Here is a 121896-nt window from a genome sequence, read left to right as displayed (position 1 = left end):
GGATTAAATCCATCAGTTCAGTTGGTTTAATCAATTTTTACACCCTGGCCACCAAAGACAGAAACGCAAAATTCTAATAATAATTAGATCAATAGGAAGTGACAACAAAAAGGATACCCTTCTGCCAAATAATAAAATGTGGATACCTTGTCCTTGTTAGTCATACTATCCATCATGTGAATTTATTCTAGAATTTGGCTAAAAGACGAAAAATAAAACACAAATCCTTTGTAGCCGATGGCCTTGTTTATAATTGTACATTAACGATATACAGATGATGTTTAATCAAATCAAGCCAAAAAAGTACTGCACAAAATAAGAGGGCTAGAGAGACCCCACCCACCCCCCCCCCCCCCCCCCCCTTTCTTTTCACCCACACGAAAAGAAAAGATTAACACGTCCAAAATATGGAGGCACCATCCCACCTTTGCATTCCAAGAGCTCCCCCGAGTAATTCTCAAAGACGGGACAAAAAAAAACATGGCAAAGACGTTTCAAACCTACAACATTAAGATGGCATTTGATCAGAGTCAAATACTCCCATTTTTCCTATTTCTTCATTTTCCTCTTGACAATTCTCTGCAAATGATATTAGCAGCAACCATTTTAGACCAGTAGTACTTGACTTCTGCTCGTGACTTAAAGGGGCACCAATTTGTTCAAAATCTCACTCTGAATTGTGCTGAATATTGTAACTCAACTGAATCATTAGCTCGTTTTGGAGAGACCTGTGAATCAAAGACATACCTCCGTCTCTAAATTGTTCAAAATTGATGCCACTTGACCCATGGAAGGCCTGCTCTTCCTTGAGTTACCAACACAAGCTGAAGCAACTTTGGCCAGTCTAACAAGAGGTTTTATATCAGAAGGAATTACTATTCTTGGGTCCAAAAGTTCATAAAATCTCATGTCCTTGATCAATGGCAATGCCCACTTAACAAGTAGCATTTCTTCACTTCCTCTCCCACTCAGAATTTCTAGCAGAAGCACCCCAAAGCCATAAACATCACTCTCCTTGCAAGCACCACCTCCTCTGTCCCCCAAGTACTCATCATCCACATACCCTTCAAAGCCTTTCTCCCCGGGGGGTGCCATAAAAGATAGCCCATAATCACAAACTCTAGCACAAAATTTCTCGTCAATCAAAATATTTGAGGCCTTGATACAACCATGGACTATATTCGGTGCGATGCCTTCGTGCAGATATTCGAGTCCCCGAGCAGCCCCGGCAGCAATTCTCAAACGGTGGCCCCAATCCAACAGAGACGCCCCATCTGGGTTTTGATGTAAATAGAAATCCAAACTCGCCATGCCAACAAACTCCATTAATATAATTCTCTCACCAGGAGCTTCCGAAAAGCCTATAATCGGAACTACATGGGGGTGTTGGGCAAAAGAAAGTGATTTGATCACCTTTGAAAACCCAAATCCCGCATTGCTCAGAACAAGCCGTGGATGAATCCGCTTAATAGCTACTAGTTCTCCTTGCTCAAGTATGGCTGCATATACAGTTCCTAGGCAGCCACGGCCGACAATTCTGCGGTGGTTGAAGCCATCAGTGGCAGTATCAATATCCGTCAATGAGTATGCACGAGCACAAGGCTTGATGGAAAGTGGTTCTTCGGATTCAACAGATCTCTTTTTGCAAATAAAGTAGAGAACAATACCAAGAACGATGAGAGAGATGGATAGGCAAACCATGACAACGTGATAAGCAATATGCTTGATTGGATTCATCTTCGTTCTGTTTGCAGGGTTTAACTAGGTAGAGAGCTTTGGATATGGAAAGAGGAAAGGGGTTGGCTGGTCAATGTAACGGTGTTGGAATCGGCTTATATACATGGGATTCAAAGTTGGTAAGGAACCAAATCACCAATCAATGACAGATATGATCGGGAAGAAAATAGAGGGTATCGGTTTGAATATTGGGGGGGTTAGATGGGTGAGAAGGTTGGAAACTTTCCATGGTTTTTAGTTGTGTCTTTCGTTTGTTCACGGTTGGCCGCCTCCTTAATGAAACATGACGTATGCTTAGGTTGCTCTTGATTTGGGATTGGGCTTCTGATTTTTCTACGTAAGAGAGAAGTTTAACAGGTCAGGAAGTGAAACCATATTATATCTCAACTTGATTAGGAAGTAGGTGTGATTGCTATTCGTCCTTCCACACTTTAGGCCGCATGCATCTCCTACTACATGTGTCTTGTGTGGCACAAATAAACCATGAAAAAGACTAATGATCAAGTGAAAGTTATCGATCGAGCACATGTGGAGTAGTTTGGCATGGCTGGATATTAGGAATATTGATACATCCTTTTACCATTTTAGTTAGAACCACCAAAATGCATAGTTTTGGAGCTCATCTGCAAATAGCTTAAACAAACTCAAAGATCATAATCTTATTGGCCCCATCAAAATTTGTGTAGTCAAATGTTCCCATCTCGTTATCGTTAGAAATTAAATTAAACGAGTACTTGTACGCAGTATCGTTTGCTTTGGTGTCCGATCCATCCAACGTCTTAAAACTCTTCAGCACCGAAACTTACAGACCAAAATGGCCGTGTGGAGTATATAACAATTTGAGAAAACACGTTCTCAAATTGTCCGATTTCAAGACTTCAAAGTGAGAGAGAGATACATAGAGTGATCCATTTTTTATTTTATGTTTTTCTATTTTTCTACATTTTATACTAACGTGCACTGTTTATATTTAAAAGTATATGGAGCTTGAAAGAATGGATCTCCCAAGGATTTGTTTAAAAAATTTTAAATTATAACTTATAGTTTGGAAAATAAAAAGTCAAAACTCCAAACACGAACGTAATTTTTTAAGCTTGTGAGAATCATGCAAAAAGCCATATATGTGGCGCACCACTAGAATAAACTGACAATAGCATGCGTATGAACAAGTAACATGAAATTGCTTATTAAAAAAGAGCATGAGATTGCCTAAAATTGTCCTATGCGGCCGAATTAATCATAAAAATCCATCCCAACCATAACGAACAAAGTGAAATAAAAGATGCTCCTTAATTCTTGATCTTGTTTATTTTCGCAAATGAGATGAGTTAAAATTAAGATTAAAAGTTGAATAAAATATTGTTAGAATATATTTTTTTAATATTATTTTTATTTTGATATTTGAAAATTTTGAATTGCTTATTTTATTTTGTGTAAAAATTCAAGAAAGTTGTAATGATTAAATGAGATGAGATGAGTTAAAAGGAATTGTGAAAACAAACGAGGCTAAAGGTGTTGTTACTCAGTTTCATCATCTTGCTCCCTCAAAATTATCACTAGTTCAAATTAGTTTTTTGTGTGTTTTATTTTTTTATTTTTTAAAATATTAAAGAAAAAATATACAAATATACTAGTGGTAATTTTTAACTATTTAAAAAAAATTAAACAAGATTATTGTCTCATGCAATAATCTTATTCATTCATTATTAAGTACTCTGAAACCCACAACTACAAGTACTACTACTCCCTATTCGCTTCGTGGGCTCATGCACTGCATATTTTGATGGGCTCATCTTTCCAGACAGAGATCGAAATGTGGACTTATCCGCTGGACAGTCCAACAAAAGTGGATTTCAAGTTCGAGACTCAAACTCAAACAGGCCATTTCCCAGTGACGAAGTAAAAGCAAGAAACGGATGAAATTAAACGGGAGGATAACACTGTTATGTAGCTGAGAATTATTGCTACTGTCGTGACATGTCAATTTATATGAGCACAGCAGAGACGTGAGTTGGACCTTCGTTGATTTGTTACAAATGGTATTAAGAGTGCGAGATTTGAGCCGTCCATCCTGTTAAGACGTATTTATCTGACACATCACTGGCTGTCACTCTCATATAGTGTGCAAGGCAGCCCCGTTGGACCCAAAAAAATACATAATTGAGTGTCTAAGAAATATGTAAGTGAAGAAGAAAGCAGACAAATGCTACATTATTCTTAGCCAAATATCTCTGATGAAGAAGGATAAGGGCGTTCTGCGTCATCATCTAAGCAGAATCTCATACCTTTCTTCTACGGAGGCGACTCGTCAAAGTCAGAATTCTTTTAAACATTCATGAATATAGTTGGACCGAAGACGAAACTCTGAAGCTTTTAAAGTCGGTACTAATCTTTGAAATCAAGCCAAGAAACAAAATGTGCATTAATTGGGTATATAGAGTTTGAAAGCGAAAAGTACGTAAAGTTTTATTGGGGAATTGCATAACTCCTGCCCTCTTCACGGGACTACGTATGCTCTTATAGCTGCCCAACTGAGTTGAGTAAATGGGGTGTGCCAAAATTGTACCTCTGGAAATTAGAGCCACAACAGACAGAAGGCTCTCAACGCAGGCTTGCAGTAGTAATTGCGCTTTTTCTAGACTAGCTTTTGCCCACCCCTTGCAGGACTTACCTGACAATCATTAGGCGGGATAAAAAGAGAACAATCTCTAATATTTTCATTGGAACCATAGCAAATAAGAAGAAGTTGCTTATTGGGAAATTTGATTTTTTGACACTTGAATGTGGGTAGGACCAGCCCCAAATTACAAGTGAGACGTCCTAGTCATTTCCAGTAAGTAGGATGTATATCTGGACTGCACAAAGTATAGCTATAAAAGCAGCCCAAAGAGAGGGAGCTATTTCACTTAAATGGGAGGGACCCTTTCTGTATCAACCTTACTAACTACCTTCTTAATTGAATTTGATGTATAGGCTTCTGCCCTCCTCCCCATATGCCCCTCCTCACTAAACAGTAGCATAAACCGCTGTGCATTCTCAGAGAGAGGATAGTAAAAAGCTCAAATTAAGCACCAACACCACCACACCAACACCATGACTTTTGAGAGATTCCCCATACATGGATTTTCTCATCATAACAGAAGTAAAAAATTAGTAGCATGATTCTTGACAATGAAGCCAAAGGTTTACATTTTCAAAATCGCCTGAGTGATGATGCCAGGGAGAAAGTCCACCATCAAGAAACAGTGCTAAACATCATTCTCAAGAAGGTGTTAATGCAAGCAGCTACGCAATCTCTTGGATAAATCCATCAAGGATATATTACTTTACACTTAAAAAATCCACTCCCTCTTTCCCTTTTGAACTCCCTCTTTTACTTTTCCCCACTCTTTGAAGCAAAACACAAACTGGATCTAATTATGTGGAGTTAGCTTAAGAAAATGTAAAAGAAAAGAAAAGCTACCACTCCCCCATCCATGGATATAATATATTTTGTAAACCAATAAAAGTATAAAACTTGAATCCAAGCTCTTAAGCCACACTTCCATGATCTGAGGTATCTTCGTAATAATAAGGAGACAATTTTCCATCTTTCTTGGGCATCTTGGACTGGTTCTCAGGACACACATCTTGCAACATTTTCACCACCCGTCTCATGGAAGGACGATTGATTGGGAGAGGGCTGGTGCAGAGAAGGCCAATGTTGAGCACCTTGCACATGTCTACCTTGTAACAAGAATCAAGTTTGGGATCAAGAACGTGGTCCACGCCTTTCTGATCCAATGTGGTACAGACCCACTTCACCAAATCCTTCTCCCCAAACTCGGGGTCAACCGGGAGTTTCCCTGTGACCAACTCAAGAACCACAACGCCAAAACTGTATATGTCGCTCTTCTCGTTCACTCTAAGCGTGTACGCATATTCTGAAACAAGTTTAAGCAAAAGGGCACTTAAGTTTTGAGCTAAAAAAAACACTTTATACATTGAAACCATATCTGTTATGGAATCCAAGTAACACTAATCATAAATAGGAATAATTAATGACAGTAACTTGAACATGAAGATGAAATTTGATCGAGATCAAATTGAAAATGCATACAAACCAACCAAAGCCAGCTACCAGAAGTTAAAGTGGCTAACCTGGAGCAATGTACCCACAGGATCCGGCAATGACTGACATGGATTTAGGTCCCTTTCCGGTGGAATCAACAACCTTAGCCACTCCAAAATCTGCCACACGAGCTCCGAAATCCCCATCCAACAAAATATTGTTCGATTTCACATCTCGGTGGACAATTGGGGGAACACAATCGTGATGCAAATAAGAAAGTCCCTCAGCCGCATCCAAAGCAATCTTGTACCTCGTTGGCCAATCCAGCAACCCTCCTTTACTACTATGCAGCAAATCACCCAAACTGCCATTAGGCATGTACTCATAAACCAATAGCTTGCAGTCCCTCGTGGTACAGCAACACCATAGCTTTACGATGTTCTTGTGCCTAATCTTTCCCAAAGTCTCAACCTCTGCATCAAAGACATTGTCGCGAACATGACCTTTCTCAACATCGACACTCTCACACTCTTTCCTCAGCCCGACCCAAAGCTTCTTCACCGCAACAACCTCGCCACAGCTTAGCACAACCTTATACACCTTCCCGGAAGATCCACTACCAATCACACTATCTTCGTCGAGGCAATCTAATATCTCGTATTCACTAAAGCCCAGTTTATGAAACGACATTAACGTCCATTTCGACTTGTCGATTTCTCTCTTCGCCATCTTGAAGTTCCTGTACTTTAAGTAAAACCAAACCACGCCCACAACAAACACTAGCCCAGCAACGACAAAAATTGTCCGAAGCAACCAAACATAACCATTCCTCTTAGCTTCCTCTTTCCCGTCGCACAAACCCTCCAAATCTCCACACAAACCAGGATTACCCACAAAGCTATTCATATACGTTTCCTTGGAAAACAACGGGGGAAGCTCACCCGATAATCGATTGTAAGATAAATTGAGCTGATTGAGCTTCAAATTCTGTAATCCAAGTGGGATTTTCCCAGAAAATTGATTTCTTGAAAGATCAAGGTAATTAAGCACAGACAACCTCCCAATCTCCTCGGGTATCTTCCCTGTAAACTTGTTATTCGCTAGATTCAGCTCGTTAAGCTTCTTCCAAGATTTAACTCCACTTGGAAGCTCTCCAGAAAGCTCATTGCTGTGAAGATCAAGAATCCCAAGCTGCTCAAGATTCACAATACTCCCAGGCAATGACCCGCTGAAACTATTATTGTAACCCGAAAACTCAACCAGATTACCCAACCATCCAATCTCATCTGGTATCGGACCAGAAAACTTGTTCGTAGACAAGAGTAAACTGGAAAGATTTGCCGCACCAACAACTGTCTTCGCTATTTGGCCCGAGAAAGAGTTCCCAACGAGTTCGAGCAGAGACACGCGTGGGAGACCCCAAAAGCCAGCCGGTACTTCGCCGGAAAACCGATTGAAACCCAAACGGACACGGGTCAAACTCTGGCACTCGCCAAGACTCGCCGGGATTGGACCCGACAATTGGTTGTATATCATCAAAAGCTCTTCCAACACCCCCTTCTGACACAAAGCAGCCGGAAGTTCGCCGGAAAACTGGTTGCTCGAAATGTCGAGCCATTTAAGTGGCGAATTCCTGCCGAGATTTTTGGGTAACTCGCCGGTGAGTCCATTCCGAAACAGTCTGAGCTCGTATAAGCCCGTCGAGTTGGCAATACTCTCAGGCAAGCTTCCCTCTAATCGGTTCTCGTAAAGATTGAGGCTTTTGAGAGGTAACCGACACAACTCATCCGGAATCGTCCCCGTCAACTCGTTCATCGACACGTCGAGCAGCCTCAATGCAGTCAAGTTGGACATCCCGGGAGGAAACCCGCCTGAAAATGAGTTATTGTAGAGCTCAATCTGGACCACGCTGCTCAACTCAGTGAGGGACCTGGGGATCGGACCGTGCAAAGCATTCAGCGCCAGGTCCAAATCGGTGAGTTTCTTGAGTCGGCCCAGTGAGTCAGGAATCTCACCCACCAAGTTACAATCCGTAAGCCACATCACCTCGAGATTCGTCAAGTTCCCAAGCTCCGGCGGGATCCCACCGGGGACAAACGGGTTATAAGAAAGGTTAAGCATTTTGAGAGTACTTATGTTTCCCAAGAATGCCGGAATGGTCCCGTCCAAAAGATTATAAACCAGGGAGAGAACCTCGAGTTCTTGAAACCGCCCAAAGGTGTCTGGTATATATCCCGAGAAATTATTGCCGGTTAAGTCTAAGTACCGGAGACTGGGCAGGTCAGCTAGGGTGTGGGGGAGCTCACCGGTGAGAAGATTCTGGGAGAGGTCGAGGTGTTGGAGACTTCGACAAGTGGACACGTCGGGAGGAAGGGTGGAGTTGATGGAGTTGTTGAAGAAGGAGATGAAAGCGAGGTTGGGGAGACGGCAGAGGAGGGAAGGGAAAGGGCCGGCGAGGTTGGTGTTGGAGAGGTCGAGGGAGTGAACGGAGTGGGAGATGGGGTCACAAGTAACCCCAGGCCAGTTGCATGGGGTGCCGTCGCGTTCGTTCCAGGCAGAGAGGGCGGAGTCCGGGTCTTCGAGGGAGTTCTTGAGGCTTTGGAGGTAAAGGCCCTCTTGGTTGAGAGAGACGATGAGAGGCGGACCAGAAAGGAGGAAGAGAAGGAGGAGAAGCATTGTTGTTAATGGATGGGTAACCAGAGAGGGAAGTGAGTTTGAGTTTTCACGAGGAGAAACGTGTACTGGTTGGGCGTAATATATGCGGGACAAAAGAGGAGAAACGAGAAAGAAGAAGTGAGGATCAGGATGTGCATTTGATTGTGCTAATGAAGGCTGTAGGAGAGAGAGTCACAGAGAGGAAGACAGCACAGAGATGAATGTGTGCGCGCGTGTAGAGAGAGAGAGAACATTGGTATGAGTGTGATAGAGTAAAAAGTTTGAAGTAGGCTAGTTCTTCTACTTGCTCTATTTCGCATGCCTTAATTATTTTTGCTTTGTTTACACAGATCTAATTAAAAAGAGGAGAGAGAGAGAGACCCCCGCCGCCCGCCGGGGGGGGGGGGGTGGTGGGGGAGGGTGGATCGAATGGTTCAAGTTGGTACGTAAGGTGGTGAATATGAAGCTATATATATATATATATTGTACTTTGAGTTTCAGATGCCAATTTTACTGCTGATACACAATTTCTTTAACTTCCACATACTAATTTTTTTTAATTTTTAAATTTTTTAATATTTTTTTTAAATATTTTTTAAATTTATTCTTTTTAAACTAATTCAATTCTTTTATTCATTATTCATATATTAAATATTTGATAAAAAAATAATAATAATAAAAATTAAAAAAAATATAGTGTGTAGAGATTGTGTGAATAATAAGAAGTTATTTAGATTTTTTCTTTACTATATCATGAGCCTCCTTAAAGAAAGAAATTTATAGGTCACCTTTGTTTGCGAGATCGAGAGATGCTTCTAATTGTATTGAGTCTCCTATTTTACCTAAAAACAACAGAGGAGGCAACTATAATGAGTAGCACAGCACTCTCAATATCTTTTGTATTATATAAAAAATAAAAATTATTAAAGAATTGTTTCAAAAAGAAATTTTATCCGATTATATAAAAGAAATTTTAAAATATAATTAGCTATAGTAATCTGTACATGTAGTAGGTACTGTTTATCTTGTAAATTTTTTTTTTATTATTGATATTTCATTTACTTCCTCATTTTCTTTTATTTTGATTTTTATCATATAAGGAGATTTTTTTTATTGTTCATCATTTAAAACACATATATTTCATTTTCGTCTAACAAATATTTTTAAACCAGTTTTTCGTATTTTGATTTTATTTTTAATTTTTATTTAGCTTCTATATTTTTGTTTTACACTGAATTAGTTTATATTGTATATAAAAAAATTGCAAATATAAAAAAAAAATAGATATTGTAAATTTATTAGTAGAAATTAAATATTTAAAAAAATTAAAAAAATATTTAAATGATATAGAGGAAAAATAAATAACCTTATAGATGACATATTGTAAAAGTCAATATATAAAATAAATAAATAAATGAATTTTGGTTATATATTTTAAAAAATAAGATAAAAAAATCTATTGTAAGTGCTCTTGTTAGGTACCATTTATGTAAAATATTGTGTAGTGATCCTTCACAGTGAAACCAAGGAGAACAAGTGAAGCATTTCTGGAAATGACCTTCTTACGGCACTACCAGTTCATGTAAAAAGGAGGAACATTTGAGTATAGATCTCTGTGCTTTGAAGCATTTCTGTCCCCCAATATGTCATATGACACAAATGTAAGTCTGTCTGGTACATACAAAACCTACAAACCACAAGAAATTTATACATTGCTCAATCTATGTGCTAGAGATATACGATCTAATCCAAACTCTTCAACAAGAGCCGGTATAAGTCATACGAATTACATGCGACAAAACAGTAAAGTTCTTTATAGATAAAAATTAACCAAGAAATTCAAATACTAGTGCGCCATTTGAGTGATGAGAAAATGCTAAACTATAATCTTTAAGAATAAAACATCATTTTCCTTCATTTTCTTTTCATCTCGTTTTTTCAGCAACCAAGTGAAAAGTTCATGAAAACCATTCCACATGTAGAAGAATATTCCAGGGAGACCTTTATTACATATACCTGGAGACGCAAGTGGTTGATCAGCTTCGATGCAGTCACGAACATCATCCACATCCTGATTGAAGACAACGACAGAGGAGGTGCGAAATGAGAAGACTCTCGAACAATAATTAAGGCTGAGAGGAGAGACAATCTCATCTACATGTGAGGGCTAAGAGCCTACGAGCGTGTGTGTAAGTGAACTCGGTCCAATGCGTTTAGTGAATCCAGTCCACACGTTAGATGTGTTGCGACTACAACCAACAATAGGCTGATTTAAATATTTATTCTGTAGGAAATACATCTTCAAGAGTAACATTTTGCTTTTCTTATGATCGGCCAAATCAAGTCATGTCATGCGGCTGCAACAAACACGCCGTAAGTGAATTAAGAATTGGTTTCCACAATTCATTTAAATAGATTTAGCATGCAAGAAATTTGAAAATATATTCAGGACAAATTCAGCACCTGGCAAACATATACAAATACATAAAACTACATTAGCTACAAATGAATTCTATTAAAATAAACTTACAAACTAATATAATTTAATGTGATACGTTAAATTGTAAAACTATTTATATTGTTAGATAGATTTAACGTATCATATTAAACTATTTCAATTTATAATTTTTTTTTACGCAATTTTTTTTTTTTTATAATTGTAGCACTTATCACGCTTATATATATATATATATATATATATATATAAGATGGTTAATTTTGTGGAGGCAAACGTATGTCCTTTAGAAAGAAATTAATCAAAATAATTATAAGAAAAATTATACTCATCACACACTATATATAATTTTTTTTTTATTAAATGTATGGTATATAAATGATGAAAAAAAAAATTATTAATTTAATAAAAATAAAATAAAAAATAGTAAAAAAATTAAAATAAATATGATGCATAAGAATGAAGAGAGAAAATACAAATAATAAATACTCCCTAAATTTTAGGGCTCATAGACTCAAGCATAGCGGATAACTTTCCTTCCCTAGGACGACTTTCCTACTCAGAAGTCCCAGCCACCCGTGACCCATGGCAGATCGAATCTAAAAATGGGATAATTTCACTTATTCCAAGGTGGACACTTCATATATAATTGATATCTATAACAGAAACAATATGAGTAATGTAGAATCATATTCGACCTGAAATATTAATTAACATAACTCTATTGTGGAAATGTCATGGATAATCGTATTCAAAATGCAGCATAATTACAGAGTTAATAATCACACGATTCAATTCCCACGCTTTTAGTACGCTTGTAGAAAGTGCACGTAATTGGTGAAGAGCCGTGCTTCTCCGCCTCCCAGTGCATGGCTCAAGCTTACACTAGGGTAAAAATATTTTTTTTATTTTTTATTATAATTTTAAAATATTTTAATATCTTATATTTTTTAATTTTGTTCTTTATTAATATAAGATATTCAATTGGAGAAAGATAAGAGAGTAGCAAGGGAATCAAAGTAGAGTCCCAATAAAAGAAGAGGACAAGATGTCCTTCGCGTCGGTCGCATCGTTGAGCCGATGGATGATGAGACGGAGACATCAACGAGGAGTACTGGATCGTAGGCTACTATTGCTACCTATTGATACATGAGAAGTTACTTTTATAACATATTTTATAAAATTAATCTTCGTTTTAAGATATAGTTGCGTGAAGTGTTTTATTATTATTATTTTTTATAAAGTGGATCAAGATATATATATATATATATATAGATACACTAAATCACGCACGATTAATTGCATGCATAAAAGTGAAAAGCGTGCATGCACTGTTGTGTGCGCTGGCTCATGAATAGGCTGAAGCAGCTTGAATACTTCGGCATGTCCGACGGTTATATTTCGAGCAGGCTGATGCGAGCGGCTGTGGCAGACACTTTCGGTGAAGCTAGGAAACGGTACCATAGGTACTGTTGAATAGGGATTCGAAGCCGAAGCACTGCATGTCACTTCGAAGGTGGGAGATTTGGTGCAAGCTAAAGCCATGCATGCATAACGGATAAATTAAGATTTGAACTGATTTCCACCAAATCTGGCCGGCAGATATTACGTTTTGCATACTTACATATGCTGGCTTTTAAGCTATATTTTTTCACGAAAAAGGTTGTCTTTTGGTATATTTAAATTGAAAATGCTATTTCTTTCATTGCTTCTCATCTTGACTATTTATGTATTTTTATTTTTTATTTAATGATTAAAAAAATAATCATTAGTGAATTGTTATATTTTTTAAAATATTTTAATTAGTGAATTGTTATATTTTTTAAAATATTTTAATTAGTGAATTGTTATATTTTTTAAAATATTTTTAAAAAATAAAAATATACTAGAAGCACACCCAACAATACATGCTAACCGTGAGTAGCTAGCATTGTCCTGTTTAAATTAATTTTACTACGTGCAGTGCTACTAGTGCAAGTAATCTACAGTAACTCATGGAAAAAGTGTGTTGAAGCATTGGAATTAGCTTCTATTTTGAACTCAATACGTACGCAAGAATAGGTTTAAAAAAATATTATAGCAGCAAAGAAAATGTGACATCTTCATGAAATGCATGCTTGTGATCGCACCAAGCGTTCAGTGTTGAGACTGATCAAAAGCGTGATCTCTGCTTGTTTCTGTCAACTCACATGGATAGGCATGTATAATTGGAGTACGTCATGGCTTAAAAAACAGAGTGCCTTTAACGTATGCCTAAGTTGAATGGATATAACATGAATTAGTATGAACGGGAATATATATAGATATTGCAATCAATGGCCAAAATAAAATCTAAAATCACTTACATTTAAGTATTGTTAGTTGTATACAGAAGTTTATAAGTAAGTGTGCTGTTTATTATTTCAAAAAAATATAGCAGGATATAATATTATTTCTCATTAAAGTCAACCGGTTAATATTCTATCATTTAATTAATTATAATAATGAAACTTGATCCGTTTAAATTCAGATATGAATTGAATAAAATATTATTAGAATATTATTTTTTAATATTATTATTATTTTAGAATTTGAAAAAGTTAAATTTATTATATTTATTTTTTAAAATTTAATAAAGTTTTATTAATGAGATAATATGATTTTTCAATCTTAGAGTAGCAAATCGTGAACAAAAATATAGTTAATCGAATGAACCAATTAAGAAGATAATTGATTGAACTAGAAGTTGAAAGTCAGGTTGAGTAAAAAAGTCTTGTTGTTTTTATATATTACAACTAAAATATAAATATTTTTTTATCAAATTTTGGCCATTTTAATTCGAGATAAAATATCTAATGTCTCGTTCACTTTTATAAATATTTTCATCTCATCTTATCATTACAATTATTTTAAATTTTCATATAAAATAAAATAAATAATTTAATTTTTTCAAATCTTAAAATAAAAATAATTTTAAAAAATATATTTTAATAATATTTTATTTAACTTTTATCTTAATTCATCTTATCTGCGAAAACAATCGAGTCCTAATTTAGTAACATGTAAAACCCTCTTGTTGAAAAGCCGATTTCTGTTTTATTCGTTGTTATCCGAAGTTTATAACATTTGACCGTGCTTAAAGATCAGAGTCCTCCTTGGCATAAGATATCAATTGGTGATCAAAGATTCAAGTTCCAAATAATAAAAACTATATTATTAAATTTTTTTTTTTTAATTTAAGATGTATATTTTAAAAGTAATGTTAAGTATAAATTTTAAATAGATAAATTCTAGGTAAGTCCGTTATAGAAAGATGGCTCTCACTAAAAAAATATTTTTTTATTTATAATTTACTTTTTTACAAAAGCCTGATCAAAATTTATTTATTTAAAATTTGTATAAATGATTTCTCATATTTTAAAGTATTCGGCCCATTTCTAACCCTAGTTAATCTTTCAATCTCTTTAGGTTATGTTTGAATATTGAATTGAATTGAATTGAACTGAATTTTTTATTAATAGTAGTGAGTTGAGTAGATGGAATTAATTATGTAAAGTTCATCTAAAATAAGTTTAGATGTTAAAATGAATTTAATACTATTTATGAAAAATTGAAAAAGGTTAGGGATCCTACATATAAAGATGTGTTGAGTTGAAAAAATATTGTAGGTCTCACGTATAAAGATGTTTTGAATTAAGACGAATTAATAATCTGAGAGTTGGATATTTAAATGTTAAACTCAAGTTAAAATTAAACTGAATTGAGTTGATACTAGCCGAGTCTTGCAACCAAAAGGAAAAGACCTTATTTACTTTCAAGATTAAAACTTAAAACGTTGAAAATATCTTATATAATTATTATAATTTTTTTAAATTTAAAAAAAAACAATTCACTTTTTTAAATTTTAAAATAAAAATAATATTAAAAAATATATTTTAATAATATTTTATTAAACTTTTTAAATTTGATGTGAATTAATCTCACCTCATCTGGCCTAATCAATCAGCTACACTGTATAGGGATCGGTGTAATCCAACAGCATTCGGAAATTAGATGTATCACTATCGCGTGTATGCTGCCATTTTATCCCATTACGTGGAATCATTTTCATTATTTATTAAGGTTCGGAACGAGTTATAAATAAACAAACTCTGTTGATTTTTTTGAAAAAAAAAATAAATTTTTTTATATTTATTTTAGGGTAATGTCTATTTATTTTTTATAAAGATTTGTGTAAAATTTATCTGGTTAGAATTTGTAGAAATTATTTCTTTTATTTATTTAGTTAAACTAGTGAGAGATTTTGAGGGACAGATTTCTGTTGTAGTGCGTAGGCCACAGGAAGTTGCAGAGGAGACATGGACAGTTTTGTAGTACTGGCTTATGGTGACAACTTTATTTTGGACGGATTTCACTGCTATTCTTTGACTATCTTTCGGCAACCATCCACGAGATCTATCTTTATGCTTATATATCCTTCCCCTCCAAATCCAACGCCCTTTTCTGTTCCCAACGAAGTCTTCCTCTGCAACTGTCAGACTGAACCCAAATATATATATATTTTTTGATCTGTTAGTTCGATGGGTACGAATCCGACACCAAACTCCACGACCGAGTTTGTTTGTTTGTATGTTAATCCAGACATTTTATTAGTTTAACCCAAAAATAGTTGGGTTTTCAGGCCACAGAGAACCCCACGCCCAGACACGAGCCACAGCAAACTGGTCAGGAGTCAGGACTCAGGATTTTGTTTGGTGTGTTGATGGGTTACGTTACGCCTAGTCAATCGCTGCCACTCCAGTACACACTCCCCCCCTCTTTCGACATTTCAAAATGATAACCAGCTTGTTTCTTTCCCCCCCCCTCTCTCTCTCTCTCTCTCTCTCTCTCTCTAGCCCCGGAGTACGATTTGGATGTAATAGTTTTTCTATTTTAAGTTTAATTATATCATCTTTATTGATTAGTTTAGTAGATTTTATAATTGCATAGATATTGTATATTTTAATTAATAAGAAATAACAACTAGATAATCTCCTAGACCGCACCAATATAAAGATGAGAATATTGCATCTTTAAATAGAAATTTAGTTTATATATAGTGCACCATTTATTGTATCTATCATATTTAAATTTGACTGAAGAAATCTATCCATAAGCATCACAATCAACGTCGTCCAAATTTTTATGGGCAATCAATATTGTCCATTCATTTGCACAAGAGACACGATATTTATAATTAGTAAAATGATAATTGTAGTTGTGAGTACGCAAGCACCATACAATCACTTTAAAAAAAATAAATATATTCGAGATCTATATAAAAAATTAATTTTTTAATAGTGAACCTCACTCTTTTTCAAACTGATTGTACGGTACTTGCACATTCTACGATTGTATGTAGCATTACTCTTATAATTATCGAGTAGTATAAAAGAATCGCGCATTCTTTTTAAAAAATGTGACTAAATATAAGATCCACTTAAAAAAAAAATTTAATGATGGATATCATTTTTTTTAAAATGAGTGTGTTGTACTTGTATAATCTATGACTATATATAACATTACTTCAATTATAAAATAAAATAATAAGTATAAAATAGAGTTATGATACATACAGTTACTTTTACGTATTCTTTATACATTTTACTGATGTGATTTATCAAAATAATTATTCTATATTAAAAAAAGTAATACAACTAATCATATTAGTGAAATAGGTAAAGAGTAGAACATTATTGTAAGGGGAATGACCTGTATCATTACGAGTAGTTTGTATTTAGAAATGAATTGAAATTAATTGAGATAGTTTGTAAGTTGTAGAATAAAAATTGAATTGTTTATTATATTTTGTGTGAAAATTTAAAAAAATTATTTTAAGATTTAAAAAAATTGAATTATTTATTATATTTTATATAAAAATTTAAAAAAATTATAATAATAAAATGAGATAAATTAAAATAAAATAATATAAATTTTGAATTCAAACGACATTAAATATTACTAGAAATGGGTTAAACCAACCCAATGTGGCTACACTTTATTCAGTGTACTATGGTTAAAATTTTAAATAGAGGTAGGTAGGTGGGTGAATTGAAGGGACTCAAACAGAAGAGAAAACAGGGCAACAACAAAAAAGCTTACTCTAGCTGGCCTCGATAAATCCCCCGACGTGTTGGCAAAGTCAGGCCATCGATGATCATCAGGTGCGTTTATGTTAAGCTATCAATACACGTGAGTATTTATTTATGTTATCATCCGTCAGGGGAAAAGAAAAAAAAAAAAAAAAGTAGCTTGTATCTGTTACAAAACTCGACGAGGAGAGATGAATCTTTAATTTATACAGAAATTAATATTAGAAAAATAATTCTATAATTATAAATTGCTTAACTATCATGTATTTATTTAAAAAAAAAAAGAGAAAATATCGGATTCGTATAAAAAAAATTAATTTTTAATAATAAAAATTTATTATTATTTTTTAAAATGCATAATATTTACGTAACCCATTAATGGTGCCAACGCACTCTGAGGTATTAAAAACTGCAGAAATACTTGTACCATATTCTTTCCACCGCCCAGATTCGAATCTCAGATTTTTGTTTTTATTTTTACTTGTAATAAATCCTCCAGTAAATTTTTGTTTTCTTAAAAAAAGAAAAGGTAATAAAAGGGTCAGCATTATCTCAGCTTATATATATATATATATATATATATATGCGCGCGCGCGCAAAAGTTATGCTGAGATAGAAGGGTCCATGAACGATTCTGCCAACTTTTAGAAGCGAAATTCCTAGGAGGATCAGTGGAACCTACAAAAGGATTAGGACTCGTTTGTATTTGTTTTTATTGATTAGTTGAGATTAAAATTAAAAAATTAAATAAAATATTTTTATGATATATTTTTTAATATTATTTTTATTTTAATATTTAATAAAATTAAATTATTTATTTTATTATGTATAAAAATTTAAAAAAATTATAATGATAAAACAAAAATTTTTTAAAATTTTAAGTTAATCTCGAAAACAAACACCGACTTGGCACAGACTATTGGATGCTTAAATGATTGATCGAAATGGTGCTGCTCAGAATTTTTTTCTTTTGCATGTTGGCTGGCCGCTACCTTCTGCCACGCACACGTTACATGTTACTTGGCCTCGTACGTCGAAACTTTTGGATATGTATGCCAACATATATGCTACTCTCTTCATGGCTACAAATGGAAGACCACCAACTCTTCCACTAATTAATCTGTCTATCTTAAAAGCCAATTTCGTTATCAAGTGCAACAAAACGATCATGGTATATACTTCAAGTCCAAGTATAATGATTTCTGAGAATGATAGATGGAAACCACTCATCTTTTTATTTAGAAAATAAAAAAATTATTTGTAAGTCTTGATCTCGATCGTTAACACATGATCAACACATTATTAATTAGAGATTTGTCACATTATACTAAAACAAATACCTATTTTTCCCGCAAAGGATTGGAGTGGCAAAAATCTTAATTTCTTGAGCAAAACTCTTTTTTCACAAATTTTAGTGGTGAGATGCTCGTGACATAAAATTGGTAACATAAAATATTTTTCTCCACGAAAAGCTCAACCTGTGAAAAATATGTTGGCCTTTGCTAGTAAATCATGGGAAAAAAAATATTTCCCATAAAATACTTTCATGGCAAATAAATAAGTTTTAAAAGCAAAAACTTTATTCTTGATTGAAATAAATAATTTTTTTATCATAAAATAAAATTATGAGTTTTTATAAATATTTTTAAGAGAAGTAAATTCATTTAAATAAATGGAGTTTTTGACATAAAATAAATAATTAATCATAGTAAACATCTCTAATAGAAATAAAATCATTCAAATAAACCGATTTTGTTAAACTATAACATTTTCAGGGCACTAAACATTAAAGAGGCTGACTTAAAAATCTTAGCTTGGTCTCATAACACGGCTTCGTTTGGAAGTTAAACTCCTCTCAACTCATTATCACAATTTTTTCAAATTTTAACATAAAATATAATAAATAATTTAACTTTTTCAAATCTCAAAATAATAATAATATTAAAAAATAATATTATAACAATATTTTATCATCTCAACTCAACTCAACTCAACTCGGTTCAACATCCAAACGTAGTCTAAAAATATCCAATTTAAATAATTTTAACTTTTAAAATATTTGAAAGATTTTAAAACACTTGGCTTAATTTAAAATCATCTGTTTGATTTAAAACGATGTTGGGATAGGAGAGAAGAAATATAAGTCTAATTTTAAAAATTTTAAATCGTGACCTTTTGCGGTGCCAATTATCGCCGTAAAAGATAATATATAGCTGCAATAAGATTTGCCCAATGCTTCTTGAACTTTTCCGACAAAAGGCGATAAAAAAATTAATTTTATTGACAACTTTAGATCGTCGGATGTAATCTTGCCGTAATAGCTTGATTCATTTTTTACGGACCTCCTTTGTGTGATCAACCCTATATTTTTCATGATGATGTGCCGTGGAAAAAAAATTCGGGGGAAAAGATCAAATTTGTTTTAGTGTTAATTAAACGGTATGAAAAATTATTTACATTTGCTTTGGTTTCGTTAATATGCCACCTCGCAAATCATCATGTTATACGTATCAGCCATCTACCACCATTTAACTCTGATGTCTAATCATGTAATTAAGATGCATTAAATACAAAGCACAACATTATTAATCATAAATCCAAAAAAGAAAAAGATGACCTCCTTACTTATATGAGATAGCTTTAATCCTAATATCTTGCAGAAAAGACGTTTCTAAAGTGATATATATGTACTTGGACCTTTCGCGTGGATTATTATTAATCACCCCAAATTTTTAAGGCGGTCCCTAGATCAAGATCATTATTGCACAAATAAAAGTTGGAACTCTTTAAATTACATTGTATGTTCATCTTAAATCAAGATCATTAAATGTTGACGATGCGGATTGATGTCCTTAATTCTAGACCTGGGCATCCTTTTGATGAAGCTGCTGGTCCCTAGACGTGAATTTAAGGTGTAGAAAACAGCATTAATCCAACGGTCAAAACGGGTTGGTGTTCCAATTCAAGACAGTCATAGGACTCATCGCACGTCGCATGGCCCACAATCAGGTCCCACACAACCCAATTAGTAGTACTGATCTACCTCTGCGTGCCGAGCCATGATCAATACAAATGGGAAACATGCACGCTGAGAAAACAGAGACCGAGGCGGTTTTTAACCTTTTTTATGTGCGGCTGAGGGTCATGTAAACTCGATCGAGAGGTTAGGTGGAACTATTGAAGATCATGACCTCGTGAATGTCAGTCAGCTTGCATGCGAAGAGAGGGCGCTCAAATGCGCAGATTTGCCTCTAACCAGACCTAGTGCATGCAATGCATGCACACCGGGTGGCAATAGAGGCTTGGTTTTCAACATGGATTGCTTGGTCTTGCCTAGTGCAGCCTCTCTATCATAGAAGCAGATGAATGTGTCTGCCTATGAGTGAGTGCGACTTTGGAGTATGCTACTTTTGACTCGTGACTTTAATACCAGGAGGTAATTATTGATGGTGAAAATCTATGGTAGCCTTTTCGGGTAGTAGAGAGCATAGGGAGCAAGGGGTACACTATAATTGTTGTTGTTGTTGTTTTATTTATTTATTATTATTGTTGGTAAACAATAGCTAGCTAGGTACATTATGATCAATAAGAAATTCAACAGATCCTTGATTCACGACGTGCATGAAAGACAAGCTGGGATTGACCGTTCGCGATTCTAAAATCAAATCAACTCGTACGTGGTTAATTTGTTTGGACTATTTTGAACACTGCCTATAGAAAGATGCAGCCCGTTGCATGTCAACTATAATTTAATATATATATATATATATATATATATATCAATAAATGTACGTAGCAAGCATCGAATGTATGATCCAACGACTTGCTTATAAACCTCATGAAAACTTGAAATACTTTGAATATTTAGAAATCATCTTACTGAGAAAACACTTTGAAATCAAAACTTGGATTAATTGATGAGGTTGAATTAATGATAGTGTCGTGTAAACTACCATTAATGCACAATGCTGAGAATTTCTTTAGTGGTATCTAAATGCATGTCCGGAAAGCATAAAGGAAAAGTAGTACTGGAGCTAGAGGATTCCTAGCTTTTGGTTAAATTTTCTCGACTTTTTGTCTAAATTAATCGCAATCAAACGCATACTAACTTATTTTTTCTAGTCTAATGGTTAGACGTAGCTCGTGGTCCAAACGAAAAATTAAAGACCAAGCTGATCAAGATGGAGCGAGCGATCCCTCCAAGTCAATGATGATGATCTAATTAATTAAACCGGCCATATGAATTCTGGTCTAAAAGATGAAACTAGCTAGCTATTATATATAGTGGCCCATTCAACAAAGACCCCCACCCACCTTAGCATTTCCTAATCAGTGATGAATTATCTTTATGACAATTGAAAATACTTCCGTGCATGAGCTAATTTCTTACTCTATAGCATGCAGATGCCCATGATTCTTTAAAGATCATTGGGTGCTATATATTTTGCGCAACACATGGGAAGATCGGTGGGGTTGTACGTAGTCGAGGCTTTTATAAAATTTTAATATATCCATTATATAAAAACGTTGATAAAGATGAAAAAAGGTCTGTAGAGGCGACGGTGGCTCCAACCCATTAGACTCTGTTCCTAACTATAATGATCATGATTGTACTGGTATGCCTCCACTCTGCCTTTCTCCTACGCCCGCCACTTACTCCCACTTTTCACAAACCTTTTTTCGTGTGAAAGAGAAACTTTGCAACTGTTGTGGGATTTTTTTATTTTCCTGATTATCTTTGGATATGTTACTTTCTCTTCTTTTTTCACAAGATCCCTCCTTTCTTTCCTGGTATTCTTAATGATTAGTGGTGGTAGCTAGTCGATCTGGTAGAATTGGGAAGATCCCAGAAGATCATTTGTTCCAAAATATTCGCTTTTAGCATTAGGATGTGCATGGAGTTCTTACATTTGACCATTAATGTTTTTGTACCTAATTTCTATCTCATGTGTCTGAATTTCATATAAGATAGAAGGGTCGACATACAGAGAACATGCAATAGATGTGAAAAATTAGATATAGGTTTTTGAAGTATTTTAAATAACTGCCAATGTATGGTCCAACAATTTCTAGTGAATAATAGCTTTGAAATTTAAGATATCATTTGTATTCGAAAATGAATTGAGATGGATTGTGAATAGTAATGAGATGAATTATAAATAATAGTAAAATTTATGAATTAAAATTAATAAATAATAATAAATAATAATTAAATAAATTAAAATAAATTAAAATAACTTACTAATACAAACTAAACTTTAAATGTTGAGAGCACATAGTCAAAAAGCCTAAATAAAGTATGTTAGTAGGGTTCTTTAACCGAGAAAAAAAAGTCGAAAAGAGCCAAAAACCCAATATATAGACAAGTACTGATTGATGGATGGCTACTCTTGCGGTGAGTTTTGTTGCTCGGGGCCTTTACTCGTTCATGATCTGGCGAACTAATCATAGAAGGCGCGCTCCAATTACGGATGTCAAATCACGGATTAAGTTTGTATAGTGTTAAAATATGTATATTATATTTAATAAATTAATCTAGACCCGACTAATTAATAATTTTGTATAAAAATTTTAAACACTAATACAATCTATTAAAATAACAAATTGATATAATACGATTTGTTTTGACCCGTTACTAAAAATAAAATAAAATAATATAATACAATACTATACGACCATACCAATTTTAATCCGTTTACGTTAATAGATTGAAGATATCTATTTAACTTGATTGATTTTATATAAATATTAAAATATAAATAATATATATAAAAAATAAAAAACTAGCTATAAGTCTAAAATTACAATCTAAATAATAAAAATACTGACATTAAAATTCTTCCAATACCAAATATGATAAATATACAATTAAATAAATATGATAAACACACATTGTAATAATATTAAAGTTATAATCTCATATATGATAAACACACATTGTAAAATATTAATGTTATAATTTTAGGTCTAAGGTTACTTATAAATGTAAATTTAACTTTTTTAACAGATCATAACGGATTAATCCGTTAGTGATTTGTTAAGTAATCGTATTTTAACAAATCAATTTATTTTAATTCGAACATGTTAAGATAAAATTTAAAATTACTTTTATGATATTATATTCGTATTAAATTAACAAATGGTTCACATATTTACACCGCTAGTGCCAATACATGCATGCAGGATGAATCTAATGGCTAAAAACAAGGAGCTACACTGATAACTTCTGTCCCAAGTTTTTGGCATATACGGCCAGAAAGTGTTTTCTTTTTTTAAGAGTGAAAAATATAATTATAGACAGTGATAAAAATAAGAAAGAGACGAGTGGTATTCATGAGAATACCCATGCAAGAGAAGCAGAGTGTGTCTGGTATGCACAAGAACTTCAGTGCTACAAGCTGGCTAGCTACATATGGACCCTACCCCGCCAAATTCACATTATCTTTCATTTTTCAAGGAAATGAGTTGTTGTTCAAGCAAACAAGGAAAAAGACAAGAAAGCCATGTCACATTGTCATGTCATGTACAAAATACATATGAGAATAAATTGGTTAATAATTAATTCTTCTAAAGACCATATAATTGTATGACAATAATGCCATTTTTTCTTCAATAATAAGATATGAAAATTTAGTTTTAAGATATGCTAGGAATTGAAGAAGAGAAGAAAAAGGCAATTAATATTGGTGTAAAAAACGAAAGCGTGATCATGGCTGATGGCTGTGTCATCATCACCACTTTCCCCACTGGTCCTCAAATTGAGGGAAACTCAGGCAACAGATCGATTGGTACTTGAAACCAGAAGGGAACTAATTGAATACAAAGGTACAGGCTCTCAATTATTAGTGAAGAGAGGGTGAAAAGATCTGATCCCTCTCCCTCGATCGTTATATATATATATATATGTTCTTAAAGATATAGAACAATATACATACATTTCCCCATCAACATGCTTGTCTGTGCAGATGGGCTCTACATGAGCTGTACGCAAAAGCGTGGCTTCTCCTTATTGCAATTGAGGCCATTCATCATCACTCCACCATGCTCACCCTCTCTCTCATATGATTGCTAATTGAATCCGATTAGCTTTTTTGTTTTGTAGGAAATATTTGTAGATGTGGGTCAACTATAACTTCCTCGCTGGAATTTAAAAAATAAAGGAAGGAATTTTCACTTTTCTCATGTTTTATGACATGTAATAATTATTATATATTACCAAAATTTAAAGCTGCTTAGTTAGAGATAAAAACATAAATTTAAGCTCTTTTTAAGAGACAAGGATCTATTGCCAGGGTCCATTTTGATGCTCTTAATAATCAATCTTGGCAACCTAGCTAATTATTTATAAGTAACTACTACGGTTTATACTCATAATGTCTCTCAAAATTCAGCGTCAAATCAACTGATGAAAAAAATAAAAACAAATACATCATCGAACAACAACATTAATTATAGCTCACCACCGAGACCAACAGCAATAACAACAATGGCGTCAAGGATTGTAGAAGAAGAGATCGATCGACGAGAGTATGCGTTCATGAATTTACAGCACCGTAACTTCCAAGAACAAACGTATCAGATCATCCAGATGGTGGATGGTAATAATTTTTACCTAGGGGATCAGCTTCGAGGAGGCCAAGAGGCTGATCTTGATCTGATAGCTAGCTAGCTAGCTAGATTATTATTGAATTTGATTAGGTTGATTAAGTTACCCATTAATGATTGCTTGGTGGCCCAAATAAATTATATATAATTTTATGTACGTAGCTATATCATGACTAGAAATTAATTTGGTGCACAATTTTTCGTCTAAATTAACAGAAGAATCTTGGCATCATCGCCATATAGCAGACAGCTACCTAACCCTTTAGACCAGCTTCTGCATTCTAATATTCGATGAAGTTCCAAATTTTAGGATTTTTAAACAGACAAAACCGATTGCATATTCAGAATATATATGACGCTCATCATGAGAACATCACTAGTCTAGTATTTGGACCTACTTGCATCTAGTTTTGTTGTTGATCAACATCTTTAGAGGCCGGAATCAGTGTCATGATTCTAAATTAATTCTGGAATTAATTATCACAAGCAATGATGATTAATTGCTCAGACCCATATACGCTATCACAAGCAACCCAACTAATTGTAGAAGTACCTCGCTTGCTTGACTATTAAGAGCACTACAACGATCAGGAACTTACACTTGAGAGTGATTCACTTCTGATGGTAACTCATCAGCTGCTGGAGAATAATCATAAAGGAAACCAAACTACTCATGGCTAGATTCCGATGCTGCACAATTCAACATGTTGGACGTATAGGAAATGAAGCAGCTCATCGGTTAGCTAGACACGCTTGGCATGTAGATGATATTTCAATTTGGTGCGAATCTTGCCCAGAGGTCGTTCAACAAATTGTATGGGTGGACAAATCTTTGCAACAGCTTGTCTAATTTCAATGAAGCTTATTCAGTTATCAAAAAAAAGAAAAAAAGAAAAAGAGCACTACAACGAAGAAAACTCTTGCACCTGAATATTATATACTTGATATATATACGTGTGTGTGTATTCTTTGTCTCTACTAGATTTGGGTACTAAGAATATCAAGTATTTTCGGAATACTTCACGACTATTTATTATTTTATTATTACTTTTCATCAATTTTTTACTACTATTTATTCATTTTCATTATTATTTAATATTTTATTATTACTTTTGTACTATTATTTACAAATATTCTCAACACTTCTCATATGTTCTTAATACCTGATTAATTCGGAAAAAATGATAGGGTTATTACTTTCTTATTACTAATTTACTGCTCATTTTATATTTAATTTTTTTATTAATTTTTTATTTTATTTAATAGTTAAGAAATTGACTATTAATAAAATTATATATTTTTTAATTTTTTCGTAATAGTTAAAGATGTTAAAAAATTATTTAAAAAAATGATAAAAAAAAAAAAAAAAAACTTAAAATGAACTATGACTTTTATCACTACCCTTAATTCGGCCTTTAACTTTTTTTTTTTTTTTTTTACCTGCCATTGTTTTCAGTTTTGGGAAAAGATAAATCATGTGCTGTTGTTGGCGCAAATCATGAAATACTGCTGATCTCTCTCATTTTCAGCCTAAGCTTTTTTTTTTTTTTTTTTTACCTGCCATTGTTTTCAGTTTTGGGAAAAGATAAATCATGTGATGTTGTTGGTGCAAATCATGAAAGACTGCTGATCTCTCTCATTTTCAGCCTAAGCTAGCTCTGGCTTTAAGCACATATTGATCTATCTACTCTGTAAAGATTCTGCATGCATGTGCATGCTATTCCGAGTATATTCAATCAGGGCTAGCTGGTTGAAGTGGTTGGATAGATTCGATTGACTTTTTTTTTTTTTTCACGGTATCCAAGTTCATGTGAAGACAAGAACAACATATATAGTTTAAGGGAATTCGGGATCTAAAAAATGTTTCGAATGAGATTTTAGTTTTTTATCAAATGATTAAAAATATATTTTTTAATAATATTATGAATTTTTTATTTTTTTTAAATATTTATGATAATTAAAAAAATACATAAAAAAAAAGAAAAAAAATTATACTATTCGGAATATTTTTTAAATATCAAATTCGAAACCTATAGTAGTATTCATAGTTTAAATTGCTCACGTTAACAGTACTATAATTATTAATCAAAAGTCAAAAGAAAATATTCACTGCTTAATTTTATATTTATGTACTATATATATATATTTTTTTTAGGTGGGTTGGGGCGTAATTAAGTTAAATTTTTTTTAAGGTCAACACTAAACATGTCATAGATGATCTGTTCGATGAATCGATCGATCGATGCTGAAAACCTTGATCTAGACCCAGGAATAATTGCCTTGGACACAAAACTACCGTTTGGGAAGGGACAGAACAACAGCATGTTTGGAATTTCAACAACTTGAAAGCATAATTACCTAAAAAAAAAATGACCTAACAACTTCTGAAATGGCGCCCGTTTACCCACTTTGATATTACACGTTGGTGGGTACGTACTACAGAATAAACGAGATTAATGATTCCATGAGTAAATAAGCATATTAATGAAACGTCACCGAATCAAACTGATATATATATATATATATATAGTCTATCCTAGCTAGCCACGCCTAGGTCTTTCAGCAATCTGTTGCCTACAATAATCCAATATTTTGTCCCATATTTGCGGCTTTACAAATCTTTTTGGTGAGTCAACTGAAAGTCGTTGACTCGTTAGGCTGGTTCGGTTTCTTATATGTACTCACTCCAGATGAATTCGATTTAGGTTTAAATATTTTCTAATATTCAAATATTTAAATATTTAATTTTTAAATTATTAAATTTATTTCAATTCAAAATTTCTTTATATGTGAAATTTATAACTTTTTTCAACTCAACACCTATTTAGACATGAGACTCTCAACTTTTTTCAACTTCTCATAGATATATCTAAACTCATCTTAGATAAATTTCACATAACTCACTTTATTATCTCAACTCACTATTTTTTATAATGAATTCAACTCAACTCAATATCTAAATACAAGAAAAGCGACAAAAAGATTCTCATATATATAGCACTTTATGTAATGAAAGCAAGTGAAGTCTTCCAGGTAATTAATTATATGTAGTTTGCAATAAACCCACGTTTTTTTTATAGTCCAAATCAAACTAATTCTTACGTTCAAAGAGATAGTCTAGTCACATTTCGACCCGATATCCATCGATCAACTAAAGATCAATTTTACTTTGCCCATTTAGCAAGAGAATGAGCATTCCATTTGTTACTTTGCAAACCCCTTTAAACGTTTGAAATGACATCTATGTTCTACAATTTTGAAACGTCATAATAACTTTGTGATCACATCATGATACGATAACTCATAATTAATGCTTATTAGTAACATTAATATATATATATAAGTACTAATTAAATTCTTTAGGAATTGAATTTTTTCACTATAAAAGATGTGTACTCAACGGCAACTTACATGTATAATTTTTTATTTAAAAAATTGGAAAATAAATAGAACCACCTAACAGGACAAAGAGCCCATGCCAACTCTATCAACATGGGCCCCACTATGCGAAGTTACTTATTCTATAGAAGAAAATTACCATGTATATAATACTATCTTTATAGAATGGGATCGGAAAATAGTATAATGTTTGCAGTTTTTTTTTTTTTTTTTTTTTTTTTTTTTTTTTTTTTTTCCTTTAAGAAATAAAGGCAAAGGAATAAATAATGGTTCATAAGATGGCTCAAAAGGGGTTTATGTGTTGTTTAGCTTGGAATTTTAGAATTATCAAATGATCAACTATTCTAAAAACTTAAGGAGATAGAAAATGATGAATAATTATTTAATTATTTTCTCTTTAACATTTTTCCTCACATGCAAGACCAAAAATCAAGTGGATCCCATCTATTAGGAAAGAAACTTGAGATTTTAAGCTAGAAAATATGCACAAAATTAGGATCATTTGAATCCAAGACTATCACTTGATACCGTGCTAAAATCATTGATTATCTCAAAAACTGAACAAACTGATAAGAAAAATACTAATTAAATCAATTAAATTACATTCTCCATACTCCATAGGGAATGTCGTTGGACTAGACATTGGAGGATGGTTCATGCTCTTCCAGAGAACAAATGCTGCAATGAAATACAGAACATTAATGAAATGAACATAAACTACCTTAAGCTACTGTTCGTACGTAAGATGGCTCAAAACTCAAAAGGGTAGAACAATTGTGTGTGAAATTCCCCAGCAGTATAACTGGATCGGCATAAAGGCCCAAAAGGGCCCTAAACGGTAAGCGGCGGTGGATTGGGTTTGAGCGTACATGATGCGCATTCGGTAAGGGTTATACCAAGCCCAAACCACCACCTTCGTAGTATAATTTTTCGGTGCTTTATCCAAAGAAAATGAAGTATTAATTTACGTAGAATTTTATTTAATTTAATTTTCCAAATTTCTTGGATTAGAGACGCTTATAAATCCACATCAACAGTTAAGGAATTAGTATTAGGACTAAAAAGAAAAGGAAATGAAGTCTTTTGTTGTACACGTACGATGTATTAATAATACCTTCCATTTTTTTTTTTTTATTAATGTAGGTTTTTTTATTAATTTACAGAGACAATTTCCGTTTAAAATAATCTATTAAATAAATCTGTCGAAAATATTTCCAGCCATATATATATTTCTGGCTCCGTAAATCACCACAAATAATTCATTGTTGAAATCATGAGTACGTGCAAGGGATGGATTATACGTACGTACGTATGATCCACATCTAATGCATGTGTTGGACAATCATCGATCCGCTTTTCCCAATACTACCAAGCATAGTTGTTTACTTAGGCATCCAAAAAAAAAAAAAAATTGTTTAAAAAAGAAAAATGATAAAAGAAAGAAGAAATCAAATGCAGTCTAGGTGACGAGTATTAATGATTGTACTGCCTCCAAAAATTACTGAGAAAGCAAAGTTCTTCGGAGAGTACGAGTTTGTGAAGCTCACAGAAGTTTCATAGTGGTAATGACCAAATCTTTGTGGATTTGGCAGTCTTTAGATGAAACGTCCAAATGAAAGGCTCTCGTTATATAAAAATGATATTTATAGTTGTGAGTGTACAAGCGCCGTATAGTTACTTTGAGAAAAATGAATAAATATGGGATCAATATGAAAAGAAATTAATTTTTTAATAGTGGACCCTACTTTTTTTCAAAGTGACTACATAGCGTTTGCATATTCTACGACTGTATGTAGCATTACTACTCATCATATGACCTATAGTCACATTAAAACATTGTAAAAATTAAGAATTTTTAATTTTCAAGTTCTTAAGCAAGGGCCAATCCACATACGGATCAAGTTTCACATTTTTTGTGAATATAAGTTTTGATATCGTTTGTAACACGTCAATAGAAAGTCTATATATCACGTGGTTTATATTTCAAAAGGTCTAGTTAATGATACAATAAAACTCCATTAAACCATTATAAAGGGTAAAAAATTTGTCATTTCCAAATAATATGCAGAATCACATACACTTTCTATCCTTCTCATAATTTTTTTAACTACATTTCAACGTTTCCCACGAAACAATGCTCTCCGGAATTTTGGAAGCTTGCTTTATCGTTTATCTCAGCTTTTGCTGTTTTGCTTTTATGTTTCTTGCAAGGCATGCCTAACCAACCTACCCATCCTTTGCCTCCACTCAGCTACCTTTCTTTCACTCACTCCTAAGAAAGCAGTATTGCCCTGCAAGACTAGATAATGTGTTAATATAAATTTACAAGAGGAAATAAAAACAAAGGGAAAAGATAATTGATCTAGGTTCTGTGGCATGGAGATTAAGGTCATGCAATCTGATTCCCAGAATAATCAGGATGAATCAAAACATCCCCTCTTGAGAGATGGAGTTGAAACAGAGGAGAAAACACCTACACAGAAGGCCATTAGCCAGACATTTCAGAGCACAGCTCATTTGGCCAATCTCTTACCTACAGGATCAGTCATGGCTTTCCAACTTCTATCACCCATTTTCACAAACCAAGGTAAATGTGACCCAGTTGGCCGGTTCATGACTGCTGCACTCTTGACCCTCTGTGGAGTATCATGTTTCCTGCTAAGCTTTACCGATAGCTTCAGGGACAACAAGGGAAGTGTTTGTTATGGTTTTGCCACATTCCGGGGCCTCTGGGTCATTGATGGGTCTGCAAATCTTTCACCTGAGGTTGCTGCAAATTTTCGGCTGCGCTTCATAGATCTCATGCATGCCTTCATGTCGATACTGGTATTTGTAGCAGTTGCATTGTTTGATAAGAATGTGGTGAGTTGCTTCTTCCCGACACCATCGCATACGACCAAAGAGTTTCTTACAAGATTACCAGTCGGAATTGGTGTCGTTTGCAGTATGATGTTTGTTGTGTTTCCCACGAAGCGCCATGGAATTGGCTTCCCCTCTCTCAAAATTAACAAAAGTAGGTTCACCGCGTCCAGAAGTTCTGCCTCCACCCTGCATGCAGCAGTGCCAGGAATAAAATAATAACCAATATTGATTCATGATGCAAGCTGCCATGGAAAGACAGCTTTGTTTGCTTTCTGTATGTACCTCTCTGCCTTCAAAAGTTATATCACTCTGTGAGCTAGTTTCAGTGTTGATATCTTTTCATTTAAATTTCTGGAACGAGTGTTATCTTCTCTTTGATGTATATCAATGTTAACCGATTCCATGCGATAATTGAACCGTTACTTAGCGGAAATATGTTGCCTTGTCCATACTTGTGAATATGCAGGATGTGCTACTATTGGTAGTGAAAGGTGATTGTGACTCGGCATAAAAATAAAAAATGTAGTTCAGCGCGAGGAAAGTGGTGGGATGTATGTCTGCGTGGGCGTCAACGTCAATCACTTTTGAATCATGGATATTGGATAATATATAGCACTTTATCGAGTAAGGCTTAGATAGATGCTCTAAATAGACAAGTTTCTTATAATATTTTTGTGAAAATATAAGTTTTATTAATAAGAATAACTTTTTTTAATATTTTTGTAAGGTGGGATCTACTTTTTTACAAGAACTTACATCAGATTTATCTATTTGAAACTTAATACAAATCATTTCTCTTATAAAAAATATCGAGTAGATCAACAACTGCATGCGAAGAATATACCAAATTTTAGTTTTAATAATAAGATTGACTGAGTTTTAATAGTGTAAGTCAAAATCCACATGATATGTACATATTTTTGCAAAGGTTAGGAAGGCTTTTATACACATTTGGCGGCTTCCAAAGCTTTACCTTATCCTTGTCCTTTTTCTAGTTTTACTCTATGTTTCTTCTCCTCCTTGTTTCACTTTATAATAAAAGTATTAATTTGGATTTAATTTTGTCTAATTTCTATTGAAATTGCACTCGTTGGATGGAAAACACGTACGTATGGCATAATAAGAAATAGAAAAGAAATACTTATCTCATATATGATTGGTTGACCAGGATTGTGTTGAATATTTTAAGATTTTTCTTTGTTTTCCTTACCAAATATAACAGGTACCAAGTCAATTTTTTTGTTTAATTTGAGGTGTCCTAATAAAGAAAGAAAAGATAAAGGTAAGATGTCCGTGATAACAGTTGCCAAACAATAATAATACTAGAGTAACTCCTACCTCTCCACCTCTCATGATATAGGAAGAGGGAAATAGAAACGATAAGGCAATAAAAAAACAGCCAACCACGAATGGATAAGACGCCCTCACTCCCAGGCCTTTCGCTTGCGATAAGACGGGCCCGCACTATATCATCCTCCTCCTCCTCCTCCTCCGTATCCACATCCACTTTCTTAATCCCTTAACCACTCCTCTGTTGGGACCGCATACAACCACCTACCTCATCTGACCGTCCATCTATCTATCGGCTGATCAACTTGTGGATCTAACTTATTACTGTGTTCCGCGATGCATGGGATTGTTAATCCAAGTACTAGGAATTCGAGAAGTGATGAACCGCTCGTGCTCGGCTTCGCTTCGCACTGCTCACCCGTGTACAAGTTATCGTGAATAAGAGCCCAGCGTAGCTTATAGCTACCACATTTCCCCTCGCTCTCTCTCTCTCTCTCTCTCCTCCCCCTCTTTCTCTCTCTCTCTGTCAGGTCATGGAGTCGAGAATACTGTCACGCACCGCCACCTTCGGTTCCCTCTCCAACCTCCGGAAGCTACCGAGAGAGAGCGGCAGCAGCTGCAACACCACTAGCGTCAGCTTCGTCTCGGCGAGGCCGATAGGAGCCGTGGGAGAAGGAGGGAACCTGATATGGGGGAGGCAGCTCCGACCGGCTCTGCTGCTTGAGAGCTCGAGCCTCGGCGGGAAGCCGCGAGAGACTCTAAGGGCTGGCCACGTGGGCGCCGCTGCCTCTTCATCGCCCGCCGAAGGGAGCGATTCCGCCGGGTGAGGTCCGTCTCCTACGTCCTGACTCGGCCGAACCGGCCGCGTCAGTCTCCCCTACTAATAGTCTTCAATCTGACACCTTTTTATTTCAGGGAAGCGAAGGTTGCTCCGCTAGGGTTCATCGATAAGTACCCGGCTCTCGTCACGGGGTTCTTCTTCTTCATGTGGTAGGTTAACCGTTAACGTGCTTCCACTAATTTGCGCCGGTTGCGCACCCAAGCGACCGAGGCGCCACTTGGCGTCGATACGGTCTCTCCTGGTCTATATGCTGGTGTATGTGAAATTACTAGATTGTCCCTGTGCAGGTACTTCCTGAACGTGATTTTCAACATAATCAACAAAAAGATCTACAATTACTTCCCGTATCCTTAGTAAGTACTTACAGCTGAGCTAATGACATGTTAAATATTAATTAACTAATGCATAAAAATCACGTGTGCTTTTACAAAAGTGCGCATGACTGTAAATACGACCAACTTTAGGGGTACATTATCGTGAAAGCCGGTTTGTTGTGGTGTTTCCAACTTTTGCAGTTTTGTGTCGGTTGTGCACTTGTTCGTCGGGGTGGTTTACTGTTTGGTGAGCTGGGCCGTGGGCCTTCCCAAGCGCGCTGTAAGTGAAACCCTTCCCTTCCGGCTTCAAGTCCATTTACTTCGTAACAGTTAATTTAGTTATTTATTTTTAATATTTTCGGATGTGTTTTGTCAGATTGTTTCTTGCTTATTAGGCCTATAATTGTCTTTTTTCTGTATATTAAAAAAATAGCTAGCTTATATGCTTTTTTTTTGCCATTTAAATTTAAGGAGAAAAATAAAAGTCGTTTGGCTTCATTCATTCAAGTAAAATTGGAATGCGTTTGTTTTCATTGTTTAAAAGTAAAGAAACTTGCATGTACACAACCACTAAACTTTCATGCGAATATCTATTAAAATGAGAATTATGTAAAAGTTGTATATTGGGTGTGTACTCCATTTGAAAAAAAGGTGTAATCCATAATTAAAAAAATAATCTTTTTATGCGGGTCTCAAATTTATCCACTTTTTTTTTTTAAAAAAATGAGTGCGTTGGTCTTACATATCTTAAGACTACAAATATCATTTCTCTATTTTCTTATATGTGAATCATCGATCATGAGGCCAAGGACCAAGGAAGGAATTTAATCTAGAAGGGGGTCCCGAGGCATTTTCAACTAAATGCTAACTTGCATTTTCTCTTTTTAGGTTTGTACGGAGAAATATGAGATTCTAATACATTCGCAGTCCTTGGCCTTATGATCGATGATTCATGGTCCTCTCATTGTTTTTCTACCATTGCTGTCAAGTCTCTACGCATGTCCTGGAATTTAAATCAACATCAAAGTCAATGATGAATGTGGCATGAAGAATTAGTAGTTTAAATTACAGATTTAGTAATTTGAAGTTGTTTAAAAAAGGGTGGAATATTACCCGTCCTTGAGATCGGAGAGTGTATAATTTCATGCTTCTCCCCTGTGATGTATAATCTGGTTACTGTTTTGGAAGTCTCGGGACAGGGCTTATTCCTATGAGCAGAATCTCTATATCGTACAATTTTTTTTTTCTTTTTTGGTACTTGAAACCCCTTCTTTCTCTCTGTAGCCTATGGACTCAAACCTCCTAAAGCTGTTGATCCCTGTTGCTGTGTGTCACGCACTTGGCCACGTGACCAGTAATGTCTCTTTTGCAGCTGTTGCTGTCTCCTTCACTCATACAATCAAAGGTGATAGAAAATTTGATGCTCTTCAGGGATTCTAGCTTTGTGTTGTTATTACATGACCAACACCGGTTGAGTCAAAAGTTTCTTCATCTAAAATTCTATTTATTTGTTTCAGCTCTTGAGCCCTTCTTTAATGCTGCTGCCTCTCAGTTCATTCTTGGGCAATCAATACCCATCACTTTATGGCTGTCCCTGGCTCCCGTTGTTCTTGGTAAGATCTTACTTCTGTTTACTTGCTTGTTTCAGTTATATATGCAGGTTGAAATGTTCTTAATCTCAGCAGACCAAACCACTTGACTGCAGGCAGGCTGATTTATGAAATTATGTATCTGTTAAGATTGCATGTCATGAAATTATATTATCTACAAAGTGTGCTTATCTTTAACTTGACATGCAGGTGTGTCCATGGCATCGTTGACCGAGCTGTCATTCAACTGGACTGGCTTCATTAGTGCCATGATTTCCAATATATCCTTTACTTACAGGAGTATTTATTCAAAGAAAGCCATGGTTATCTTCTATGCAACTCTTATTAACCCCTTTACTGGAGTTGAACATGCAAAGCCGTTAAATGAGTTTAGAAAGTTGTTAACTTCCATAAATCAAAAGCTTTTCTACTGATCTTTTTGTTTTTAAATGTTAATTTGCAGACTGACATGGATAGTACTAATATCTATGCTTATATTTCGATCATTGCCCTCTTCGTCTGTATTCCACCTGCCATCATTGTAAGTGAACTTATCTTGCAACCCCTAGATTTGGATGTATGTACTGACCTGTATAATGCATCTGATAAGTTTATGTTCTAAAGTCTCTAATTGTTTTTTTGTCCTTGTTTTATTTTACAGTTGGAGGGACCTCAACTACTTAAGCATGGTTTTAATGATGCAATTGCAAAAGTAGGTCTAACCAAGTTCATCACAGACCTTTTTTGGGTGGGGATGTTTTACCACCTTTACAATCAGGTAAATTTGTTTTCTGCATATTCTTTGGTAACCGATGCTTTCTTGCAATTATGTGAGTCCTCTCTTCTGTGGATTATCGTCAACAGTCTCAAAATTTGCATTCCGTACAAAGCCAACTGCTGGATTCATTTCTACTGGGTCCCTGAATTTCAGAGATTGATAATTTTTGCATACTATCACGTTAAGAGCTAATAAAAACTTACACATGCAGTTGGCCACCAACACCCTGGAGAGGGTGGCACCTCTTACACATGCAGTAGGCAACGTGTTGAAACGAGTATTTGTGATTGGATTCTCAATCCTGATCTTCGGTAAGTTTTTATCGTCTGCTATTTCCTTTCTTCCACTCTTAGTCTTTACTTGCCTCTAGAAGTTTATTTATGGAATGATGTCTAACATATGATTCCTTGCAGGTAATAAGATTTCAACACAAACTGGTGTTGGAACAGCCATTGCAATTGCTGGTGTAGCAATCTACTCTTACATCAAGGCCAAGATGGAAGAAGAGAAACGAGTGAGTTTCTTAGCTTAGAATATTAAAGAAAAAAGAAAAGAAAAGAAAGGATAGCCTTATGGAGGAGCCAAATTTTACACCAATCCTAGGTTACTAGTATTGAAGCATTCAATCCAAAACCTTAAACTAGTAGAAAGACAGCTCTAACTACCTAGCAATGAGCAGCAATTATACTTCAGAAAATATTTTTATCAACTTAAGTTGAGTATACTGCTGATATTTCGACATTTTGGTATGTTTGCGCCACCCATTAAACTGGTCCATGCTGTGCTTGCCTTTTGATTGCCATTTAGGTGGATCCTCTGATATTCCGGTAAATTAGGATTCTCCAGAAACCAGAAAAACCCGACATATTTTTGTTCAGCATGCAATTTGATGTGATTTTATTTGTCCCATGCATAAATGAATCCAGAGAAAGTGGTAAAAGAGGCATTTCCTTGTGGTTTCCTGATGGATCTCAGATAGCTTTGCTGCTCTACCTATTATGCTATGTTTTGATGTACCTTTGGTATTTAAGCTGAATTTTTTCGATCTGATTTTCCTTTTGGCAGCAAGCGAAAGCAGCATGAGAAGAAAAGAGGTCTGAACATGGGGAAGAAAATAATCATGCGATGTAAATTTTTAAATGTTTCCTTCATTAAAAGAAAAAAGGATGACAATTTGAGTATCCGAAAAAAAAAGGTGGTGTATCCTATTATCTTAATATCTTTGATTCATTGTGGTAGCTCTTAATTTCTTGATCAATCTTCATTGATTCAGAGTAAAGACAATTGCTAATTTGCAATCATCTGGTGTTGAGATGAGCTTAACATTATGAATCACCTTGTCTGTTACAATTCATAATGAGCCTTAAAGGACATGAATTTCTTGATTATCTTCTTCCTTTTCTAACGCATGCTAAATTGCAGATATTGGAATTAATGTAAATAATAAAGAAATTAATAAAAGTACTCCAAATGTCTTGGGGTAATTTATGGTATGAGTTTCTGCGATTTTAATACTCTGTTTTGAATAAATACCATCACAGTAGGTTACTTCTCTTCTTTTCTCAGGCATTTTAATTTATTAAATAGAACTTATTCGGTTTCAAATAAATAAATAGAATTTATTCGTGGGCAAGTCCATTTAAAACAGAAACAAAACCAGCTAAAAAAAAAAAAAAAATTAAAAAATGATAATGCCCGGAACTAAAATAAAGAAATGGTATTTTAATATGCAGTGCCTGATTGAATTTTGTGTTATTGTTTGAGAAAAAAAAAAAAACTATGAACAACATGCTGATTAGACGTAATTCGGTAATCGTCCAGTTATTTTTATGTATTTTACTGATGTGATTGATTGTATTAATTTTTTAATATAAAATAATTACTTTAATCAATTACATACGTAAAAAAATATATAAAAATAAATACACGTAGCATAACTCATTCGAGTGAGTTTATTTTTTTTGTCATACTTTTACATCTGCAAAATATTTATTGCCGGATTCGAATCTACGCAAACGATTCTACTTTTAAGTATTTGGAAACTTTTTCTTTTTTTAAAAGAGCCTCTGTTTTAAGTGTTCTATGGAAGAGCTTTAGTATGATGCATTTTTCTAGTATAAAATGTTGAAATTACAATATTTCCAAAATGATAAGTATTAAAATTAATTTGGAAGATCTGGTTTAATTTGTATTTGATGTAAGACTAATGGTAAATTTGGCTAGTAATTACTATTAATTAGTGCCACGATCTTCTTTTTCAAGCATGTTTATTATTTAATAGTATATTTATTTTCTTTTTTTAAAGTAAAATTATTTTCAATTACTACCAGATTTCCTCCACATATAAATTATGTTTGAAAAATATGAATTTAGTAAAAGATGAGTAAAGACACCCGCCACCTCACCCTGCTCAATGTTTTGGATCATCAACCCATTAAATGTCACCGTACAATTTGCGGTAGTTGGCGATAGAAATTAGGTTGACTGTAATAAGATATGAGCAGCACCATGAGTATAAATAAATTTTTTAAGAAATTTATAGATTGATATGATTTTATATAATATGATAGATTTATTTTATAATAAAATTAATTTTTTAATTAAACGTAATATATCAAATAATTTATAAATTTATTTTTATAAAAAAATTTTTATGGCCAAAATATTTCTCACAATATAAGGAAAAAAGAATATTCTCAGAGAATGTTTGGATACTAAGTTGAGATGAGATGAAAATTAAATAAAATATTATTAAAATATTATTTTTTAATATTATTCTTATTTTGAGATTTGAAAAAAATTGAATTATTTATTATATTTCATTTGAAATTCAAAAAAGTTATAATGTTCGAATGAGATAAGATGAGTTGAGATATTTTTAAATGGATAGTGATAGGGTTACTACCCATCTACTATTCAAGTGTATTTCAATTTTTTTATATTATTTTTTTAAAATATTTTTTTAACATCCTTAATCATTGAGAAAAAATTTAAAAAATATATAAATTTACTAATATTCAATTCCTTAATCATTGAGTAAAATAAAAAAATAAAAATAATAGTAGATAGATAATAATAGAATAGTAACCCTATCATTATTCTTTTTGAATACAAACAAGGCGAACATCAATTTCATGTTTTTCTCCATCTAGGGTATTATTTTCTCTATCTATTTTTAGATTAAGCTATTTTCTTTTTTTTTTTTGACATGACATTGTAACAATTCAAGTGAGTTTGTTAGATGATATGGTATTGGATTGTTGTAAAATGTGGTCGACAAAAACCTAGTTGAGGTAATTGTTATACAATACGAACACATAATGCAGACGAATTGCTGCGTAGCTTGACCTCATAGAAAAGGGATTCAAGACTCAAGTCCTTATATAATAACTAACCGGATTATGAGGTAACTTGTGTCGATCAAATAACTTTCCATTGACCTTGTAAGTTACTAATTGGTGGTGCTCTCTAAACCTCATTTTTAAAGAGAAATAATTTATACAAATTTTAAATAGACAAGTCTTACGTTAATTTTTATAAAAAAAGTGAATTTAAATATAAAAAAATAAATAAATCTTTTCGATAGAATTCACTTTTACACAGCATTATCTCTCCCAAGTTCAAAAGTATGATATGCTTTGATGCCTTTGTTCTGGGTAAAGCCCACGCACACGGAACACGCGAGCGGGCCGAATTATGTACAAATGTAGGGGCTAAAGCCGAAAACTGAAACCGGGTGGGTCCCACAAAAACACAAACCGCAAACACCAGCTCGATCCTCGAACGCCGAAGATCCCAAGCAACCCGTACCACGAAACCGAAATTTTCCTATGACTCCGAAAATAAAAATAAAGATAAACAAAAAGATAAAGAAAGAACCAATAGAAATGGTTCATCAAAACAAAATTTAAAACACCAGAGAAAATGGCGTGTCGTTAAAACTTGAATAAATAAAAATCGTTCCTTTTGATAATGATTGTTAATAAGCGAACATTAAAGCCTCGTTTGACACAAACACACCCCCATTCATTAAAAAGAAGGACTGAAAAAAAGAGTTTGTTTTTTTTTTTTTTTTTGGGAAAGAATTAATAATAAGAATAAGAATTATGGAAGGTGGAATTAGGGGAGTCGTCAAGAAGGACTACTGTTGTTTGTTTGCTCCTGATTATTGTGCCTTTTCCTATTTTTCGTTTGTTTTATTATTATTTCTTCCTTCTTCTTCTTTCGTATCAATTCCTTTTGCCATTTGTTTTTATCGTTTTAGTCGATGACCATGATAATTCTTCTCGCCCTTTCCATTCTCTGACTTTTACTGAAGATAGCAAATCGTGTTTTTCTGGAGCCCCTTGTTCTTCTGGATCTTGGGATTTTTTCTAGGGTTTCCAAGGGGCCGTCTGTTCGATCTCTCGATCGTCTTCTTCTTCAATGGATGCCGCTTCGGAAGGAGATAATCACAACAACCAGAATGATGCCCACGATGACAATAGCAACAGCAAATTCGGTAATTCCAGCGAAGGGCTAAGCAAGCCCAAGCGCCAGATGAAGACCCCCTTTCAGCTCGAAACCCTCGAGAAAGCCTATTCCTGTACGTGCTCGTCTTCCCCTTCCCCTTCGATTTCTATTTTTTTTTTCTAAACAAAAGCAAAATTTTTGTGTTTGTGTTTTTTCTTGGATGATTTTATTTTTTTTGTTGAGTTTATGTTGATTTTATTTATTTTTTGGATTATTAAATTTTATTTTTGGTGGTTTGATTCAGTGGAGACGTATCCGTCGGAGGCAACAAGGGTGGAACTGTCGGAGAAATTGGGGCTTTCGGATCGGCAGTTGCAGATGTGGTTTTGTCATAGAAGGTTGAAGGACAAAAAGGAAGTTCCAGCAAAGAGGCCGCGGAAAACGGCGGCAGCAATGGCTTTGCCGGAGTCTCCTGTGGATGAGTTGAGGGCAGGGGGTGAACCGGGTAGTGATTACGGGTCAGGCTCGGGGTCAAGCCCGTTTGGCCGTTTGGAGTTTCGGAATGCTATGACAAGGAGTCTGGTGGATGATGTGCCAGTGGGGAGGAGGTATTATGAGTCGCGGCAGTCGATATTGGAGCTTAAAGCCATTGCCTGTGTTGAGGCGCAGTTGGGGGAGCCCTTGAGGGATGATGGGCCAATCCTTGGGATAGAATTTGATCCCTTGCCGCCAGATGCTTTTGGGGCACCTATAGGTATAGCTAATGTGTCTTTTCATTGCATTTGACGCACTTGTGGCATATTGTTTTTTACCACTTGACTCAGAGAATTCCTTTATACTATGTCTTGGATATTTATATGGGTATAATTGCATCTGCATTGATGAAATTGGCATTGTTGATTTTGTGAAATCTCAAAATTTTAATCAAGCAAATTACTTGGTGTTCAAAGGTGTCAAGTTAATCTGTGCCCCCAGCGTATGAATTTTTAACCATATCTATCCTTTATAATGGTTTCTCTGAGGTTTGGTAACGGCAAAGATTATTTTGTTCACTGAGCTGAGTGTTGTTGAATTGATGCATAATCATATTTAGCACCTTCTATATCACCAATTGGCCTTTTTTTTCGTGGCATGCAAGTGCTGCTTGTCTCATCAGTTGTCCCACGTTCTTTTATACCATGCATAGGTACTTGGATGGCCTTTGCTTCATGCAGTTTTAGCCAGCTTGTAATTCTGAGCCATTAGAGATTCCGTATACATGTCAATTGTGTCAAGACTTTTTTTAATAAGTTTGTATTTCTAAAGTCCAATTGTGTAAGACTCATGGGTTTTTTTAAAGTTCTTACCCGATGAGTTATAATATAAAGAAGAGAAAAACAGTTGAATTGTTGTTGTGGATAACCTTTTCTCTTTCAATTTCTTATAAAATATTTGATTTGAATCTACTAGCTTGTTATCAATTTTGGTAGATTAGTACAGAGTAATTTCATTTACTTAAACATGATTTTTTCTTGAAATGTTGTATGTAACTTTTTTTTTGGTGGTTTATTCTTGATGCCGACTCCAATTTAATTTGGATTGATGCTTGATAAGTTGAATTGTATGATCTCATGGCACTTAATTTATGGTTTTGGTGGTGGTTCAAGTTGTAAATGACGTACGAAGTTTGAATTTTTCTTTGTTCTGTTGCCAAATATTTCTAGTTAAATGACACTATGGGATGCTTATGTAGTTTACCAATCAAAAGATAACTTTTGGTGTGTTATGTCGTATATGTCCCATGTACTTGGCTTCACCCATTATCAATAAAATCCTTATTACTGATAAAAAAAACCTTTTGGTGTGTTTTGATTATAGAAGGTCAATAATGATTTTGATGTTCAAAATTAATGTGATAATTTCTATTTGCTAAAATGACTTAGAGTTAAGATCTATCTTTTATGCTACAAGAAGTTAGTAGCTGCAGCCTATGTATGTGGGGAGATCATCTCATCTGGCTGTTGCTAGTCTGTGTATAGAACGGATTTTATTGTCCTCTTTCAGTATGCCTTTTTGGTAAATCATTGGTTGCAGCATATTAATTGCATGTTCCAGCTTGTAAGTTGTTTTCCTGCTAAGCGTTTGGTATTGCATGTGAAGCAGCAGTTCCGGAGCAGCAGAAGCGGTCAGGGCAGTCTTATGAGGGAAAATTATATGAGCAACGTGATGTCAAGCCATATAAAGTTCGTCTCTTAATTCTCCAATGAAATAATCTGTTTAATGCATCATGCTTCGTTACTTTGGCTCACAGACTGATGGATGAGATTTATCTTGTCCCTTTTTGTTGTAAATCTGGATGCAGTTAAGATTCTTGATGCTTCATTAGGTGTTATACTGGCTCTGATTTTCACTTAAATATTATGCCTTATTTTATCCTAAATTTCCGAGTTGTAGTATTTTGAATTTCTTTGAAGGAAGAAACTATTCTTGTGGTGTCTAGTTTCTTGTCCTGCTTGCTACAAGCTTTTATGCTTCAGAATTTTAAACTAATTAGAAAATAGGACTTCTTGAAATAAAAAAGGCACTTGCATCTGTTTTCTAATGCTATGACCATGTGCAAAGCATCATGATCTTTTGGACCAACTGTAGTTGCTACTATATTTTTCCTCATTTTGATTTCTTCTTCCCTTCATGAAATAGAAATCTTGCTATTAATGAATTCATATATGAATCATTTATACTGTTGGTAGCTTGTCTTCATCCGATGTTTGCATTTAAAACTGAACATTGTTTTTGCTGGAAGCATATATTTCTGTACTACCCGATCTTCTGGATTAATATCTTGAAGTTGAATGAAATTTATCCCAGGCTCCAAGGGTGCTCCGTGAATATCCATTTCTCCAAGACCAGTCTGGTATTAGATCTGATGCATTTGGACAAGTTGCCCAATCTCATTTTCATGAACCAATGGTTGATGGTCCAACTGCCAGATCTTCATCATTGGTGCTTGGAAATGAACAATTGCCCAGAGTTCATGGTGTCCAAGGTCACGGATCTCGTGTTCGTCTTTTGTCTCAGCAAGATAGGCAGGGGCTTGCCTTATCATCACCTCCTAGGGATGATGATCGTGTCCCAGAAAGGGACTCCCTTACAAATGTTAGAACAAATGCTCAATTTAGTGATCATCTGGTTGTTGGACCAGATGATCCATTTGTACACTCTGATGCAAATTTTTTTCATAATGATCCTATTATACGGAAAGAGAGGAAACGCAAGGTATCCACTCTTAATCAATTTAGCTGGTGTTTTTTTTTTTTTTTTTTGGGCTAAGGGTTATTTTATACTTTTTCTCGCCTCATGTAGAGTGAAGAAGCTAGTGTTGCAAGAGAAGTTGAAGCCCATGAGATTCGAATAAGGAAAGAACTTGAGAAACAAGATATTCTGAGGCGAAAGGTTTGAGCTTATCATTCATGAATCTGTGTTCTCTGAAGTGAACTTGTTGTACCCTTCCCAGAAGGTACTTGCCTCTTTATTAGCTAATATTATGAACCTGTTTTGCCAGAGTGAAGAACGAATCAGGAAAGAAATGGAAAGACAAGATCGTGAAAGAAGAAAGGAAGAAGAGAGGCTGCTGCGTGAAAAGCAGCGAGAGGAGGAGAGGTCAAAGCGTGAGCAAAGACGTGAAATCGAACGAAGGGAAAAATTTGTGCAGAAAGAGTATTTAAGAGTAAGTTTCTGTGATGCAAGTTATTTGGAGCTAACCCTTTTTTACTTTTCGGGATAAATGACCAAATTTCACCTCATCTTTCCCTTCTAAATTTCCCTTTCCCCCTACCCTTGTTATCCTGAAGGCTGAGAAAAGGAGGCAAAAAGAAGAGCTCCGCAGGGAAAAAGAGGCGGTGAGACGCAAAGCTGCCATTGAGAAGGCTACTGCACGCAGAATAGCTAGAGAATCTATGGAGCTAATTGAGGATGAACAGCTGGAACTGATGGAATTAGCTGCTGCAAGCAAGGCTTATCCTCGATGATCCATCTTGATCATGACAGTTTGCAAAATCTTGAATTATTCAGAGGTAGGATCCCATCGAGAACTTTTGGTTCAGTCTTCATGCATTTACATGACTGCTTTTTTCTAAGCCTTCATCTGGTCTTTTAGGATGCTGAGGAAAAGGATAAATACTGGCTCTTCTTATTCATGTTATTTTGGTTCCCAGATTATGAAATCTTGCCTTAAATATAACTTTGTCACAGTCCATTGCACATCATTTTTTTCCTATAAAGTTATTTGAAAACACAGTCTCGTAAAATAAGCAGAGTAGGGTTCTGGCAATAATTAATAGAGCATCAGAATCTTGCCTTTCAATTAGTTAGTTCTCAGTCTAATCTTCCTAGACCATAGCAAATGAAGCTTAGGCCTATGTCTTCCTGTCTTTTTGTGGAGTTTTGACAAGGTTTTAGATAATGTGCCCCTTTTCTAGTGGTTTAAACTTGATCTGCATTCTATAAGAGAAATAAACCAGGATGATTATGATGGAGGTGTCAAATACGGCCATATAGAAATTAATGGAATTGAATTTCATTGAACTGAAATCTCTAATTTGAGAATGTACTTCAACATCGTATGATTAGTTCTGCTGATGATTAATGGAATTGAATTTCATTGAACCGAAATCTCTAATTTTGAGTGACCCTGACACTTTCTGTGTTATAGATTCTCTGAGTGCTTTCCCACCTAAGTCGGTGAAGTTGAAAAAGCCATTTGCGATTCAACCCTGGATCAATTCGGAGGAGAATATTGGCAACCTTTTGATGGTATGTCCTAATGGTCATTTTCATTGCGTCGTAGATGAGGAAAGATTCTAGTGCAACAGGAATTATATCATAATATACATTTTTACTGCTGTGCAAGAGGTATTTTAATGCTTTATATTGTGCTCACAGTATAGACTAATTGAGGGTTATGCATTATACCCTTGGTTTACGTTGAATATTGCAACTTTGTAGCTTTAAGAAAGAACGGAATAATTACATTGTTTAAGTGAATGTCAGTTTGTGAATTGGCGAGTTTGTGATTACAATTTGTCTTTTCTATGTTAATATTACTGCAGATAACCAATGAATGCACCCCTCTCTCTCTCTCTCATATATATCTGTTGTGTTAAAGGAGAGAATTTTCCCTTACAGATGAATTAGTCCATCTTATGTGTTTATCTTGGTTGTGTTCAGGTCTGGAGGTTTTTTATTACTTTTGCTGATGTTCTTAAGCTATGGCCGTTTACTCTAGATGAGTTCGTTCAAGCTTTCCATGACTATGTGAGTCATTCATATATGGTTTTTGCTTTCAAATTTTCTACATGTAATCACTTTTGCCTGGACACGGTATTCATACCATTTTGATCTCAGGATTCAAGGTTGTTGGGTGAGATACATGTTGCTCTTCTTAAGTTGATAATAAAAGATATTGAAGATGTTGCGAGGATGCCTTCTAATGGATTAGGAATGAATCAAAATGGTGCTGCTAATCCAGGAGGTGGACATCCACAGATTGTTGAAGGGGTAACCTCTGCTCTATGCATACTTGAATTAGTTTATTTGTTTTCCATACTACTTTTCCCTGATTTTTGTGGAACCTTTTTGATGTTGTTTCTGTATTAGGCATATGCATGGGGCTTTGACATATTCAACTGGCAGCAGCACTTAAATACACTGACATGGCCTGAAATATTTCGACAATTAGCCCTTTCTGCTGGATTTGGGCCACAATTGAGGAAAAGGAGTATCATGTGGTCATACTCACATGAGAATGATGAGGTTTTCACTGTTCTTTCTTTTGGCAATCATGTCCTTGTGCATTGGGTTTTTAAACTTCTAGTTCGGCACCCAGATGGTCATGCACACATGTAACGATGAGGTTCTCATATTTTCTCGTGTCCATTGTGGCATTCATTATTTTTGGGAAAGATTATGCGAGGCAAGGAAAGATCCTGCCTGGCATAATTTTAAAGAAGAGATGTGTGATAGTCATACAATTATGTTGTGTGTGCAAGGACAATGGGGAATCTGTAGATTTTCTTTTACTCCGCTGTGAGGTAGCTAGCTCATTATGGCAACTTGCTATTAGTCTTTTTGGGCTTTTCTATGTAGACAGGTGGTTGATCTGTTAGCGTGCTGAAAAGGGCAGTTTGATAGTCTTCATAGTGAGATCTTGAGGAAAATGATTCTGATTTGTTTGATGTGGTGCATGTGGAGGGAAAGAACTTACCTTAGTTTTGAAGATAATAGAAGGATCATGGAATTTTTCAACAGTTTCTTTATAAATTTCACTTTACCACCGGATGGCAGCCCACCTATGTCTTTCTAGTTTTAGCAGGATATTCTCTATCTCTTTCCTTTGTCTAATTAAATTTCTCTGATGCATGTTCACGTGTGCCTTGGTAACACCTGCGTTTGTCCTTTTTTTTTTTTTTTAATTTTTTTATCAATAAAACTTAAAAAAATGTAATGACACAATTTATATGTATTCACAGGGTAAAGGCTGTGAAGACATAATTTCTACTCTTCGTAATGGTTCAGCAGCTGAAAATGCATTTACAATAATGCAAGAAAAAGGTTTATTGCTTCCGCGAAGATCTAGGCATCGGTTGACTCCTGGAACTGTTAAATTTGCAGCCTTCCATGTTCTTTCACTCGAGGGAAGCGAGGGATTAACAGTTTTAGAACTTGCAGACAAGATTCAGGTGAGTTTAAATTGTTATCAACTAAAATTGTCAGTTACTGGCCCTTGTTGGGTTTTTTTTTTTTTTTAATTTTAATTTTTATGAATGATAGACCCCAGGTTCATGGTTTTAGGGATGGTGGAGAGAGGGGAGGGAGAGAGGGATTTATTTATTTATTTGTTCAATTTGTGACTCTTCCTAATATATTTGTGTGCCACTAGAAATCTGGACTTCGGGACCTGACAACAAGCAAGACACCGGAGGCTTCGATTTCCGTTGCTTTGACAAGGGATGCTAAGCTTTTTGAAAGAATAGCTCCTTCAACATATCGTGTGCGTGCTGCTTTCAGAAAGGATCCTGCTGATGCTGAGGCAATTCTTTCAGCTGCGAGAAAGAAAATTCAGATATTTGAAAATGGGTTTCTAGCTGAAGAAGATGCTGAAGATGTTGAAAGAGAAGATGCTGAGGATGTTGAAAGAGATGAAGATTCTGAATGTGATGATGTTGATGAGGATCCTGATGTAGATGATTTTGCTACTCTGTCAACTGAAAATAAAACCTCCATTCCCAGTAGCGAGGAAAAAAGTTGCTTGGGAATCCAAAACGTATGCAACAACGTTGCACTGAATCTGCAAAATAAGTTGGAGAAGGATTTTTTGTCCATCCCCCTGAGTGAATCCAAAGATGAAAACTGTCAAAGCACTGCCAGTGAACAATATGTTGCTGGTGAATATATTAGTGCCAATAATCTTGGTCAAGAAAACATGGAGATTGATGAAAGTAAATCAGGCGACTCATGGATTCAAGGACTTACAGAAGGGGAATACTCTGATCTAAGTGTAGAGGAGCGCCTTAATGCCCTTGTTACCCTGATTGGTGTTGCAAATGAGGGGAACTCTATTCGTGGTATACTCGAGGTAAACATGTCTTGCCAGTTTTGTAATCTAGAACTATTTCTATAATCTGAAAATGTGTTCTCTTTTCCTCTCTCTCTCTCGGGTCTTGAATTTGACATTGAGTGTTTTACAGGATCGTATGGAAGCAGCAAATGCTCTTAAGAAACAAATGTGGGCAGAAGCACAGCTAGATAAAAGTCGTTCGAAAGAAGAGATTATAAATAAAGCAGATTTTACGTCGCCTATTGTGGGGAGCAAAGTTGAAACACTACCTATGAGTTCTGTAGTTGGGGGCAACCAAAGCCCATTGCCTAATGTTGATGAGCAAAATATTGAGGCATCCCCCAGCACAGCTGAAAACCAAAACCTACTAGGTTTGCAGAGCATTCAGGATCACCTCAACAGTTTGCCTGCTGAAAGGACCCCTGTTGTTCAAGATTTCTCCATGGGTCCGGATAATTTCCTGATTCAGCAACTTGGATATGCTTCAAAAAGGTCACGCTCACAATTGAAATCTTATATCGCACACAGAGCTGAAGAGATGTATGTATACAGGTCCTTGCCTCTTGGGCAAGATCGTAGACGGAATCGATACTGGCAGTTTGTTGCATCTGCTTCTAGCAGTGATCCTGGTTCTGGCAGGATCTTTGTTGAATTGCATGATGGCAACTGGAGGCTTATTGATTCTGAAGAGGTAAACAGAGTCTTAACGTTATTATTATCTTTTTCACTGCTCCTGTATGACATGAATTTTATATCATGTGCCAAATCATTTTTTTTTTCTTTCTTTTTTTCCTGAGTCGATTTGTTTTCTGGGCCCGGTTTTTTTTTTTTTTTGGGGGTGGGGGCAATAACATTTATGCTGTTTTAGAATTTTGAGTGATCCTGATGCTGTTTCCCACCCTCTAATGGAGTCCTTTGTGTCACAAGTAGTAAAATTCTATCTTTATTTGCGGAAAATTCTACCTTTATAATAGGTCATGCATGATGCCAATAATAGTAGGAAAATTCTACCTTTATTGATGTACTTATATATAAAATGAAATAAAATATTTACTGATGAAATAGGCAGTCTTATATTTTAGATTAGGTAGAATTTTCTCTTCTTCGAGCTGGATGAATATGGGTAAATATCCTTGATGATTACTTTTGTCCATGTGTTTGTATATTCGAAATAATTATTATTGAGCCCTTCAGCCATTCAAAAATAAAGGGGATCCAAAACAGTAGAAGCTTGTTTTTGCTTCTTGGCACAAGGTGGGTACTTAAGGGTATGATAGCTAGAGTTGAAAGGTTATTTGAATATAATCCTTTTTAGGGTTGTCTTTGTTTTGGTTTGTGTTTTTACATTTCACTGAAAATCTAGGTAAATGATTGGGCAAAAGGTTGAAATAGATATTTTTCGGAGATTGAAAGATGTTTTGGATTGAAGTTGATTTTTTTTTTTTTTTAACTTTTAAAAGTTAATTAACTGAACATAGCCTAGGATTGGCCAGTCGACAATATGCTTATGAGACTGTGGAAGGTTCCTGGGACTTTGTGCCTTGCATCTTAACATATTGGTGGCATGCCTTCTTTGCTTAAATTTCTATTGTCTTGGGTTTTTGTTTTCTTGCTTGTGAATAATGAGAGTTAGAAATTGACTTATTGTTTAGATAATTTTTGAGTTTTTTGTTAGTAAGCAATCGTGTTAAAAGTGCAAAGGGGTATAACCCAACTACAAAAGTATACTGGAGAGAACGCTTCTAGAGAGAGGAAGAAAAAGAACGGGAATTAAAAAATTATAGAAAGCTGGACAAGGGAGCTATTATGAGCAGCCCTCCAAACAATTAGGGGATTGAATAATGTTTGAAAAGTAGAACTTTTAGCATTATAATCTTGATAAACTTGTTATTGTTGTGACAATACTTTGCATCACTTAACTGCAATAATCCATTTTCTATGTAGGCCTTTGATGCTATTTTGATGTCATTGGATGCACGTGGGATAAGGGAATCCCATTTGCGCTTAATGCTGCAAAAGATTGAGACCTCCTTCAAAGAAAATCTTAGAAGGAATACGCAGTGTGCTAATGTTGTGGCCAAGAGTGGAATCAGTATGAAAAATGAAACTGATGAAATGAATTATAGTCCAGATTGCCCGGCTGCATTTGACAGTCCTAGCAGTACTGTTTGTGGTATAAATTTGGATATATTGGAGACCTCATCTTCTTTCAAGATTGAGCTTGGGAGAAATGAAGCTGAGAAGAGAGCTGCTCTGAATAGATATCAAGATTTTCAGAAGTGGATGTGGAAAGAGTGCTTCAATTCATTAACCTTATGCGCAATGAAGTATGGAAAAAAGAGGTGCGTACAGCTGTTGGGCGTTTGTGATTTCTGTCTTAATACTTATTACTCCGAAGAGTTCCACTGCCTTTCTTGCCACCGAAATTTTGGTACCGGTACTAATGGTTTTAGAGTTTCGGAGCATGCAATTCAATGTGAAGGGAAAAGGAAGTTAGATACTGGGGATTTCCATATATTAGAATCTTCTCTTCCCCTTGGAACCAGATTGCTCAAGGCTCTGTTAGCTTGCATTGAGGTTAGACGACAATGACCTTGAAACTTTTGTAGAAATTGTTTAGCCATTAGTTCCTAATATGGTAGTTAAATATTGATTACTCCTGGCATCTTATGTCATTTATGCGGATTGTCCTTAGACCAGTTGATAGTATATGTTGTATATCTATCTACCTGTAGAGGTAATTTTTTTCTTTTAATTATATAAAAAAAAAAAATCTATCTACCTGTAGAAAGTATTTACATCTTTTTTCATTGACAGGCGTCTGTCCCTCCAGAAGCTCTTCAATCATATTGGATGGAAGACCTTCGAAAAACTTGGGGTGTGAAATTGAATGCATCATCGACCGTTGAGGAACTTTTACAGGTTTTGTGTTACTTAATACCTTTGATGGAATTTTATGTAACTTGATCTGCTAAATCTGCTTTGCATTCAACTTCTCTTGTACTTGCACCATAGAATGGTGATGATTAGAGTCACTTGTTAGGACATTAGCGAAATTCTTCCACCAGGGACTAGGGAGTCATTGGTTGATTTAAATTGTAATTTCCATTGATTTGATTGTAATGCATTTTGTTTGTTTATGCTAGTGGAAGCACATTTAAAAGGATTTGAGTTGTCTACTGAACTTGATGTGCTCACTATTGAAGTTTATTTTTGCAAGTTGAGATGTCTTGTGCATGATCTATAATTATGGATGTGAAGACACAGGTCCAATCTTTTGTCTTAACAAGGAAGCATGCTAGCACCCTATACTCATCATAAGCAAGCATTAAGATATATCTGTTTCATGGGATTATGAGTGCAAAAATACACATGGTAAGACATGGAAGCAGCTCACATGCTTGAAATGGCCATTTTGTTCAGGCATGAATTGCTGAAATGTTTTTTTAATAAGTAAAATTGCTGTAAAATTTATATGAAAACACAGCAATTTTGTTTTTTGATAAGTACAATTGCTGGAAAATTTATATGAAAACATAAAACCATTATAACTCTGAAATTCAGTGTTAGAGAAAAGCAAAATAGATTTAAAAAAAATCATATTATTGCTTGATTTTGCATCTAGGCTAGAGAATTATCATGTATTATTTTTGCTTTTTTAATGGAGAAATTATTCCTAGACATTCTTTATATTTTGTTTTTATGCATCTATATGGAGGTAAATTGTGTGCGCATTTGGACCATTACCTGGATGTCATTTATTTATTTTAATGGTCTATTATATCTTCACTTTGCTCGTATCACAAGTGATGTTAGATACAACTTCATATTGCTTCTGTTGCTTTTTATTGATTAACGTATATAGTTCAGTCTTTTTCGTTTTTCGTTAAAGATAATTTGCTCAACTAGAAGAGCTTTGTTGCAGATATTGACGCTGTTTGAGAGAGTGCTGAAGCAAGACTTTCTTTCATCGAAGTTTGCAACAACAGAGGCGCTATTGGGGTTCTGTACTCACTCAGGAAGTGCTTTGCATGATTTTGCTGATCCAAAATCAGTTCCTCTACTTCCATGGGTACCACAAACCACTGCAGCTGTGGCTCTGAGACTTTTTGAGCTGGATGCATCGATTATATACACAAAGCAGGCCAAACCTGACCCTTGTGAGGACAAGGAGATAAGAGAATTCATAGTGAGTTCTATGCTTTCTTTTCTTTACCTTTTGTTTTTATAGGGTGTGGTTCTACAAGAGAAAATTTTCCTTTTGCATAGTGTCGCAGTGTCCTGCATCTTTATAGAGTTTCTGTTGGCCTCTCATTTGTGATAACCCATTGATTAGCCAACACATCTACAGGCTACTGTTTCCGACATTTCACAGGGTGGGAATTGTAGATGTGTGTAAATTGATGTCATTTGGGGTCAAAATCTTTCACCATCTTGTAAAAGAAATTATTACCTAACTCCTATTTTCTTATCCACAGAAGCTTCCTTCAAGATATGGCCCAGTCAATAATGTGAAGGAGGTTGAACTAACAGAACTAAACCATGTTGAAGACATGACAGAAAAGAACAGTGCCAAGCTGAAAAACACCCGAAACAGCTACAAGCGTGGGCGAGGGGCACGTGACCAAGGACGTGGTAGACGGTTGCAGAAAAAAGCTAGTGTTTCCAACTCTGATGTTAGCAGGCGAAACGTTAGGAGCAATGAGAATTTAATTCACGGACTAAGACAGCAAGGACAGAAAACATATGGACAAGGGAGTGCACGGGGTCGCCGAACAGTTAGGAGGAGGAGAGTAGAAAAGAGAGCTGTGGATGAGAGGTCACTGAGCCATAGGGCTGACACACGTAGCCCCAAGAGCATTGGTGAATCACCAAGAAACATGGGGGAGGAATGGGATGATGAAAGAATTAGTTTGCTCCATATGGAGGGTGGCGATAATATTAATAATGCAGAAGCAATGGAATCTGATGATAGTGCCCAGGCAGTGGAATATGATCAAGGAAATTGGGAGATAGGGTTTGCTAGTGCTTCGAATGGGTGGACAGGGGATCTAATGGAAGCGAGTGATGAAGATGTGGATGTTTCTGAAGACGATAATGGCGTTGAAGAGGGAGGAGATGAAGATTCAGAGGCAGATGTAGATGTAAGTGAGGGTTCAGATGGAATGGTGAAAGGGATTGGAAATGATGAAGGCACAGAATCCGCGGTTTCAGAGGACTATAGTGATTAAAGTTGTGATTTTCAAGTGATAAAAGTTACCAAAGATTGCTAACGCATTAGCAGCAAATGGATACAGGCTGCATAAAATTTTTGATGGTGCAGCTTCATTCGCGACAGAACTCGTGGATAGGGGGAAAAAGAACAGCACCGTCCCCTCCCACTCATTACTTCGTCTCATTTAAAGGTGGGGGAGAGTAATGAGATCTTTGAAAGAGGAATTCAGAACACATGAATGGATGAGTCACATGATTCGTTGGTGGAAATATTAGGCTCTGTATTGTAAGCATATTGGCAACAATGCTTTTTCTATGCCTATGTTCGTTTATAAATATATAAATATATGATTACGTGATTATTATGAATATTGAAATGTCATAGAATGTATTGATAGTTCTGTATTCGAATAGAATCAAATTCGACTAGATACCCAACATATTAATATGAACAGTTCCCTTAAAGTTTACTTGTAGCATCAATTGTGTTTTAACAACCATGACGCTGGCTACCACAATCACTGCATAGATCAGCAGCTGATAAAACTAAATTTTTATTTGGTGCTTTCTTTTCTTCGCCGGTCTAAATTTGCTAGAAGTTTTATATCGGGCAACAAATGTATAAAACATCCCAACATAAACTGGAGATACAAATCACAGCACTCAAGGGTCTTAATTCACCATCTCATTTAAGATGCCAAAAGTTTCTTGATTCCAGACTTCTGCTCAGCAGTCAACCTTGTTGGGAATTTGATGTTGAACTTGATTCTTAGGTTACCTCTCCTTGAGGGATCTTTTGGTATTGGCATACCTTCTTTTGGCACAACCTCTTCATAGCTTGGATGAATTACATTGTTGATGGGAATGGTCAAGCTCCTTCCATCAAGTGTTGTGAGATGGACTGTGTAACCTGTTAAAGCTTCTGCAAGCGTAATCTTCAGTGTGATGACCAGGTCGTTACCATCCCTTGTAAATGTGCTGTGCGGTTTCTCATCAACTATGAATACAAGATCCGCAGGAATGACATATGGCTGCTCGTTCCCTTTCTCTGGGAAGGTGATTTTTGTTCCCTTCTTCCACCCAGGCTTAATTTCGATGGTTAGAATTTCCTCCACAGGCAAGGTCTTCCTGTAAAACAAGATTTACAGTTACTTAACCAAAACTAGATAAAAGGTGGTTCCATTTCTAGAAACAGGGCAAGGCATGAGATAAAAGTGTATATAGCCATATGCCTGCTACAAATGCATCAGAGATGGTGGTGCATTGAGAGAACAAATATTCCCAATGCTCATCAAATAACCATTTTTTTTTTATAAAAATTACATAATTATTTAAACAGTCCAGGAACATCTGAAAATGGAATAAATTCGGACAACCTATCTGCAACCAATGGAAGCCATATCACGGCCTATAGCTTCATCATGAGCAAAAGGAACATCTCCAATAAGTAATGCTTGTTGGGATGGCATTGACTACCCTAGAAATTGCAGCCAGCAGCAATAACAATTGAGTGTCAGCAACAACAGTGGGATGGAGTGCAGTAATAACCACCCCCATGCCACCGCCACTGCAACCATCGCCATAGACACTATCCCTGATTCTCTGTCCTATTCGAACTGCAGTCATAAAACTGACATGCCACCACCAAATGACAAATTCATCCCATACAGTCAATTCAGAGCAAGATAAGCACCGTCAATGGTAGAGACCTTGATTCAATTCAATCCGCTCAAACTATGCATGTTTTTTGTGTTTATGTATATGTGCACAAGTTCACATTTGTCTGTGAGGACCAAGAACTTTTTTCAACAAGAGAAACACACCCACAAACTATAACAAGATATTTCATTTTCTGCTGTGGATTAGAACACGTTCCTTCGAACCAGAGTGTTAGAAAAAGCGTTACTTATGTTTTCCAGAGACTCCATTCCTATACTTGGAACTCCCTCGTCTCATCTTATTTGTTCATCTCCCCCAACCTTAGGAACTTCAACAAAGTAGAAACAACTTAATAAACTTAACAAATCACCTTTAATCTTCAACTATCAACAATTAAACTAGGCACACTTCAACAAAGTAGAAACAACTTAATAAACTTAGAAAGCAGTCTAAGGGAATTTCATAAACGAAAGAGAGAGAGGGAAAAAAAAAAAAAAAAACATAGGCATAAAATTATATACGGCAACTCTACAAATAGAATGCAACTGAATAAATTAACCAAGTGAGAAATACTCACCCACTGGCATCCGCAATTTCCCTTGAGATCTTCATCTTTTTGGTAGTCCCCTTATATAGCTCCTCGAGGCTACAGAGCAGCGTATTTTCAATAGGAGCAGCCTTTCGCGGACCCTGACTCATCGGTCTGCTCTCCCCAAATGAGCTAAAGATGTCATCCCCATACATCCCGCCGAAGGACCTTGAACTACTCCTCATGCCACTGCCTCCCATACCTCCGAAAGGGCTTGAAAAGCCAAAAAATTCGGCAAAAATGTCATTCGCATTTCTGGGGTTGAATCTGAATGTCGTTGGGCCATCCCCAGATTGGAAGAAGGAAGCGCCAGCAGGTCCCCCAGCATCAGGTGGAGGCACTTGACCTTTAAGCCCTTCTTCGCCATACTGATCATAGATTGCTCTCTTTTGGGGATCACTTAGAACCTACCTTAAACCAAAACATAAGGAGTGATTAAAAATCGGTGTTTTACAAAAAAGGGTGGAATAAAGACTTGGTAATCTTGTAAAGCCTTTATAACATGTAGAATACACATAGATCATAAAGTGTGATTTGGATTTCAGGTACACCAAAAAAATAGCAAAGAAAAAAAGTTCATCCATGCTAGGTATCGAGGGTTTACATATGTAGAAAGAGCGTTAGATAAAGTCTATACGATTAATTTTCCACTGCCCATCAGCTTAGGATTCGGGACAAACGGTGATATATTAATTGAAGACAATGATGATTTGATCATGAGTAACATTCTATCAGAGCATGAAAGAGAATACATGCTGAGAGGGAGTAAATGCAGGAGAAAGCGAATAACAAGATAAGCATAATACCTCATACGCCTCAGAGATCTGTTTGAATTTGGACTCTGCTTCTTTCTTATTGTTTGGGTTCTTATCAGGGTGCCATTTCATGGCAAGCTTCCTGTAAGCTTTCTTCAAATCATCATCCTTGGCGCTCTTGTCTACCTGCAATACCTTGTAGTAATCCACACCCATATCCTTGTTCTTCCTATTCAGCTAAAAATTGGAACTTTGAGTTAACTCGATAGTCTATAAAATAGAAAAAAAAAGAAAAAGAAAAAAAAAACTCGATCTTTGGCAATGGGTCTGTTAGTGTTAATGTTGTCTTCGTTGTTGTCGGCTCAAACCCAAGGGTGATGTCGAATTTGAAGGAGAAGAGAGAGGCAGAGAGAGAGAGATAGAAAGATTTGTATGGAAGGAGCATGTGATTACGCGAAGGGTGTAGAACTATCCAGATGCGAATGGCAAAGCAAAGCTAAGTGGGACACCTTCTCCGCTGTCAAACTACGAACGTAGTTTGAATGATACGAAAAGCCGGTTACGGTAACTATGGCATGGATCGTGCTCAAACGACCTGCCGCTTTGAGTAAACTACATGACGTTTTCATGATGAGGCAGAACGTTAAAGGCCTCTTTTAAGTATTTTTGTAAAGATGAAGAAAATATAAAATTAAATGAGATAAGATAAAAATTAAAAATTAAAAATTAAATAAAATATTATTATAATATTAGTTTTTAATATTGTTTTTATTTTACCAACCACACAGATCAGGATGACTTGGTCAAATCAATGAATGCCGCCTCATCAATCAATGTTGGTTGCTCCACTGCAATGTTCAACTAACGCAATTATTCGTACATTTCCACCAACCAAAAACGTCACCACCGCCAACAAATTCTCACCATCACTCCGGAAAGGGTTTTACTAGATATAAACGAGTTCGTACACCATATCGCATATCAATAATTTTTTTTATTTAAAAAAAATAAAAAAATTTTTTTAGGAGAAGAAAAAAATCTCCTATATCATAAAAATTATTTTTATCTTTAATTCATATCGTTTCGTTAAACATATGTATTATATATCAATATTGGTGCACGAATTGGTACACAAACTTGCTTGCAATCAGATTTTTCCCTCCAGAAATGCAACGTTTCAAATATCTTACCGGTCAAAATATTGAAATAAAATATTTTGATATTAATATTGTTTCGAAATAACGTTTCAGGATAATCGATCTATAAATAAATTATATATAAAAATATATATAAAAATTATATTTCAAAATAATAATCTATATATAAATAAATTATATATAAATACATATATATAAATTATAAATAGTTTAGTCTAAATTGGAAATTAAAAAATAAACTTGTAGTTTAAAAAAAAATACAGGCAGAAATATCGATCAGTATCGGTCGAAATATAAGCCGGTACAGGCCGAAATTGAGACCGATATTTTGGCCGGTACAGAACAGATATAGTACATGTACCGGCCGGACGGCCGAAACGAAAAATTTCTACCATACCGACCGGTACGGTACGAAATTTAAAACACTGCCAAAATGTTTCTATAAATTAATATAATTTAATGTAACACGTTATTATAAAATTATTTTTATTATAAATTAAATATAAGGTATTATATTAAACTATATTAATTTATATAATTAATAAATTATATGAAGTTTTGTTTCAGGGTACGTTTGGTTACTAAACTCCTCTTAACTCATTTCAACTCATCATTACAACTTTTTCAAATTTTAATACAAAATATAATAAACAATTTAATTTTTTCAAATTTTAAAATAATAATAATATTAAAAAATAATATTCTAATAATATTTTATCATCTCAACTCAACTCAATTTAACTCACTTCAACATTCAAACACTGAAATCTCAGATGTTTTGATTTACTTGATATTTTATTTTTGCATATTTTTTTGAAATGATTCCATTTACTTGATGTAATATGTGCGAGTCTCTCCATTAACAATTTTGTCACCACCATAAGTAAAAAGAAAAAACGTGACAGTGAGAAGTTTGACACGTGGTAATTATGAGGTGGTGACATACTTATTTTTCTAAAATTATTTTTTATTGCAAAAATATTTTTAAATAGTTTTTTTTTTTATTTTCAAATTCCACATGGTAATTATACTGATTAGCACATATTTTATAGATTTGGAAACTATATATTAAAAGAAGAAGGAAATGAAAAGACCAACGCCTAAGCCCTAGTCGTCGCCCCGTCGGAATTTATGCAGAACGAGTGCTCTGTATCGCGTCATCAATACGACGCCGTCGAGTGTCCATTAAGGCAATAACGGCATTTTCCGCGAGTAGAGAGAGAGAGAGAGAGAGATGTTTCCTCAGTTCTCACTTCTCAAAGCTTAGAAAAGCGAGAAGAAAAAAAAGAAAAAAGAAAAATGGCGGGTCATCTACTTCCATTTCTGTCTCTGGTTTCCGGTCGATACCAAATGCTCAGCTTCACACGGCCACCACTTAATGTGCGAATTTTTCCAACTCAAGCCCAACAGCTCTCGATTAGGTATCAATATAACTTCATTGTATCATCCTAAAAGAAGTCATTTTTAATTTTATTTTTTATGCTTACATTGTATTAATTTGTTTCACACCCTTGTATTCATCTTCTCATTTTTTTTTTTCCAAAAATAAAAATTATGGCAATTGAAATCGAATAAAATAGAATCGATTCTTCGATAATAATAATAATAATAAAAATAAAGGATTCGTTCTCTGCAGCAGAGTCAGTTGGGCGCTTATGTAAGAATCCAATTGGTTCGAGACGTTCATATGGGGGTGCTCAATCAGGTTCGGCGTTCTTTGGGCTGTGTCAAGAAATTAGAACAACTTTGATAAGTCAAATGCATATGATGCTGAGGAGGGTCTGGAAATATAACCTCAGTACAAGCTGAAAATGTCAGTACGTACTCCAACTTGTTCCATTTGTTTAATTCTCTTGTTTGCGTAAGTGAGTGAGTTATAGACACCAACGGATTCTTCTTTGAATGGCTATGCTGATGCTTTTCTTCCATGTATACTCTCGTTTTGGTATGTAATGAAGAACTGTGTTTACTTGAAAATGATACAACACCAGTAGCGTTTCTGGAAGATGGATTATTTGTCTTTATTGGAGACCCTTAGTAGATATGACTGATTCTTGTAAATCGTCTGAATAAGGTAGCCTGCTTTATTGGTAATAAAAGAGAATGTCTTGAAGACATGGAGCTCCTTGAAGCAACTAACGAATTGTTAATGTTGTTTCTTACTAGCCTTTGTTAAAAGAGTTTCTACTACATTAACAGGCTTCAGGACTATGCAGCAAAAGAAATATCGTACAAATTAGAAATAAGAGGCAACTTGCGATCGTGTCATTTTGGCTGTCTGTCATTTTTATCATGAGCTGAGTGTGTGCCATGCGTTTGCAATCGGTGATTCTGCATGAAGATTGAAAGATTGAGAATTTCCTTATTGATTGATTGTATTGCATTGATTTGCTGTGTGCTAGAACGAAGACAGATTCAAGCAAAAACAAAAGTAGTGAAATCTTTTAAAGAACCAACTAACTCAATGCAGCATCAGTGACAAGGATATCAAAACCTGCATATGGTATTATTTTTATCAATGGCCCTGCTGAAATATCAAGTCCTTAGATGCAGTGCCCCAAACAAGTATCATACATATTAACTAGCTTTGATTGTCCCCTTGAAGAAGCAAAGCATACGCTGTCTGCGAAGATTTGTTGGATCTCCTTTTCTTGTTTTTTCTGAGTGTTTTTGTCTCGTAATTTCATCTGCTTCTATGCTTTGCATTAGATGACTGACTTTGTTACAGAGCATGGATTTGAATTCAGCAGCTTGTGCAGGCTCTTCAAATTACAAGGTATATTCCACCAAAAGTGACGTTAGTTATATGATAAATTTGAGTTTTTGAGAAAGCCAAATTTATATGGAGATGTTTTGTCTGCTTCCCAAACCTTTTTGTGTTCAAACTTCGCTCTTTATTGATGGATTCACGTTTTGAAATTGCTTGAGATGGAATTGAAACTTCAAATGCGTACTCGTATAATATTAGCAGCAACAGCATCAAACATTCTCAATGACCTGAGGTATTTGCATGTATCTTTGCACATCTTGGTCTGAATTAAATTTTTATGAGTCTCTTAGTTCATTAACAACCGTGCACATCTTGGTTATCATTATCAAAAGGCGTTTGGAATGCTGGATACTTATTTATTTGGCGAAATGCCTACCTTGAGTCCGCAAAAGGAAATGTCGTAATGTTTTCCCATACATGTGCTTTTATATTCATGCTATTTCAATGCTTGCTTTTCCATCTCAATATACTAAAATTTTATTGTCCTTGATGCGAAGGATCGAGAAAAAATTATTTTCTATACCCTGAAGGTACAAACCATTTGACTTTAGCATTAATAGGAATTAGGTCTCATACAGTCATACTCTCATCTAAATCAATGCTAGGTGGAACAGCTCTGTGATACCGAGGTCATAAGATTGCAAAGTTTGTCCTGTATTTTCTCTCATGCCATGGGTTTTCACACCATGAGTTCATGGTGAGAACTCGTAATGGACATTTTCCACTAGTATTTCAGATCTAACTTTCAAAATGGGTAGTCAAACACTTTAAATATATCATATATGGTTAACCCTTTACTGTGCTGTTTGATCTTCTTCTCCTGGATTGTACACCATGACTCCATGACTGATGGATGTATTAGGCATGCCTCAAGTTTGGAATTACTGCATCATAGAGTGAGCGCTGGTTTGTTTGTTTATTTTTTATTTTTTAGGAAGAGGGACGGTATCTCCAATTTTATTAATAGCTCTCACTTTCGGCAGAGGAATACCATGTACAAAGAAAGAACTTGGGGGTTACAAAAATCCCAAACCAAGTCCTATACAAACTAAAACTATATTATCTATCTATTCAGCATTAAAATGTAATCTACAATATCCAATGTACCAAACAGTCGCATGAGAAAACTATATTAACAGCTATAATACAAGACACTAAAATGTAAACTGAATTAACCACCATCAAAAAGTAAAGCACATGAAAAAAATAGTAACAACTACAATCTATGTCTAAACTTTGGCAAATCAATTAAATCCAATTTTAATTTGTCCCATGCTAATCTAGGCAAAAAAGAAGACAAGAAAAAAGTTTCAAACAAACCTTTATCACTAGCTTTTGCTAGCTGATCCGCAACTGAGTTACCTTCCCTATATATGTGCTGCAATGAGAAAGGTAAAGATTGACCAAAAGTAATTATATCCATCCCAAATCTCCAAAAACTTCCAAAGTGGAGAGGAGACTTGATTGAACCCATGTACAAACTCTGCAGAGTCAAATTCAAATATAACATCATTAAACCTAAGCTCTAAACAATATAGCAAACATTGCTAAGCTTGCTTCAATGCCATTAATTGAAGAGAAAAACCGAAAACAAAACCTCCACCATCATCTCTCAGGACACCTCCACAACCAGCAAGGCCTGATTGTTTGTTTATTGTTAAACTTATTCTCTTCATCTTATTTTGAGTTTTTTTCTTCAACTCATCTTATTCGGAGTATTTTATTCTCAATAGTAACCATAACCTAGAAGGTAACCCTGTTTCAGGTAAATGAATAGCATGAATACTGTATGTGAAAAAATGGCAGAAACATTGGGTTTCCTCATATGAATTTAACTTGTTACTGTTTTTAAGGGCAGTGATTAAGACATGACATGGTTTTAGCCTGCTTAACGGAATGCTCTGTTACATTTTCTACCAGAACATTTGTTGAATTAATAGAAAAGTACCATACTTATGAAATGAAAAACAGTAAAATCATCAATATCAATGGAAGAAGACACCAACACATGTGAGCAAAGACTTCAAGCCTCGACCCACATCCTAACAAGCCTCACGCCACACTTTCTCTCTACTCCCAGTTCTTTATCTCCATCCAAATCCCTTGCTACTTCAACAGGGACTATCCTCCTATTCTCTGCACTCTCCACCTTTGATTTGGGCTTCCTCTCTTTTCCTTAATAGGCTCTCCAGATTTGGGTTCCCTCAGACCTTGTGGAGGTCCAAGTGCCCATTCCAACAGCCCCAACCCTTGATTCTTGCAATTTTGCAGAGGGAGCGCATGAAACTCAGTGGGAGGAACGACAAAGGGGAGAGTAGGGGTGAAAACTGACCTCGGCGCGGTTTTGGGGTAAAACCGACGCCGACCGATACTTCATTTTTGGGGGAGGAAACCGGCTGAAACCGATCGATGGGGAGAAGAAACACCGGCTGTCTCGACACCAGCAGTTCTTTGGCGGTTCACAGTCGATTCATCGACGAGTTTCGTCTGAGAGAGTAGAGAGAGAGAGAGTGTCGCAGAGGAGAGAGAGAGGGGATGAGATATGAGATCGCGTCACTGGGAATAAGACGCCCGAGGAAGAAGACGACCTAATTTCAAAACGACGTCGTTCTACTTAATTTTTTTTTAATACGTTATGAATAAAACGAGTTGTGTTAAAAACACAACTACAGACTTAAAACGACGAGTTTAAGTGGAACGGCGTCGTTTTGAGTATATAATATATAAAAAAAATAACATTTCTGTAATCGGCCGGTTCAGCGTTTGAACCAGGTTCGAACCGACACCGAACTGGCCAATATCGGTTTACACTATTTTTTGCCGCACGCCGACCGGTTCTCCACCGGTTCTGAGCTTCGACGGCCAGTTTGAATCGGTCTAGATCGATTTCTCGATTTCTTGTACAAGCCCTAGGGGAGAGTACGTCAAGAAAAGGCCCACAAGGAAACGCATTGGAAGTGTTGTTCACCCGTCTACTCCTACTTTGGTTCCAAATCTTTTGATGTGATCTTCTGCTTTGGAATCCTTTTTCTGACACAGATTCCTAAAAACCTTGAAGCAACATTGTAACATCTGTACTTGTAAATGTAAATCTTATTAATGAGAAAAATATCTCTTTAAATTCTCAACAAAAGGGGAGGAAGGGGCAACCAGTGTAACAATCCTCTTTGCCTCGATCATATGAGCTACTCTCCGCTGTTGAATATTTGGTTTGAGTCATAGCTACTGTCTTAAGGGTGAAACTCGTCACCACAACACCCTCAAAATATCCAGCTGGTCAAAAGCCCATCCACATTGTCCAAAGGTCAAACTTTACTACTACAAGTAATTTTAACTTATGTCTTGACTCGAACTATTGACCTTGAGCCATGGAATACCCGTTCATACCAATTGGGCTACCACCTTGGTGGTATATCTCTATAAATTCAAAATAGATAAGTTTTTTGCATGTTTTAAAAAATAGACCCCAAATTAAAAAATATAAAAAAAAAATTATTTTATAGTGAGACTCATTTTTTTACAAATGGTCTATGCAGAACTCATCTATTTGAGATTTGTATCTAACATTACTCTATTAACAATTTGCCCATAAATTAAAAAAAAAAATAAAAAAGTTTTACTATTCATCATCTCACACACCACACTTGTTTTTATTTTTTTTATTTCTTTTGTTTTATTCCTGCTAAACTAATTGATTTTTTATACTCATCATCCTTAAACTACATACTTGCTAAAGAAAAAAATAAAAAATAAAAGGATAAAAAATGATATGTGGTGTGTGGTGTAAGGATATATGATGAGTATAATTTGTTTTTTTTTTTTTTTTAAATATCATCAATTATATGCAATAACGGGAACATAGGGATTGCTTCGAATTTCCATTGTGTAATAAATCCTCCTAATTTTGTATACCAGCTCTCCTGTTGAATCCGAATCTGATACTGATAGTGTCTGCGAGAATGAGGGAGAGCTGGCTCTAGTGGAAAGATCTAAGGCCCCTGAATACAATTTTGTCTAGTAATGTCATTATGTTTGTACACGTCGGTTGCCATTCTAGTAATGAGATAATAGTACTCGTCTATTTTTTCCCATATATATTCAACAAAGATAAAAATAAAAAATAAAAAAGAAGAAGATGTTATTAATAATTCTTCTTCCACTTCATGATTTTCCTAAAGTTTTAAATGAACAAAATAAAATTAAAATCAAAAGGAAAAAGCTGCTTGATTGGTCGATCCCTAGACGTAGAGGACCCCAAGTTCACGAATACGCGACAATTTGAAAAGGAACTGAGGGCAATCAAAGAAAATAAGAAGACCGGCATGGTACGTACGTAGATTTACACATCTTCCCCGCGGCAAACATGGAGTTAACCAGCAAAGACTTTGGATGCTGTATATGAAACAACTTTGTCTTCTTTATCATCTTCTTTTCCTTTCCCTTTGGTTTTAGGACACAACAACTAATTGCCCAAAACCAGCTATGAAAGGTTGAAAATTCCCCTTCCGCTAATCACGCGAAAGTCTGTCTTGAACCAATGCAAGGAATAAAGACTTGAAAAAAAAAAAAAAAAAAAAGATAAAGAAAAAGCAAGAAAGTTTTAGGTTGATTGGTAAATCAAAAACGTTGACAATAAAGCATTTCTCACATGCCCTTTTTTTTTTAATATATATATATATATATATATATATATATATATATTTATATATAACTAATGAACTGCACAGAGCTTATGTATTAATTAGTACTTCCAAATGATCGAAATATATACATGATCGGTCATAAGATTTTATAATTATTTTAAAATTCAAGACCTCTTGTATATATACGAGGTCTTGAATTTTCATGGCCGGCGCTGCATGCATGCCTTGAATCAGTAGTCAAATAATAGGCATATATATATATGCTTATTTAGGATTAATTAGGAGGACTTGGGATATTAATCGAGTTTCATGTACGTACCTAGCTATTTTCCTTGATCAGTTTGCAATTAATTTGTAGGTAAGTTTTAGGTGGGAGGACAGTGGGGACATGCATGCACGACTCGAGGCATGGAAGATTCTTCTTTTTACAACACCTTAGCCTTTAAATGGTTCATGAGCACTAGTCAGGCTCTCATGTAATCATGAAGAAAAATATATGGGTGTATGTGGGGGATTCCAGTCGAGCTTTTTGGAATTCCATCTCATTTCTTACTATTTTTTTCTTCTTATATATAATAATAACTTCTTCTTCTTTTAAGTTCACCGATCAATTTATTTAATTATTTAAATTATATTAATTCAAATACCATGACAAACTAGACATGAGTGAAAAGTTAATTAATTTGTTGATCAATATAAAACTATATTACAAATTAGATGACTCCCCGGCCAGTAGCTAGTTGGATGACAGCTAGCTACCTCATCCAAATTATAACCTAAAATTGGTGACAAAACCAATTACCCATCCAACGTACCAGATCATGATGAGATTATTAAGAAGCCTGGCTGGCTACATTTTCTATGTACGTACACACCTGCAATTATCCTAATGCATGTATGCTGTATACATGATGGTTGCTGCATGCATTAATGATGCTTAAGATCTAGCAAACAGTAGTTATTCATTTAATATTAGACCTTAAATAGCACATGTGCATGGGAAAGTCATGGGTTGTATCAATTAATTAATTACAGACATACAAAAAGACGTATATCATGTTTGGTACTGTTAAATGAGTAATTAGTCATGTCTTTCCCATATCCTGCTTAATTAGCAACTTCATTCATGCTGCACTGCTTTGATCAGCTGTAAAATGGGCACTGGCAGCTTTAAAGTCATTCTTGAGAAAGCCTTGGCTTTTGACTGACTTTGCTTATTTCTTGTGCTAGCTAGCTAGATTGAGATCATGAATTGGATATTTGAATACCATTTTACCAAATCGATCTTGCGCCAATGGATGGAGTGACGTCGTGAATCTTAAATTAAAGATTAATTGACATTTTAGCTACAATTCCCTTCCCGCCTAGCTAGGAGGAGTTTATCAGTCCTCAACAACTCTTTTTAATGTACGTAAAAGCATTATATTTTATTTTAGATAGTCTATTCATTTTTTGATTAAATTAATTATTCCTTTAAATGATTGACTTACCGAGTTACGCTATTATCTACATATTTAATTTGAGATATCTAAATTTAAAATAAAGAATATGATTGTTTTGTAATCATTGTCCAAGCAGCATTATTTTTATTTAGAGTTTTGTCATGTACAAATAAATTTACATATCAATCTGTATATTAATATTATTATTTTTATATTTTAAATTTAAATTAATATTATTTTTAATAAAATATAATTTTTAATCAATTATATTGAATAAATACGTATATTAATACGTAGAATCCGTTATAATAACTATTAAATTAAACTTTATCAACTCTGCACTTGCCGCACGCGTCAAGAAATTGGGTAGGCATGTTGTCTGGGTCCCATGGAAGAATTCATGCGTTTTCTGAGAGGTGGGGGCCCAGGGGACCATCGTTCGTAAAGATTAGGTGTGTCCTCAGGCAAAGCTAGCTAAGAGGGGCACATGCTGTGCGTAATAATACCATTATATGCATGTCCCACCCACTCCACTATCCACGCGTTGTTGGTTTTCAAATTAGCTGGTTAAATTCATTTTTCCAATTTTAAATTACATGATGTACTATCTAAATTAATATTAATAATATATATAACAAATATAAATAATTTTTTTTTTTTAAAAAAAAATGATCGCATGAACCCTAGCTAATTGGGTGATCCGGGATCCCAATGAGTGACCCAAATCAAACCAATTTTCACTTAAGTCTCTAGCTAGCTAATTTTTCCCGGATTATCTTAATTAGAGCTAGCTGCTAAATCATGTACACTTGTTTTCCCGAGAAAATAATGTTAAGAACAAGAGATTGTGACCATAACGATGGTCGACAGTAAGTCGGGCGAGTGGGATCCAGCTCGGTCGATAATCGGTAGATCATGCATGTATATTATATGTTCGATCGTGTGTGCTTTCTATTGATCTGCATAAATTGTTGTACTCCACACAGCAAATTAATGTATCCTATCCTTTAAGAGCATTTCCAATGATTTCTTGATACTATCCTTTAAAATATATCATCAAAACTCACTTTTTTTATTTTACATATTTATTTTTACAATATATCACATACCTTAGCTTATTTATTTTTTTTATATTATTTAAATATTATATTTTTTAATATATTTTATTAATTTCAAATAGAGTAGAAATGTGTAGAAAGTAGAGAGAAAAATGAATAAAGTGTACTTAGTGAAGAAAAAAATAGAAAATAGAGAAAGAAATGAACCAAGTATTTATACAAGTCATGTACAATGTCCCGTGATATAAGTGGAGGTGGTACTGTAGCAAATTAGATATTAGTAATAAAATATATAATCCGTTAGACGGACTATTTTGAGCTATTTCTTTCAAATTTTATAAAAGTATGGATTTTACATAATCTATTGGAAATGCTCTTAATTCATCACCATAATCCAAATATATATATATATATATATATATATATATATATATATAAGTGATCGATAGTAATGAGTTTTGTTATAACTCATTTAATGTTGGTTTGCTTACAAGATACGAAATTATATACACATGATGTCAAGAAGCCGAATAAATAGTTAGCAGTACTCATTGGACATTCTGAGTAAAAACAGTACATAATTCTGTTTTTTTTCATAATGTTCTGCCAAAACAAGTTGTAATGGTATTTTTCTGTTTTTGTTAATTTTCTCTGATGAGACATAGTCAATTGGTAGGAAAGAGCTTGGTGCTAAAGTTCACCCGTTCAAGGGACCACAATGATCACAATTCCTCCGTCCATTTGCACCAAATGAGTGGAAAAAATTGGAGGGAGAGAGAGAGAGAAGTCTCTATATATTGGACCATGACAAGCTCTTACTCATGACTTGCTCACTATACACTACTTGATCAGTTCATACAACACTTGCCTTTTTTTCTCTCTCTCTTGCCTGCCATGGCAGCTTCCTCTGCAAAACTCTTCTCTTTTCTCTTCCTCATCACACTCTCCTTCTCTGTGCAAATTTATGCTAGAGAAAGCCAGTTCTTCAGCAAAGTCACAAATGTCAACATCCCTGCCAAGGAAAGAACAGCACCCCCCAAAAAAGAAGAAACTACTTCTAGCGAACAAGAAGATCAAGATCAGCCCGCCTTCATTCCAGACGCCCAAGGTGGCTACGGCCTCTACGGCCACGAATCTACGGAGCTCTCTCACGCCTCCACCACCCTAACCAATGTCAATGCCGCACCCTACACCACCACCCCCACCAATGTCCCCTACAAAACCCAGTTTACCAGTAACCCCACCAATGTCCCATACAAAAACGAGTTTGAGGACGAGGAATCCTTGAACAAGTACCTCAACGCCAACGACAACAACGACAACAAGAACAACTACTACAACGGTGCCAACCAGTACTACAACAACAACAACTATTACAACAACAAGATCAACAGAAACAGAGCCAACCAAAATGACTTGGTTAACACAAGGCTAACGGAGAAAGAGTACACCACCACCACCACCCCCACGGCCAACGAGAACAACTACTACAGCGGTGCCAACCAGTACAGGCAAGGGATGAGCGACACGAGGTTTTTGGAGAATGGCAAATACTATTACGACCTCAACAATGAGAATCTCAATTACAATCCTAACCAGTATGCAGGGAACTCAAGAGCTGTGAACCCAAGAAACGGGTACGGAAACAAGGTCTATTATGGCAACAGGGAGAACTCCTTTGAGAACAATAAATCCATGGAAGGGTACCAAAATGAGGAAGAGTTCCAAGAGGAGCAAGGCGAGTTCGTGCCGTGAGCTTGCCTAGCTGCCTCGACATAATTAAGTGCAAGGACCGAGATTGGAATTTGGTTCTAGGCATATATCTTCACTCTGCATGCAGTGGTGTTTTATACTACTTAATTATATATGGTTTGGTTGAAGAAAAAAAAAATTAGGTTAATTTACGCAGGGTTCTTAATGTTGATTTGTTGTCATGTTTCTGGGTTTGGATAGTACTCTTCATGCTTTGAAAAGCAAAAGTATGAAAGCATAATTTTTCTTTTGCATGGTTATGATCAAGAACTAAATAATATGTATATTGCAATATTAGTCACTCTTAATAATTAATTTGTCGCTTCTCCTGATCTCCTAGACAGCTAAACGTATCAATCCCCCCAAAAAGAGGCCAGGCAAGATATAAGAGAGAAAGCATGATGAGGGTGCGTCGTAGTTTCCAAATTGTGGTGGTCCCATAACCCAAACTTGCCTTCCATGCATAATCTAGCAAAAAACCATTTTGGTGAATGAAACATCTAGGCCGGGATGGTACATTTCTTGGGCTTGAGACCAATTAGATTAGAGTTAAACCCAAGGTCGAGGGCAGTATGTAAGTATCATATATGCACTTATTAAGAAATTAAATATCAACTACAAACAAGGAAATTTCCTCCAGATCTTACACACTTATCATGATGTGACCCATTGCTGTCAGCTATATATATAACCTTCATGTTCGAGACAAGAGTGTTTCATGTAGAAGTACTCCAAGTTCAGAGTTTTTCTCGCTTTTGCCCATCCGACGCCTAGAACTAGGTATTCTTTCTTTAGGTGAGGCCAGTAAAGGTACTCTCCATTGTAGTCTACTGATGATGACATGCACCAAAATTTTTGGTGAGAGCCACGCGTATAGTTGGCTATTCCTCTAAATAATCAGAGATGACGATGTATACCACGTACGTCGCGGCTATTGAATTAGAATGAACACTAAGCCAAACTTTGTCGAAAGCGGGGAAGAAAAGAAAAGGTAAAGTGAGAGACGAATATAGAAAAGCAGATTGTATCGGCAGCGTTGAAAGGAAACTAGCTAGTACTTTAGAAAGTTAATTAACGATAAGGTAAATGGCCACCGGATTAAGAAATTAATTAAAAAGGGAAACATTGAAGGCTGGTTCATTTAAGTGGTAGCTAATTCATCTACTTGTTTTAGTTAATTCATTTAAAAAAAATGCTCACATACTTCAATTCATCAAAGTTATGATCAGAGCTCCTTGAAACGACATGTTATTTTCCGATCGATTCCACCGCCTTACCTTAAGAACATACGAAAACCGGCCTCCTCGATCGATGATCGATCGTCTCTCTGATCTGATAATCTTCTACATATATATCCATTTAATTATATTTTTCCTCTTTTTAATCTTTGCCATCTCCTTTTTCCCTGATAAGGACAAATGAAGAAACCCTATTCCCACTTTTGGCTGTACCCTACTTTTAATTAGAGGCAAATTTATTAATTAATCTCCATCGTCCACCCATATTCTCCCAGTACTGTTCTTAATTAGCCAGAACCCCCGGCCACTTCCACTAATTCAATGGCCGGGTTGATGGTTGGTTAACTACTAATACTGGCACTAGGCTATATCGGGTAGGCCAGGACATTAATCAAGAAATCATGAATATTCAAGGTATAATAAAAATTATGATCATAAACTCTGACAATGATCAGCAATGCGGACTTCACTAATTGGGATTGTTTTCCCCGTGACTGACGGACTCATGACTTAATTAATATTTGATATGTTTGTTCAAGTTGCTAGGCTAACATCGATCCAAGGTATTGGCCAGCTTTTTTAATAGAAAAATCCTAGTCCAGAAACTAAACTCTTGGACTTTCTTGCTTGGTTTTATTGTCGTATAGGGTATTTTTAGGGATAGAGTCCATGCATCACATCAACCGTACGTAAAACTATACATAAAACTATACATACATACACAAGTATATATATATATATATATATATATATATATAATATAGACGACACCATTTTCTTTCCCCGCCGAATGTTGAATATATAGTCAAAGGCTAGCTCTACGCTATTTAGCACCGCGTAGGGTCGTTGTATTTCGAGTTAATTATAAGGTCCATGAAATTGGACACGCATTATAAATACAGTAATGATCGCATATAATTGTATGCAGAAGCGCACAGTACTACTCATGATGCTGGGGATAGATATATAGAATGGGCAATAAGACGAAGAGGCATCTCTAGCGGCTAGGAGATATAATAGTAACTCGTAATCACTACTATTCCCACCTACTTCTGTCCCCCTTCACTTTTCGTCATCTATCATATCTATTCATGTCCACTTCATAAACTTAATTAATCCATCACTTTTTCCTTAATGCTCGGGGGGAAAAAAGCTGGGGCGGGGTCTCTAACGCGTATTTACTACCTTTTGGGTCGTCCACTACCACTTTCGGTGTGAATATTAAAGATTCATATTTTCTAGGATCAGTGATGTACGTACGAGATATTTTGGAAGGAAAAATAAACCCTACAGATCAGTATATAGGAGAGAGAGATACTTGGCCAGAGGGAGAGAAGGAGTGTGCAACGATGATGATCTGACGGTACTTTATATCACAGAGAGGAGACAAACTGAGAGAGGAAATAGAGATAGAGACGCGAGAGAAACGAAAGGGTTTTAAAACAGAACCTTATATCAAAACGAACCCTCTAACCTTATATCATCGTTTTACTTAAAAATTTTATTTTTTTAATATATATATTGGGGTGAGCAGGCTTGGACCAGCTCCAGTCCTGTCCCTCGACACCCAAATGCGTGCGGGGAGCCGTCTCAGGCCAGATGCGGAGGTCCGCCGCCTATCCCTACTACATAGAAATTAAACTATTCTTGAGGAGAAGTGTGCAAAATGAGTTTTTTCCATTAATTTTGAGGGTTCAAGTCCCTTAATTTTCTAGAGATAGTCCAATATTGAACAACGTCCTTGGATGCTCAACATAGGTACGTACATGTAACTGGTTAATTTGTAGCTTTTTTATTTTAAATTATACGAACATCTTAAAATCCCATTTGATCATAGGTATTATAATATTCGACAAATAAATTTCATTTAAATTTTATTAAATGAAAATTTATTTTTTATTGATGGTTGTCGAATATGATTATTTGGTTTTATTCCATCCAATGATGGGGGTTATATATATATATATAGATATGGATATAGATATATATATTCACGATATGACAGCAGTACTACATGATTGTAAATGAATATGATTGAGGATCTAGCTGGTGGGTTTAGACTTACAAATGAAGCGTTATAGATGAGCTGCATGCAGCATCTCAACCCATTGAGTGCACCTTACCGAACATTAATAATTAGACAAATGATCAGATCAGCCTTTTTGACTATTCAAGCCTATGACGCTAAGCCGTGTTTCAACACTAGCTAGCTGAATTGCCTACAACTTTGCTGATCTGATATGCAAACAAGGCAGAGTCTCCAGGACCACGTCGGAGAATGGCTTCCATCTAATACTTGACAGCCAGTCTGTTGGGAATAAGTGTAGCTAAGACTAACACGAAGTATAGTAATAGAACTAAACGAAAGAAATTAATAACAATCACACAGAAAGAACACCAAGAATTAAGTGGTTCGACTCAAAATGAGCCTACGTCCACTGGTGGGGTCGGTATCGAAGATTTCACTATCAACAGAGATGGAGTACAAATCAATACAACAAAACTTCACAAGGAAGTTATCTCTCAAACTCACTCTAGACTTCTCTCTCAAGAAAACACTCAAAAAACAAGCCAAATGAATTCTGAAGAAGTTAGAAGAGAAATAGGCGCCGTTTGATATTTATAGGAAAAGTGAGAATTCACTTTTGTAAACATTGGCTCGAGCGAGTGTCGAACGAACGTAGATATTCTGCACTTCGCTCAAGCCAACAGTTGTGCGAGAGTCGAGCGAAACTCTCTGCCTGAACTCGCTCGAGCTGGGTGTCGAGCGAGGGTCGAGCGAAACTCTCTGACTTGGATATTGCTCGAGCTGAATGTCGAGCGATACTTGAGCGAAACTCTCTGTCTGAATTCGCTCGAGCTGAGTGTCGAGCGAATGTTGAGCGAAGCTCTCTGTCTGACTTCGCTCGAGCTGAGTGAACCTCCGCTCGAGCGAACCTACGACACTTGCACTGTTCAATCAGAATTCAAGCCACCTCATAACAAATCTCCACCTTGGCTTGAACTCTGCCAAAACACAAAAAACCTCCGACCACAAAACCAATCCCCACCACCAAATCCCTTACGGGAATAACAAAATGCGAACACCAATCAAGTCCAAACAAAGTTTGAACTTGTATACTGCAACTGGCTTAGTCATCATATCTGCTGGATTCTCTGTACTAGCAATCTTCAGAATCTGTATAGCACCCTTTATAACAATCTCTCTGAGAAAATGGTACCTGACATCAATGTGCTTCGTTCTTTCATGATACATTTGATTTTTGGTCAAATGTATTGCACTCTGACTGTCACAGAATACTGAGATCCCATCTTGTTGTAAACCCAAGTCATTGACCAAGCCTTTCAACCAAATGGCCTCCTTAACAGCCTCTGCTGCTGTCATGTACTCTGCCTCGGTAGTTGATAAAACAACAGTGGATTGCAGTGTTGCTTGCCAACTGATAGCTGACCCACACAGAGTGAAAACATAACCTGTCAATGATCTTCTTTTATCTAAGTCTCCAGCATAATCTGAATCAACAAAACCAGTAACTTTGGAACTGAGATCGACATCTCTATCAAATATTAACCCAAAGTTCAGGGTTCCCCTCAGATACCTGAGTATCCATTTCACAGTTTGCCAATGAGTCTTACCTAGGTTAGCCATATACCTTCTAACTACGCTCACTGCCTGTGAAATGTCTGGGCGGGTGCAAACCATTGCATACATGATGCTGCCAACTACACTTGAATAAGGAACACTAGCCATGAACTGTTCCTCTTCAGTTGTCTGAGGAGATAGGCAAGCTGAAAGTTTAAAGTGCGTAGCAAGTGGTGTACTTACTGGTTTGGAATCAAACATTCCAAATCTCTGAAGCACTTTTTCAATGTACTTTTCCTGGGACAAGTACAACTTTCCAGCTTTCCTATCTCTGAAGATTTCCATTCCCAAAATCTTCTTCGCAGCACCTAAGTTTTTCATTTCAAACTCATTTCTGAGTTGGGTTTTTAACAAACCTATGTCAGATATGCTTCTAGCAGCAATAAGCATATCATCAACATATAATAGCAAATAAATGAAAGACTTATCAGATAATTCTTTATGATAAACACAACTATCATAGTTACTTCTCAAATAACCATGATCAATCATAAAGGAATCAAACCGCTTATACCATTGCCTTGGCGACTGCTTCAAACCATATAAAGACTTCTTCAATCTGCACACATGATCTTCTTTGTTTTCAACAATGAATCCCTCTGGCTGATGCATGTAAATGGTCTCTTCAAGTTCACCATGTAGGAACGCTGTTTTAACATCAAGTTGCTGTAGCTCTAAGTCATACAATGCTACTAAAGCTAGTAGTAATCTGATCGAACTGTGTTTCACCACTGGAGAGAAGACTTCAGTGAAGTCGATGCCTTCTCTCTGACTGAAGCCCTTAGCAACTAAGCGTACCTTGTATCTTGCATCTGTATCACCCTGGATTCCCTCTTTTCTTTTGAAAACCCATTTGCAGCCAACAGTCCTTACCTTCTTTGGCAACAGAACCAAATCCCATGTTTGGTTTTTGTGAAGAGACTCAATCTCTTCAGTCATAGCTGCGCACCACTGTGCAGATTCTACGCTCTTGACAGCTTCTGAATAACTGGAAGGTTCCTGACCAACAATATTCTCTGCCGTAGTAAGAGCATACATAACCATATCTGCATGAGCATACCTCTGAGGTGGTCTAATCTGCCTCCTCTGTCTACCAGTCGCTATACTGTAGTCTTGCTCACCTTGTGCGCCGCTACTTGAATCAGAATCATGCTCATCTTCAATAGCATGATCTTGGGTGCCGTTGGGCAGCCCTTGTGATGCTTCCACCTGGAACTCCACCTGCTTTCTAACATCCTGTTCTTGTCCTGTAGACTCAGAATTCTCCTTCCTCGGACTAAGCATGGACTTTTCATCAAAAGTGACATCCCTACTGATCACAAACTTGGGTGATTTAGGATCAGTACACCACAACCTGAATCCCTTCACCCCACTGGCATACCCAATGAATATGCCCTTCTTTGCCCTTGGCTCAAGTTTTCCATCATTAACATGGAAATATGCAGGACAACCAAAAATTTTCAAATTTGAATAATCAGCAGGAGTATCAGACCATACCTCATTCGGAGTTTTCAAACCAATCGTTGTGGCTGGAGAGCGATTGACCAAGTAACAGGCCGTGTTGATTGCTTCAGCCCAGAAATCCTTAGCCAAGCCTGCATTAGAAAGCATGTTGCGAGCTCTCTCCAAGAGGGTCCTATTAATCCGTTCAGCTACCCCATTTTGCTGTGGAGTATGTCTAACTGTACGATGTCTGGCAATACCCTCATTTCTGCAGAATTCATCAAACTCACCTCCGCAGAACTCCATACCACTGTCAGTGCGAAGTCGCTTGATTTTCTTGCCCGTCTGATGTTCAATCAAAGCTTTCCACTGTTTGAAGTTGACAAATACATCACTTTTCTGCTTCAAAAAGTAGACCCAAACCTTCCGTGAGAAATCATCAATAAACGTAAGCAAATATTGAGCTCCACCTTTTGACGGGACGGAAGATGGGCTCCAAAGATCAGAATGAATGTAGTCCACAGAACTTTTGGTTCTGTGAACCCCTGTAGAGAACTGAACACTGCGTGTTTGGCAGAACCCTGCACTGTTTGCCAAACACGCAGTGTTCACAGAAATCCAGTTTCCCTATCTTCTGATTACAAACCCTGCTTACTCAGAATTGACATTCCCTTTTCACTCATATGACCCAAACGCATATGCCACAAATGAGTGACATCTGAATCTGGATCATCTGAAACTGACACTGCAGCTGCACCTGTCACTGTAGAGCCCTAAAGGAAATAAAGACCATTTGTCTTATCTCCTTTCATCACAACCATAGAGCCCTTACTGACTCTGATAGCTCCACCTTCACCAGTGTACTTGTAGTCCAGAGAATCAAGAGTACCCAAAGAAATAAGATTCTTTTTCAATTCTGGAATGTGTCGAACATTAGACAATGTCCGGATAATTCCATCAAACATCTTGATTCTGACTGAACCAATTTCAGCAATTTTGCAACCCATATCATTCCCTAACAAAACAGAACCTCCGTTGACCGATTCATAGTTAGTGAACCAGTCCCTCTTGGGACACATATGGAAAGTGCAAGCTGAGTCCAAGACCCACTTGTCACTAAAGCGACTATTGGAGTCGCTTATTGCTAGAACAAGATCTAGGTCGTTAGACCTATCATCAGCAACACTAACGGCATTAGATGAACTAGTGCTGTCCTCTCTGTTTTTCAATTTTGGACACTCGTTCTTGTAGTGACCAAACTTATGGCAGTAATGACATTTGACGTTTTTCTTACTAAACGTTGTTTGTGAACTGCCCCTGGATTTCTCCTTATTCTTCTCTGAACCCCTGTCATTTGATCTACCCCTGCTTGAGGACCCTTTAACAAACAAGCCACTAGCTTGTTCATTAGTGTTCTTCACACTCAATTTATTCCTCAACTCCTTAGAATTCAAAGCAGACTTTACATCTACCAAGGAAATTGTATTTCTACCATACAACATGGAATTTACAAAGTTCTCAAAAGATGTGGGTAATGAACATAAAATAATTAGCGCTTGATCTTCTTCTTCAAGCTTAATATCTATGTTCCTCAAATCCATAATGATTTTATTAAATTCATCTAGGTGTTCAGAAATAAGAGTACTTTCCTTCATTTTGAGAGTGTATAACCGTTGTTTCAAATACAACCGGTTAGTGAGAGATCTCTTCATGTACAGATTCTCAAGTGCCGACCAGAGACCAGTTGCAGTCTCCTCATCAGCAACCTCTCTTAGAACTCCATCAGATAGTGACAAAAGAATAGTACTGTGTACCTTTTCTTCTTCTTCTTTCGAAGGAGCCGGAGAATCTTCAGATACCGAGACTTCTAATACTTTTGACAAGCCCTGTTGTCGCAGTAAAGCCTTCATCTTGATGCGCCATAGACTGAAACTGTTCTGACCGTCAAATTTCTCCACTTCGAACTTAGCCATAGCCATCCCTCCAGATCCTGAGCCAAGCTCTGATACCAGTTTGTTGGGAATAAGTGTAGCTAAGACTAACACGAAGTATAGTAGCGGAACTAAACGAAAGAAATTGATGACAATCACACAGAAAGAACACCAAGAATTAAGTGGTTCGACTCAAAATGAGCCTACGTCCACTGGTGGGGTCGGTATCGAAGATTTCACTATCAACAGAGATAGAGTACAAATCAATACAACAAAACTTCACAAGGAAGTTATCTCTAAAACTCACTCTAGACTTCTCTCTCAAGAAAACACTTAAAAAACAAGCCAAATGAATTCTGAAGAAGTTAGAAGAGAAATGGGCGCCGTTTGATATTTATAGGAAAAGTGAGAATTCACTTTTGTGAACATTGGCTCGAGCGAACGTCGAGCGAGTGGCGAGCGAACGTAGATATTCTGCACTTCGCTCAAGCCAACAGTTGTGCGAGAGTCGAGCGAAGCTCTCTGCCTGAACTCGCTCGAGCTCGGTGTCGAGCGAGGGTCGAGCGAAGCTCTCTGACTTGGATATTGCTCGAGCTGAATGTCGAGCGATACTTGAGCGAAGCTCTCTGTCTGAATTCGCTCGAGCTGAATGTCGAGCGAATGTCGAGCGAAGCTCTCTGTCTGAATTCGCTCGAGCTGAGTGTCGAGCGAATGTTGAGCGAAACTCTCTGTCTGACTTCGCTCGAGTTGAGTGAACCTCCGCTCGAGCGAACCTACGACACTTGTACTGTTCAATCAGAATTCAAGCCACCTCATAACACAGCCGGCCATGATGCAGATATCTAACGAAGTTGAGCTTCACATAATTACTCTTGCCCATGAATACAACACATGATAAACACGTATTGTGGCGGACTTGTTTCGTAGTTCTCATAACAATTTTCAGTAACCTGCAATAGAAAGTGCTGGGTGTGTCTAGGGAATCTCCAATATCTAAGTCAGTATATATTTTGAAGAGTATTTCAAGTATATGGAATTCATAAGTTATCTCAAACGTGTCTTTTGACCTCTATTTATACGAACTAGTCGTCACAGTGACGAGAGAGCTTGACTCGTGGCTTGACCTCCTTTAATCCTCATTGGGATGCGGATTATTAGGGCCCCAAATGAGCCATTATGCCGGTATTAATATCCAGGGTGTGTATTGTGCTAGCCTATCTATTACATCATTAATTAATGACAGTTGAAATTGAATTCCGCATTGACGTGTTGTGGCTGGTGATCCCTTCTTTATGGATCGCGGCTCTTGGGCTCTCTATCCCGTGGGCCCATATCAACTGTGGGTTCGGCCCATTTTTTTATGAGGGTCCACCTCCACGTATATAGGACAAAGATGTACCGAGTCAAATTTGGGATAAAGTTAGGGGACTTTTTTCCCCTTTTTTTTTTTTTTTTAATCTTCTTTCCCCTTTTTTTTCTTCTCTTTCTTTTGTTTTGCATAGTCTCGGGGGTTAACGAATTTCTACAACGCAACCAGCCCTATATATATAGCTGCTTCAGTACGTAGGTGAGTCGTAATAACAACGAAACTGAGCCCTGCCATTGCGACTACTCAAGCCCAAGGATCTAGTAGCACTCCTCAAGCCCATTTTAGTGGCCCAAGCCAGACTGAAATGACACACTTCTGATTTTAACTACAGTTGAAGGACCCTCAATTCGATTCAAGTACACGTAGATTACTCATGTTTTTATGTTCTTAGAAGAACCTCGATTTATCAAATACACAACAATAATCAATGATGAGAAGGCTGTGAGTTGTCAGTTTCACATTCACTGCAGAAAACTGATTAAACTTTACAAATTAATGACCATCGATTATAAACCACTCATATATAACTTTTTTTTGGAATATCTGGAGGATATTTTGGAATTGTACTTATCTTCTTGAAAATGAAATAAACTTACTTTCATAACTATTTCCTAAATGTGGGTTGAACTGTCCATGTGTGGTCTTTGTCGAAAGATTCCTTTATTGATTGCTTGTGTGATCTTAACAAGTTTTATTTTTCATGAACTCCGGTCAGTTAAAGCTTTCATAAAAGTATTCCGTTTTTATTTTTTCTCTAAGGTTCTTGTGTGAACTTTTGTTTAAATAACAATTATTGGCTTTCTTTCACTGACAACATCGAATTTGGGCAGAAGAGAATATGGTTGCACCTTCCCAGCCTACAAGAATTGGCCTTAAAAAAAAAAAAAAAAAAAAAAAAAAAGATACCGGGTGAACCCGGATTTTTTTTCCGGGCCCGAATCCGGTTCCGGATAAACAGTCCTATTCCTATCTTGTGAAGTGAGCTAGTGGCCAGCAGCGCGCATTGGATCGTTCAGTGACTTTAGTCAGCCTAGCCTAAGTTTCAAGTACTACAACATACGACACAGAGTTTACAGTGTGTCAAAAGAGACATAAATATGTGTACTTGTACATTTGTCGTGGGTATTTGTTCAGTGTTCCTGCTTTAATCAAACACATCATCATGTTTTTATGTGAAAATCCAGATTCAGAGTACTTGCTCTATGTTTTCCGGCCTGTTCACATGTTATAAAATTCTATCATCATATTTTTATTGAATAACTAAGGTTGCCGTTAACCATTGTTTTGAACGTGAGGTGCGAGGAGCTTCGACAATTGATGGTGCTGGGATTCCCAAAATTTTGTAGCTTTTGTTGAAAAACATGTAATTGTTTTTGTCTAACAACTAATGCTTTGCATGCCAACTGAAATTCAAAGACACGAAAATGATTACATGTCAATGAGGTACCGTTCTGAAGTGAGTGAGGAAGAGCCTAAATTTGGATCAATGACAACCCATAAACTCCATTTGTTAAGCATTTTGGTATTGCTGACCGCTATAATTACCGATGCAGTCAGGACTGCTAGCACCATTGCCTTTGGGGTGCATACTAAAATTCCACATTTTAGGCTCATTTTGTTCCCAGGCAGGCAGGCAGGCAGGCATAAGGGAAGATTCCATTGCAAGAAAACTTGGTGAAAACCACACCTTATCCTCTCAAATCATCCAATATTTTGTAATTTGATCACCAAACTATTTAAATTGTTACTTAAAATTTGATGGGTGCAGCTTAAAATTGTTCCAAAAGCAACAACAAGCGGTGCCACGTCACAGTTGAATTAAACCTGATCACCAATTAGTAATTATAAGTAAGATGTAGAAGGAATACCTGAACACTCCCATCACCCTTCATGTTCCTAATAAATATTCACTCGTAGTGGTCTTTTAGGACTCGTTTGTTTTCAGAGATGAGATGAGATGAGATGAGATTAGATTTAAAAAGTTAAATAAAATATTGTTAGAATATATTTTTTAATATTTTTTTTGTTTTGGAATTTGAAAAAGTTGAATTATTTATTTTATTTTGTGTGGGGATTTGAAAAAATTGTAATGATAAAGTGAGATGAGATGAGATGGTTCTTGAAAACAAACGAGGTAGGATCCCCACCTATTAATTGGTTTCTACACAGTTCTGAATGCCCAAGATCTAATCCCGCCAGCTGCATATAATGAAATATTGTAAATAATCCACTTGATAGCCATTGATGTATGTGTCCAATGTCCATAATTAGATTTGAAATATGGCGGTAAACTAACGGTTAAACTGTTAATGTTGTATGTCTGAACGATTGTAATTGTCAGTTGCTAATAAGATAACGTTTTCAGAAGTTCTAAATGATATTTAAGGGTGAACATCCGGGTGGGACCCAAGCTCATAAAATGGTGTCCTACTTCACGAATCACGAAGGATATGAAAGTCTCCTAATTCTTCAATGTTGGTGTCTCTTAAACGACATTTTCTTGCTTTTTCTTGTGGAAGCCATGGTCGCAGAGGTGATGTTCATTCTTAATTGGTACTCTTTTATGTTCAGAACAAGTAAATTTGGTGGTTTCTTGAATTTTCTATTTCGTCTGTTTTACATTTTTATTGGGGAGAATCAAAGATCATTTCCTTCAGGGTTTGCTTCCTTTTTCTCTTCTGGGTATTATCATACACATTCGATTTTCATTGTTTGGATTGGATCGGAAGCGCAAGCTCTGTGCCTCTTTTTGTCCTGGTTTTACTCGATTGTATTGTCCTGTTGGATTGTATTCCAAATGAAAGGCTACCCTGATTCTGAAGTCTTTTTTTATCGGGGAGGATTTCAAGTAGTTTTTGGTTGCGAATATGTTTTCTTTGCTGATGGGAATTACGAAATTGAAATGTGATTGTTGTACTAAATTTTGTATGTTTTGGAGATGTCTGCTCAGTAAGTGATCGAGTGAAATGTATATATATACTTGGCATGTATATATACTTCAAGACCACCAAAAAGCAATCATGTCAGTACTTCACTACTTCCTCTCTTTCATAATTTGCTGATCATTAATCCTCTGGTCAGTTCGCTTTTCCCTTATTTTTTTCTAGTAATAACTTTCTATGGGTTGACCGATCAATACTGCAAAACATTGATTTTTTGCACATGATGCAACCTTGTTATCCTTTTATAGTATTCTCAGGTGATTAGAAGATAATTTATGCTTTTGGCTAATTTCCGTTCACAAAACGAGTGGAACTCTGATCGTCTTTGAACTTTTCTTGAAAATCCAACCCAACATAATGTGAGTAGCTGTAAGGGAGTTTGATTTCAGGCTTCAGCACCATGGCAACAAGCGGTCCTCTTGTGACAAACCAAAAACTGTGTTTTGACATTGTTTTCCTTTCATCCTGCAATATGCATGTATCTTTCATCCCTTGAAAAAGGAATGTGTGAAAAAAAGGCTTTGGCCCGAGCATCTTTCTTTTTCGGATCTGCCATTTTAAGAGCAGTTTGCGATTAAAAACATTGGATTTTGTGAACCAAAAGTGCTTTGGTTTTTGCTCTCAAAAAGGAAGGAAAGGACTTCTTGCTTGTTTTGACAGCATTGGCTTATGTTTCAGAACTGAAGTTTGTCTTTTAAGAAAACTAAAAAGTAGACCAAATCAAAGAAGGAGAAAGATGACCGATTTTTCCACATTTCCCTAAAATCAGAGATACAAATTCTCTGTCCATCATCTGACCTGCTAATTTCTTATTTTCATCAAATTTTATTGACGATTGTTCTGAAACTTGTATGAACCGATCATCACTGTTTATCAGGACCATAATATACCCAATGGATGGCCTCTCGGGCTTGGGATTGTGAACATTAGACTTAGAGTCGTGCAGAGCTTACCGGCTGCTGGAATAGAGCCTCACTCTTTGCACATGCAATCATCCAGTTTCTCTTCATTCTCATCCTCCAACCTTGATACTGAGGTAACCCAAACTCTTTAACCAGCTTTTTTCTTACATATGCTTGTGCATTCATGTGTGAATACTTTGTTTTAACTCTTATCCAAACTAAAGTTTTCTATTGAAATTTAATAATGAATGTTCAACCAACCTGATCAGTAGAAGAGTTTACAGAAAATTGTAGAAATTGATGAAGAATAATTCTCTTTGATTCATACATGGGGAGAACCTTGCTTTTTCTTCAAGGAGGGATATCACTGTCATCACCAGAGCTGGAGTTTCGGCCTCTATGGCGGTTCGCATCTTCATTGGGCATGTAACATTAGGATTGTGAAAGCAACTAAAACATCCCTGATAAGAACATAAATTATCTTTCCAGAACTATCTCAAATTAAAGCAGTCATATGTAAAATGTATAATGTTGATTCCTAAGGCACCATAGGCATTTCAGATATATATATACAAGCTTCTCCCACTTCCCTAATAATACTGTGTTGGTGCTGCATGCTTCTTCTACTGCGAGATAAACCAGTCCACAGCATCCTTCTTTCAAGATCGTAGTGTGTCGCTGGGTCGGCTAATTGGACTTAGACCAGGTGAAAGAAGAAGGTTATACATGCCAAAATCAATCCCTTTCCAAGGCCATGATACGATATCCAAAAGGGATGCACCATCTGATGTCTCTAGAGGAGGAGGACAAAGAGTGCTGGATATTTTACAAGGAATTTGCATACCTCTACTAACTGGTGCGCTAGAAAAGATTAGCCGAAGTAAGAGCAAGTCAAGAAAGTCATGATGATGTTGTGGATGGCAGGGCCAATTATCACATGTTTGTTTGTGACATGCAAGGGAAATAAACTTCCACGACATGGATCAGTGTTGCTGTTGATTTGTATCTAGAAATGCGCTCTCATTTTAATTAATTTTACAAAGGAAAATTGCTTTTCATTAATTTTTTTAGTATTATCGTTTCATCATCTCTTCTAATGTAGCAGCATCAAGTAATTGATAGATAAATTAAAGATAACAAACTTAAGACAGATTGGACTTCCTAAGCAAATGCTCATTTATTCTGCGAAGATATTTGAATTTGGCTTGTTGAAATAAGAGGTAAGATTAAATTTAGCATATTTAATTCTTTCCTATTTTTCTTTTAAACTCAAAAAGTTCTAATGCTTGAGTTGTAGTTAATTTTTTTTTTTTTTTTAAAAATAGCATCTAGATATAATTTAATGGTAATGACATTGTAATTACTCTCAATATCTAATAAATTCATCGGGATAACTTTTAGGCACTCATATACAAATTTAATGACAAATAAAAAGTATAGTCTAAATTATAGAAGAAAAATATTATTTGCTATACTTTCATCTTACTCTTATCTTACAGTAATTATATAATATATGATTCACAAATTTGTAAATTTGTTATTTTATAAAATAAAAATTAATTTAATGATCAATGTACCATATTCATTTCAGTACCATAAAAGTAAGGATTAATGTTAGGTACAAATCTTAAATAAACAAGTCTCATACAAACTTTTTATAAAAAAATAGATCTCATTAATAAAAAATAATTTTTTTTACACTTTTTTGTACAAGCCTTAAATTAACAATCTTCATACAAGCTTTTATAAAAGAAAAAGTAGATCATACTTAATAAAAGAGTAAAAAAATTATGTTTTATTAATATAATCTATTTTTTTATAAAAAATTTGTATAAAAGTTATCTATTTGAAACACTCAGCATTACTCTAAAAAGTAAATGAGAGGAAAAAAATAGTTGACCGCATGACTAATCACAAAACAGTAATACTACATACAATCGTGAAATACGTAAATATCGTACAGTCATTTTAAAAAAGAGTGAGGTCTATTATTAAAAAATTAATTTCTTTTCATGTGAATCTCATATTTATTTATTTTTTTTAAAATAACTGTGCAGCGCTTACACACTCACAACTGCAAGTATCATTTCTCATCACAAAATGCCACATTCTCGTACGAGCATATACACACAAACACCTTTCTCAAACCTCGTAGTCGTAGGAGAGATCTTACGTCTAAAACCCCGAACGAAACGCAAAACCCTCGTGAGAAAACGAAGCCCCTCCTCATACTCACTGGCCAACCCAAAACCCAAAGTCAAGTCATGTCATTCGCCGCCGCCACAGCCGCCAGGTCCGTCCTCCGCTCCACATCGGCACGAACCGCCTCGGCGGCGAGGCTTACGGCCGGAGCCGGAGCCGGAGCTAGGGCCAGACCCGCAAGTTCACCATTTCGTATCCCCAAACAAAACCCTATCGCACATCGCATTTTCAGGTACATACATTAAATACACTAGCCTTCTCTGTTAAATGAATGATTTCATTTTCCAATAAATACGCTGATAAAGATAGATATTTATCTGAGATAATTAGTATGCATTTTTGTTGGGATAAAGGTCTCCTGTGGAGATGAGCTGCTGTGTGGAAACGCTGCTTCCGTATCACACTGCCACTGCTTCCGCATTGCTCAACTCCATGCTCTCCGCCTCTCTTCGCAGCTACTGTTGGACTCCAGAAGGTAATTTTTTTTTTTTTTTTTTTTTTTTTGCAATGAATTGGACTTGATAATTCACCATAAAGTTCTATTCGATTGTCTATTATGTGGTGCTGGAACTGCTTTTTTGAGTTATCATTGGTGAACCGCTTGTTGTTCTAGTGGCGTGGTTACTGCTTTTTCAATTTTTCAAATGTGAATGCGGAAACTACGCCATAATATAGGATTTTGGCTATTAAGTTTTGGTTTGATCCCCTCTATTCGAATTTGCCAAGTTTATAGTTGTAGATCCGTGTATTGCGTTGGAATTGTGTATGGAGATTTATATAAGGTTTGACCTTGAATCCCATCATTAATTCAACTAGGAGAGAAATTAAACTTGCACTCGCAACTTATACATCGGCTTTGGGTTCAAATTTGGTCCTAATCATGGAATTTACCTTTTAAGTCTGCTTATTCCTAGCTTTCATTTGCAGATTCTCCTTTTGCTTCTCTTTAACCCCTCATTTTGTATGCAAATCAGTACTTTCTTCTCTTTTTAATATGTTGGTGTGTAGATTCTTGAGGGAAGAAAGGTGGAGAAAGAAGAAGACAGAGAGAGAGAATTTGTTTTTAATAAAGTTTGTTGTAATGGTGCAGACAGCTGAACTTCAGAGGCCACCACTGTACTCTTCATTGTCAAAGTGACATTCTAATTTACACTAGACAAGATTTTAGTTTTTTGGACGATTTTGGAATTGTAAATGTGTTAATTACGTTTGCATTAATTTATGATTTGTGGATTCAACCAAAGTTTGGCTTGACAAAATTAAATAATCATATTGAAAGGGTCTCAGGTCTTTGTGGTTGATTTTAAGCATCACTGTTTTCTGTTGTCATTCAAGTGAAATCGGGGATCCTTTGGCTTTCATTAACTCAGAACTTTCCTACATTTCACCTAATTTGTTATGTTCATATCACCTAGATTGGAAATAGATCACTTTAGAATATCTAAATAATTTATCAGGAAGATGGTTTTTAACATTTATGGGGTACACTAATGATTCTTTCTTTTACTTATAAAGAAACATTTATGAGGTACTAAAGATAGGGGGACTTTTGTTTAGCAAGTGAAGTGTCTGCCGTCCCCATTTTCTTTTTTTGATAAGTAATAAGAGATTTTATTTAGGCAAGAAAATAGGGATAGCCCAAGTACACATGGAGTATACAAGCGGAAACACCTAGATACAAGCTGAAGACTAGGATCTAGGAAATGCTAAAAGAAAATAATTTAGATTATCCCCATTCAATACAAGAACTTTCACCCAAAGACATAGTTTGAAAGAAAAACTCTCTAACTTCTCCTGACGTGTTCTCTATCATCAAAACACCGCCCATTCCTTTCCAGGCATAGGCACCACATCAAATATAAAGGAATCATCTTCTAAATAGCAGCAATGCAATGACTGCCCGCATTTTCAATTGAATGATAGTCAGGTAGTGATACAAAGTTTCAAAAGCTGAAAGTTCTTTACCAGAGCTCAAACAGTAAGTAATTACCAGTTGAAAACTCAGCATCTATACTTCATGGTCTCGTAATATTTGCTTATATGGGGCATTATGTGGTGTTGATGTAAATTAGTTGCAAAACAATACATTAAATGGTCATATGGTTTGGTCATAGCTATTATTGGCTATGTTCAGGTGAATTGTCACTACAGTACATCAGTATTTTTTGCATTGACCTGCTATATTTATGTTATTAAGTATTATTTTTGCATAAGGTGAATGGAGAAATGGGGAAATTTGTGGGCACAAAGATGTCCAATCTATTGGCAATTATTAGATGGCCGCATGTAATGTGTGTTTTTTTCAAGGGAGTGGGATGCATTTTATGTACTTTTGGATTGGGATTTGGGGTTTGAAATTAAGCAATTTTTCTTCGTCATTAGTTTCCCCACTTTTTTTAGGTACTCCCATTTTTCTTTCTTTCTGTCTCTCAATGAAAGAATGGCTACCCTCTTTCCTTTTGTAGGGCAAGAGAAGACTAGATGAAGATCAAGCATCAAATTCAGATTTCCTCGGATTTGTTGTTGTTGTGTGCTTTGAAAGCATTGGTGAATGTTCTCGGATGGTTTGGTGATTGGGATTGGGATTTGGGGTTTGGAAGTATTGTTGTGTGTGCTTTTGAAAACTCGCCTAGAGAGATGAGAGATTGCACACTTAATATCACAATGTTATGACGTTAGAAAAAAGTTATGAGAACTTCTAGCTAGATCTCCTAAATGATCTTGATTAGTTCATTGAACTTGAAACAAATTATGAGTTACTTCCTCATTTCCTTCTCATTCTAACCAGTAGAGAAAGTGTTTATCCCTTTATTTTCTCCCCTAAAGAATTCCATCATGGATGTGGAAGGATCAAAAAGCCCCAAATAATACATTATCTTGTAGAAATGGTTGCTGTTATGCACAAAAATGCTAGTCATTTTTGTTCAGATGTTGCTTGTGTATGTGTCATGTATGTGATTTTCATTGATTATTTGGTAAGTTAAAACTTGGATGTTTATGGCTGGTATAAACGCTAGAGTGATGAATTTGAATAGAAAGGTGTTTCCTCATATTTAATTAGGTTGAACTATTTTGTTTCATTGATATTAATGTCACTATGGTCATATGAGGATCATACTGATTTGTGGTGTATTCGCTCAGCTTGCAATGATGATGTGTGATGAATGGCAGAAGATTCGAGCAAAGTTTTATGTACATGCACTCTAAGACAAGGTGGTGAAATAAAGCTTTTTTTTTTAGTAGGGATTCTAGATGTTTCTTGCCTGTTTACAAAGCCAGCCAAGTTGGTGAAAGAAAAGTTTAATAGCTCAAGCTGGAAGTAACTGAGGTTATAAATGGTTGCTTACTTAATGGTATTTCAATAGAAAGAAGCTAGATATGTAGTTGGGTATGATAATGATGATAACAATGTTCCCTCGTTAAGTAGTTTGTTTGTCTTCACTTTTAATTGATGGGTATGTAATATACTTCCACGGCTTTAAAGAACATGTTTTCTGATAATGATAATAATCCAGTAGCGTTACTGGAGAGCAGTGGCATTGGGTTTGACTTTAATAAATTTTAAACCACTTCAGCCGTCTACTAAAATTTCAAAGGGCCTAATGGAGTAACATACAGAATTCAACAGTCTCAGGGTGTATATGGCCATCATGGCCTGAATATGGAAATTGATATTTGCTGTTAATAGTCTGGATTCTATAGTTTGAGTTGACATGTGAAAGACGGAAAGGACAAGGAGAAGAGACACAAGAGTACTGTCTTTAGGTGGTGAGAAATACATTGTGAATGTTCAATGCATCATTTCAGCCAACTTTATTATATATGCCATTTAGGTAGGTACTTTTGTTATGCGAAGTGTACTTTACTGTTGTTTGCGTAAACTAGTCATTTTTAGTGCAAGTTTCTAAGATAAAGATTATACAAGAATGTGCTGCTTGACAAAGTTTGCTTTGAGGATGACGTGATTTTGTTTCCACCTCTGCCTCATCTTGAACCCACCATTCTGAACCTAGATAGTGAAGTTTTTCTTTCTGGTCATACCACCACACCTTCAGCTTCTACAGTTTCTACATCATTTCTTCTTCTTGACTTCAGTTGTTTCTTATTTTGGGGCTGTAAGAGTTGCTAATGGCTTTCAGCCTTGTGTCTCGCCACGTCCCCTGTGTCTATTTGGTTTGCCTTAGAAGTTCATCTCTGGATTTTTACTCCTGGAAACTCCAAAAAGAAATATACTATGTTTTAATGTTAATCGTCTTTATTTTTTTCTTTTTGGTTGATTACAAGTAAAGTGACTAAGCATTTGTTCTGCCCTTGATTAGTACTCTTCTTGTTCTTTGTTGTAGATGGATGATTGTTGTTGGGGTGCCGTACCTTGATCATAATTTCCATGGATTTCAATGGACTTTGTAAGACTTGCTTGAGGCATTATTCTCAATGATCGGATATGAAAGTCAAAAGATTAATAGTCGTTCTACAGGCACTGAAGAAGTAGGTATCATAATGAGACTAGATTGTTCTTATCTTTTCAAATATTGCATAACGGTGCGAGATCAACTCTCTTCAAGAAATGTTTGCATTACTTCACGTACGTTGTAGATTCTATAGACTAGCTGTGATTTAGAATATCAAGTTGCATTTGATGATCGTGTATAGGCTAGGTGGCATGCCAGTCTCAGATTCATTGGATGAGGCATACATTCATAAACATAACCCAAAACGCTCAGAAATTCAGCATGATTTGGTGTGTTAGTGGTGATAGACCTAAGAAGGCATTAGTGCCATGTCCCCATGTATGGCAAGATTTCCTCTTTCTTTTTTCTCCTTTCCTGGGGAAGAAACATTAGATGAAAAAAAGGAGCACCTGGTTTCTGATAGGATCTTTGAAAACTTGTAAATCAGAACCCCTGAACACCTTAGAGTGTCGATGGTAAAGAGGGCAATCAAATTTGACTGCACGCAATCTCTAAATAAGCTTCAACCTGGAGTTTTATGCTCTACTGTAGGAGCAGCTTTGGGGACTAGAGTCTTTTGGTTCAGTCCTGAGGGCTCTTTTCTTCTTGGTTGCCCATTTCCATGCTATGGGATGGAACAATATTTGGTTAAGTTGGTCCCCCATAATCATCACAATATACATCAATATTTTTGCTGCCAACTACGAAGCCTGTTGCACAAATTCTCACCTTTAAAGAGGAAAATGAAAACGAAAACCGAAACAGAAACAGAAAGAAAGAGCTTCATTGCGAGGAGAGTGTTTGATACAGGCATGTTTACCAAATTATAATAAGAGAATCCTCAAGCTTGTTGATGGGTTAGACCGGGCATGGTTTCCAGAATCCAAAATGTATACCGTGGAGTGTGGATTGAAGCAAAGCAATATCAAGAAAAAGGTTCTATTTTTCCCCTTTGTTTATAGGCAACCGGGTGGATCATTACGGTGTCAATGACTCAATGAGGCCGAAGGCTACCGAATATCATGTGCTCATTTTGGACGATGTGAAAAAGAAAATTGCTTTCTTGTTCTTGTTTCGGCCACGCCAAGGCGACTCAGGTGAGTCTACCTGAAGTTCATCTTCTTCTTTTTTTCCATTTTTCCTTTGGCAAGTGAGTCTACCTAAAGTTCATCACAGGATAACATAGAAGTACCAGAAAAGTAACCAATCTAGCACAACCTAATCTTTCATTTGGGTGCCACGTCACATTGCTTAATGACTGGCCACCAACAAAATCCTGATTCAGCCAAAAGAGAATATACAAAGCATCTACTCGTATCCTTGTAATATATTGTTATTTTTGGGAGGTGAAACCCTAGTTCTTGTCAACATGCCACGAACCATTCAAGATCTATAAAATAACTCATAACGAACTATAAACCGTTAACTTCCAGTCAACTGTTTCTAGACCTCACTAAAACGATATAAAAAGAATCATGACAAACCATCATCTCATAAATCTAGAGCCAAAATGCAGAACATAAATTATAAGATTCCAAAGGAACTAATTCTCAACAGTTAAAATAGCTTACCATTCCACGATATGAAAGGAGCTTACCACTCATAAATCTTGTTGACACACCTTAACCGTTCACAAGCATTAGACTAATCCTAGTAGATGTTAATACATGTAAAGGAAACACTCTATTTTGACTGATATTTGTATACCAAACCCAACTGTCACAAAGAAAATGTAACCCCCATGCCACAGGAATATGGGCAAAAATTATGGGACTTCCAACCTATAAAGCACTCTTTTAGTATCACACGGCTCATTTCACAACACTCACTCTTCGACTACATTCACCAACTCATATTCAACCAGGGAGAGATTGTTATCCTCTTGAACTGCGAACTTAGCAGGTTCAGTAACTTCAATGCGGCCCCATTTGTCAACAGCAAGCCTCATAGACCCCTTAAACATGTCAATCTTTGCGTTACGAAGAATTACAGTGGCGCCCGGCTTCATCAAGTCAACTGCAAAAAAGATACAACCATTATCATCACAAACAGGTAAAGAAATTGATGCACCATACTTTTTCAATGGAGTGGGGGTCCAGTGGAGATACCACATCAAGATTACAATTATATGGACTTTTTTAAAATGTTTAGCTTTTTGAGATTGACACCAAATTTTGGTTTATTTTGGCAGAGAGCTTTTAATCATTTTTCACCATATTTATTAACTGCAACTAAAACATACGACAAAACCCGTAATTACTTTGAAACATTTAAAAAAATAAAGGAAAAACCAATGGGATTCAACATTAAATGTTCAATCGTTAAAAAAGATGACCCCAAGCAATAAAGCCACTCTCATAACCCTTCTACCAGTTCACAACAAATTGGGATGGAAAATCACTTTGATCGTTTTCTTTGCAATATATGTATCTCCATTACCTAATTCAAGTGTCAGGTAGTGGATATACATGCATGGAACTAACGCTCAATATCATGCTATTATCTTTCTTGATAAAATCATTAGTAAGAGCCAAGCATTGTAACCATTGGACTAATGCATGTACTAGACAACTTCAATTGCTAAAGTGGAATCAATATTCCAACTATACACACTTGTATGCATACATACACTCCAAGACCCTCTACATGCCAGGATACTCGAAAGCGTCTCGCACACACTTGCTCAGAGAAATCGGATAATCTTAAATCTCCAAATAGGAATTCTGAAGAATAATAACTGCAACAATCATAATCAATTTAAGATAAGCCAACTTTGGATACTAATGGCAAAAATTTCAATATTACAGGTTCAAAAACAGCAAGAGCTAAAGAATTGATATATTCTCCAGCATGTAGTTCTAGATATGCTTCCTACACTGGTGTGGAAGAGTGTGTAGTAATTACTTTTCACAGAACTAAAAATATGAAACGTGACGGTATGGCTAAGAAAACTATGGACAACGAGATTCTATTTCATACCCACATTGCAAGGAAAACAATGTAAAAGAGGATACATCCTATAAAGCTCCCATAAAGTTCGTACAATTTTTTATTTTTTTATTTTATTTTAACGATAAAGTTCGTACACATTATCCCGAGCTTCATCCTAGATAAGCTCAAACATAGCATTTCAAGATATCATACAAAAAAACAATCCCTTTTTCAAATTATTAGTCACATAAATGCGGTTTGGACACATACACGAGACAAAAAAAGGTGCTAAGGATCCGTTTATTTATCTAAATTTATAAAAGAAAACGGACAACCAATCACTCCCAGCTTCTGATTAAAGTCCGGAGACCGAAATCAAAAGAATACAGAGAACCAAACTCAAATTTTAGGCCAAGAAAATATACATAGAGCAAATCCCTCCACACCCCCAAACCACCAGAACAACAAAACTTGAGTCCTAAGAGCAAATTACCAAGCACATTGAAACCAAATCATTTCAATTTTCATACACATATATGTATGTACAAAAGCACAGAGAGAGAGAGAGAGAGAGAGAGAGAGAGAGAGTTAGTGTTAGGGACCTTGATCGTTGCGAGCGGTGAAAAGGATGGTGGCGGTGTCGTCACCGATAAGGCACTCGGCGATGCGAGTCTGGCGGAGGTGCTGAGAGGCAGCGCGGCCCTTCTGCAAGACCTTGTTGGAGGTCAAGACCTTGGCGATCAGTGTGTGACCGCTCGTTCCTGGTTTCAGCTGATCCACTTTCACGAACACCGGCTTTCTCTTTTCCGATCTGCTCGCGCTCCCTTGTTCTTGTTGCTGAGGCTGAATCGTCTCCATAATAGACTCCATTGATAGAATCCGAAGGTTTGGTTACTTTCCTGCTAAGGTTCAGAGAGAGAGAGGGAGAAAACCCTAGCCGAAGATTGTTGGGGAGTTTCTTCTCACATATTTCAACAGCTAGTACTGCACGACTGTAGAATCAGATTCTGCGCTTGAGTCTCACGTTCTTTGTTGACGAAGGTCCGTCGTCGTTTCCTTGTGAAGGTGAGGGCGACGTCGTTTTAAAAGTCGTTCTTTTTCTCTCCTTGTCGGTAATCTCTTGGTTTCCTATACCTAATTCAATCCTTTCCATATTAGTTGTAACTTTAATTGTGTTCTTTTAATAATAAAGTGAGATATTTAATTTTTTTTATAATTGCTTCCTCATCTTGGATTGATAAAATGAGAGAGCTCGTACATTTAATTAATGTATTTAGGCAAGTAGCCAGGACCCACTGTTCCCCCCCCCCCCCCCCCCCCCCCCCCCCCCCCCCCCCTCCCCCCCGGGCGTCAAAATTTCAACCTATTTATACCCTTCACATCCTCCACTTGGATCATTTTAAAATTTATCATTTTAAAATTTGTTTAGTTATAGAAACGATTTGATCTCATCTCATTTTATTATTATAATTTTTTTAAATTTTTATATAAAATATAATAAATAATTTAATTTTTTTAATTTTAAAACGATAATAATATTAAAAAATAATATTTTATTTAACTCATCTAAAATCATCTTATCTCATCTTAATATCTAAATGAGCTATTAGTTTCTTTGATGAGTGCATTTCAAATACTTCAAAATTAAATTATATCGAACAAAATTTTAAGTATATTATAATAAAATTATAAATTACTCTTCTTGATATAGTAAAAAATATGATAAAATAAATCAAATCAAATATATTGGAGATTTTGAAGTTTTTTTACTTAATAAATAAGTAAATAGAAAAGATAATTAGGGTGTTCTTTTTGATATATTAGTGGCCAACTTTTCGAATATTTTTTTTTTTTAAGAAAAGAAAAACAAACAAAGAACAACGATCTTCACCACACAATGTCACAAGAGAAAGTCTATTTTGTTTCTCCAATTTGACATCTCTATTTGACTTCTAGTCAAAATTTATTTTTTATTTTATTTTTTTTTTTACTTAGCAGATAAGAAAGTAATTTTAAGTGTATTGATATATTTTTTATTTTTAAAATATATTTAAATATGTTAAAAAATTATAAAAAAAAAAAATTTATGCTGACGATATGCCCGCGGTCAAAATGGGGCGGCATAGTAGCCGCCCCATGTCACAAACCTCTCTCTGTCTCTCACGCTGACGTTGCCCGCACGTATCCCCCTCCCACCCCCCTCCCCTCTCCCAACAAAACATCATTTTTAATAAATAAATATTTTTCTTTTACTACATGAATAAATTTGACTTTTTACATAATTTAAAAGAAAATAAATTCAGTAACTAACATAATCATATAGTTTAATTAAAAATAAATAAAAATTATAAAAATTGACTTAATAAGTAAAAGAATGTCAATTTTTATAAAATTAAATTTATTTTTAATTAAATTATATGATTACATTAATTAATTGAATTTATTTTCTTTTAAATTATACAAAAAATATCGTATTCTAACATTTTTAATTCAAATTTAAATAAAAAAGGAAAATATAAAAAATAAAAATAAATAAGAAGGAAGTGTAAGCTCTCGTTTGGTTATGCAATTCAAATGAGATGAGATGTTTTGTTGAAAATTAAATAAGATATTATTATAATATAATTTTTAATATTATTATTATTTTAAAATTTAAAAAAATTAAATTATTTATTATATTTTATATAAAATTTAAAAAAATTATAATAATAGAATGAAACCAAATAAATTTGTGCAACCAAACCGAACTAAATTACTAACTTAAAATACACTCAAACAAAATTGAAGCCCCAAAAAGTAACGGCATGCAAATTGCAGACAGACAGACAGACAGACCACTCAAGCAAAAGATGGAAAGAAATGAAAACGAAGAGTAACCCGACAATTGCTCCCACTGACTTTACGTCACCTCACCATACAAACCTCCCACCTCTCTCTCTCTCTCTCTCTCTGTTTATCTCTCCCCTTCACAGCCTAATCGTCATTTCTGAGGTCCTCACATTAATAAACGATTCTAAGAAATAGTCAAATTCATGAGATAATATCCATCAACCTTTAAAGAAAAAGAAAATAAAACAATCATACGTCGGCTGTCTCTCATTTTGTAAGATCTTCCCTGCGATCAACTTGGACAGGAATATCTAACCAAAAAGTTAAAATTTTCAGAAACGAAAAAGGCTCCCAAGAGGTTAAAGATCGGAGGCCAAGTTGAATTCTTTTTCCTCCCTGGAAGTATTTAGAATCAGAAGAAATTATCTTTTCGAGAAAAAAAAAAAAAAAAGCGAGCTTCATCTGATCCTTATATTCAATGGATTCCGACTTCTGGGCCTCTCGCCTCGCCGCCGCCAAGCGCCAATACACGCTCCAGCACCACCATCAGAGTTCCCACTTAGGTATCCGATCCCCCTCTCTCCCCATCTTGTTTTTCATTCTTAGTTTTAAATATGTTGTTTTTTGGATTAGATCGGTTGAGCATCGATGAGTTTGAGGTAGATGACGAGGTCCGACCCGATTTCCCATGCCCGTATTGCTACGAGGACTTCGACATCGTGTCTCTGTGCTCGCATCTCGAAGACGAGCACTCGTTCGAGTCCAAAGTCACCGTACGTATTTCTTTAGACACGCCCTCCGATTTGTTCTATTGTTGTGTTCTCTCTCTGAAGAACGACCTCTCTGATGGTATTCGGTCTATGAGACTAGATGGTTTCCTTATTCCGTTCATGTCGGAGGGTTACAATCTCTGTTGGTAAAGTTGTGTCTGCCCTTTTTTGATTTGTCGTCTGATATTTCTTGTTTCATCGAGTGCTTTGATTTTTTTTGTTTGTGCTTATGTCTGTGATAAAACGGATATGGTGCTTAGATCATATAAATAGGGGCAGAGGTCCTCAAAGTACATCTCTCCGTGTTGAGGGATATGTTCATCTTCCCAATTGGTCATTTGGGTTTTATAATCCTTTTTTTCCAACTATGAACTATGTATTTTCTGAAGAAGCTCATAGATTGGTGTCATTGGAATGGTTGGATGTTTAGTTGGCTACATAAAGGAGGAACCCAATAAAAGAAATAACATGAAAATTACAACTTGGTTGAATTGGGGCTGGCAAAAGTAAGAAGACTTTCAGTGTTAAATTAATTTGGTATCTGCCACCACCCACAAGCCTCATACCCTACGTCTGTGGGTGGTTCACTTTTTGATTTCGAATGAGTATGAAATCAACCGAGTCCATAAGTTCTTCAAAGCCAAGTTGTAACTTGTTACCCTCCTTTTATATCTGCTTCTGTTGGTTAATTCGTGTATTCCTTTACGATATTGTAATTTCATCATAGTATGGTAAGAAACGTGGAAGTAATACTGGTTCACGTGTGCAAAGTAAAGTTACAAAGAGGCAGCCACTGCAACTATGAACACAATTTTAGGACAGATACGAAAGCTAAGTCAAAGAGGAATGATATAATTCATCTTTCAGATGTTACATATCATGATCCAGACCCATGTTACTCTAGTTACTTAACTGTGAACAGAATTTTCTGAGTAAGGAATTATTGTATTTTCAATCTATTTATAGTTAGTATATAAAACACAATTTTCATGGTCAGTGTTGTGCAGTTTATATTGTTTCATTCATGGATTCAATATAGGAGATCTCCATTTTCGCATGTGAATGCTAGCACCTAAATCCAAAGATATAGTGCTGAAGACTTCAAATCTTGGATCATATATGTGGTTGATGCCTTTGATGTGAGGGAAATTTTAGAATTAATTTTGGTTTCTTTGATATAGTTCCAAGTCCAGCATGAATCAATGGAAAGAGGGGGGAAATGGAGAAAGAAAATTGAACAAAATGAAACTATTGTTTTATATAGTTATCTATTGTTGTTACCTTATTCCTTACAATTAAGGGCGGATGGTATGTTAAGTTGTTTAATTTCTAGTTTTGATGATGCTTTCTTGATAATATAGTCTCACTCTGCATCCACTTTTTCCTTGCAGGTTTGTCCTATTTGCTCTGTTAAAGTTGCGCGGGACATGTTGAGCCATATCACCCTCCAACATGGACATTTGTTCAAGATATCCTTCAAACTGAAAAATTCATCAGTCGTTTTCTCTTTGTATGACTTGTTGAATAAAATAATAATAAAAATGCTTGGTTATTTATCGATGACAAAACTGGACCATTATATAAGTTTCCCTTAACTAAGGAATACTTGCAGAGACGTCGCAGGTTACGCAGAGTAGCAATTCCTAACAGTCAGGCGCTGTCTCTACTGGGTCGGGATCTTCGTGAGGCTCATCTGCAAGTGCTTCTAGCGGGTGGTGGACATCGGTCAAACAGTGTTAACATGTCTACTGCAGCTACTGATCCATTCTTATCATCGCTCATTTTGAATTTTCCTGCATCTGAAGCGGAAGAAATATCAAAATCTGTGGCTGCCAGTGCTGAGGACGCTTCCGCAAAAAATGAGGCACCAGCACATATATGGAAATCAAGGTACTGGTTTGCATATATTTTCTTTCATGATCAGAGGAACCTATGATTTCCTTTGAATTATAGACCACTTGTTTAGTCATTTAATTGATTAGTTAAAATGCCTTAAGTAATTGTCATCATCTAACATCCCTTTTGTGCCCGCCCTTTTCCAGAAGTCTCTGGTGAGATGTAATAATACCTTCTTAGATATTTTTGTCCCTTGCTTTCAACATCCTCACTTCATAAAAATCTGTTTTGAGTTCCTTGTTCTATTTTATGCAAGATTTGAAACTTGGGACTCAACACTTTGCCAATGTAAGCCAAGGCTCATAAGCAATTTGTTCATGTTTTTTTAAGCTTCACATCTTAATCGTTTACCAATGTAGTCCATGGACAGGGTTTGGCTTGCTCATTTAATCCATAATATGTTGGCCAGCTTTCTCGATGAGAATGTTATGCATGTTTTGGTTTCCTAGACAAGACAATCCACGGTTTTTGTATCCATCAAGGAGCAGAGACTATCAGATAAATTAGAAGTAATGGAGTTACAGCCTTTGGTGGGGCGAGGCACTCACTGCATCTGTTTCAATCAAATTATTTATGCTTTATGGACACCTTCACACTCCTGTAAACACCCTTCTATGGATCCAACCGTTTAACATCTCTCCCTCTTGCAGTTTTGACCCTTCTTTGAGCTACGAAGAGCGGGAAAAAAGGATTCGACAAGCTGCCGGGAGAGCTGGTTTCTTGCAAGATGTCCTTTTCTCGACTCTGTTAGGTGATTAATAGAAGCAGTAAGTTGCATTATGAATAATTGAATGCTGAGTTATTAAAAGTCATGATAAGGGGGTACCTTTGGGTGGGATGCTTGTAGTTTACATTGTCTTGTAAAGGCAATGCGTGCCTCACATGGATATCGAAGCGGCACTCACTATGAGTGCCTCCTGATGATTGTATCCCGCCCACACCCCCCCCCCCCCCTTCTCTCTCTCTCTCTCTCTCTCTCTACCCGCCAGTGATGTACTCATTCTAAAGAAATGTTCCAAAATGATCTATCAGTTTATGGAAAACTTCAGCTAATGAATTCATTTCAAGTCAATGAGTAAATCTTATCTATCTTTGGCGCATGAAAAAAATCAACAAGCTCCTGCTCCATCGAGAAAAAGAATTCAGTCCACAAAAAGGGTCAGTTCCGGTAAACAGTAAAATAAACAACCTATGATCATCAAGGTCACTGTCTCCGTGCAAGTTCGCTCACGGGGCCGGTGCCGGACTACTTCTCCCGTCGCAATAACCATTCCCATGTACCCACGTGTAACAACATGCCAAAACCTTGTAATTTATTTGTGTAACGACTCGAAACCATTGTGGTTGGTAAGGCGGCGACGGTCGGCGCCGTTAAAATATTAAGACCTTAATGTCGGTACCCATACTGCCGATCAGCCGAGAACAAAAAATGGTGAAAAACACGTGCAGAGACCCTCTGACCTGCCGCTGTGAGATCCACCTCAGCTGCAGTGCAGTATATCAATCTCCATACCCCCGACGCCAACCACCTAATCCACCCGACTACTCATCATAATATCATTGCCGCACGAATCCAACGGCCAATCAAATTTAAGTCCTAGTAGAAACATGCAATCATATTATCATCCACGCCTGAAAGTGAAAGTGAGCACACAGTGAAGGCCCATCCAAGTCTGGAATAGTATATGAACAATGACGTCAACGCACCGCCTTTGATAAATTAATTAATATTATATTATATATACACACAGAGAGAGAGATAGAGAGACCCATCTTAAAACCTCTCTCGCTTTAACAAGTAAGTCCAAGGCTACGCCTCTGGTAGGATCCACCCTTGATTCCTTGAACAAAAGGACTTGGTCTTCGTTGCCGCAAACAGAGACTTCGTTTCATCTCTGCGTCGGCCGTTGCGCAAACAGAGACTTCGTTGATTCGTTTGCGGAGAAAGAAAGAGCTCTTTGTGGTGGTAAAAACGATCGAGAGATGATGGTTGAGTTATTTCTTCTTGGATGTACTGGGATTGTATTGTTTCTCCACGGTGCTAATTTCATTTTTCATGTTCTTTCCAAACATGTCGCCGTCCGATCACTCAGGTTTTGAGCTCTCTTATCTTTCTTCCTTTTTTGTCGTTTGTTTCTCCTTGAACTCCAAGATGGATAGTAGTTTGAATTCTTCTTGTGGGAAAATGTTTCTTTTCCAGAACTTAGCGAGTTTGGTGCCTTATATCATGCTATAAGGATATGCTACTATGATGAATGGATCATACTCTGTTGATCGATTTTTGTGGACTTTTATTATTATTATTCCTTGTTATTTTCTGTTTCAGTTTCTTGGGATTTGTTGGATGGTAGAGCAAAGCGGGAATCAAGAATGAGGCGATTAATAATTCATCAAGCTACGTTTTTTAGTTTTTGAATAGCAAAAAAATTGGGATCTGCAGGGTCCTGATCTCCGTGACAGCGCCCAGATGGTTTAGCCTTGGCGTGAAGGATGGAGAACATTGCCTATCCAAAGCGCAACTTTTATTTACTTGTTTTTTTAAAATTTTGTTGAGATAGGAGTAGTTAGCAGCTTGGACATGCCGTGACGCGCGCATTGTATATATTATTACATTATGTTTCAGAAAGCTCAGGGGGAAATAAAGTTTGAAATAAATGGGAAGCTGGCTTTAGTTGAGCCAAACCATCTTGTAATCCCTGAATAATTACTTCTAATCTTCGAACATGAACGCTAGAATAGTTCAAACTTCAGTCCATTCTTCAATTCCATTCAGTATACTCTCTCTCTCTCTCTCTCGTGGTTTGGGAACAACAAACCATGTGAATCTCGTGATTCAGTTTTTCAACGGCATACCATTGCAAGTGAATGATTAGTTGGGATTCTTGGGAATGCATAAACATGTCTTGCAGGTAGGTACGATCCATGACTTCGGGAAGAATAAATCGACACTTCTACGTGCGTGCTTTCGTTGTCTACAAAAAAAAATAAGAGTTTAATCCAACTACCAAATGTATAAAGAACCATATTCTTCTCGTTGGGAGTGGGTCTCAAGTGAGTGACGAATACTGTAAAATTTTATTCCAAAAAGAGAAAAGTCGTGCTACACCGACAAAATGTCCGGCTCACTCCTCTGTCCATCGGTTTTTTTTCGGTATTTGTTTATTTTTCGTCCATAGCATCGAGATGTGCCGATCTACTACCTATCGTCCTCCTATAACCGCCACGCATCTCACCACTAGATTCGACAGCCGCTGATCCTTTAGACGGCAGAAAAAATCAACTAGAAGAGCAGCGCGTACGTTTCACGGGCAGCACCATCAAGATCAACAATTTCGGATCTCTTAGATTTGACCATTATCTTCTCTCTAAGAGTGGCGCATAGACTACACACGCTTCCACAGCCAGTGACAATCGTCTGTCGACAATTCGACTCATCTTCTAGTTGCTATTTTTCTATATTCCTATTTTTCTTAACCAATTATTAAAATAAAATGGTAGTGAAAGTCTCTTTCAGCCAATCCTACCCAACAAATTGAAGCACAACAATCTACTACGGCTTCCAGTCATAGTTTTACAATTTTTTTACTAGATTGTGTCAAAAGATTCAAAAAAATCACTTTAAGCGGCTCCCTTTTGTGAGAAATGAGTGGGAGCCAAGTCATTGATTTCAGATCATCTTTATTTTATTTTTCTTGTATTGTAATTATTAATTTGGGATGATTATTGAAGGCTCCCACCCTACCGAATCTTGTATTTTATTATTGTTTATTATATAGATGATATGCTTGTTTGAAAAAAAAAAGAGTTAAGCACGTGAATAGTAGCAACGGCTTTATATTCTAGAAGAACAATCAATCAAGCAAGAATCTCGATGAAAAAATAAGAATTTTTAGCTTTATTAATAATCCTTTTGGAGTTATGGCTAAAATTAATTTGATTTATAGTGGTAGGGACAGAATAAGATTGGTTACGAGAATGACATTGCGTTAAGATAGATCACGAGATTATATTCAAATAAAAGTAATAATACATGTATAATATTTTTTTAAAATTTTTTATATAATCATGTTTTAAAATGAGGGTATTTATGTAAAGCGATGTTATTTTATAAAAATGACACTCATTTAAAATATAGTTATATAAAAAGTTATAAAATAAGTTGTATATCTATCATTTTCCATCCAAATAAATATGGAAAATAATATTCCACTTTTTTTTTTATGAGTAAAATAATATTCCACTTACATGTATCGATTGTAGTTTTTTTTCCTTTTTTTTTACTTAATGATTAATGAAATGTTTTTTAATGAGTTTGTGCTTTTTTTTAAATATTTAAGGGAGTTTTAAAATATTTGAAAAAATAATAATATTTTTTTTTCCCCTCAGTATAAATTCTCAGTAGACGTAGCAGGGCCCAATGGTAAATATATAGTAATATGCATGGTCTTTTTTAATTTAAATAATAAAAAACCTTTTTTTTTAATTAGAAAAAGTGTCGAATTTATAATTTTTCAGTTAGTTATTCTGTCAATATTAGAGTATTATATATACTTTTTATCCTCTTAAATTTAAAAGTGTATATATATATACATATATATATATTTATCGATCCATATATAAAAAAACATTTATTGACAAAAACACAAAGGGGTTCGGCACAACGGCCGGGCCGGGGCTAGCATTGCCAACCAGTTTAAGCTCATGATCAGTGCCTTTCGCCTTTACAACATCCTCATTGGATTAATCAAATGGCAGTTGAGCTGTTAGTTTAGCTAATCTCATCATAAGTTGGAATATATTGGATTAGCCAAAGCAAAGCCATCCAACCCAGGAGCTACAATAAAGCCAAAGTCAAAGACAAGTATGACTTGCTATTGTAGCAAGGTAATATAATTTTATATCAATTTTCTCACAATCTCTATTTTCTAATTATATCGGTTGTTGGATTGTGAAAGTTAAAATAGAAATATTTGTTGAAGATTATGAAATAAAAATAAAAAATGCATTCAAAATATTTAAAAATAATTTTTTTTAAATAATATTTTATTATTATAGATAGTGAGATGATTAATTCAATGTAGAGTTCAAATTTTAAATGATTAGCTAAAAGTCAAAAAGTGACATATTAGCCAAACTTTAACTTTTGAAATTGCTAATTCTACGAGGATGCTGGCATCTCCATTGGCATAGTTAGAGCATTGGCAATAGCCTAGCCATTACCAAGTCTAAAATTTAGCTAGAATTTCAAGTTTTGGCTATAGGGTTAAACTTTGGCTAGGTGAATCCACATTGAACTAGACATGTTAAAGCCAAAATAGTAATATAATATTTTACAATTTTTTTATATTTTTCAAATACACTCCATATATTAATTAATAAATATAATGCATATAAATCAAAACCAAAAAGAAAAAAACATATAATAATTATCTCCTTACTCATTTTTCCTACATATTACAACTTTACGATCTAAATTAAGTACTACGTCATGCACAATAACTTTCATTTGAGCTAATGAAACTCTATAAATAACAAAGAAAAATAAAGGGCCTGAGCACTAGATCATACATAAAATGCACATCATCCAAGTTCTTCTTTAGTTCGAATTATACACATCTTTGGTATATGAAATAGAACAACATATATTCTTTGGTATATGAAATAGAACAACCACCCTTGCCACTGGAAACAGACTCTACAGACACAACCACCATTGCCAGTCCCCATTACAATATGCATTTTTCTCCACCTCACTCGCTGCATAGTTCATTACCTTGCCATAGTTCTCAATTTCCTGTCCAAACAAACAAATACAGAATGAATTCTATAAATGCAAGTCTTTGCAAATATGTAGATGTTATATCTGTCTGCCTCAAACTGACATGTAAAACCACATGTAAAAGTAGCACTCTTCAATGGAATGTTTAAATCAACTTGAATTATGAAAAAAAAACAAAAAACAAAAGACAAAAAAACCTCTTTGGCACTACATATAGAATCAGCATAATCTTTGGACAGAAGTCAGAACAAGCAAAAATAAAAGCAATAAGCTCCCATATATAATCACAGCCATCCAACACAATTTTTAGATTTTAACAAATTCCTTAAAATTTTAATCAATTTTCAGCAGACAAACAGTCCACAAATATGTAGAAAAACAGCAAAGAAATAAAAGTTATTTGTTGATCTGGCATGCAAAGAAATATGTAGAAAAATAGTAAAGAAATAAATTTTGTGTTCTGTTTTGCAGATCTAGTATGCAAAGAAGATAAACGGGTATGCATATGTTCTGTTTTGCAAAGAAGAACAGCAAAGATAGTTTTCAAAGACTTGTTTTGAATAAGGTAATCAACCTCAAATATATACAATGCTACTAAACCCCCTCTTAAACGTTACATTTTTTTTCATGTATCATGGAAAATCAATAAGTTAAATTAGAGTATCTTTCATTTAAGCCTGAAGAATGTTCATAATATTTCTGAATATTAAACCAAAAAACATAAATAAAACATTTACTATGGAGACTAGGATGCGCAAAAAAATATATCAAAAACAAAAGAAACAATTATGAATATGAAACGAACGAGCATCTACCCAATTTACAGATCAAAAGAGTTCCTATACCTAACAAACCAAAAATAAAAAATAAAAAAGGTGAAAATAGAACACATAAAAGGGTGAACAAGAGAAAGGCGAGACACACCTATAGGGCCTGCTTGTATGACCTATATAAGAATCAACTAAGAACCATAATAAGAAAATTTCATAAACTTAGATACGAAATCCAAGTCTGGCATGGAGCATGGAGAAGAAAAATAAAAGAAAAGAACACCAAAAATGAAATGAAACAAAACAAAAGATTCTCTGGGTCTATAGAGTCAAATTCTCAAAATCAGTCGCACAAAAATATAATTTCCTAAATCAATCTCACAAAGTTCATACTGTGGGGGTATTCTGAATGTTCTTGAGCCAAGCCGAGAGAGATAGAGAGGAAATCGCATAGACGACGCGAACCAGCAAGGAAAGAGACTCAAGAATTTTTGACCTAAAAACGGAGAGACAATCAATCAAAGAAGATTGAGAAAGAGAAAAAACGGAGAGAAGAGAGAGAGAAGAGCGATGGCCTTCTAAAAGAAGCATAACAAAAATACAAGGGAAAAGGGAGGGAATAATAAAATATTCCTTTGATTCTTCAACAGTATATCGCCAGACATGGCTAGGAGGAGAAATTTACCGTAGCTCATAATTACGAAATATGGCTTTAGCTAGTTCAATGTAGGGATTTTAATTCAAAAACAGGTAAAATTTGGACTTTGATTTAGCAATGGCCATTGCCAATGCTCTTAAATGCCCTTTCGGTTCATAACTTTTGCTTAAAAGTGAGCTGCATTAGCTTAGCTATTGAGGAGTCAAAATGTCTTTTTGCTACAATTACTCAACAAATTAGATGACCATCCATGTAGCTTTATGAGTAGCGCTACATATACTTGCAATTTTATTTACAATTATACAAAGAACCATTTTATCACTTTTTTTCTTTTTTAATTCGAATCTTAAATTTCAAGTTTTATAATTTTTAGCATATCAATAGTTGACATGTGAGCATATATTATTATATTAGTAAACAATGTAAGTATAAATAACATTTTTCAAAGTATATTTTATTTTATTTTTCTCTACCCGAGTGTTAAAAAGGGTAACATTTGCATTTTCATTTCTCTCACCAACATAAGTATTTTGATGTATAAATTATTAGAAAATAAAAATAAAAAAGTATTTAAAAAAATATATTAAAAAATAGATAAAAATTAAAATAATAATATTTAATTATTATAAAGAGTGAGATAGTTAATAATTCAAATTTTGAGTGATCAGCAAAAAGCTAAAAAATGTTGGGGTGATACCCTGATGGTGCCCGGCCCCGCACTATGAGGGGTAAGGGTTTTCAGCCCGCCCCTCGCCCACAGACATTACTTAAGTATGCCTATTGTATTGTATTGACCACCTATATAAAGGTTAGCATAAGAGGCATGACAATCTATATACAACATATTTATTGAATAAATATTTAAAATTTAATTTTTTATATATAGGGGAGGCGGGACAAGGTCCCGCTAGGATCAACCAGCCCCTCGCCCCGCTACCCACCCCTAAACTTGAGCTAAAATTCTACCTAAATCAAGGCTAGTACTCAGGCCTGGGAAGAAAAACCATAGACTCGTCCCGTCCGAATGATCTGAACTGACCAACAGATAAAATGCAGGCTAAAGGTATTTTTCGGTCGAACCAGTCAAATGTCGATTGCCTAAATTGCATGCTTCGGATGCTATCTAGCTATTTGGTCAACGGTCATGAATCAACCCTTTCTTTCTAACACTTAGCCAAATGCCATTTGTACTTGCAGTTCCTTCTTCGCAAGACATAACTCGAAACAACCATCTCTCAACCCAAACAGCCATCTTCTCTGCCTATCTTCATCTTCCTCGGCGATCTGTGATAGGGAGTCTTGCCCGAGAACCAGCTCGTTATTGTCAATAAAGGGTGTAAATTTACACCAAAAAACCGGTCCGAACCGGACCGATTTTTTCAGTTTTGAATGGGTCCGGGACCGGTTCGTGTATTAGGGAAACTGACCGGCACCGGTCTAGTTTCGATTTTACAATTTTCCAAACCAAACCGGTTGGAGAAATATATATATATATATAAATTAATATTTTATAGATGAATTTTATACAAAATTAATATTATACAAAATATTTTATATATAAGTTTTATATATAATATATAATTATATGTAAAGTTGTATATATAATATATATATAATTATATATCATATATGAAATAATTTCATATTATAATTTATAAATTATAAGCTATAACATAAAATGTTAATATTAAATATGAACATTTGTAATTTGTTTGATCATATGTTATTAATATAATTATATATAAGATAATGTTATATAATTTATAAATAAAAATTTAATCTTAAAGATGAAAATTTAATTGATCATATGCTTTAAACATAAAAATATATATTAAATTATATTATATATAGTCTAATATATTATATAGTTATACTAATATATAAGTTTATAACTAATACTAATATATAACTATACTAATAGTATAATATTAATACTATTATATAGCTATACTAAATCACTATAAGTTCATAACTAATACTAGAGTCCAATACTATATTACTATTAGTAATATACTTTAAATCTATGTATAAATTAGTATATAAATCACTATACTAAATAATAAATTACTATACTAATACTATCACTATAATACTATCAATAATATAGTTATAATAAATTAAATTCACTATAACAATTAACAATACTAATATATAGTCTAAATCACTATAACTAATACCAATATATAGCTAATTAGTTATGCGAAATTGCTAATACCTAATATTAATACTATTATATAGTCTAATATATTATATAACTACACTAATATATAACTAATCTTAATATATAGCTATACTAATAGTCTAATATAGACTATAGTTATACTTATACTAATCTATATTAAATCACTATAACTATTAACTAATACTATACTAATATAGTTATATATTATATGGTATTAAATTACTCTAAGAAACGGCGCCATTTCCCCCAAACCCTCAGATTTCGTTCCCCCAAACCCACCCCCCCTCCCCTCCCCCCGAGTTTTACTTTCAGTTTCAGTTTCCCACCCCCTCCCTTAAAAACCCTAGATCCCTCCCTCCAGCAATTGCGCCGCACGTAACAGGCTAATAGCCTTCGTCGCATCCTCCAGTCCCTCTGTCGGCACCCCTCTCTTCCTCACTCTCCGCCTCTCTGAGAGTCGCGGCCTCCATCTCTGCCCTCTCACGCCTCTCTGCATCGAACGTTCCCGGCCTCACCTCTCTTCCTCACTTTCTCAACGTCTCACGCAGCCGGCAGCCCCTCTCTCACGTCTCTCTGCTTCGGCGGTAATTTTTCTTGAGGATCTTTATTTTTCTAACGTCAATACTCAATAGTGAAGCACTGAAGCCCTGTTTGTTTAATCTACAATGATATGTTTGGGTTGCGGACTCCTAGTTTTTTTTTCTAAGGACCGCGTTAGCCTAAAGCTCTGTTTGTTTTGTTTGATTAAACATCTAAGATTCTGAGTTGAATGAAAGCTTTTAAGTGGCTTTGCTCCATTGCATATCATCTGTTTTAAATTGATTTTATCATCTGCATCTGTATATCATTATTATCGATTCATCTGCTAAGTAAAAAATCCCATTATTCTCTTGTATGTTCCAAAAAGATTTTATCATCTGCATCTGCATATTACAACATCTCATTTTTTTTTTAAATGTGAAGGCTCAACAAAAATAAATAAAAATAAAATCAGGAATAATAACATATAAGAAATTACTTTGAAATTAACATATGCATGCAGATAGGAGACTTTCATATATGGATCAGGTAAAGAAATTAATTGGAGCTTATAATATTAATATATATATATATATATATTCTAGCATATATAAACCCTCTATAGCAGATGGGTGTTTATAGTTAAAGGAATGGTTGTACTTGGTCTTTGACACTGAATAAAGCAAAATATAGTAGTTGGACAGGTTACCTGCATTAAGCTCCACCTTTGGTTTAGTTATTAATAATATATAGTTATAGTTGTTTTTATTACGATGTTTGTTTTTGTTACTACATATGTAAACCGGAACCGGACTGGATCTCGGTAAAATCGGAAGTACCGGTTTAGGAGGTAACTGGTGCGTAGTCGGTTTTGAAAAATGAAAAAACCGGTACATACCAGTTCAGCCCTAAATTTTGTCCAAAACCGGACTGGACCAATTACACCCCTAGTTGTCAAGGCCAAACTCGTCTTCTAGATTGCTGAGAATAAGATCAAGGAGGCCGGTTCTCACTGCTTAGGAGGTCATTGGATAATCTCGGATTTTGCAATTTGTGGGTTTAGATGCTTGTGGTTTTGTGTTTGATGGTTTGATTGATTCATATAAACTTGTTTTGTTTGTTCTTTTCTTTGGGTTTGTTCTTTGTTGCAGTTTTCGATTTTGTGGTCGCAGAAAAAAATTTTGTGGTCGATAACAAGTTAACAACGCAAGATTATCATAGATATTGATCAATCAAAGAAATTACAGGTGTGTAAATTCTGAAGTCTCGTTAAAAAGAAGAAATCTAGAGCCTACAATTTTTCTGTCTGATGATTTTTGACACTGCTATCTTTGACAAATAAGAACATCTAAAAAAAACACAGAGAGAGAGAGAGAGAGAGAGAGAGAGAGAGAGAGAGAGAGAGGTGCTTATTGGACCCGACTTTCAAAAGGTCGGATCGGTTGGACCAAGTTGATCTGCACTACGGGTTGGGTCGGCTCAGACATTGTGCGGTTTGGTCGGTTACATACTGTACTCTAAAAGTACGCTATAATTAACTGGTGACGGCTATGATCATCCTACCGAAACTGTGTACAAATACTGGAGGCACTCCAAGATCAAATGGACCATGAGGATTTGGAGCCTCCTTTCCCTCCAAAATCATCTTCGCCAACGACCTTACCTAACGTTTGAACCATTACTCTCCCGACCACTTTCCTCTTCCCTGCTAAATTTATCCAAACCTACGTTAAATTTGGCGGAGACCCACAAACTGCAACTATTCTAAGCTCAATCCATAAGGGGAGTTTAACACCCAGCACTATATCCTACTCCAAGCTCCTCTCACAATGCACTGCTTCCAAGTCTATAAGTTCAGGCATGGAAGTCCATGCCCATGTAGTTAGATTTGGATTATCTGAGGACCGGAATGTTAGGAACCATCTGGTAAATCTGTATTCAAAGTGTCGGTGTTTTGGGTATGCCCGGAAACTGGTTGAGGAAAGTACTGAACCGGATTTGGTTTCTTGGTCTGCTTTGATATCTGGGTATGCACAAAATGGGCTTGGTAAAGAAGCTATATTGGCCTTTCATCAGATGCACTTGTTGGGTGTGAAGTGCAACGAGTTTACGTTTCCAAGTGTTCTTAAGGCATGCTCTGTAACAAAGGATCTGGGGCTAGGGAAGCAGGTTCATGGGATTGTTGTGGTAACAGGGTTTGAATTCGATGTGTTTGTTGCAAATACTTTGATTGTATTGTACGCAAAATGTGGGGAGTTTGGGGATTCAAGGAGACTGTTTTATGCAATTCCAGAACGGGGTGTTGTTTCATGGAATGCATTGTTTTCTTCTTATGTGCAGAGCGGTTTTTGTGGGGAAGCATTAGATTTGTTTCAGGAGATGGTTTCGAATGGAATAAGCCCAAATGAGTTTAGTTTGTCAAGTATATTGAATGCTTGCTCGGGTTTGGGGAATGGTGGTCAAGGAAAGAAAATGCATGGGTATTTGGTAAAGCTCGGATATGATTATGATCCATTCTCAGCAAACGCACTTGTTGACATGTATGCAAAAGTAGGAGATATCGAAGATGCAATTATTGTTTTTGAGGAAATTGCACAACCTGATATTGTTTCCTGGAATGCTGTAATTGCTGGCTGCGTTCTTCATGGGAACCATGGCTGGGCTTTGAAGTTATTTGGGCAAATGAGAAGGTCAGAAACACGTCCAAATATGTTTACCTTATCAAGTGCTCTTAAAGCTTGTGCTGGAATGGGGCTTGAAGAATTGGGTAGACAGTTGCACTCTAGATTGATAAAAATGGACACAGAGTCAGATTTGTTTGTGGGTGTGGGACTGATAGATATGTACTCAAAGTGCCATATGATGGGTGAAGCAAGGATGGTTTTTAATTTGATGCCAAACGAGGACTTGATTGCTTATAATGCTGTTATCTCTGGACATTCACACAATGGGGAAGACATGGAAGCTGTATCACTTTTCGCTGAGATGCATAAGGAAGGAATAGGATTCAACCAGACTACTTTATGCACAGTCCTCAAATCCACAGCTAGCTTGGAGGCTATCAATGTTTCTAGACAACTTCATGCACTTTCAGTGAAATTTGGTTTTCATTCAGATATTTTTGTCATAAACAGCATTCTTGATGCATATGGAAAGTGTAGTCGTCTAGATGATGCAACCAGAACCTTTGAAGAATGCCCAATTGGAGATCTGGTGGCTTTCACATCCATGATCACTGCTTATTCTCAGTATGGTCAAGGTGAGGAAGCTCTAAAGCTCTATTTGCAAATGCATGACAGGGGGATCAAGCCAGACCCATTTGTTTGTAGTTCCCTTCTAAATGCTTGTGCAAATTTATCAGCATATGAACAAGGTAAACAGATACATGTTCATGCTCTGAAGTTTGGGTTCATGTCTGATGTCTTTGCTGGAAATTCTATAGTTAACATGTACGCAAAGTGTGGAAGCATAGATGATGCAGATCGTGCTTTCTCTGAGATACCCAAGAGAGGAATAGTATCATGGTCTGCAATGATTGGGGGACTTGCACAACACGGCCATGGGAAACAGGCCCTCCAATTGTTTAACCAGATGCTTAAAAATGATGTTTCTCCAAATCATATAACTTTAGTTAGTGTCCTTTGTGCATGCAATCATGCAGGTTTGGTAAGCGAAGCCAGAGAATATTTTGATTCAATGAAAGAGTTGTTTGGTATTGAACCAATGCAAGAGCATTATGCTTGTATGATTGATCTCCTTGGCCGTGCTGGGAAATTAGATGAAGCAATGGAACTTGTAAATACAATGCCTTTTCAAGCTAATGCTTCGGTTTGGGGTGCCCTTCTTGGTGCTGCAAGAATCCATAAAAATGTTCATCTCGGCCGACATGCTGCTGAGATGCTCCTAACACTTGAACCAGAGAAATCAGGTACCCATGTGCTTCTTGCAAACATTTATGCATCAGCTGGCATGTGGGAAAATGTTGCAAAGGTGAGAAGGCTTATGAAAGATAGCATGGTGAAGAAGGAACCTGGAATGAGTTGGATTGAGGTCAAAGACAAAGTATACACCTTTATAGTAGGAGATAGAAGCCATTCTAGAAGCAAGGAAATATATGCCAAACTTGATGAGCTCGCTGACTTGATGAATAAAGCTGGCTATGTTCCAATGGTAGAGATTGACCTTCATGATCTGGAACAGAGTGAAAAGGAGCGGCTTCTGTTCCACCACAGCGAAAAACTTGCAGTGGCTTTTGGTTTAATTGCTACTCCACCAGGAGTTCCCATTAGGGTGAAGAAGAATCTTCGAATCTGCATTGACTGCCACACTGCATTCAAGTTCATTTGTAAAATTGTCTCAAGGGAGATTATCGTGAGAGACATCAATAGATTCCACCATTTTAAAGGAGGTTTGTGTTCTTGTGGAGATTATTGGTGATCTCTGTGGAGTAGTGCTCCCTTTACCACTCATGTCCATCCTGTGGAGGTGAAGCGCTCTCCTTTTGCTACCAAAGTACACACCCTATGCAGACACTGCCCATTCATTATCTGACATAGAGAGGCATATTGGAGGCCTGTCATGAACCTACAGCTTTTACCCAACTAACCCAAAAATTAATTTGTATTCCTTGATATCTATTGATTTAAATGTAATATTACATTCTCCACAAGTGATTTTATTAATAGAAAACTACTTGCTTTATGTTGTGCTTACCATTTTCAGTGCAAAAAATTATCAGTGATCAACGTATGTACTTGAGGCAACCTGGGAAAGTGGAATGATTACTTTCCTGAGACTATTTTTTAATTTTCCTGACAAGATTATTCGACAATATATGATCTATCTTCTTCTACAGATGATGTTCAAAGTTTGCTCTTTTCTCTTGAAGGTCGAGACTGATTTCACTTCATCCGATTTAAAGAAAATAAGGTTCACTGGGGAAAAAGTTGTGTGCCACCAAGATTGAAAAAGATAAAGGTTGTTTCCTTGGAATGAATAGCATCGTCAAGCCAAAAAGGATTTGGGCCAAATAATAATATTGAAGCTGATTTAAATACAAAATCTACCCGATCCATTTACAACGGAAAAAATTGACTTTGCTCCCTGTTCGGTATTCTCACATTAATACTATTGACTCTTCTGACATTATGGTCAACAGTGAGTATTTCACTTTGATTGAGATTCTGCCACCAACTACACACAGCTTGGCTCCGGTGACCACCCAATATCCAGGCGGGTCCTCTGGGCCCCTCACCATTTCCTTCGTATTAACAAAAGTTGCCATTTTAGGGGCCCTTGGTGGTAAGGGTGGCCCACCTGGATAAACTGCTGAATTCATATCCACTTTGGCTGGCTTCTCAGGTGGGTTCAGTCCAGCACTAAATCTTGTGCTAATCATCATTGAGATGAAACCAGATTTTCGAGATGAAGTTGTGGATCCTTCCCATTCTGATCTACGTATCCTTGCAGATGCCACCATGGAGTATCCAAGCCTCAAGAACAAAACTTTCCTCATTCCAATAACCTTAACTTCAAACCGGGCCTTTGTCAAAATAGAAGCAGAGTCATCAATGTGAGAACCATTGTACTGCACTGGGGCAGTGCAGACATGTGAGAATATGCTCCACTTGACAGGTTCAAAGTAGGCTCGATCAGCTGGTTCCTCAATGGGCTCAAAACCGTGGTCATCTGAGAGTTGGAGAATCTTGGGAACAGTTGAGAGATGCTGAAGATGAATTGCAAGATGGTCACTTCTCTTGCCTTCCAAGTATAGACGGACCCCTGTCACTGGTCGATTTCCAGAGTTAACCTGCAAATTTCAAGATTATCAACCAGAATATAACTTGAAATACGGTGTAATGTAACAACATGCTTGAATACTGGAAAACAAATCCATCAATTTGTTTCAATAATGGCCGGCATCCAGTTCGTTATGAGGCAAATGCTGTAAAGATAGTACGTGTTTCGTTTGGTTTCTTCTATAGCCCAAATAAAAAAGTTTCGAAAAAATAGAACATATATTGAACTAAGTCACAAGTTTGTTTTGACTCTTTGGTTGAAAGAATTATATTTACATTTAAAGGAGTAATGAAGGGCATGCAGCAGTTACGTGAAAGTTCATTATATGAGTTTCTTCCTTAAGCTCAAAATCTACTTCATAAAAACAGCAAATGAAATTATGCCCAGACCTTGGCTATTTCAAATCCCTAATGCATAAAAAACAAGTACTAATCCTGACTAGAAGTGAAATGCACCTTTGGAGTTCAGATGGATTTGTCTATAAGTCTTATCAACTCAGAGAAATGATAGTCACTGTCTATAAGTCCATGTAATTCTAAATTGTCATTCTCTAAAACTGAGGAATCCACATAATGAGATCACGGGTAATTTGAGATCTTAAGCTTAATGGTATCAATATGAAACATAAGGACTTACCTGCATGGTGTTGACAAAAAGCCTGGGGCCCATTAAACTGAACTGAAGAGATGGAGAAACTTGTTTTCTGTGCCTAAGACTGAGCGGTAAATCACTATACATTGGAGCCCATTGACGAGGCAGTTGAAATTCGAGAAATTGATGGAGTTCCTCTATTGGTGGTTTATCTGCATGATTTAACAACCATCAGTCTCTCAGAGACCAATACAGGTGATAATTGATAGGAAAACACCACTGTGATTCCAGTAAATATGGTAAATTTATCAACTTGGAGATTGGTTTTTTTTTTTCAGACTTGCAGATTCACCCACAGGCTACAACGAATTAATCACAGCAACAAAAATGTAATAAAGCTAACTTATGTGTAATAGTCTCATAATATATGCAATACATGTACCAATCTACCTGATATAAAGTTGGATTCATAGCATCAAGGGGGATATGAAATGAAATCAGAGACAGACTTATACAGCGAATGAAGCAGAGAAAAATGCAGGGGCAAAAATTTAAGGTCTATACCGCGGGGAAGTGTCTTGCTCACACAATTCCTCCAGCAAAATGAAGAATTAGATGGTCACCTCCAGTGTGTCCAACATTGTTTCAAGCACCCATATATAGTAGTATGATCAATGATATTCCATTAAATAGTTGACATAAAAATTCTTTTGAGTTATAATCTTTTTAAATCACATTTTGTGCTTGAGCAAATGCTATCTTGGTTGGTCCAGCAAGAGAAACTGCCACACCTCAGTTTGTGAACGATGCAGGAAAATTAATACCCATCGTCCTCATGAATTCAACAATCTCTCCATCTTATGAAATTGAAATATAACAGTGCTCACGCGAAACTTGGAAACATAGAGATTAAACTGACAGATTAGAGATACCCATACTCACATCTAAGGTAGAGATTCACAGCGTGAATTAGGAATCCATTGCCTTGGACACCACTCAAGAGTGAAGTTATGGCACAAACGACATTGATATGACATAAGGAGATTGTGATATGGTTGAGAGCCACTGGTTATGATCTTGACCGGTATCAACACCTCCCCTTCGGATATAGATGCACACTACATCCTGCATAAAAATATCAAATCTTGAACACCTTTCCAAAATAGCCTATTTCCCAACAAGAACAATAAGGAATGCAGCCACAGCAGAAAGTAAAAGGTTTACATCAATCTTCGAGTAAGTGACACCTGGTGGCCTAAGAGAGGCAGAAAAGGCTTTACGAAGATCCAAGGGATAGAATGTTCTTCCTGAGCAACAAATAGAAATATTAAAGTAGAACAAGGGAGGGAAAAAAAATCAATTTTTAAGGAAAGTGATGACAAAAGTGCCCTATATGCTATCTTAGGACTCAATAAATTAATGAAGAAGTTGACAATTGACATTGGTGCTATTGGAACTTCTGAGAATTCAGACAGCGGCAACAGTCCAGCATAAAAAATGGTTCGGAAAATAATTTTCCAGAGATTTCTTCTCTTTTGTTTTTTCTTTTAAGTATGTCGCATGTTCTGATTAATTTTGAGTCAGGATAAGCTAAAATGTAGAAACATCACATGTCCTGTGGCTGAAAACTTGCAGAAATTATAATTTAAAAAAATAAAAATGGAATTTCCATAGCAGCCAAACGTTATCATATGGTGATGATGTTATCGTCAATATCCTATGTACCTTCAGTTTTCCTGATATTTCAGCAGAGTTTAGTAAGAAACTTCCATTCCCATCTTCAGAAAATCTCTGATCAGCCAATTGCTTTAACAATTTCTGGACTTCAGTGGGCTGAATATTTGAAGTTTCCAACTGCTTTGTGTAAATTACATCCTTGCCTCCATCTTTACCCCAACAATAATATGAGTACCGTATTTTTCAATGAACCTGGGAAATCACATTATTAAACATTAACAATTGAGATACCGTAGGGAGAACCTTACAATTAAAACCTTAATTTCAACAGGACCATTATTCCAAAGACCACAGTGGATTTTCAGAAGTTACGGCATGCACAGGTTTCATTCTTTGAGCTCGGGATGACTTCCAAATCTTTTATTTTTTTGAAAAAAACATTCTGGGCACTTATATATTGAACATTCTCAATATACAAAATCTTACTCGGCAAGAGCAGCAGGGTCCCATGAAGAAGGGACATCTTGTTTGACTTGCTCGGAGAGTGTTATCTGGGATCTGTCCAACTCAATGTTATATAGAGCTATAAACCAACCATCCATTGCAACACTCCTTGTGGTAGCTGCATCCTTCTGCCAGCACCCCTTGAAGTCAAACATTGCATTGAATAGCCCAGATGGTATTTTGCCAGATAATGACATTTCGCGATTATGTTGCTCTGACATCTGGCATAAATTATCAGATAATTGTAAGAAATTTGATTTTATAAGATGTTCTAAAGGTTCCTGCAAAAAACTTAATTTGTGTATCTAACCATCATAAGATACTCTTAAGATCAAGTTGTTAGGCGGTGATTTTCTAATTTTCAAAACAATTCTCCAGAAATTATAATGGAGAGAGGTACATACTAGTAGGGTTGTAAATTGGTCCGGTTTGAGGATTTTCGGTTCATCATTTTTCCCGGACTGAACATCTCTAGGGACCGGAATGGACCGGTCCATTCGGTCCGACCCAATTATTTATTATTTTTTTTTAAAAATAATTAATTAATAAAAAAATATTATTTAAAATACTAAATTAAAATTAAGTTGATTATTAATGTAGATTATGTAACTAACTCAATAAAAAATTATTTTATATGATCAGTGATAATAAATTAGATGAAACTTAAATTCTTAACTTATATAATTATTGTATAATTAGTTAATTGATAGAATATAAATTTGTTAATAACATATTTAAAATTTTATATTTTAATGATGATAGATTAGATAAAAATGATTAGATAAAAATTTTATAATTAATTATACAATTATTATACGAATAATTTTTTTCTTTTAAATTCAGTCGTTCCAATCCGGTCCGGAGTGGGAAACTCCTGAACTGGGACCGTCAGTTTCTCCAGTCTAGACAGATCAACTTTCACCCCTACATACCAATCTCCTTTTTTTTTATAGATTTAATATCGCAAAGCATAAAGTTGATCCTTAGATTATAAAATCATGTTACTACCTCTACCGAATCTGATTGAAATCCTTTGTTTTTCTCTATTTTCTCGCAGTATTCAGTCATTATTTTCCAGAATATGAAATTTTACATGTGGGAAGACAGGGTAATGAAGCCGCACATCTGTTAGCACGGCATGCTCAAAACATTGATGATACCCTACAATGGTGGAATACTTGTCCAGATGTGATCTTTAATCGGGTTTTATTGGATGCTGCTCATTAATTGTCTTGTTGCATTTATTTGTACATCATTGGTTAGACAGTGGACTTTCTCTTGTAATTTGTAACTGTATTTCCAGTTTGAATGAAGTTTTACATGTTAAAAAAAAAAAAAAAATTATAAAGACATGGTTCCGAAACTCCAGGCAATCTGAATTTTCTTTAACTAGAATTCTATTTTCTTTTTTAATTTTTAACATAATTATAACAAAAAAAAAAAGGTACCTGGTGAAATGAAACGACATCGGAGCGAAACCTGGTGCGCTCACCTTTGTCGCACTTGATGGAGGTGGGCACTTGAGGGACGACCAACCCGCCGGGAAGAATGAGGTCTCGGGTCACGGTATGGTCCAGCTCGATCAACCTCGACCCGGAAGGACCCGATTTGCACGACAACAGGCGGATATCGTTGCAGAGATCGTAGCCGAGGCCGATCGCCGAGACTGCTTTCTCGGCCGCGAAATGGGGGTTCAAGCGAGGGCCGCTGCGAGCCATTGATGCCCAGTCGTAGGTTGGATGTTGTGCCCCTCTCTCGATGGGCTTCTAAGGTTTTCGTTGAACAAGGAAGATGAAGAAGAAGAAGACGACCCATTGAAGTTTGAGTAGTCTTCGGGTTTTTCAGTATCCACACAGCCTGCGAGGGACAGTTTTCTATTCAAACTTCAAAGCGTAGACTGCGGACAATGTACGCGAAGTGCGATAACGATTCGAACTAGAAGGAGGCTGGCGGCTGGCAGGTCATGCATGTCTGTGTATCAGGATCATGTGCAGGCTGCACTGCGCCGGTCGGATGTTCGGATGAGTTGTATTACTGTTTGGGTAATATACATGTATGGATTGGTAAGTATGATGGTTTTAAATACCGTACTAAATGTTGTACCGGTCAAGTTATTAGAACGAAATATTTTAATACTAGTATCGTTTTATGTACCATTTTAAAATAGTCAATACATGAATAAATTATATTTTAAAATAATAATCTATATATGAATAAATTATATATAAATACATATATATATAAATTATAAAAACTTAATGATCAAAAAATGAGCTTGTAGTGTAAAAAAATTAAAAATGAAATATCGGCCGATACAGGCCGATACACAGGACGAAATATTAGTCGGTACGGTCAGTATTTGAGCTGGTACGAAATATATATAGTACCTATACGGACTCAGTAGCCTGTACGGCAAATACTGGCCGTATCGGTCGGTACGGTACGGTATTAATAACAGTGGTAAGTATTATATAATCGTTTTAAAAAAAAATAAAATTTATTATTAAATTTTTTTTATATGAATGTCGTATATATTCACTTTTTCAAAATGATTACGTGGCGTTTGTGCATTCACAATTATAACTATTATTTCTCTTCTTAGTTAATAAAAAAAAATTAAGAAAATGATTCTCCGCCAGCCACCTATATTTTCGTACTAAGAAATTTTACTTATCATTCTTATAATACACACTGCACACAACTTTTTAATTTTTATTTTTTTCTCTTCTTAAATATGTAATACATGGATGATGAGTAGAAGAAACCAATTAATTTAGAAAGAATAAAAATAAAAAAGTGTAATGTATAGAAATGATAAGAAATAAATTTCATTTTTTAACAAAAAAAATTACACTGTCGAACCAAATTTAATATTAATACTATTCACTCGAGTTCCGAATAGGAATCTAGATATATCCGGACTAGAATCTGGAATTTCAAACCCGGGCCAAAACTTGGCCTAGATTAGCTTGGTTATGACCTGTGCTGAAACTTAGATGAATCTAAATTTTTAAAATTCGAAAATTCAGGTTCTGGATTGTGCCTAGTGTGTTTTTTTTTTTTTTTTTTTTTTTTTTTTTTTGAGAAAAATTCCGGGCTGTACCTCTATGTAAGATTATATACTGCTTGACCGAATATTATAATTCTGTTTGAAACGAAAACTTTTATTTGCACCCGACGTCCTCTTTCTATGAACTGGTAGCTGTTTTTTGGTTTTTGAGGTGATTGAGGATTGTGTGTACTTCACAGGAGCTGTTTCTTACGTGTTTTGTCCCTTTGATCTCGTTTAAGGTTTTCTTGCGTATTCATAGTCATAGATATTGCATGTATTCTTTCATTTCAAACTTGCCCGGTTTCTGGTTGCTTTTTTCAGCGATATAGAATAATAAAATGTTGGCGCATCTCGGTCCCAATCTCATACCATTCCCTCCAGGTCTATGTTGTCTTGCTCTAATAAATCGTCTTCATCTGATGATACGGTTGTAGCCCATTTTTTTTATTTCAGAATCTAAATTTATTTGCAGTTTTTCAGTGAGTTCCAAGCTTTCTTTTTTATTGTAATGTTAATTGCGCATGTTACTTCATAAAATATACCGCAACCTGTTTTCAAAAGATTCAAACCAAGAAGAAAAAATAAAAAGTTAAAAAAGTTTCAGGTTTTAAATCCGGTACCTAAACCGGGTGTACCATAATTTTTCTATGTAAGTACCAGCCAGAGTTATCCAGATTCCAGACCGGACTGGAAAAAAAATTTGTCCCGGATGAATAGACCTATTTAGTACTGATTATCGGTGGCTCTAGCAAAAAAAAAAGGACTTATGAGTTTCAAATTATAGTTAACAAAGCAATATCAACTTTGAAGAATGAGTAATACTACGTATAGTTGTAGAATGCGTAAGCGTCATGCAATCATTTTAAAAAAGAGTAAAGTCTACTATTAAAAAATTAGTTTTTTTTTATGTAGACCCTATATTTACTCATTTTTTTTAAAATAATTGTACAATATTTACGCATTCTACAACTTTAAATATCATTTCTTTTAAAAAATATAGACACGGCTTTTTCAAAAAATAAGATATTTTGATAAAGTAACTTATACAAATAATATTATTTTATAAAACTATTTTTATTTTAACACATGATTGAATAGTGAATAGAAATTGAGAGTAATGGAATTTTTGTGAAGTTCATTTGATTTGATTAACTTCTACAAAATTTGATGCTTTTCCATTTTTTTTTTTTTAAAGGAAACTGTCATAATTCATTCATCAAGACTTTACATCTATGAACGGATATATTCTAAGATTTCTCCATATCAAACATGATATTATAAACCAAAATAATGTATTTGGAGCTCCACCAGTACATTATTTTCTTTTGTGACCAGTCTGGTTTTCACTACTGTTGATACTCTTCACAGTCAAACGTTCAAGGACAGTTTAACCTAACTCTTCATAGAAGGAGAGGACTTAACCTCTACAAACAAAACTCCGACAGACGAACTTTTTTATTTTATTTTAATTAACAATAAGGAAACCAAAAACGAAAGCAGTAGGATAGATATAAAAAAATGATGGATTAGAGTTTGAACCAATTCCTGCAGACTTCAGAATCTATGATGGTGCGTGAAGGCAACACACTTGTCTATTTTCAATCACAAAGGTCAGATCTAAAAATTTTGATGGTGGCTAGTTCGATGATTTTGAGCTTGTGGCGATAAGAGCTGTCATAAGAGGTGGCGCGTGAAGACCACTCGCAAAACTGCCACTTTCCTCCAAATGATTTACAGCTTGGAAGTCTGTTTGTGCCGCGCGTGTCTCTTGGGAGTTGTCAGGAAGCTATAGATCTGTCTTTTTCAACCTTGAATGAAGAAAAAAAAACCAAGTGAAAAAAACTACCTTGAGAGAGAGAGAGAGAGAGAGAGAGTGAGGGCTTCTTATCTTTTTATGATTTTGAAACTAAAATTTTTAAAAACTTTTAATAGAACTTCCTTATTGGCCGAAAATCAGAAGAAAAATGAGGGTTAATTAAGGTGATAGTCTTTTAGTGTTGGAATGAATTCACATTCCTAATATTCTTGGATATATTGCCTGATCTAGGGAACTAATTTAATTGTTATTTCATTTTCTATAACCGGACATAAAGAAATTTGACTTTCAATTATTTGTCCCCGAAATGGCGTAAGGAATTCAAAAGACTCTGCATCTAATTTGCTAATTGTTTTATTTAATTACTAAAATAAAGGAAAATTTCATACCCAAATAAAAATACTTAAAGAGTGATTATCTTTATGGAGATTGGATGATCAAAGATCAATATCCCTAAAGTTTTGAAACATATTAAAATGCTTATTAAAAGTTGTAGAGTTGATTATCTTCATGTATTTATGATTATCTGAATCAGGGATTTTCCTTCATAAAATAATGGATTGGATCTCCTCCCCATAAATCAAACCAACTATTAACCGTCGGATCAGAGCTTAATTTTCTAAACTACGCATCAAATTAGAAACCCAGTAGAATGTGTCCCATTATCCCTAAGCCCAAGATATTAGATCCATTAGGATAGAGTTGAGGCCCAAAGTTGAGGGTGTTACAATGACTCTATTACCCTCACGCCGTCGCTTTTCCTTACCATGGTTTCACAGAATCACAATTCACACCCCGCACTCGTTAATTTGTCTTTCAAGTTGCCAATATTTCAACTCCATCGAAACACAGATTTGTTGATGTTTTCCTGTAACAGTACGTGGTTTTGTAAATGTTTTGGACCAATATTCTATCCATATTTTGTTTTTTCTTTAAAAATTAATACTAAGTACAATTTAAATAAACAAGCCTCGTCTAAATCTTTTATAAAAATGAGAGTTTAACTACAAAATAATAGTTTTTTTTATATTTTTTAAGTGAGATCTATTTTTTTTATTTTTACAAAATTGAAACTTATTTATTTTGAATTTGTATAAATTATTTTAAAAAAATTGATTACTGAATTAAACATGGAATAAATGTGCAAATAATCCTGACAAAGCGTCGTTATAACCGCGGAAACAATGACATTTTGTTGGCCCGGAATAGCACGTGGTTTCATTGATTTTTG

The 121896-nt window shown here is 35.6% G+C and overlaps 13 protein-coding genes and 2 long non-coding RNA genes across 20 annotated transcripts; 10 read left to right on the top strand and 5 right to left on the bottom strand.

Annotated features, from left to right (window-relative positions):
* Nucleotides 1-213: 213 nt before the first annotated feature.
* On the bottom strand, nt 214-2010 carry LOC121266396 (serine/threonine-protein kinase-like protein ACR4). Its single transcript, XM_041170212.1, has one exon. It carries the CDS (start codon nt 1735-1737, stop codon nt 736-738), a length of 1002 nt encoding a protein of 333 aa, XP_041026146.1. The 5' UTR covers nt 1738-2010; the 3' UTR covers nt 214-735.
* A 3024-nt stretch (nt 2011-5034) lies between these two features.
* LOC121266395 (receptor-like protein kinase HSL1) lies at nt 5035-8761 on the bottom strand. The gene is made up of 2 exons (XM_041170211.1): nt 5878-8761; nt 5035-5660 (listed from the first exon to the last, which is right to left on the bottom strand). The coding sequence occupies exons 1-2, from the start codon at nt 8462-8464 to the stop codon at nt 5269-5271; spliced, it is 2979 nt and encodes a 992-aa protein (XP_041026145.1). The 5' UTR covers nt 8465-8761; the 3' UTR covers nt 5035-5268.
* A 21547-nt stretch (nt 8762-30308) lies between these two features.
* On the top strand, nt 30309-31384 carry LOC121266394 (protein DMP4-like). Its single transcript, XM_041170210.1, has one exon. The coding sequence runs from the start codon at nt 30389-30391 to the stop codon at nt 31088-31090; it is 702 nt and encodes a 233-aa protein (XP_041026144.1). The 5' UTR covers nt 30309-30388; the 3' UTR covers nt 31091-31384.
* Nucleotides 31385-32489: 1105 nt separating this feature from the next.
* Nucleotides 32490-36921, top strand: LOC121266393 (triose phosphate/phosphate translocator, chloroplastic). Of its 2 annotated transcripts, none has more exons than XM_041170208.1 (12): nt 32490-32987; nt 33080-33154; nt 33293-33358; nt 33521-33599; nt 34604-34724; nt 34837-34932; nt 35119-35231; nt 35372-35449; nt 35570-35686; nt 35898-35997; nt 36100-36200; nt 36752-36921. In XM_041170208.1, exons 1-12 carry the CDS (start codon nt 32698-32700, stop codon nt 36767-36769), a joined length of 1254 nt encoding a protein of 417 aa, XP_041026142.1. In that variant the 5' UTR covers nt 32490-32697; the 3' UTR covers nt 36770-36921. The 2 variants fall into 2 exon arrangements, with proteins under 2 accessions (XP_041026142.1, XP_041026143.1); XM_041170209.1 differs by having other exon boundaries at nt 32839-32992.
* A 2671-nt stretch (nt 36922-39592) lies between these two features.
* Nucleotides 39593-53422, top strand: LOC121266391 (homeobox-DDT domain protein RLT1-like). The gene is given in 19 exon segments (XM_041170206.1): nt 39593-40271; nt 40443-40892; nt 42281-42360; nt 42986-43393; nt 43481-43570; nt 43680-43844; nt 43969-44125; nt 44128-44190; nt 44829-44929; nt 45344-45430; nt 45521-45673; nt 45773-45928; nt 46645-46854; nt 47055-47750; nt 47863-48423; nt 49677-50309; nt 50550-50654; nt 51658-51921; nt 52211-53422. Coding segments are annotated over 19 exon segments (5292 nt in total). The 5' UTR covers nt 39593-40111; the 3' UTR covers nt 52964-53422.
* Nucleotides 53389-56484, bottom strand: LOC121266392 (dnaJ homolog subfamily B member 13-like). The gene is made up of 3 exons (XM_041170207.1): nt 56001-56484; nt 55183-55601; nt 53389-54074 (listed from the first exon to the last, which is right to left on the bottom strand). Exons 1-3 carry the CDS (start codon nt 56163-56165, stop codon nt 53636-53638), a joined length of 1023 nt encoding a protein of 340 aa, XP_041026141.1. The 5' UTR covers nt 56166-56484; the 3' UTR covers nt 53389-53635.
* Nucleotides 56485-67831: 11347 nt separating this feature from the next.
* Nucleotides 67832-69025, top strand: LOC121266390 (protein E6-like). Its single transcript, XM_041170204.1, has one exon. It carries the CDS (start codon nt 67914-67916, stop codon nt 68772-68774), a length of 861 nt encoding a protein of 286 aa, XP_041026138.1. The 5' UTR covers nt 67832-67913; the 3' UTR covers nt 68775-69025.
* An 11776-nt stretch (nt 69026-80801) lies between these two features.
* Nucleotides 80802-83301, top strand: LOC121266389. The gene is made up of 3 exons (XM_041170203.1): nt 80802-80928; nt 82215-82373; nt 82882-83301. Exons 1-3 carry the CDS (start codon nt 80815-80817, stop codon nt 83143-83145), a joined length of 537 nt encoding a protein of 178 aa, XP_041026137.1. The 5' UTR covers nt 80802-80814; the 3' UTR covers nt 83146-83301.
* A 1068-nt stretch (nt 83302-84369) lies between these two features.
* On the top strand, nt 84370-88893 carry LOC121266388 (protein NUCLEAR FUSION DEFECTIVE 6, mitochondrial-like). 5 transcript variants are annotated; one of them, XR_005940797.1, is made up of 4 exons: nt 84378-84673; nt 84795-84916; nt 87583-87654; nt 88785-88893. XR_005940797.1 is itself a non-coding variant. In XM_041170199.1 (3 exons), the coding sequence occupies exons 1-3, from the start codon at nt 84504-84506 to the stop codon at nt 86924-86926; spliced, it is 312 nt and encodes a 103-aa protein (XP_041026133.1). In that variant the 5' UTR covers nt 84370-84503; the 3' UTR covers nt 86927-87146. The 5 variants fall into 5 exon arrangements, 4 of the variants coding, with proteins under 4 accessions (XP_041026133.1, XP_041026135.1, XP_041026136.1 ...); XM_041170199.1 differs by lacking the exons at nt 87583-87654; nt 88785-88893 and adding an exon at nt 86907-87146 and having other exon boundaries at nt 84370-84673; XM_041170201.1 differs by lacking the exon at nt 87583-87654.
* Nucleotides 88894-89502: 609 nt separating this feature from the next.
* Nucleotides 89503-90647, top strand: LOC121266387. Its single transcript, XR_005940796.1, has 2 exons — nt 89503-89989; nt 90239-90647. It is a non-coding gene; the product is annotated as an uncharacterized LOC121266387 (long non-coding RNA).
* Nucleotides 90393-92954, bottom strand: LOC121266385 (uncharacterized protein At4g28440-like). The gene is made up of 2 exons (XM_041170197.1): nt 92426-92954; nt 90393-90908 (listed from the first exon to the last, which is right to left on the bottom strand). The coding sequence occupies exons 1-2, from the start codon at nt 92691-92693 to the stop codon at nt 90718-90720; spliced, it is 459 nt and encodes a 152-aa protein (XP_041026131.1). The 5' UTR covers nt 92694-92954; the 3' UTR covers nt 90393-90717.
* Nucleotides 92955-94695: 1741 nt separating this feature from the next.
* Nucleotides 94696-98251, top strand: LOC121266384 (protein DEHYDRATION-INDUCED 19-like). The gene is made up of 5 exons (XM_041170196.1): nt 94696-95215; nt 95286-95425; nt 96814-96891; nt 97029-97312; nt 97969-98251. The coding sequence occupies exons 1-5, from the start codon at nt 95131-95133 to the stop codon at nt 98075-98077; spliced, it is 696 nt and encodes a 231-aa protein (XP_041026130.1). The 5' UTR covers nt 94696-95130; the 3' UTR covers nt 98078-98251.
* Nucleotides 98252-98298: 47 nt separating this feature from the next.
* On the top strand, nt 98299-100081 carry LOC121266386. Its single transcript, XR_005940795.1, has 2 exons — nt 98299-99411; nt 99645-100081. It is a non-coding gene; the product is annotated as an uncharacterized LOC121266386 (long non-coding RNA).
* An 8607-nt stretch (nt 100082-108688) lies between these two features.
* LOC121266383 (pentatricopeptide repeat-containing protein At4g14850-like) lies at nt 108689-111927 on the top strand. Its single transcript, XM_041170195.1, has one exon. It carries the CDS (start codon nt 109087-109089, stop codon nt 111661-111663), a length of 2577 nt encoding a protein of 858 aa, XP_041026129.1. The 5' UTR covers nt 108689-109086; the 3' UTR covers nt 111664-111927.
* Nucleotides 111928-112259: 332 nt separating this feature from the next.
* LOC121266382 (MACPF domain-containing protein NSL1-like) lies at nt 112260-117810 on the bottom strand. Its single transcript, XM_041170194.1, is given in 10 exon segments — nt 112260-113035; nt 113662-113828; nt 114559-114627; nt 114630-114741; nt 114841-114902; nt 114905-114923; nt 115342-115502; nt 115505-115545; nt 115780-116018; nt 117246-117810. Coding segments are annotated over 10 exon segments (1833 nt in total). The 5' UTR covers nt 117516-117810; the 3' UTR covers nt 112260-112342.
* Between the last annotated feature and the right edge of the window lie 4086 nt (nt 117811-121896).

This window comes from Juglans microcarpa x Juglans regia, chromosome 5D (genome assembly GCF_004785595.1).
Source record: "Juglans microcarpa x Juglans regia isolate MS1-56 chromosome 5D, Jm3101_v1.0, whole genome shotgun sequence".
Lineage (NCBI taxonomy): Eukaryota > Viridiplantae > Streptophyta > Magnoliopsida > Fagales > Juglandaceae > Juglans > Juglans microcarpa x Juglans regia.
This window is presented reverse-complemented; position numbering and strand designations above follow the sequence as displayed.

Excerpts from the sequence above, each read along its gene's own strand:
- LOC121266385 (XM_041170197.1), bottom strand. The coding sequence starts at position 92,693 with ATGGAGTCTATTATGGAGACGATTCAGCCTCAGCAACAAGAACAAGGG. Across the intron at positions 90,909-92,425 it reads CACCGCTCGCAACGATCAAG|TTGACTTGATGAAGCCGGGC; the intron begins GTCCCTAACACT and ends TCTTTTTTGCAG.
- LOC121266392 (XM_041170207.1), bottom strand. The coding sequence starts at position 56,165 with ATGGGTGTGGATTACTACAAGGTATTGCAGGTAGACAAGAGCGCCAAG. Across the intron at positions 55,602-56,000 it reads AGATCTCTGAGGCGTATGAG|GTTCTAAGTGATCCCCAAAA; the intron begins GTATTATGCTTA and ends GGTTTAAGGTAG. Across the intron at positions 54,075-55,182 it reads GAAATTGCGGATGCCAGTGG|GAAGACCTTGCCTGTGGAGG; the intron begins GTGAGTATTTCT and ends CTTGTTTTACAG.
- LOC121266390 (XM_041170204.1), top strand. The coding sequence starts at position 67,914 with ATGGCAGCTTCCTCTGCAAAACTCTTCTCTTTTCTCTTCCTCATCACA.
- LOC121266395 (XM_041170211.1), bottom strand. The coding sequence starts at position 8,464 with ATGCTTCTCCTCCTTCTCTTCCTCCTTTCTGGTCCGCCTCTCATCGTC. Across the intron at positions 5,661-5,877 it reads CTGTGGGTACATTGCTCCAG|AATATGCGTACACGCTTAGA; the intron begins GTTAGCCACTTT and ends AACTTGTTTCAG.
- LOC121266393 (XM_041170208.1), top strand. The coding sequence starts at position 32,698 with ATGGAGTCGAGAATACTGTCACGCACCGCCACCTTCGGTTCCCTCTCC. Across the intron at positions 33,600-34,603 it reads TGGGCCTTCCCAAGCGCGCT|CCTATGGACTCAAACCTCCT; the intron begins GTAAGTGAAACC and ends TTCTCTCTGTAG. Across the intron at positions 35,450-35,569 it reads GTATTCCACCTGCCATCATT|TTGGAGGGACCTCAACTACT; the intron begins GTAAGTGAACTT and ends TTTATTTTACAG.
- LOC121266394 (XM_041170210.1), top strand. The coding sequence starts at position 30,389 with ATGGAGATTAAGGTCATGCAATCTGATTCCCAGAATAATCAGGATGAA.
- LOC121266383 (XM_041170195.1), top strand. The coding sequence starts at position 109,087 with ATGGAAGTCCATGCCCATGTAGTTAGATTTGGATTATCTGAGGACCGG.
- LOC121266396 (XM_041170212.1), bottom strand. The coding sequence starts at position 1,737 with ATGAATCCAATCAAGCATATTGCTTATCACGTTGTCATGGTTTGCCTA.
- LOC121266384 (XM_041170196.1), top strand. The coding sequence starts at position 95,131 with ATGGATTCCGACTTCTGGGCCTCTCGCCTCGCCGCCGCCAAGCGCCAA. Across the intron at positions 96,892-97,028 it reads AACATGGACATTTGTTCAAG|TTGCAGAGACGTCGCAGGTT; the intron begins ATATCCTTCAAA and ends ACTAAGGAATAC. Across the intron at positions 97,313-97,968 it reads GCACATATATGGAAATCAAG|TTTTGACCCTTCTTTGAGCT; the intron begins GTACTGGTTTGC and ends TCCCTCTTGCAG.
- LOC121266389 (XM_041170203.1), top strand. The coding sequence starts at position 80,815 with ATGGTGTCCTACTTCACGAATCACGAAGGATATGAAAGTCTCCTAATT. Across the intron at positions 80,929-82,214 it reads TGGAAGCCATGGTCGCAGAG|GACCATAATATACCCAATGG; the intron begins GTGATGTTCATT and ends ACTGTTTATCAG. Across the intron at positions 82,374-82,881 it reads CCTCCAACCTTGATACTGAG|TCCACAGCATCCTTCTTTCA; the intron begins GTAACCCAAACT and ends GAGATAAACCAG.
- LOC121266388 (XM_041170199.1), top strand. The coding sequence starts at position 84,504 with ATGTCATTCGCCGCCGCCACAGCCGCCAGGTCCGTCCTCCGCTCCACA. Across the intron at positions 84,674-84,794 it reads ATCGCACATCGCATTTTCAG|GTCTCCTGTGGAGATGAGCT; the intron begins GTACATACATTA and ends GTTGGGATAAAG. Across the intron at positions 84,917-86,906 it reads CTACTGTTGGACTCCAGAAG|GGCAAGAGAAGACTAGATGA; the intron begins GTAATTTTTTTT and ends TTCCTTTTGTAG.